Genomic DNA, 108,956 nt, shown 5'->3' on the forward strand with positions numbered 1-108,956 from the left:
TGACCACTTGAAGCAGTAAAAACACATTTTAGTATTACACATATCTCAAAGGCCTACTCTAATCAAACTTGCATTAATTGTTACTGCAATATTTTTTCACTAATTAGAACAAGCTTTTGTGGTATGAAAAAAACAACATGAAAGGCAGGAAGATTTATCTGCCTCAGATCATTTAAACAACACTTAAGAATTCCACAACATTTTTCAGCTTCAAAGTAGTTAAAAGTTGTTAACTAATGATTCCTTCCAGCAACACTGCAAGATAAGCAGATATTTTTGCCACGTTTTTTACTGAGGGAAAAAAGGAGACATTGCCATCCCTAGGCCATGCAGGGAACCTGGGCGAGAGCCAGCTCCAGAACGCGGTAGCTTTTGGGCTGCCAATTCTGTATGGTCAGGCCACTCCTCTCCCTTAAATGTTAAACAATAAACACAGAGCCACAGGCAGAACCCTGATAAAAATAGTGTGCAGTGCAAGGCAGCAAGTCAGACCTTTACTTTTAGGCATTACAGCTTTAAATGATTAACTGCCAAGAAGAATCTTTGTTTGTCTTGGTCCAAACCCACGCTCTGTTGAGCCAGCACATTTAATAGGTACAATATCACTAATTCACACTGTATTCTTTGTGCTGTTTAAGAGATTGCACCGAGGAGGTACAAAAGCATAAAAATGCCAGTCCAGCCCCAAAGCAAGCCTTGGTGTCTCATCATACACATAAATTAAAAGATATAACCACCTTAAAGACTCCTTCAAGATGTCCAGCTTGCATAGCTGACACCCCAACACTGCTAGTCTGTCAGCATAAATAAATCATAAACTGGTCCTGTCGTCAGCAACTGCACCTGGCCTTGCACACCGGCTGCGTATCAAGGGAACAGACTGTGCTACAACTTCTGTCGTTTGGTTCATGACATGGCAGGGAACGCAGCAGCCATGGAAGCACTCAAGCAACTTCCAACACAGCTGAAAAGCCTGTGTTCTCGTACGATATCATTTATGACTGACTTAACATCTAATACTTAAGGTTTCATTACAACCAAGAAAATAATCCCTTTTGCTCAAGGAATCACATCCAGGAACTGATTTTTAGTCCAGGATGTAGCAGACTGTAGCTGAACTCTGTTTGGAACATAGCCAGTCACCTTGAAAGCCAAATATTTACAATTACCAGAACGGTCAACAACAAAAGGCATCAGATTTTTTTTTTTTACAGGTAAAAGCAACTTAGAAGTTTGCAAAATAACTGCAACTGACATTTAAAACATTTCAACCCTAGATATATTCACAGCCTTTGAAAGTACATGGAAGAGAAAACAGAGGGTGCTGGAGAGCAAGGAGAGGATGCAGACCTGAGCAGTCTAGATTGCAGCTTCTGGTAGGTAGGACTGCCCGTCTTCCCCCAAGGTTACTGAAAAACTTCAATAGGGAGAAAAAGAGGAAAAAAAAAAAAATGGTCTTGGGTGGTATGCAGAGCACATCTTGCCAGCAAAGATAAATTGGAATATTGCTAGAATACAGAGATAAATACATCTTATTCATCACAGAATAATGAATAATTACCACCATTCCATGAAAAGTTTAGTTTATGAGTACTCTCAATTTCATTTCCATGTGCAGAGGAAAAAAATTAGCAGCTTACTATTTATATGTACATAGCTATAACGCCTTTCCTCCTTCTCATATTTGAGTGAATGGATAAGAACAATTAAGTTACTGTAGCAGCATTTTCAATTCATTAAAAAATAAGCAACATTCCTCTATTTTCTGATACGTTGCAATTCATACAGGCTTTTTGCCTTAATTCAAATATATCGGACTTGCCTGTAAGAAGCAATACACATCTCATATTGGAATTCAGAAAGCAATACTGAAAGGGTGGGCTTATTTATTCAATTTAAAAATCACACAATACAGTAGCCTCCCAACCCTCACAAATCCTGTGTGCATTTTGGAGTCCACACAGGCATGAACAGGCTCAGTCTCTTGCAGCCGGATTCAGTTACGCTTCAGGGAGGCAAGGGACAAACACAACTAGCTGCTGGATTTTCAGTGAAATCTGTACAAGGTGTACCAAAACATTTCAATGCCAGTTCGAGTCACTTAACTACGACTGAAATGTCAGGCGAACAAACAGCATTTCCATTTCCCAGAGAGAAGGGCTAAGGCTATCGGCCTGGTAACGCTGTCAACTGGCATCTTCAGCCAGAATTTAAAAGATATTAAAAAAAGCCCAGAGAAAAAATTGTTAGGTTTTAAAGTATTAACTTTATTAATAAATATACATCCATATGATGATGTAAATACAGATCATGAACACTACTCCATTCCCATACACATAATTGCACACGAGTAGCTCAAGTTCATGGACATAAAAACATACACAGTATCTAATCAGGCTTTTTACAGCAGAGGACGGGGTGCTGATACTAGTTATTTAACAGATTACTGTTTCCCCCAAAGTAAACCTGTGGAAAAGCGAATGAAAGATTAAAGTATGAGAAAGTGGTTCAAATTTCAGAATACAGACTTTTCTATTTGGGGAAAAAAAAAAAAATCACAAGGAGAAAGGTCTAGTCTCTACTAAAGTCATAAATATATTTAAGCAGTGTTAAAATATATGCATTAAAATAGAGAAGAATAAACTTTCGTGGTCAGAAATGAAGTCTGCAGTTCAAAGTATTTACGATTGTTATCAACTGTTTTAACTGCCAACTCTAAGGATAGCTGAAACATTATTATACATGTAACAAAGTATAGCAGAGCCACAGCTAATGAAACCATCGGACTAATGACTTCACATTGCTCTGCCTTTTAAAGCTCTTCAAAAAGGGGGGAGGGAGTTAAATTCTCATCTGAATTACTCTGTGTATTGTAGTTCCAAGTAATTCTTTTCACAGACACATCACTTTTCACTGACAAGGCTTGGTTTTGTCCTGACTGAACTCTTAAGATCTTTCAGACAAAATGAAAATAAATTCATTCAGAACAGAGATCTCTAATGGCTCTTGATACGCAGTTCTTTTGATTAGTTTAAACTAAATCCAAGATATAAAGAACATTGCTTTAATGACAAAGCTAGCTGCTGATTTTAAAAATACTATCTTTGATATCAGTCAGCCACTTCTGATGGTATCTGATTTTTTTCCTGCCAAACTATGGTGCTAGCATCTTGAATATGTCCAGTGCAAGACTTTATAGTAGCAAAATTATTTGGTTTTAAAGTTTAAGTAAATTTAATCAGAAACTGAATAGTAGTTACTATATGTATATTAAACAGTGAACTTGTATAGCATCATTAAGGAATAATAGCAAGCTAATACATTTCATTTATGTATAAATAAGACGTTAGAAACTTGATAATTAAAAGAAATTATTAAAAACAAACTTGACATGTAGATCTTCTGAACAGTGTTAACACACAACAGTGATCCTAGCTTATGAATAGCTGAATTATGATATATAATATAAAATAAGCAATTTACCTTACAATAATGTTTTCATACTATGGGGGGAAAAGGCCAGTTTTCCCACTGGTACTAATAAAGTTTAGGCATTAACATGCTGTTTCAGTGTTTCTCATGGAAAGAAAAGTGTTGACAAAAGCACAAGGTTTTCTGCAGATTATACATAGGAAGAGCAGAAGTATTTGAAAATTCCATTTCTAGTTCTCTTTGAATCTCTTCACTTCTTCTTTTTCTTCCCCTCACTGCACGGCACCAGTAAACTAGAGTCAGATGTAAAATAAACCAGAATTGGGAAATGCCCAGCAGTGCACTTCTGGTCTCCTTGCTAAATCAGGAGTGCCAAGCAGCCCATTACAGACTCTCTGAACACTTTTCTACTTTATGCTCCTCATTTCACAATTGACAACGTTAATTGTTTTTTACTGGGATTATATTCCACCTGATATAATTAATAAACACTGTAATGAACAGAAATTGCTTAGATAATTTCATTATTTCATCAGCATACTTGAATACAAAATTCATTATACTAGCAGAACAGCAATACATCTGCATTATCTCCTGACACACAGCACAGCACCGTTGAGTAGATGCACAAGTGAGGAACGGAACAGGAGCAACCAGGATAAACAGGAGGTAAGAAGTGGAGTTTCTCCAAGGTAGAGTGGTGACATGCAACACGTTCCTTGCCAGCGAGGTGGGACACTCCTGCAGTGACTACATTCCGCTGAAGAGGACTGCTTTCCCAGCTGAGTTCAGGAAAGAACTTAAAGCAGTCTTGTGTTGAAAAATCATCTGATTAAAAACAGCCAATACAACACAGATCCTGAGGGTGAATTAACTCACGTTAGCATTTTGCATGTGTCAGAAGTTACATCGTTCTGAGACAGACTGCTAAATTTCAGACTTGCGAGTTTGTTGAGGAACAGAACACAGAACTGGATTTCATAGCTTCAGCACGAAGAAACTATTTTTTAGTAGCAGTTTAGCTGCCATTAGTTCATCTATCAACTAAGGAGCCATCCAGTATAGTTGAGGTTCATTGTCTTAGTTGCCAGTGCATACACAGTTCCCCCAAAACAATTCAACACACCTATTGTAAAGTACAGCATAAAGTCCAGCTCAATATGTGTTAGGCATCACTGGAACACCTGAAGGCTTGCTGCTTTTTTCCTGATAAAAAAGGTATGAAACATGACATCTGTTTCTTAAGTTGTCATCATTGAAATCAAGAGTTCTCATCAAAATGACAGCAGGCCAGAAAAGCATTTATGTTAACAAAAATTATCAGCATCATTACTCATTCAGCACAGGCTCAATTAACCCAAATACACTCCCCCAAATCTACAAACTCTATATATTCCCCCTCCCCAGGTATTTGAAGCTACAAATTTATCATAATACCATATTATACGTGAAACAACTTAAACGTAAACTTTTTTCCAGATGAGGGGAAAAAAAAAACTTTAATTCCAGTAAAATAAATTTAGAACAAACAATATGCAACATTGAGGACTGATTTTTTTTTTGAAGTCTAGATTAAAGTATTTTACACACACACACTCACACTCTCTCACACTTAAAAAAAATTAAATACACCCACTTGAAAAATGGAACATTTCTTTTGGAAGGAGGGAAGGTTTTAGTTGCAGCCAAGGAAGGTATTTATAGTTAACCAACAACATTTTTTTCCAGCTTGCATGCATAGATGAATTGCTTTATATCTGGGGTCTAGCAGTGCACTAAACTGCATCCTGTTTGCATCAGCTATACAGTTTGCTTTTATAAATCATGAAAATGCTGTCCTTTGGTAGATATATAAGCTTCATAACTTAAATATAGTATAAGTGTCAAACGACGAGATAACTGTATTTTCAGGAATATGTGGCAAAACTAAGTCTGAAAACTTGGCAACAGTGTCTATTTAGAAAGTTTAATTTGTAAACATTATAGATTAATACTTTAAAAGCTATTAAACTGTCGCCACCTAAGCACAGAATTTAAAGGCAAAAAACAGTGTAAATAGCTATTTACAGGTTTAAGAACATACTGTTTAATATTAACCAAGTGCATCACTAGGATGAACAGTACTTAATTTCTTATAAAATATTTCAAATTTCAAAGAATGATTTGTGGTTTGGTATATGTACTATTAGGCATTTCAAGATTACACAGCAGAATCCTGTAACAGCTTAATTAAAAGAACAGCTATCACCTACAGGCAAATTAGCTTGCATTAATAAGGCGCTGTGAAGCTGTAACGTGTTGTACAAACACTCAGTTTTCTTTAATATTTTCAAAAATATTTTTGGAGCATTAGTTGAAATCGACTTAATGCTACAACTCCAGAACCAAAAGCCACCTGAAATCAGCACTTTAAAAAAAGGTGGGGCTTTCTTTTCTTTGCTTGTTAGTTTTTAGGTATCTATTTGAGGTCTGTAGAAGCTCCTGCAGAAGTGGAAAATGCAGCTTGCAGCTTTAGCAATTTTTCTTATCAGGTAAGAACTCATCTGGCCAAGTTCCTTATTGTAAGATAGGCCACATCGAGAACCAACACATCAACCAACAGCCAGCTAATTCTGTCCTCCTTATTTCAATTCTTTACTAACCACACAACTAGATTTACCAGAAATTGAACATAAAACTAGGGACATGGACATTACTTAAGTATCGACACGAAGGCATAATGCATCACTTCAGACTTTCTTATAAATTATGATTTAAAACCAACAAAAATCCCTTTAAACCAGTGCCTTCTCAACATTGCTTTAAACGTTACTGAATTGCACCTGTGGGCTATGGCATTATTTGAATGAAAATAAAATCTAGAAACTCAGGCAAACACTACAACAAAATGCAAGAAACATGCCAAAATTCAGAGTAAAGCAGATTAGTAAGGAGTTACTAATTCCCTCCTTTCATTCATTAGGCTGTTTGATTTTGCTGCTAGTTTCACCAGCAGCATGTACTCCTCTGTTATGCACCACAGGATAGGGAAAAGCTGCACTGCCACAAGTATAACTTAGATTTGCAAGCCGTGATAGAGCTTTAATGCTACCTGGAGGTCTGCCTGGGCTGACTTTGTATCCTGCTGCTTTAGTCGTGCCCAAGGGTCTGCCTGGACTTGTCTTAAATCCAGCTGCTTTGGTGGTCCCCAGGGGTCGACCTGTGCTGGTTCGGTACCCTGCCGATTTTGTGGTCCCTGATGGCCTTCCACGTTTACCAGAGCGGTTGAGGTTTTTCTTTTTCTTTAGTTCGTCTTTTGTCTCTATATTCCTGCCACTTGTGGTTTGCAAGTGCGATTCGTTCAGCGCATCTTGTCTCTGGCACGCAATTGGTTTGTGGCTGACCGCGTGGCTGTATTTACTCTGCTGCGTGGCATACAAGTCAAACTGATCGGCGGATCTCACATTGTCTTCGTTAAGGCAAGAACTCTTGCCGGGCCCACAGAATGCTGTATTGCTGCTGGCAACAGGGTGCATCATTTTCTACCAAAAATAAGAGAGACAAATATGTATCAATACATAACAATACTGCAGCGTTCTGCAAGTGAGGATCGTTCAAAAGCTACCTCTATTTCTTAAAATTAGTCCGAACTACTTCGTCTATTTTTAGTAAACAGTATTGATGTTACTAAATTACTTTTAAAAATTAGTTTTATTAAGCTTTCACTTGCACGGTAACCTTTACACATAGTTAAAAATGACAGTTTAAACCATACTATTCAGATAGGTGTAATTAGGGAAGCAGTATGCTAAAGAACTGAAGGAGAACATTTCAGCAACCAAGATACAATATCCGCTCACCCACCGTGATTTCCAAACCTTTCACACTGAATCTCCTCTAAATTCTAGCTGTTTAAGATTAACCTATCACCTGTGAGCCAAGGAAAAACATGGTATCACACTCTCGATTTAGTAGATACAGGCTCCTCAAGTTTTTTTTTAACTGAAGCAAATTAATAAAACACTAATCAGTTTTGTCATTTCTTGTTGCAATTGATGTGAAAGAAAGAAACAGGTAAGGCATTCAGCAAAGACAATGGTGCCACAGTTGGGAAAGCAGAGGTATGAAATGAATCTGTGACAAAGTACAAGATGCTTGATTGCACCGCTGCTGTCTGAGAGACGACTTGTAACTCCCCCAAAACAGGGCCTGAGAAACAGGCTGAGCGGGACCCGACGCTGTCCTAGTTAGAAGAGCAGGTACAAATTGCTGGTAATGACAACTCTGAGACAACAACTTTGGGAAAAACAACACAACTCCTGTTACAGACATGCACGTTGTCACACATCTCCAAATATTCTGGAAAACAAACATGGCCCATCCAGGTCAGCAACTGTTTTATACAGCCTGCTCTTCTCCTTGGACTAAACCAACTTGAGCTGTGCTCTGTTTATAGAGGCTTACTTGTTTAAACAAGACTCAAAGCCCTGTCTTCAGGATGGTAGAAGGGTGACTCTCACCTGCGTGTTACTGTGGGCTAACCCTGGTTCCAAGGGACAAACTGACGTTCAGCTGCTAGAAACCATGTATGGTCACCATGAGAATTACAAGCGACTATTTCTAAGTAAATCGGTTATGCTTACATCCATCATATCAAATCCCTGCAGCATATGTACTGGGGCAGAATCACAACAATTAACGATATTTCTGGTATTGTAAAACTTTAGAAGCATCAATACTAAAAAATACCAACTGCAAAGATACTGCCTCAAATTTCTTAATAGTGGCGATACTGTAAAAAGCCAACAAGGCACTCAAGGAGCAACACGGTATTTTCACCCATTCAACTGTATTGGTTCTACAACTTAAATAAGCTGCAAATACTCAGTTTAAGATAATAATATTTAGCCATGCTGAAGACAACATTAAGCCAATCAGTACCTGGCACGTTGGAGGATTTCTGCGCCCTACAGTCATGCTTAGGACACCAACTATTTCTTCTCGGGGTAAATTAGTAGATAAGGTCTGGAAGATTTATGGTATTTTCCCTGCAGTAGCTCTGGACTATCACCTACAGCAACCCAATTAAATTCAGTAATCAATCGTAGAGTTTAATTTGGCAGTTATGAATGTCTCCTCCCAGCCAGAGAGAAAGCACACAGCAGAGACAGTCTGTTTACCCAGAGTAAATCCCCGTGCCCTTTGCTTCTGATTACAGTGGATACATTCCCTGCTGTAACACCCAATTTACCTTGGCTTGTCAAATGCACATTACAGTGTATGCATTACTCTTGTGCAAATATATGAATATGGTTTTATGTCAAATAGTGAAATTATGATAGTAATATAGTCTAAATATTAGATGGTTCTAGCAGAGATTATCCAAGTGCTGCAGTCCTGGCATGTTGAACGGGGTATGGTGGAACAAACATGAAACCACTTATTGCAGGTGTTGACTAGCAAACAAACAACTAAGAATAATTAGCAAGCCTGCACTTAGCAAAGAACAAAAAAGTAAGGTACAGGTCAAGAGACCAAACAGACTTTTCAGTGCAGCAATAAAAAGGAAGCTTAAGGTTTTCTACAATTAGCAGTCAAATAAATGTTACCTTCCTTTAACCCCACTAGAACAGGGCCTACAATATCACAAAAAATACCTGACATTTTTCATGATACATAATTGCAAACATAAGGGTTCTGATAATGTACTTTTGCTGCCGAGAGAGTAAGCCCAGCGGCTCTGAAAGGCTATTCATCTGTTTGTTGATACACTAGAGGATACTTGGAGCGGTTAGCAGCATTCTTGTCTCGGTACTCACTTTAAACACAGGAATACTGGCTTCGGCCCCAAAAAGCTGCTCCGAGCTCGACTGCCACAAAGAAGGATCAGTTCAACTGCCCAGTATCCGAGGAAAACACCAGAGCAGGGAGAAAGCCCTGAATAAAGTGGGGGCCCCTGCTGTGTCTCAGGAGACCAACCACCACTCAGACTTGTTCCTGTCTATGTTACACTCTTACTCTCTGCTTTTTCTCCTCATTACAGTCAGGGGGGGATTTTTCCTACTGACACTATTCATCTTTCCTGGGGAGAACCATCACAGGTACTCCTAGACAGTGACTATATCCTGTGTAACTGCCAAGCCCTGGAGCTCCATCACCATATGCATGTGTTTTGTGTCTACTGTAATATCGCTGAGAGCTCTGACAAACACTAACTTTACACACAAAACCTGGCTGATGCTAGTTTACCTCCCATCTGGCAACAGCCGGTATCACTGTAATTGATGAAAGAAGAAAGATGTACAAATCAGTAACTGTTTAAAATTTCTCACAAGAGGAAGCTTAAAAAAAACCCCACACTCTTGGTGGAAGACTGCCAATGGGATTTTTTTTTAATACTTTTTCTTTTTCCCCCCCTCTCTGCACCATTTCTCATCAAACCATGAAAATTTCAAGTAGTAGCCAAGGTTCGTATACTGTGGTTTTTGATTTAAGACTTTTTTTCTGAAAAGTTTTAAAAAAGAAATCTGTAATTGAGCTTAATTACCCTAACATGGACATCTCCAGTATAATTTTACTTCATTCACAATACAGCGGGGAATAAAGGAATGTAGCGAGTCTATCTGTAGAGTGGAAGCAGGTTTCTTGGCAGGGAGATACACAGCGTAAATGAGAATTGGTATAAAATGCAAAGCTATGCCCATTTAAAAATCACACTCTAGCTAAATTGTATAGCCAAACACATACAACTTTGTGTGCAAGCATTCTTAAATAAAACTGGCCAGACAAGTTTCCAGCAAAATAGAACTTACTTGGTTTAAATCTGTAAATAGACACATAAAAGATACTTGCCACAGTTTACTTAAATCAGTTTTTAAACTGATTCAACTGACTGGTTGAATGTCTTTGTGTAAACAAATAGTTAAGATGAGGCATTGTAGTAACGAAATTTAGTCGTTTTTCAAAAAGGTTTTTACTGTAAAATGGCTGTAGAGGATTTTCTGTATGGATCCTTTTCTATCCCATCATTTATTTCTATACAAGTGCTGGGGAAGGGAGGAGACAACTGGATAAGCTAGCTTTGGGAAAAGACAAGCAGCATTAGAGCTTCCCATGCAACGAAGCACAGAAGCTCCACCGCTGCTAGAAATAAAGAAAGAAACAGGACCATCCATCCGGGACCTGCAAAGCTTTGCTGCGGGGGGATTTCTGGACATGGTAATGATCCCCGCTTTTAAAGTACAGCTGCACTGCAACTCTCCTGCAAAGTTAACCTGATTTAGCACTAGAGTGGTGAGTCTGAAGTTTTGTTTTGCCCAGATGACAGCCAGGCCACTGATCGGTCAATACACGATGTACAAGGCTGCCGTTAAGATTTTTTTGTATTTCAGTCAAGCTTGATATAATTTGCTTCCTTCTGCTGGGAGATGAAAAAGAAACTGTATTACAGGCAATACAGACACAGCAGGAAACTTAAGAAATTTCACCTAATTCCAGTGATATTACAGGTTTTGGACAAATTGCATCCTTGTATCCCTAAATACAGGTTAAGATACCACACAGTTCTAGCTTACAACTGCTGAGGCTTTTGTTCCTTGTATGGCCCATCTCTCTCTAGGCTTGAAACTATGCAGAAAATCCCCATTCATGTCCTGTTTACTACACAAAAGTTTAAGATCCAAGCTACTCAAATCACATTACACAAAAACACCCTCCTCAGTTGCGAATGATGCTGTCTCTAGCTTTCAAACATCACACCCTTTGCCTTCTCCATGGGCAAAATTCAGCTGCCAGCATAGACAAGGTGAAAACTTTGATGAGCAGAGAAAGTACACAAGCCCCCTGGAACAGGCGCTTTGCTCGTTAGATATTTTATACTGGGTATGGGACCTGTTCCGCATTAAGCAGAATAATCAGTTGCAACATAAGCAGGCAACTGCTCTGGTCTCACCCACCCCAGCCTGCTTTCTGCAACTCCAGCCTGGTTAGCACCAGAACAGACCTGAGTCAGCAAGTGCTTTTTTGACTTCTGGTAAAACACACTTGAATCAGAGCAAAACTGACCAAAACTGGAAGTACATCTATATTACAACTTTTCAAACGACAAATACCAGGAAAGGTAAATCCTATGGCCAACAGGGACAACTTTGCTTTTAATGAAGGTTATTTTTCTGAAGTTTTTCATAGCTGAGCTTGCAACAGTTTCAACAGTATTGAGGGAGCTGTAGGAGGCTGTAGCAGTACATTTTCATCATCGTCCAACTCATACAAAGTACATGACATACTACTTAAAAACACAAGCAGCTACAAGTATTATTTCTGCACTAGTACCCCAAACGTCACTTCTACCAATTAAAACCGCTGGCGTGGAGCACAGGACCAGCTCTGTTCAAGATCTCTGCATAAAGAACGCTCTATGCCACGTACGGCAGCGCCGGGGCTGCGGGCCCTGGGGAATACCAAAGGGCTCATGTTCTTTGCAGGGGGGAGTTCAAGCAGCAGCAGCAATATTTTCCCTTTCAAGATTGCAACAGAGATACGGTATTGGTTCTGCTCTTTCCCCTTAGGATAGCGGGTGTGACAAATACTTTCATTACTCAGTTAAAAGAATGAATTATATCAATTTAAATGTTTTCAAGTGTCCCTTTTATTGTCAGCTCCTTTTCTACACGTTAACTCTTGCTACAGCAGGGCCTTACCCGATTTTTAAAGCGCTATAACTGCTTCTTTTCACAATGTTGCACCTTACCTTGAGTATTCCCATAAAAGTAAACGTTTTAAAAATACTAAGTATGAAATCCTATCAGTGGTACAACATACACCGTAACACCTGAAACTATATTTGAAATCTAATCTGCTTCTGAAGCCAGATAACCAGTTTCTCCAAGCTGTGCTTATGAAGCACTTTCCGCAGTTGATTGCGTAATACGATTTTTCTCATTTGACACTAGGTAAAATGCATTAAATCTATTAAAACCAGCCAAAATATAAGAAACAATTTCTTTACACTAGAGCTACTACATGACAACATGAGACTGCAAATTGAAGAGATAACGTGATTTTGAAAACAGTTTTTCTCTCACTTACTCTTAATGCAAAAAGACTATGAAATTAAGAGTTTCCCAAGCAATACAAGAATTTAAAAGTACAGTCCTTCCTCCAGTGACCCAGGGTCATTTCTTACATGACGGAAGTTAAGGGAAGAGTTATTTGGAGCAGATACACCCACCTCCTTCAAATTCCTCCTCCCCAGACGTGCCAGGCGGAGGGGGAGTCTTCTCTCGCAGAGGGGCTGTGACTCCTGCTCCTTACCAGCGAGCTGCAACCTGGGTGCACCTCTGTGCCTCCAGGAGTTCAAGTGTTTTGACTCAGACACACTTGGAGAAACAGCGCTCTCCAAAGCCTAAGCACCAGCTTTGTATTAAAGACAGAGATCAGCACTGCTCTCACAAAGATTAGATATCGTCAGGCACTAGCTAGGCTAAGTGTGAAGTAAACTGTCAACTTTTAGGGATCATTCATGATTTGATTGCAAAACCAGGCAAACAAGTTATTGTTAGGCTTTCTAACCTTAAAAAAACAAATAAGTCATATCTAAGGGCAGAGTTTCACTAGATGCTTACATCAGCAAGAACGTCAGCTGACTTCTTCCACCCCAAAATTAAGATCACATAACCACGTGATGATGAGAAACGGGACTCTTGAAAGGGTTAAGACAGCTTCAGAAAAATTAAGGAAGATCAGGTCAATGATTTAATTAACTGTGCACCCCCAGGTACACTGACACAATCAACAGTTTGGTTTCATAATCAATACCGAATCTGCATTTTTTTTCTGAACGGGACAATCTTGCCCTTCCGTCTTCTCCCACCTTCCTGCTCCCTGTGCCAACACTAACTATTGTGTAAGAGCAGGATAAACCAACACTGGGGATCTGACCCAGGTGAAAACTAATCCAACAAGAAAGCAAAAGCAACAGTTGGCTGGCACTGAGGCAAGGGAGGAACAGAAACACACATTTCCATTAGAAGCACAGAGATAGACTGAGGTCCCAGGTCAGTCTAAACCATGTTACCCACCAGCTGCCACTGCCCCACTCCCCCCCTGGTCTCAGTTACTTAAAAAACTAACCAGACCTCAAAAAGATGACTTTGACAACTTAATGGACTTAGAAGACCTGAAGGAAGGGTATGACAAGTCTCAAACACAGCAGAGGGAATGGAGGTAGGGGTAAAAAAAACCCCACAGCTGGGGATGGGGCAGCACAGAATCAAGGCAGCCATCAGGCCAGATAGACTGGCTTAGAAGAGTAAGGTTGTGAAACTGCACCCTGATTATTCTGTGGTTCTGTAATTACCGAAGTTCAAGGCAATCCAAATATGCATATGAATGATGGAGCAGGTAGAGGTAGATCTTTATAAAGAAAGGATTATTAGTGTTTGTGAAACTGTCCATTGACCTCAAGGAGTTACTCCCAGGTGAAGAGGAGCAGACCTCACCACAGCCTAGAACAACGGCTTTGAGGAGCTGGAGATGCTTATTCATCTCCGTGGGTGTTCTCGCCCACCCGCTCTTCTCCCCAGGGAACAGCCCTCGCTGCAGCCTAGAACAATAGCTCGGAGAGGTAAGAGGTGCTCATTCATCTCCGTGGGTGTTCTCACCTACCCTCTCCTCTTTCCCTAGCTGCCTCCCACAAAAGGATTTTGAAGCTTAAGAGATGGATCAAACATCTCTTTCCTGATGTGCGCTTCCACGGCGTTTCTCTGTGACGGGACTAGTGCACAAGACTCCGGACACCTGTCAACACACCCAAACACAGCCACTGCAGCAAACTTATGCCAGGCTGCAGAAAGACAAAGTCCACTTGTTGAATCTGTTCAACAGTGGTCAATGGACAAAAAACAGGCGGGACTTTTTTTAAGGTTGCATCTAAAACCTGAAGGATATGGATACAGACAAAAAAAAAAAAAGTTGGAGGAGAAACTATGGCATCTGAAGACTGAAACAGAAATAAATTGTAATTTAAGAAATATATTAACCAGGTGTTCCTTCTGCTCTTTCATTTTACAAAAATAAAAGCCACATGGATCAAAATAGCTGTTACTTTCTATAGAGATACCCAGAGAGAAACGCACGCAAATTAAAGGTGCAACTATTCACTAATTAATTACCCCAGAAGGGCTATGCACAAATAAGGATGCATTAAACTATCTGTAACTATGCACAAGAATATACACCACCGACATGTGTTACGCTAGAACGCAGAGAGGCACAGAAGGAACATACCAGAGGCCCTGACGTGCAGGTGAACGAAGGCATATGCTACTTCGGTATGTCAAGGAAATACATCCGTGGACTGTGTGCATGTATTAAGATCTCACACACTAATGGAAATATGTTCTAAGTAAAAAGCACGGCATATTCACTATCCCCTCGCACGAGAGCTGGGGGTGCTGAAGGGAATTAATTCCTGAGCGCAGCAGGAGGCCCCAGCTCCACCTGAAGAGGCCAAGGGCCAGCGGAGGGGACAAAGGGGGCGGCGCGGCTCCCTCCTGCCCCGGCCCGCCGCCTCAGCTGCCACCACCGCGCTTGGGGTCACGGTGTGGGGGTGTCCCTCGCCTCGCATGTCACCTGTCTCGCGTGGGTGGCAAGAAACCGGGCCCGTCCCAACCTCCCCGCCTCGGCCCGGGGTGCGGCCTCCACCCCCCGGCCCAGGGCACGGCCCGGCTCCCCCCCGCCCGGGCAGGGGGGCAGCGGGACGGGGCGGCGATGGCGCAGCTGCCCTCCCACGGCCCTGCGGGGCCGGGCTCCCGCAGGCGGAGCCCCCCCGTGAAGAGACCGGGGTGGTGGCGGTGGGGGGGATCCCCCCTCAGCGGCGGGGCTGGACGCGGCCGACGGGGGAGGGGAGAGGAAAGGAGAGAAGAGGAGCGGAGCGGAGCTCCCCTCCCCCGCCGGCCGCGTCTCCATCTTGCCCGCCCGCCGCCTCCCACCGCGCGGAGAAGGGGCCGGGGAACGCAGGCCCGGCCCGCACCTACCTGAGGGGACCGGGGCGGCCTGCAGGGCGGCGGACGGGAGGGCGGGAGCGAGCGGCCGCCTCCCCCACACCCCGCCGGGCAGCTGCAGGGAGCGGCGCTGCGGCGGGCGCGGGCGGGAGGGAGGGAGGGGAGGGCGGGGCGCGCTCCCGAGCCGCGGGGGCGCGCCGCGGGGGCGCGCGTGCGCGGGGCGGGGCCGGCGGGGCGGGGCCTCCCGCCTCTGAGGCGCTCAGTGTCGGGGACCCGCCGCCATTTTGTCCTGCTGGGCGGGAAGGTGGCGGGCGGGCGCTCGGCTGAGGTGCGAGGCGCGCACGGAGATGCGGGAGGTGGCCGGTCTCTCTGCCGGCACCTTGCTTTCCCACAGAGGATGAGGGAGGGCTGCCGAGCGGCGAGGAGGCCAGCCGGGACGGCACGCAGTGGCCTTGAGTGCAGGCGAGCGATCCCCATCGCCCTGGGCCTCACTGACAGGGTAGGGGAGTGCTTGCACTGAGCCGTTACTCCTGTTTTTCACCACATGAATAGCATTATTCACCCATGTCTTTGCATCTGGCTACTAAGGATGAATCACAGATTTATTGGATGATAAATTATAGAATGTGCCCTTTGTATTTTAAATACTGTAAATCATTAAGAACATTCATGAAAGGTGATTCAGGATTCCTGGTGTTTCCACTACTTTCATTTGGAATGAAGAGTGTGATATTTTCAGCCCCAAAAGTACACACATTGTAATCCATTACAGAACAGTCAAGCTTTAGGATTGTATTAAAATAATGTATGACATTAGTTCTCTTTCACTGCTGACTTTGCAATGAGGACTGCAGCCATTTCCAGCGTAACTTAGATATAATGGTCCATATACTATTAGCCACTGGCATCTTACAGCACCAGCTGCAGTGAAGAATTGTTGACTATTAAATATTTTTCCCTGTTTTATCCATCTATGTTCTAAAGAGTTTAGTATTGCAGTGGCACTTCACTATAAACAAGACTTTATACTTCTGAGCAGGAACAGCAACTTCTACTATTTCCAAAGAAAAACAGGAATTTTCTCTATCCCTTCCACTATTCCCATAGAAACAGGAATTTTAAGTGCCCAGCACTACCCTTTTGTTGTCAACCTCACTTCTAGTGAAACAATGTGACAGCCCACTTTGTGGAGGGGTATGACCAACAGATTTTTTAATCCATGTTTGTTAATGACCATAACAGCATCAGTGCCACTATATATTCATCCAAACCCTCCTGCTGTCTGTTAGCACCCTTGGGCCACTGATAGCATATACACCCCCAAATCACAGCGTCTAAATGAGCATGTAAGTCCTTAAATGACTGACATCTGAAAGACGTCCTGCATTATTTAGACGAGGTCTTAGAAAATGAAAGCAAGACAGACAAGACGAAGAAGAACCTGCAGCTTTTACAAATGACTAATTTTGTTTTTCTAAATATTTTCCTCTCCTGCTGTTGTTTTGGGAGCTGACTGCTGTACTCCAACCTTGTGATATTCCATTTCTACAATACTTGGAGCTCTTCAGGCCGAAAATTGCTGTGAAACATCCTGCCAAGACGATGGTTCAGTTTTTTGCCAGTGCTTCCTAATGCATGCAGGAATCCTCACTTGCAGTATAAGAAAGCAGCAGGGAAAAGCAGCATTTATTTTGCTTAATTTAGCAAATGATTCAGTTTATTTACAAACCTCATCTTTCTGCTGCTTTTATCTCCTGTTGGAAATGCTGCCACCAATCAGAAGCAGTAGAGTTCGATACCTCTTTGAAATCCTGTTATTTTCCTTTTAATATCTTAGTCTGGAAGGTGATGGAAGTCAGGACAGGCTCAGGCTCCTGATTTATCTAGAAGAAATCGTGATCTCAACAGAATGCAGAAGCAATCAGATAGTAGAGAGGAGTGAACTTGTAATGTGAAGCAAGGAAAGGTTCCATCCCAGGGAGCTGTGAAACCTGAATCGGGCTGTTGTGGTGGCTATCACCGGCAGACTGGCAGAGTGAGAGCAAGAGCTAAATGTCTGACCTTGGAGCTGGACGTGCCTCCGTGAGGGCGCTGGGTCTGTGTGACTGCTCTGTGTCATGCTCCAGGCAAACCCACACCAGATGAGCTGGCTCCGTTGCCCACAGTGCTCAAATATTAATCTGGTAGCAACAGGGTCTGGTTTCCTCATCTGCACGCTGTGGTAATAAAAAGAGGAACCAAAAAGATAAATTGATCTGCAACTGTCTTGTTTTGTGAAAGCTCCCCAGGGCCTGAAGCACTGCCGCTACTCGGGTTGTGAATCTACTTCCTCCTTTTCTTTCTCTCAAGGACTGCTCTTGCTAGCAGTACCGAATGATTGCATTAATTATCTGTAAGGTAAAAGATGCAATGAAATGCTGCCTCTTCCTACATGCAGACCGCAGTGTCTCATTCTCCTCCTCCCTTACTGGAGATCTCACCAGTGGATCCAAACTTTCAAGGAGAGGAAGGGCCTGAAAGCACAAGTTCCTCCTTCTGCCAATGCAGGAGCTTCTTGCCAGTCCTCAGCTACACAGCGTGCTGAGCAAGCCAGGGGAATTCAGTACCGTAGCTTCTATTTAACTATGAATTACTGGAGCTGACAATTTCCACAAATTCACTTGCTTGCTAAGATGCACAGGCAGAGGAAACGTAGGGTTTAGTTAAGATTAAGGATTTTCATTAAGTGTAACGTTTTCCTTGCTCAGCAGTTAGTTTCCGAACAGTTGCTCAGTGGAATTTATTGTTCTAAGAAACACGTTTGTGATGACAAACTTCATACTTAGAATGGCCAAAGTAGAAAATAACTTAATCACATGCTTACTCCACAGTAGGCTATTAATAATTTCTTAGCTCACTAGAACTACTTAGTTCTGAGATACTAATTAATTTACCTCTACTTATGCTGGTCAGCTTGACAACTTTGGATTTCTCAGTTTGACTAAAGGAAAATATTTAAATTGTTTCAGATGAGGAGTCTCAGAGAAGCAATGTTTGGGTGGCAATCACTCAGACTAATGGTCATTTATTTAAAAACAATTGTTTCCACTGTAGCTAAAATTATGAAAACAAATCTTCCTGCCTAGCATTGTATAAACACTTCACAAAATGTACATTTTGGGACAAATTGGAGTCCAGCTGTGTGCCTTTTATCTTTACATTTTTAGGTTGCTCTCCGCCTCCACTCCCCCCATACACCACAGTGAGCTGGAAGCCAAATTTCTTCTGCAAACGCCCGAGCTCTAAGAACACAAACTTGTTTAAGCTGAGACCATATTTGGAAGAGATCTGGGTCAAGAAAAATAATCAGAGGAAAGTGCATTCCTCAAGCGTCACGTGAGGAGGCCAGAACGCGCACACAGGGCCCGGCGCTCACGCTTGGATAAAGCGAAGGGACCGCGCACGACCTTCACAAGTAACTTGCTGTGAGTAGGCTTGTGGCAAGGGCTGGTTTTACTCCAAAGTTCACACTGAGAACCACCTCACCAGCCTATTTAAGGGCATTCTGGCAAATTTAGAAAACACTCTCTCAACAGAGAGCAACACACCATCGATAGTATGTGTCCATGGCAGAAAATTAAAAGCTAATTCTGGGGAGCTACACAGGCTCCATTCTCAGATCCACGTACCTGTCTCTAACCCAGTCACTAGTTTTGCTGAAGTAACTGCCATTTTTTACGAATGTAAACATGTCTGAAGGACTGAAGTACCTAAGTGCACTCTCTCTCGAGACTCCAGCATTTTCTTATTTTAGGAAGATTCCAAATTCAGCCTGTGGTGTTTGTTTCAATTCGGCTATTACATTTGCAGAATTTTAGCAAAGCTTTGCTTAATCTTATTTGTCTTCCACTTGAAGATTCGAGTGAGAAAAGCTCCTACAGATGACACTTTCAGCCCCAGAATCCTTTATTCAATTAGCAGCCAAATGCACATCACATAGACTGCCCTGCTTTAATTGTACAAGTAAAATTTCAAGCAGCCAGGACAGGGAACAGCTATGGAACATGCCAGCCTGTGATCTACAGTCATTACATTTTGGTTACAACTTTTACAGCATAAAGACTAACTTATAAAATAGGCCTTAAGCTGCCTATTTAATGAAACAAAGGGTGACAACTATGTGCAATATAGTTAGGGTAGTATAAAATTCTGAACTGTGATTGCACACAGTTTTCATCTTGCTGTGAATGTGATTTTTTTCCCCACCCAGAACATTGGATTTAGCCCTCCTCTCCTGTTTTCCTGGCTAGGGCACAGAGCAAAACCTCTGCCCATTTGCCTGCTCATGTGCATGCAGAGTAGCTTGATGTGCTGCATCAACTCTTGCACACTAATGGCCACCACAGCGATAGATGGGATCTGTTTATTAACCCTTCACAATGCGGTGAGGAATATTGCTGTTTGAATCTTTGGTGGGCTGCTTGCACAGAGAACGAGGGAGCCAGCAGGGCTGCGACCAAGAGTCCTGCTCTCTCCTTCCCCTAACCGCTAACTGATGCGGAGCTGCTGGGCCAGGACCTCAGGCTGTGGTGGTCACCATGGAAAATGGTGGCACAGGGCTCCCCTCCTCCACCTCCAGCCACTCTCGGGGTTCACCATCTCTTCCAGATTCACAGGCCTTCACCTACACAGTTGTTCTCTGCTAATTCACTGCCACCTCCAAGTGCCGGTGTCCTGTTCCCTGAGAACAGCAACACCCCCAGAGTACCACCCCTCGCCACCACATGTCAACACTGCCTTACTGAAAACATGCAAGCAAAACCTCCTTCATCATCCAGTATCAAATATTTGTAGCACTTATCCACCCAAAATACCAGTTTACTCAAGCACTGACAGCATAAGGCAACCTAGAAAGCTGGTAGTGTGTCACCTTGGGCAGGTAACAGAACAAGCTCTGCTTATGTGTGGTTAAAAAAAAAAGGAAATACATCATCCCTGTGCTCTTCCAACAACTGGTGACAAGAGTCTGTCCAGGGCAGATTCCCTGGAAAGCAGCCAGACCGTGATGTTTATAAAGATTTTGTCTATATCCATGGACACACTTGGAAAGAACTAAATATAACATTTTTCAGTACTTAATTGTGTTTTCTCCAAACTTTTATTCTCATCTTGTTTCCACTATTTTTTCCTTGTGTATTTATTAATTTGAGAGTTTCTTCTCCTCTGGCTTATATGCATTTCGCTCCTGTCTTCATGTATCCAAACACCTTCACTGTGACTTTCTTAACTGAATCTGAGCTGCATCTCATTGCATCTCAAGCAGAAAAACACAAGTTACCGTACACATCACCCTACTCCAGAAAGTATGGTTACTGTTATAGGAAAAACACGCAGAAGCAATGTAAGTGCAGAAAACAGATGAGCTATTCAGAAAGAGAGTTTCTGAAAAATATACATTGAAATTATTTTTATTTTTGCTGGAATTTAAAAAACATAGGAATATTGACATTGCATTTAAAAACCCCAGGAAGTTAAAGATTATACATTGTTGCATCTCTGAAATCCAACAGTGCAAAGCTGGAAATCACAAAAACGTCTCCATCATGCCTTTTTTAGGAGATACCAATATATATATGAACATTTTGAAACAGGATTTTTAAAGAAGTGTCAGGCTGTCCAACTTGGAAGTGCTCTTCATTAAATACACCAAAATCTGTCTCTCTTCAGGGGGGACACTGTCAAAAAGTTAGACAATTCAACAAACAAGTTGTATGAAACATATCAAAACCCAGTTCTTAACGGAAGGAAACCTGATGTATTTAAAGGGAACCTTTAGTGTGAGATTTTTGTTTTAAATTTTGAGAAGGGTTATTGTGTGTGCTTCTTCTCTTTGTTCTACTCAGTGTATTAATATTGACAAGTATTGGCTGTTCTTATCCTAAATGTATACGGTTCAGTTGGAATAATCACTACTTTCCTTTCCTGTATTGCAAATAAGGTACACTGATGTTAGAGTAACGGATGGTTGTATGCAAACAGAAACAGTCATTTAAATTACCTGAAGCTGGGAAATAGAAGTTGTGAATTTATACAGCCATGATGCAGATTGTACGATTTGTCTTCACCAGGGTTAAAGCAGTACATACACAGCTGTTTTAAAATGACACATTTCTTCTCAATGTGTCGGGTAAGAAAAGCTTTCTACAAAAGTCCTTTTGAAAGTCATCATCTTGGAAGTCCTGCAGCTGCTAGAATGACACAATTCAAATTGCTACCGCTTAGGCTCCAGATAAGTAGACAGGAAAGTTAAATGCTTAAGAGTAGTAAGTGTCCACCATGAATACTAATGGTTATGGGGATGAGACCTCAAAAAGAAAGGTCTTGCCCGTCCCAGTAGCTTATTGACTTCAATGATGGTCAATACTCGTGGAACTCATTCATAAATATCATTATTCATTTTTACTTAAAGCCATGTCCTAACAATAATAAAGACGACAATCCTGGGGGGGGAAAAATCACGTTAAATGTATATATAAGAACACTATAAAAAAGTGACAAAGTCATATTTCTTTACAAAAGAGGTTTCTCTTTTTTTCTGAGAATTTCTTTTTAAACTAAACAGGCTTTCATTCTTATGTCAGAGAATGAGGAAAAAAAATCAAATCCTAAAATTCTGATGTTTAGAAAAAAACAGGAAAACTATTTTCATACTACAAAACATTTCACTTTACAAAAACCCCAAAGAGTTATTCTATTACCTGGATGATAAAGACAAAATGGGATGTGAAAAGGATAAGAAGATCTTAAAACTAGACCTCAAGTATTTCTGGATAAAATTCTCTACTCTGATCACTGCAAGACTCTCTGACCTTAGGGGGACATTTGTACAGGGAACGAATGTGTGTGGAACCAGCCAGAGAGATGCTATGGATCAGGAGAAAATCCTGCCTTTATTCTGGTGTTTTATCATTTTTCCAGTATAAACTGATATGGCATGAATCATCCCCACAATATGAAGCAGGTACATTCTAACAATTTCCAACACAAATCCCAACATTGTTTCATTTACTTAACAGTACAGTCTGTCAGAAAAATTAAAATCTGTTTTATTTTATATTCTTTATGATGAAAAGTATATAAACTGCACTTTAAATTAAATCATGCTCCGCCAAAACTGGTCTGCTTTAAGACTGATAACTTTAGTGGAGAGAATTAAGATGTTTCAGCAAGTATCAATTTTCTGTTAAAAAATGTCCGCAAGACAAAATAAAAAAATTCTTAATTTACAATAAGCAGTGTAAACAGCAAAAACAACAGAAGCCACAAAGTTTCACGCACCAGCCACTGGCAGACAGATAATTCCAAATACTCATAGAACTTTGTATCTTCCTTTGTTGGTTGGTTGGTAAGAATTTTGCTGCAAATAAAGGAAAGCATAATCACAGTTAAAAGTGAAAATGGATAAATGAATTGCAATAAAACCCCACTAACAATAAAACCACATTACATGTAAATAAGCAGGTCCTTAGCAATCTCCTTCCTTTGGAAAACATTTTTATGGGGAGGTCAACAATTTTGAAAAAGCAACAAAACTATCAATAACAGCTCAGCAGGACCACTGGAACTGACAGCTGATTTGGAAGGCTACTTAAGAGAAAAAGCCAAGACACTGTCAAGTCCAATGTAGAATCACTGAAGGTTATTCTAGAGAAAGTCGAGGTTTCTTCAACCAGAGAACCCAAAATCCGATTTCTCAAGACAGTATCTTATTTGAAAACAGACTATGTTGAACACAGCTGATTAGTAGCTGGGTATGCTGTAAAGCTACGGCAAAACAAATCTCTCAACACATACAAAGTATTAAAATGAGGGGAATAATTCTCCTCTCCCCTGCCTGATGGTGCTGAAATTAGGAAACTGATAGGGATCTAACTCTTTAAGGGGTCTTTGTTCAAAAAGCTCTGTTAATGTGTTATCTCCATCTGCTGGCTGGATAACAGCCGTCTGTCTGCCTGATTGAACAGAGTCGTATATTTCCTAGGCTGTTCAATTAAACTGCTTTTGAGATCTCTAAGTCCCAGTCCCTAATACTAATAAAAACATATGCCAGAGTGTCAACATTTGTAGAAATCAATCTCATAAAGCATAAATTAAGGCACTTTCCCTCTGCATTCTGGATATTTCACTCACCAATCTGATGAGCTCCTCTTTTATAAGTCGTGTGATTTCTGCCTTTGCTTTCTGTACAGCCAGTTCATTGGCACCTGAGGACAAAAAAATATTACTGTCTCAAACATCTGCTGTATGGGGAGCTTACAGAATAAACACTGCTGGCTATTTTCAGAAACACTGTAAAACTTGCTGAATATCCTCAACTATTTGCTGAAGAACACTCCAGTATTGCATAGACTGCCACAGCCAGCCTGTGTGGTTTTAAGGAAGACACTTAAAAGACACAGTCATAAATCAGACTATTCAGAAACACCCAGATTAGAGGTTTCTTTGAGAAAAACTCTACTCAACCATCATGAGATTTGCAAAGTTTTTCTTGTAGTAGTTGATGTGATTTCTTAGACCTTGAACAGCTCAAACCTACACAATTCAATTTTCTTCCTTATTTCACACTGGCACAGACATCTTTGTGCTTATTCTGATTTTTTTAATCTTTTCTTTCCCCCTTCTCCAAACTGATTCCATACACGTTTGCTGTTGTTCTGTGGCAGGTCAGTCTTCTGAGGAGAAGCATCACTGTGATCCCTGTGGATCACTCAGAGTCTATTAAGATAAACAAGTGTTTCTTTAGTAATTATAAAGTAACTACAGTGGGTCTGTAACTGAGCATCCAAACACTATGACCACAGAGATTCCATGTCTAATTGTGAAACTAGTCTCGTATTTTAATTGAAACATTTATAAAAAGAATACTCACTTTCTATAGCCAAATAAATCTTTCGTTCTCCTTCCTTGGGTTCTTTGCCTGGAGGGAAGTAAGTTCCTCTGATTGTAATAGCAGCTTCAGAATATTCACTGATTCTCTGTAGTGCTTCTTTGGAGGTAACTTTCCACCTGGCAGTCTGCAAGGTAAAGGAGATGTGAGGATCAACGAGGAGAAAGGCATCACACAAAATGGCAATTCAAAGGTTAGCTGACATTTTAGACAAACAAGAAGAACACTGCACTGTGAAAATCGCTCACAGCATTCTACTTTAAAAATGCAGATTGAAATTTTAGCCAGTTGTTTTTATGTAAGTCTTTTTAAAAAAATCTGTCTCTTCTGTCAGCAAGATAGTTATGAAAGGAGAAAAGAGAATGGATGCATAGTACTATTGAAGCAAGAACTCTAAAGACCTTCCATTTTGCTACACTGAAAGTTTAAAACTTGAGATTTTTTTCTTGCAGTTTTCTGAAGCAGTACCCAAGTATTTTATTTAGCACTTTTTGTACAGGAATAGACTTCAAGGGCAAACATATACTGTTAATGGCTGCAAGTACTTCCCTTTAACAAAATAAATGTTATTTATTTCTACACAGTTCATTGGTTAAAGATAAAAATAAGTAAACCTTAAAATTGCCATAAATAAAGCCTAGGGAATAAACAGTGCCAGCTGTTTTTTAGAACCCTGTAAAAATTGTCCCAAATCTCTACAATATCCTCAAAAATACTTCACTACGATAAATGCATCCCATTAATCCAGACAATGAAATTACTAGAAAGTGTCTAGTAGATTGTTGGAAGTTACTTGTAGTTCGAGACTATTTTTTTATCATGGTGAGCTCAAAGTTAGAGGACTTAGGACACGACTGGGGAAGCTCACACTGCCTTGGCGTGAAGGCAAAGCTATTTCTGACAGGAAGAACAATCCCCTCCAGACCCTCTTTGGTTTTTCAGTTCTGGGAGGTTGAGCAAACATACTGTGTATCCTGCTGTAAACCACTGCTTTTCCAGAAGCCAACTTTGGAATACAGCCTCTAAAGGCAAGTTGTATGGCCCTGGATCAAAACTCTGCCTGTTTTATATTCTCTCTAGAAGAGGTACCTTATCAGCATTAATAAGACTCTCAGAAGACTCAGAAATTACTGCAGCCATGATCAGGAAGGCTACCCTATGCTATCTTACATGTGATGGTATTGAATGGTTGTGTAGTACTTCTATAAAAACCAGCTTCCACTGTCAGCTGTCGTTCTTGCTTTAGGCAATCGTTTTATCTTACTTTATTTCCGTCATCTCAGATCTGCACTGTGTCCATTATTATACACGTGTACAGCACGAGGTGAGTCCCTCTTCCTTACAGAGATTTTCCAGGGACATAATGAGCAGTGATGGTTCTCACTGATGAACCACCATATATACATCAGCGTGTCAGACAAGTTATTACAAAATATTGAAGAACAAAAAGAGGATCAGAAGAGAGCTATTTTTTCTAGTGCAGCTCTATTAAAAAAATCTAAAGATCTACAATTTATTTGCAGACAACAGAACAGTTACTTGTCTGGCCATTATGAGCAAACAATGCTTTGTACCTAACAAACATACCCTTAAAGAGTTAGAAGGATCCTTAAAAATCTAGACAACATTCTATGAATGAGAAACTGCTCAGGGTAAGAATTAAGAGGATTTCTGAGAGGAAAGGGTAACAAGCTACTAACAAAACAACTTGATAAAATAAGTCAAACTTGGGCAGAACCTCAAAAGGTAAATACAAGGAATTTGTGCTTGATACTGTGGAATATCAATCTTCAAAATAACAGATGAGGTAGACTAGAGCAGCAATATTCTGAATGGCAAAAATACTCAGGTAATAAAAAAAGCAAAGAGCAGTATCAGTCATAGTAGTACAGCCTTTGAAATAAAATGCCTATGTCAAAGATTTGGATATGAGAGAAGTCAGTAGCAAAGGGCGAAAAGACTTCTGTATGATAAGGAATGCTTGTTTTTCCAGTATTCTCTGGAATATGTCCAAAGGATTGTGTATCTATAAGCTGAGAAGTAATCACAGATAATGTAGTAATTTCAATGAGGTATGATAAGAAAGAGACAAAATATTTTATTAGTATAATCATAGTCTGAGCTATGAAGACAGCTGTTGTTAAATAATGGTCATTTACACTTGATTAGAGCAAAATGGTTACTTGCCTGTGGGAAGTCATTGATCTCTAATTCTTCTTCATATCTCTTAAAGGATTCATTTTGTCCTCCATCCTGTTTCTCTTCCTCCTGCTTCTCTATGGGTACATAATTGAGCTTAGCATTGATTTTTTCAGCCAGTTGCTCTGCAATGGTCTTGGCAGATACAGTAGGAGCTTGAATTGTGCCTCCTCTCAGGATAGCATTTGTAGCCTGCTGCATCACATCCTGTAAAAAAAATAGGTCCATGCTGAGAACAAGGTAGCCAAAAGAAGTCCTATATAAACCAACAAGGGTTTCATTAAAGCTTTCTATGCACTATAATTGTCCACATAACAAATACATTCTCCAAACTTTCTCTTCTTTCCTTCCTCCCAATAACTCCCCTCACACCTGCACAGAAAAGACCTTACTGGTCTTTTGTATCTTCAGTTCAAAATACCTTTGAACATTCCAGACCACATTAACCTAAATCTAAACAGATTGTATATCACATGCTTCAGCAGAGAAGGATGTTCTGCAACTCTGCTAAAGCTGACAAAACCTAATTGTGTAATTTTATCAGTAATGAATTAACTCTTCGCCAGGGCAGACAAAGCATTTTCAGTTGCGTATTAAATCTTACTGTCATATTAGCTCAATTACAAATCCTGTAACTTATAACTGAGTTAGCCCAGCACAAATGAGCTAAATAATGCAGTACGTTATCATTGTGCAGAAATAAAATGGCAGCCACAGAACAAAGAATTGAACAACCTTTATTTAAAAAAAAAAAAAAAAAAAAGAAAAAATTGCTCTGTAAAGAGCCTGACCTTAAAATGGAAGGGGACCAATACTTGTGCCTCTGCGCCAAGATTCTTCTGGGCATTGATTCTCAAAGCCAGTCTTTTAGCAATTTCCAATTTTTCTGCATTCCCAGCTGATGGTGTAGGAGCATTTGATGTTCCTGGTGCTGCCATGTCTTTTACTCTTTTCTTTGAATTGAACATGCTTTCGATTTGTTCATCGATCTAAAGAAAATAAGAATTATTACATCACTGCATTTACCATTAGATAATCTCATCATCAAGAAAGAAAACACTAAGGTGCATTTAGTTTACATGCTTTTTAAAGAAATAAATCTCATATAAATGGTAGAAGCCCACCCAGAACTACAACTCAACAAAAGGAACGGATGATCTAATAATCAGGGAAAAGTTTGAACATAGCGTTTACTTTCAAGGTCATGAAAAGGTGTCTAACAAACATTAAGAAAGGAATCTAACAAGGATTTAGAAATAGAAGACACTACTATGAATTAACACTGCAAGCAAAAAAGTGCTTGTAATTGAGGGCAATTGTCCTAGTTCATTTGTGCAAGATTAATATTACAAAGAAAAGAATTTCTGTGACATTTATATAACTACATATATTAAGTATAAAATATCAGTAAGACAGAAAGAGACTTTCAAGATCTTCATAAGATCTTGATCTTCATAGCTATGTATCTTTTATGTTAAAGAATACATACAGATCTCTACTCATGGAATTGAACTAAGTTAGTAGCGTAGGACACAGACTAACAAAAACCCACACATTCTGCAACGTGTTACGTAACCTACTGGGGAAAAAACAAATATATTGGAAATCCTTAAGCAACTTATTTTCAGGTGCTTACATCAACAGCTGTATCTTCATCATCTGAATCTTGCAAGCCAAGAGCTGCTTTTTGTAGCTTCTTTCTTTCATTAGCCAAAGCCTGTTCTGTTTCATCAAATTTAAAACCTTTTCCAGAGAATCCACTGCTTTTTTTAATCAACTTTCCCTCCTGAAAACAAAAACATGTATTCTCATACTTAGAAATTTAAAATCCTAGTTCCAATAGTCATAACTACAAAATTACACAAATCATTTTGAAGTTATTTATTTTAAAAAGCAAATCCTAGCACATTTAGAAAGCTCTTCAAATTTAAAACTGTATTTTACAATAAAGTGTAATAAAAAAGCTATGTTAATTCAGCAGATAGAAAGAATATACTATTGAGATTTTCTGTAAATATACTTTTTAAATGCTTTTCAAATGCAGTAAAAAAAATCGGTTTTATATCAGAAAAACTCCCAAGTCACTCTTCTCAGCATGAGCAAGATCCTCTGATGGCGAGAACTCTAGAAATAATAACACAAATTCTGTGAAAGAACTTATCTTTTACGTGAATTTTGATAAAAGCCAAAGCGCCCCTTACACAGTAGGCGTTTCTCTATCCCATACCAGATGACAATATTTAAATTCTCAAGAACAGTCCTGTAAAGGACATTCAAGATCCCAATCTTGAAAACACACACTCACCTAAGCATACCTGTGTGTTCTCAGTGAAGTCACTGAGATGACTCACTAAGTGTACTGCACAACTGGACCCACGTGCATACGCATTAAACCCAGACCAAAGCCCACTCCAGATGAAAGAATTACTTACAGCCTTCTGTTGGTCTTTGAAGTCAGCCCAGAGCTTCTCCAAATCAGTAGGAATTGGATTCCCAGACAATTCCAAAGCCTTAATGATATCACCAGCATACCGTGCCTGATCCTCAGTAATGAATGTATACGCATACCCCTGGTCAAAATTAATTTAAAAGATTATAAAGAAAAATCTCTAAAGACACTTTATCTCTAAATTTATTGAAGCACCCTGCACAGATGCTGTTGTTCTGGTCAATAAAAGTAATCATGACATTCATCAACATAAATGTTTTTTAGCGGGAATGTTGAATGAATAATGTGATTTCCCCGGAAGCTGATACAGAGGTAATCAACCAGAGAGGGTAGAAACTGAAGTCTTCCCATTCAATCTTGTCGTGGTTAAAAGTTTAGAAAATAAAATCTTATAAATTTAGTAGGGCACATTTCCAAAAGTGAAAAACACCCAAACTTTCAGCCACAAACGGGATTTAAAAGAAGATTCATACATCAGTAGAACATGTAAGTTCCAACTTTCATAGTCCTAAAATTCAGAATATATTTTACACATGATCACTCAAAAACCTCAGATGCAGTCTAAAGGGAAACCCTCTTCCCACCAATAAACTACTCTCTCTGTAGCTATCCATTAGGAACATCTTAATCAGCGGTAAATAAGGAAAAATCTTCAGTAATAACCAAAACAGGCAACCAATTATACATACTTTATTGCCGGCTCGCCCAGTTCGGCCTGCTCGGTGCACATAATCTTCGTAATGGTTGGGACAGCTATAATTGACCACCAGCATCAATTGTTTTACATCCAGGCCCCTTGCTGCTACGGATGTGGCCACCAGAAGTTTGCAAATTCCATTCTTGAAATCATTGATTATGCTGTCCCTGTCGTACTGATCAATACCTGCAAGTAACCAAACGAAACAGTCCATTATAAAGCTCTGCTTTGAGCCAAACAAATTTGTACACAGGTCAAAACACCCTTCAACTTCAAACAACCAAAAGCCTAAGCAAATAAAATTTCAGTACGTTCACACTTTTACAGGCAAAATACATTAGCCAGAATAATACACCTCTTAGTCTATTTTCCAGAATAACAAAACTTTTAGTTTTTCCACTACAAAAACATGTTTTCCCATACCAAGATCCTCAAAAGTTTCTCTAATATGATTTTCTACTTGACTTTTTATATGCAACTGAGACCTCATCTGGAGGCTTTGTCTGTTCTCTAAAGGCAACAGAAATCTCAGAACAAGAGTATTTTTCCCTCTTCCACTATTGCACTAAATGAACAGTGGTTTTGTACTTATTGGTTACTGTATTTTTAAGAGCAATATATATAGAAATTTTTAAAATGCTCTGGGACGGACAATATTCTAAAAAGATTTCCTCCTCTTACTAAGCTACTTCCGTTATATTACTACCTGATGGCAGAAAAGTGAAACAACAGCTGCTATTATTGTGGAATCTCAGATAAAAATATCACGTAATACTCCCCCAATGGCATTCACTACTCTACAACAGCAAGCAGTTAGTAATATTCCCTGAGAGATGTTAACTCTCAGTAACAATCCTGTTGCCCAGAGACAAGATTTGGCATCTGATGACATCTCACAGGAAACAATAAAGACTAACTACGGAAAACTATCATGTCTATTTCAAATTAACAGACAAATATCTTTCTCAACTATAAAGCAAAACCTGCTTAGGAAGAAATAATAATTGGTACTATCCAGGAACTAAATAACTTCTCTTTTTAACTACTGAATACCAATATTCTAGTTTGGAGTTGTTAATATAAATCCTTAAGGTTGTAGATTACCTCCATGAAGAGACAAGCAAGGGTAAGAGGCTCTCATTAAATCTTTCAGCAACCCATCAGCGTGTTCTTGTTTATCTACAAATATGATAACTGATCCTTTCTCCTGATAGTGCCCCAGTAGCTCCAGTAACTTCAAAAACTTGTTCTCCTCTTCTATGACAATCTGGAAAAAGACATACAAAAGCAAAGTAGAAAGAGTATAACTTGTATCAAAGTCATTAAACACATTCAGGGTGCGTAAAAATAAAAATCAGGAACCGGAGATGACTTTTTCAGGCTGTTTCCGCAGCTAGTGGCAAAACTGCTGTTCAGCTTAGTGGTATAAAACCAAATTTTTAAAAAATAAGTGATCACATTGCATTCACAGATTAGGGTGTTAAGTTTATTCTGAGGTCGTGTTTAATAAGGTCACTAACCTTCTAAAAATAAAAGCTCTGTGGGTATATTGGTTTATATTCAATATTGCTGGAAATAATCTTTTGCAAGCAAATGAGAAGATAAGCGAGGCAGATGTGTGATACTCACAACATGTTGCTCCACATCAGAGCAGACAACACTTCTGCCTCCGACCTGCACTTCTATAGGTTTACTTAGGATTCTGCGAGCTAACGCCTCCATAGCTCTGGGAAAAGTAGCAGAGAACATGACAGTCTGACGATCAGGCCTGACGTTGTCTACAATGCGCATAACCTGGTTGAAGAGAACATTCCCTGTTAATACCCAAGTGCTCTAATGGAACTTCATACACATACAGAACTGCCATCTTTAAAATTCAGTGGTATCTGCACTACACAGACTACAAAACAGTTCTTTACAGATTTCCTCTTGGGACCTTGGTGCTGGCGTTGGAAGACAGGCAAAACTTCCTGGATTTGAAAGGAAGCTGAGTGGCAATATGCAATCCGACAACAGCCCAGCAAAAATCTTAAGACATGCAGCAGAAACTCTACAGCTCAAGAGACAAAATAAAGGAATTCCCTTAGTTTTGGAGGGCAATATAGCCTGATGACAACTGAAAGATTCCTGGATGTCCAAAGCTGCCAGCAAGTAATTTGTCACCAACATTTCCAACATTTTGTCCCTCTCTCCCGCACAGGAGACATCAAAGGCTTTATAAACAGGCTACAACTACTAAAATGACATCTGCATCAAGGGATTACATAGGGCTACAACATAGACACAAGTATCCAAACCAAGTGTGTAAAAATAAAATAGTATGTTAGAAAAAAAAATTAAGCTATATAAGAATTTATTGAAAACAAAGCATGTCAGGATAACAGAAAAATCAGTCAGTTTAAACTGTTGCCCATATGTAGCACATCTCTTTGAACACTCATTGGCAGTGTAATAATAACGTAGCATTGCAAAATCCTTTGAGAATAACATCTTGTGGCAATATCAGTCATGTCATTAATTACCTGAGGCTCAAACCCCATGTCAAACATTCTATCTGCTTCATCAAGTACAACATACGTGACTCTACGGAGATTTGTCACCCGACCTGCGAAAGGAGAGGAAAAAACACATGGGAAACAAAATCAAATGGAAATCTAGTTTCCCTCAGGAATAATTTTTAAAAAATGTTATATAGTCTCACTATCTTCTAACAAAGACATTAATTAATTTTTTAAAAAATTCACTAAATGTGAATTTTAATGTTCTCATTTTAATCACATATACATTCTGGGAAATGCGTAAGTATGCACAAGGCCCTTTATTTTGTCAAACTCTTCTCTTGCATACCATCATAGGGCCAGAAGAACCTGTAAAATTCAGAAAACTGCCCTCGCCAAAACACATCATAAAACTAAGACTGAGATGAAGCAAGGAGCCACATCAGCCATTATCTGACAGCGCCACCTAGAAAAAAACATATTAGAGATTACAGCGCATGTGTGGAAGGCAAAGTCCAGTGCTAACTGTTGCAGCCTCAGAAAAAATCCTTTTATACATATAATCTGTAATGCTTCCTTGGAGCTCGAAATAGCTATTTGAGGATAATCATACTAATTCTAGTTAACTGCTAATAATATGCATAAAACAAGAGTAAGCAGTCTTTTCAAAATGAATATATAAAGATTAAAACCTACCCAGTAACACTACTAAACTTAAGAACCACCCCAAACTCTGGGACAGCTGGAAACAAAGTAAGCAAGTCGTATATCTGTGACCATTTTGAAATTATGATGGACAGGATAATTAGCACCCTTCCCAAACAAACAGCTAAGAGATTCCCTTTCACGAGAGGGATTTAACTCAAGGATTTAAGAATCATATTCTGAAACGATATAAACATGGGAACACATTCAGTTCCAAACAACTGTGGAGCGACACTGTCAAATGCTCTCAGAATGGAACAGATTTTCACATTTTCTACAACTATCACTCAGACTTGTGCCTATCAAACTACAGTAGAATTTGGTCCTTTCAGCTTCAGCAAATTGTAGCTGAATCCTCAAATTATTTTTCAGAGATTTAGCGCTGCATTTTTTTTAAGATACGGAATTCATACTTAAGGAACAAAATAAATATTTCTTAAAATCTACATATCTATTTAACATCTTAACACTTTCATCCCCAAATAATAACTTTGTAAAATTACTTGGGAACAGCATTAATGTACCTACCTTTGACGATTTAAGTCTTGGAAGCCCAGTTCTATATGTCTTGAAGGTACTTTTTCCACAGAAGTTAAATAATGTCAACAGTTTAGTAGAGGTTTTGATGTGGAATAATTTAATAATAAAACTTTATCTAACAAGCATGCAATGGTTACACTAGGACAAAACCTCTTAAAGCTGCAGTGGCTCAGTTTAATCAATCTGAATATTTGATGTAAGGTCAGTTCTTTTACTTTTGAACGGTTATTTAGGGAGGGCTTCGTCTGTTTGTTTTTTAAAACCAACAGATAAAGGCAGAGACAGACGCTCTTGTGTAAAAGAGGGTAACTGCTGAGCTACACTTCCAATAATAATAAAGGATCAATGGGCAGACAAAATAAGCAACTGTTAAATAACCTTTATCTAAATGGCCTGAAGTTAAAAAATTTGGACCAGCACATTTTAACAATGATAAACATTCTCAGAAACTCTTCAAGAATGTAGTATTTCCTGTCCTCCCCAAAAAAGTCAAACCAATATATGATTAAACCTATTATTAGTGCTATATATTCTCAATAGCTAGATAGTGCAGCCTGAAGAGATATAAGAAAATTCCATAAGACCATTTATCAAAATACATGATCTTTTGAATTTGTTAGAATTACACAACAAATATAAAAAATTCTCCATAGGAAAAGGTTTTCTACTCACCATTGTTAGCTGCTAACATGTCAATCATACGTCCAGGTGTGCAAACAATAATTTCAGCACCTCTTTTGAGTTCAGCTATCTGATTTCAAAACATAGTAAACAAGCAATTAGAGTGGTTTTTTGCTTTCTGCATTGTTTTTCTTTAAAACATGCATCACCTTGCAAAAAATAAAACAACATACACTATAATACAGCTGTTCTACTAATGTGCATTGTTTATGTAAAGATACTACTCTGCAATTTCTTTAAGTCTCTGGAAAACTTTGCTTTCCAAAGGAGTAACCTCTGACAACCTAAGTTACTACCACTTGAAGTAGTTATAACGGGAACACGACTTCTATACAGTTAAGGGCATATAAGAAATGTCACACATTATATCAGGGACAACTGATACTAAATAACCCATGTTCCATCACAGATGGTCACTTCTGTTGTTTCCATAAACAGGGATGGGGGGAAAAAAACCCCTTGAAATTAATCTCTAAATTACTCTGACATGCAGTATTTGCTAATGCAATAAACCAAAGTTAACATTTTCTGGCTTTTGTTATCTTGAGGGAACTCTCATACAAATACAGTTTCTCAATAACATTCAAACTATCACATCCCACTAGTAGTTTCGTTACTACCATGCTCAATACATACATAAAAAGAAACAGTCTGAAACTTTTGAGGACCATACGTGAGAATTTTCAAGATCAGTATGTTTAAGGCTAAGTTAAGTGGAAACACTTAAGCTTCTGCATTACTACCATTCATTAACTAATGAAGTTCAGGAGTTATCTGACAAGTAAGGTATGTCTTTTGTGTACCTGTTCACTGATTCCTGTTCCTCCATAAACACAGACAACTCGAAGCCCAAGTGTCTTTGAGAACTTCTTACACTCCTTGGTAATCTGCAAAGCCAACTCGCGAGTAGGTGTCATAATGACAGCTGGAAAGCAAAGCATTTTCATCATACACTGTAACGTAAGAGATGTTATTTATACAGCAAAATTTAATATTTTGTAATACTGTTTACAGTAATTTACATATATGTATTTTTAAAATGTAATTTCAAGAAAAAGAGAATTAAGACAGTATGAGGATGGGGTAGAAATCTGGTCAAAATTTCAAAATCAAAGGAGTAAAGTCTCCCAGATGTAAGGACATGCAAGTGCTCTTGAAACATTAGATAGCACACTGATCACAAACAACATTAAATAGCATGGTGATCATTAACTAAATAAAAAAAGCCCCTCACTAATGAATACTAGTAAGTAAGAATTCCTCCCTATAACCAAGAGAAGAACTGAAGACCCTTTAGAGCGTATGCTTGAGTTTTTATTTACTTCAAAAGCAATTTTGAAAAAAAAAAAAGCTTTGTACCTATAGGACCTTCTCCTTCTTCTAATGCTCTCTGATCCATAATGTGTCTGAACATGGGCAACAGAAATGCAATAGTTTTTCCACTTCCTGTTTTAGCAATGCCAATCAAGTCACGCCCATTCATAATTGCTGGGATAGCCTGGGTTTGAATGGGAGTGGGCTTTTCATAGCCATGTCTTAAAGAGAGAAAGAAAAGGTATTTTAAGAACAAAATAGCATTTGATAAATGTGAATCACAAAGTCATGCTGAAAAAAACTTGCATATTCGTATTTACATACACATACTAGTGTCATTCAAAAACTACAGCATAAAAATGAGCAGCAAAACCACAATACAAATGGCAGAAGGAACAACAAAGTTATGCAACAAAGAAAAAGGTTTTTCTCATAAATATATGATAGAGCATAGTGAACAAAATCAAGCATGCTGTAATTCATAAGGTGCTTGCTTACTTCTTGAGGGCAGTGAGAATCTTCATGGAAATACCACACTGTACCCAGGTTTTTATTGGTTTGGGGCAGCCTTTTCCCTTGACTGTAATTCCCTCCAACTCCAGCCTGTACACATTCACCTCTGAAATAGAGTTTGCATTGCAACAAAGTCAACTTGACATTTCTCTACTACCTTGATCAAAATATTCTTGATCTGTCCTTGAACATGAAATACTAATTTTATCACCACCAGAAAAACAGCTTTTAGCTTGTTACACATAAATACAAGAGGCTGGAGGAAAGGACTCAGGAAAATTTTTCAATCAAAGGCTCATAAATAATTATATGAAGTTATCAGTAACAGTGATCTGATTCAGTGTTTTTCTATATGAAGTTTCTCCAAATGCTCTTTATATTCCAAAAGAATTTGCTGTTTCTTTGCACATCAAATCCGTCATTCTTTTCTTTAACAGTACCCAAGGTGTTCTGGTTGTATTGTTCCTTACCTTCTTGAGTCATTTTAGCTAGTTCTGGTACTTCAACATAGAAGTTTTTCCTGAAAGGTTCATATTCTATCTTTCCATGATCCACTGGTTCTAGCAGCTTTCTCTGCTTGGTCTGGTAGCCAGTCAGGGCAGTCTGAAGATCAACTTCCTCCTCTTCTGAGGAATACTGTATAGATGATAATTTGTGTGTAAATTAGTATGAATGGTTCTGAGAGGCTCTGGTTTTTCACTTATAGAGGAACTTTACTCAGAAGCAACAGTAACTCCTTACCTTATTAGACCAGATACTGAAAACCCACTATCAGTTTAAGAAGAATCCCAATTGTTCTTTCATCTGTCTTTTGTTTCTCCCAAACCTTAACTTTCACTGTGTTCCATATCACTTTCATGACTTTATGAATACTAACTACCAGCCTTGTCATCCAGAAATAATCGATCACTGCCATACAACAGAAATAGTAAGAGGAAAATATGAAGAAAAAAAATCCAGCCAGCAAACCACTGATGTGTGTCCCACTGCAGCCACAGTTCTGACAGATGCACCCAACTCAGCTTTAAACTAGTCGAGCACTGACAAGACTGGAACTGCAGGGACACAGAGCTCAGCGTGACCCAGCTGAGCTACAGCGCTAGCAGGGGCCGTCGGCTACAACTTGGGCAAGGCTGCCTCTCCAGGACCTACCGGACATCAACGTACCTGTACCCTCAACAACTATTCAAGCCTACACCACCACAATCAATATTCCTGTTCTCCTGAAAGCATTTTATGAAGCCAGTTTGGACACAGAAGGGTAATTCTGAGAAGTTCAGGTCCAATCACTGAGCAAGATGGCGCTCTGAGAATCCCAGAGCACTGTTCTGTTAAAATTCAATATTCATGCTGATCTGCCACTGCTCAACATGCAAAAAATTGCACACTGTGAAGACTAGGGGGAGACCTACCAACTCATTGAACCCACACCCAGAGAGGGAAGCTGACATTTATCTACTTGTATCACCTCTTCCTACTAAAACGCATTTGTTATTTACAGCCAGAGTAACAGAAAATGCTTATAAATTTGGTTTAGGGTGCTGTCTACAGGAACACGTGATTTGGCACAGCGTTTTATAGCCCTAGGCAAAATCAAACTCCTTTGTACTCTTTCCTAAACTGTAAAATGAGAACACCTACCTCTTATTTGTGCTAAAGAGATGTCTCATTATGATTTATGAAGTGTTTTGAGATCCGTAACTTACAGGTGTTTTGGAAATTAACATATTTATACTTACAAAGAAATTCAGCAGAAATGTAACACACTTTTCTTAGATCAGATAGGTGGGACTGTGTGCAGACTGAGCAGCTGCATACACAAACACTCTATACTAGCTCATGGGTCATTCACACACGGGATCACTGGGACTAACCACCAAATTTCTGTAATGTGAACACGTGAGGTGAACACACGCTACATCTGACATACGTCAGCCCACTCGTATTTAGAACAAAGCCAGACAACCCGACGCACTCATTCAGTTCTCATCTGTGTAACACTGCCTCTGAACAAGAAAGCTGCAATGGTGATTTCTGAAAAAAAACCCAGTACAAGTAACAAGAAACTGCATAAAATCAAAAATCTTGTGATTACGGTTCTGCAAATTAAATAACTAAGTGTTTATCTCCTAGGAGATGGAAAAATCTCAGGACTACCCTTGTTCTCATACCTCTTTTAAGAGGCACATTGCCTTTTCAGAGTAGAAATACAAGACACATCCATTACCTCCATTGCATCTTGGTCATTCTCCATGAGCTCCCCTTTCTTCTTTTCTGACTCTGCAGCTGCCTTTTTGGTTGTCACCACAGTTACTACTTTGGTAACAGTTGGTCCGGTTTTCTACAAAAACAGTTAAGAAAAATTATTGCACTATCATATAAAACAAAAACCATACTGTTTAAAACATATAGAAAATCTGTACTTCTGAATGCATTATGCTGTGGGGGTTTTTTTCACTTTCTGCAGTGAAATTTTATCACATTAATGCTTGATAAAAACAGCAGGAAATTAAAGGCAAAGAGGCATTAAGTGCACCTAACTTACTTTTTGCTTTTTTGCATTTCCCCCCCTTTTTTTTCAAAGCCATTTTGATATTAAAACAGAAAGTTATTTTTGAAAGACAAAGACAGGAAATCTTAATAGTGATTTTACCTTTTCACTCCCACCTCCACCTTTCACACTTCTCATATTGAACTTCTTGACCTCTTCTTTTACTTCTTCCATATAAGCATCCAAAGGATCTAACTCTTCATCTTCAACCTCATTGCCTTCTTTTTCTCCTTCTGCAGTTTCCTCTTCATCATCTAATAGGAGCAAGAAAGATGGGAATAAAACAGACAGGGAAAGAGAGGAGTGCTTGCGTGTGTTAAATTATTAGTCTACCCAAATAATTACAGTCCAGTTTTATTACTAGATCATTTTTCCTCATACAAATCTCTCCAGTTTGTTCATCTCAGTTGTATCTTAAACCATCTGAAGTCATGATCAGATTTAGGCCTTGTTATTTTATAGTTCACATTCTGAAAAGTAATTAAATGCTTTAAAGATTGCGTAATAAAAATATTATTAGGAACAAAAGTATTTTAACTTATATACGAAAAGTTAAATACCATCATCATCTTCTAAACTCCATTTTTTCCCCTGTTTCATCTCTTCAATTTCCTTTTTCAGTTCTCCTATGTTTTCCATTGCTTTCTTGCGTTGTTCTTCCCTCCATTTCTCCACTCTTTCTTTTCGTTTTCTCATTTCTTCTTCTAGTTTGTTCTGATCAAAATTCTATGATAAAAACCAGCCAAATAGTGAAAATAAATAGCCGTAATCCATGCTTCTTCAAATAAATATAACTGTTGTGTGAGCATGCCACTGAAGACTGGACATCCACAAACTTATCACAACAGAAGCAAATGAAAATTACTACCATCAACTGTAACATTTTCAAGTAAGAAATGCAGTTACTATTTTATTTTTCATGATAGTATCCAGCATATAATTTTTAAGATAATAGCAAACTAAACTTTCCTTTATTTACTAGGAAAAAATACTGTAACTCACACCAGCAAGTTTCAATTCATTTTAGCCACTGATCAATAAAAGAGTAAAGAATCATCATGTTACCCTCTGCTTCCAAAAGTCCTCCTAGTACAAAAACCTGTAATTGGTTTATGACTGGGGAGCCCTCACTGACAGTGCAGCCACTGTTAATGAAGGAGGGTTAGTAACAATGTGCTGGTTTAGAAGTTAGCTAAAACTGCTAGTCTGGGAATTCTTCATCTAGGCACGTCTTTTTATGAGATGGAACAAGGCAAAGTGAGCTGCCCTCTCCCTTCGTTCTTTAATTCCTGCCTGGGTCCAAAAGCCAAGAAAAATGTCCAGCTCCTCTACTGACACCTAATACATGAAAAATGAGAGACCCTTCACACTTGTCTGTGGTTCGCAGTCTAAGCAGTTTGAAATCTTGAATGGAGAAGAACGTTTCTTCTGCCAAGAACTGGAAGCATACTCCGCGACAGGAGTCTGTGTTACTGAAGTGAATACTCTCTCATTCAGTGGGGATTTTGTCCAGCTTTAAGAACAGCTTTCCTTTTGTTAATGCCAAATCTATGGCTAACCTAATTCCTGGTTTAAATTCTTATCTTTTAAATTCGTAAGTGTTAAAAGCTTCTACCTCAGTGGCCACAGTATTTGTAGTAGCATCTTTATCCTTCTCTTCTTCTTTGTCTTCTTTGTCTTTTTTCTTTTCTTTGGAAACTTCCACACCTTCTGTCTTTTCTTTAGATCTTGACCTGAATGGTAAGATCAAAAATTTCTTAAAACATTACAGCTTTTCTCAGGGTGGGGATACACGTGCTGGATAGAACCAGAACCATGAACACCCAGTACAGGTTTATGTTTTCAGATACGTTACAAAGCACACTGCCTCCCAGAGCATCTTTCCACATCTTGGAAATATTCCCTTTAACTACCAGAAATGTACAATCTATTGCAATCCACTGATGCACATGCTTTGGTTCTGTTCTTCTCATTTCTTTACAGGGGGAAGTCACAGACTTCATTTCCAGAACACTTACAATTGATACTCTAGTGGTTCTGCAGTTTATTTTACACCTCCTTGAAGACAGCAGTTAGAAAAGAGATACTAAAAATTTCCTGTTTGTTGAATTTCTAGAGAAAGGTAAAGTGATCTAGCATCTTGCCACAGAAGTTTGAATGTCCCCCTGAGCATACAGTACTGGCTGAAAGACATAAAAACACCTCTCCCTGAGAAAAGCTACTTATGTGACTCAAGTGTAACGTGCAGACTTGCATTTAATACAAAACCCATTTATCACAGGTTTTATTACCCTTACTTGCTTCCAATTTTTAAAAAAAGGAAAAAAAAAAGCATCCAAATGAAACATGTGCTAACTCATGATAATAAATGCAAAATTCACTTTAGCCAATTAAATCTCATTAAGCCTTTTTCATTGGGCTATTCTAATACAAACCATACACTTATTCAAAAAAACTTTGATTCCAGCTTCTCGCAATTTCTAGATTGTCATCAACCTGCTTATTCTTTATACAGACTGCTGTTACAACTTACGGACTTCCCACTCATTCTACAGGATAGCATGACATGCTGTTTGTAATTATATCTGAAAATTCCATTAAAATATATTTAAAACAACATGACCTGTAGTAAGTTTTTAAACATTTCTAAAGTCAACATCTAAAAGAGTTCAAGCTTCACCTCTTTACTAATTCTATTTACTAGACAGTTTATTTGACTGTAAACCCCTAAGACCAGTTCTTGTCAAATCCATATTGATTTGAGCACACCCACAGAATTCAACAAACAGCAGATAAACAGGTGGTGGCTTTACCAAAGCAGACTTCTGGAGCTTCTCTGAAGTGTTACACTATATATTTTATTTTTATGCACAAGTAATTTAAAAAAAGCACATTCCAAACTTTATTGGCTTACATTCCTTAGAACACCTTTTGGGTAAATAATGGATGAAACACTGAGCTCAGGTACAATCAGTGGCACTTACTAACGGTTTAGAAATTCCTGTTACAGATGTCACCATGATCCCCTGCTGCTACCCTACCTGCAATTTTTTTAAAAGCCCTGTATGTTTCCACAGAAATAAAGTGCTTTATCTAAGAAAGAAAATGATAGAGTGTATTACTGAGAACACAGCACTGGAGCAAATCTGGTAACAAAATTTACAATTCTCCAGTAATTTTAAAGTTTAAAGAAAGTTATACTTCACTGTAATGCCTGTGCTAGAGAGCACCCGTACTGTATTAATTTGTGCATACATGCTGGGCACAAAACATCACTTATTGGTACCAGAACCTGAGACAACAACAAAGCATTACAAAGCTTTCAGAATGAAATTCAGTCTTAACTTTAAAGTTAACTGCTTTTTTTAGCTGGCCACAGCTTCGACCTTTTTCTTTTACATTCTCCCAACAAACTGTGTTAGAATGTTAAGCAATGGGAAAAGATCACAACAGTATACTCACATAATATTCTCATTCTACAAACCACAGCTTTGCACAGCTTTGCCTGATGATACCCTCCATGCGACCAGTAGTTTTACAGTATTTTGTCACTATGACATTGATTGTAATTAGAGAACACAAATACCTGTTTTCTGTTTTCCTGTTCTTGCTTGGACTGGAGGATCGAGACCGTCTACCTCTGCTTCTGCTTCTAGAGCGCCTCCTCTCTCGGCTCCGGGATCTTCTTCTCTCTCGGCTCCGTTCCCTTTCTCTACTTCTTGAACGTCTGCCACGGCACAAAATTGTATTTGTTTAGCATGTGATCATAGTGTCATTTTAGCCTGCTATTGAGGAACTGGTTGGAAAAAGAATCTGACAATCAAGACCGCTAAGAGCTTACGAACTCCAGCACCAGCAGCTAGAAACCATTTAATAAGCAAAAACTTTAAGCACAGTAAAATCTATCATGAACAACACCAAAGTAACTAATTTTAGTGGAAGAACAACCATATTCAGAGGACAGGCATTTTTATCTACTTTGACTGGAATTGATAAGTCATACCTTTGACGCTTTCTGTCACGCGATCGAGACCGTCTCTTGTCCCTACTGCGTGACCTCTCACGTCTACGTTCTCGATCCCTACTTCTAGAGCGTCTGTCTTCTCCACGTTTTCCTCTTTTGTCAGATGGAGAACGACTTCTAGAACGGCTCCCAGAGCGTCCACGTGACGCGGAGCGCTTCCGATAATGCCTGCGTTGTAAATTCACAAAAAAAGATGAACGTGAGCGTGAGAACAATTTGCAGTTAAAGGACAATGGTCATATTTAGGTGGACAGGCCAAAAAGAATTATTTATCTTAATTCCTTGGGACTTTTAAAATTTCAAAACATTTGTAATCATCTGGCCAAATGATGATTAATGTACATATACACCTAATGATGCTGAAATTAAGAGGGATTACTTGGTTATATTTTTGTTCTGGTTTTAGAGTACCACTATATAAGCACATGATGAGAACACTAGAACATTAAGAACAATTTCCTTTTTAGAAATTCACCCATTTCCATTGTACACAGGAAAAGACGACTCTTTGAAGCCATCTCAAAATTTGTCAAACAAATAAAACCATTCTTTGTTGCAATATATATTTTTTATCCAGATAAACTAGGTAAATTATACCTCTGCTCAATGGAAAAGCTGTCAAACTGCAATTAAAGAAACATAAACCCCTGAGCATATTTGACATGGCAATAGTTAATGCCTTTATGACGCTGACATCACAAGAAATTCCATCAGATCATCAAACAGAACATGGACAGAAGCTTTAAGAAGTTAGCAAGGCTTGAGGGGTGGGTGATGGAGGTGGGAGTGTCTTTCTCCCCTCATTAAAGGTCTCTTATCCCAACCACACTGTGGGAGAGAATAGGGCTAGGAATTCTCTAGGAAACTCTTCAGCTGAGTGTACAGGTCACAGAGGGACCTCGACTATGACCATCTCCTCTTCCTCCAATTCCTGATTTTCAGTCACCACGGCAGAATAACTCCCTTGTTCACCCTCCTGTAGCCCAGGACCCGCAGACCCTTTCTCCAGACAAGACTAGTAGCCAGGCTTGGGAAGCAGGAAGAAGCAAAGACAGCACGACCTCCAGCCCCCCACCTCCTTCTTTCCCTTCCATCATTGCCACCCAGGGTTGTGTTACAACAGTATCGCCACTAAAAATAATACAGTTTATTTCAGCACTTTGGTATATTTAGGTACCACGTACGTTTGGAACCAGTACAGTAGCAGTATGGTATCAATATACTGCCTATCAGCAGTACCACTGAATGCAAAGAACATCTGTCAGCGTTAGCTCTAATTTCTTCCCCATCTCTGTCACAAAATGCCATGGCTCTGCTCCATTCTTCCCCCCTTCTAATCTTTTAGTTTTAGAAAACTAAAAAAAAATTTTTTTTGCAGCGTGCAATAAAGCAGAGTATATGATTTCAGGTTTCAAAGGCCCTGGCCTGATGAACATTTCTTTACATCACCTCCAGCACACGCAGCACACCCCACCCATCTCCACCCACCATTCATGCTCACCCTCTTACCATTTCTTCACTTTTAAAACTTTTTGTTGGTATTAAAATAGAAAATTAATATAAGTTTTAACCAATTTTTGCATTATTTTTAGCCCAAACAGAAAAAACCCTTGTCGTTATCAGAAGAGAAGGTGTACTGTGATAAGCAAGGGAGTCCTGCTAGCTTGAGCGTCAGCAGTTTGGTGTTCAGCTCCCAGATTTTGCAGCCCGAGTCTCTAACGGCGTCCTGCTGGCAACAACTGCTGCCCTAGCTAGTCTGAGACTAATTTAGACGTTACCCAGCTCTTCAATGAATCACTAATTTGAACCCAAGCTCGTTGTTAAAATTCCAATTCATCTGCCTCTCTCAGTATAAATTTCAGTTATGGATCTAGGAAGCTGCTACAGTGTAGGGACAACTGCATGTGGGGACTATCGTGTCACAGTTTTAGTGTTAAAATCCGATGGTAAGATTAAACTAGGAAACAGAGACATATGCCACAACAGCACTTGCAAATTGTGGAGTTGCTTTAAAGCCTGATACATGTGAGCGGCTCCAAATCATCTGGCAGCACAGGCTTGACCCGAAACACACAAAGTACACGATCACATTACTGCTGAGTTGCTTACAACACCTTATCAGGTGTTTATACCAGCTGCGAGAGGACAGAAGATACGTGATCCTGCATAAACTTAAAAAGAACAAGCGAAAATGTCTAATCCAGGTTAAAAAAGCCTACCCGGCTAATTGTGTCATTGTCGTGATTTTAAAACAAGCCGGCAAAGGCCGGGCGGGCTCAGAGAGGCTCGGGGGTTACCCCCGGCGCTCCGGACCCACCGCCACGCACCGCAGCCGGGCGCTTGTACCCCGCGGTCGCCCCCCGGGCAGGGCCCTAACGCGCCTCCGGGCCCAGACACGCGGCCGCGACCCCCGGGCGGCTCCTCAGGGCGGCGGGCGGCGGCGGGGAGCCCGGCAGCTCCCAGGGGAAGCGCGGCCGCTCCTCGCAGCGCGGCCCGCCGGGGCTCTAAAGCCGGGCCCGGAGCCACCCAGCCGTGCTCTCAGAGCGAGCCCCTCGCTCCCGCGCCGGGCCCGGGGCCTGCCGTGGCGGACCCCGCGGCCCTCAGTGTGCCCGCCGGCCGGCAGGGCCCGCCGCCGCCCTTTGTTCCCCCCCTCCGCAGCCACCCGCCCCGCGCCGCCACCTGAAGGAGCCGCGAGTCCCGGCGCGGCCCAGACTGACCGCAGCGGCGGCGCCCACGCTGCCCTCACCTGGACTCCCGGCCCATGGCGGCGGCTGCGGCGGCGGCGCGGTCCCTGCGCTAAACGGCGGCGGCCATTCCGCGCCCCAGCGCCCGGGACGACGAGAGGCGCGGCGGGAAGCTGCCGCCCACCGCTTCCTGCCCGCCGCCCGCCTGCCGCGCCCCCTGGCGGCCTGGAGGACGCAGCGCCCCAAAACGGGCAGAAACGCCTCAAAACTTCCTGCCCGCCGTCCCGCTCAGCGCAACCGTCCGGGCAAACGCCTCAGCCTTGTCCTTACGGCCCAGCCCTGCCGGGATTGCCGGTGCGAGGTGTCCGCCGCGCATCACAACCCTCTTCCCAAGCCAGGACAAACCGCCAAGGAAGGGGGTAACAAATATACTTTTAATAGAAAACAATCAGTTTGGCAATAAACATTAAATAGAATTATGTACATGAACATAAGTTAAAAACAGAATAAAAGGGATTCATTTCTTGACCAAAGGAGAAGCATCATTTGGTGCGAGCCCCGCCAGGCGCCATGCCCGTTCATCCAAGGGCAGGGAGGCTTCCTCCAGCCCACCCTCAAGTCATCGGACAAAAAATAGTGTTTATGGGCTGAAAAGTTCCAGGTTAGGTCACACAGCAAGATTTCTTTCACTGCTCGAGAAGAAAACCCGCTTCATCTTCCCTTGCATAGAAGGATGGTGCAAGGGGTTGAGTGAACATACAGCAGGTGGGTTGGCTCTTTTCTTAATATTTAGCCGATTAGGATTAAAATTTTTATGCTGCAGATTAAAAATTCATTGCTTTTCCCAGATGTTAGTACACAGTATTTTTGCCATTTGTTTGCATTACATTTGGGCATTCAGATAGAGAGAACAAGTGTAACTTCTGAGCAAACCCATTATTTACACATCTTAATTTAAATGACAGCTATTTCCAGTAGCAGAAATTCCTACTATAAACAGATCTAAAGCTTCTGAATAAATATTGGTGCTAATAGACCTAAGTCAGAATCTCTTGCAGCCCAGCCCACGACACCTGTAACAATATTCACTGTAAAATAATCAGTAAAAAACACAAAAACTGCCAAATCAAAACATAAGCTTCTTGTTTTCATGCCACAAACATGTATCTAACTTAGGAGTCAGAAATGCAGCGTTAAAATTATAGCAGGAAACTTTAATAGAGAAGATTAAGCAGGAAGCAGGGCTATTTACTTTAAAGAGGCATAATCAAACACTTTTGCTCCCTAAAAAGATTTCTGCAGACAAATACCAAGATAAATAGGTGTTTCTCTACGCTAAGAAAAGGCATTGGCCTCGATTACCTGAAAGTCCAGATTCTGAACAGAAAACTACAAGTTGAAAAGAATAAAAAATTTAGCTTCAATAGACATTTTCACAGATTATCAGCGTTTAAACTATTTGGAATGACAATTCCTTCCTCTCATTGTGCAAAATTCATACGAGAATTAAAACAAGAGCATTCGCTAGCTTGCTACTTCCTCCAGTGACAGCGTCCATCTGTATTTGTCTTACTTTCACCTCTGTGGCTGGACAGCCACAGAAAAAAACAGAATGCTACTCTCCCTTCATACACAGATCTTCATGTGGGAGTCAACTCAGAGCACTACTTTTCATTTCACTGTCACTTGTAGTATATAGGATTTAAACAGGAATGGCTACTGTGATTTCACTGGGCAATTTCAAGAACACACCAAAAACATTAACATAAATAGGTCTGCTGAATTAAAGACTGTATGCTGTTGGGTTGTAGTGTTAGGTAGCAGGAGCAGAACTCCACAGTTAAGATCCGTTTTACATGCAAATGTCTGTAATAAACAGAGACAAACTGCAGAAATTAATGACACATTAAAAGTTGCCTTATGTAATCCTGCAAGGAGCTAGGAAAAGTTTTACATATACTAGAGCAAAGGTTTGATGCTGCATGTTGTTTGCCAATATACGCCACTTTTCCCTCATGAGATGAACTGTTAAAATAACAAAAAGGCATCAGAATGAAAGCACATGTATGAGTTACACTAGGATTAGGCTGCTGGAAACTCACAAACAGGTGAGATGAACAATTCTGTTTCTTCCTACTTTCTGATTATTAATGACATTTGTAAGCAACAGGACTTTGTTGTTGGTTTTGCTTAGCTGTTTTGCACATAATCATCAAATGAAATCAATCACAATCACAACAAATAACGTATAGCAAGGCAAGGATTAGGACAACAAAGTGGCATGTTTCACCAACATTCTCCAGAAGCAGCTACTTGGTTCAATATTCTGAATCTGAACAACAGAATACAGGGATTTCTTTTATTTAGAGCTTTCTTAAAAAAATGGGAACACCACAAAATGAGCAGTTCTTGTTAGCTATAGTCATACTGGACATATATATATATGTATTTATGGTTCTGCTGAAAGGAATTCTCTTATCTTTGTTCTCATGGAAAAGAACAAAGGCATCTTTGTAGATGTTTATGAAGGAGGCTGAGAAGGGCATCATCTAAACCAAATAAATCATCCACTGACACTTGCATCCTATTCTTCACATTTGTAATAGGCAGACACAGTATTTCAATAAACTGAACCAACACAACTGCCAGTCTGGGACCCTGCTCTTCCTTTCCCAAACTGACTGAATTTAAGGCTCCTTTCAAGCATTTGAACAGGTGAGAATTTTAATGAAGGTTTAAACCTGTCTGCACAGTCAGACATTAAAGGAACACAGTCCAGAAAGCTTTAGTGTAACTACATGGTACTTCAGAACCATCATGGTACTTCAGAACCAAAAAACAGAGTAAGTTCATGGCAAAAGATAAAAGTAAAGAAATAGACACAAAGGTCTGTGAAAACATCTCCCATTTTGCTGTAGGTGTCCATGGATCGACTTATCACTTCAGCAGGGATTCCAGACAGTAAAAGAGCAGCAGTTAATACTGTCGTTTTCACCTTCTTCTCACACTAAAAGAAAGAAAAAAACCCACACAGTATTATGTTAGTTCTTCTGTTACAATCCACTTATGCTTTGTCACACACAGCTTCTGCAGGAGTGGGAAGAGTCCCAGACAAGGGCCAGCTGGGTGTAGGAAGCCAAGCCAGGCATCCTCCACTGGCGAAACAGGATTAATCTCTTCACACTACTTGGCAAAAACCAGTTACTTTTCTAACACAGAAATTATTTAGAATTATTTAATTTAAATAATTTAAAAATTATTTAGAATTGAAAACCAACAGTTTCTCCCCATTTTAGTATAACTCCATTTGGCAATTTTATCCTCTGAACGCAGAAATGCCCCAAACCCCTTTTGAAAGCCATTCTTCTGCCCTTAAGAGGAAGAAACCCAAGGATGCAAAGTGTGAGAGGCAGGAAAAGGTGTTAGGGGCTGAAAATTTTGGTAGCTTGATTATACTTGCAGGATAGATTAATATAATCCAATCTAAATTAAGCTTTCAAGACTCTTTCTAGGTTTCAGGAGAGAAAAACAAAGGATAACAAGCTGATTGACCTCATCTGGGTCTAAGAGCAGTAAAAGCAACTTGTGGAAAGGAACCATCTCTTTAAATTCTGAAACGGAAGGGCTGATTTTAACAACAGCAGAAACGAGATCAAAAAGATCTAGCAGATGAGCTAGTGCAAGTCTAAGACTAATTCTACTGTTTTGTGTTGCGACGTCAGCTTAGAATGACTACTATGAAGTTCAGTTTTCAGTGATAACTACAAAAGAACTGCTGATTTATTCTGATTTTCTACATGTAATCTGTTATTCCTTTTAAAATGCAAATTTCCACTTTCAACTATGGATTGAGCATCATTCAATCCCACTTTGCACTGTAGACCTGACAAAATCATCAACGAAACAAATACTTCAGCACAATTCACTGGTGTAAATATATAAAGCGATACAGCAAAACTTGCTAATAAGCATCAAGTTTCACACACAAATAAATGTCTCATTTCAAGCTGCCATTCAAACTGATCCTAGCAATGGAATGCACAGCCCTTAAAACCCACGGGCTGTCTCATTTTTTAAAAAACACCCTCCCAAATTTCATCCAGGTATCACTGCAAAACAGCTGCTGACAGAGCAAACAGTAACCACAGAAGAGCATGGTCTGGGAGAAAAGCAAAAGTTTCCTACAGACATTAAAGAACTACCTGGTTTTCCTCGTCAGATGCTTTTAATTAGGCTACAGCTAAACAAATTGCTAGTCCACGTTTTCACAGCAATTTAAAAAAAGATTTGGACTAAATCTGGGAAGATTAAAAACTCGTATAAACTATCAGCATTTGGTAACTCTCAATTCTACAGTTTAAAACAAGGGCAGAATACTTCGCATGCATTGGTCCTAAAATAATACAATCTAAACACAAGTATTTAAAACATTTCAAATTAATCTAATTCTGAAAAAGATATTTTACCTTTGGAAAGTACTTGGAGAGTCCCATGTAAGCAAGTTGTAGAGTAAGAAATGGTGCAAATATTGACTGAAGGAACAGAAAAGAATATACAAAAATTAACTTGGTCAGAAGTAATAGCTAAGAAAACACAGAAATTTAATGCTTCCCAAGTCATAAATTAGGTAAGTAAAAAAATAATTTGTGGACAATAGCAACAGTATTTTTGAATACTACAAACCTAAATAGACAAATTACATGTCAAAAATAAGGTTCAGGCTTATGTTCTTTGAGCTAAAAACCTGAAATCGCAGAAGCATAGAGCAGTGTGTAAAACTGAGCCCAGTGATCCAGGAGGTGGCAGGCTGTACTGGCCACACGCCTCTGTACCAGGCACTGGCAGACACCTGGAACACTGAGGAACAGCTTTTCTCAGAAGAGCGATAAATGAGTAGGATCTGCTTATCCTGGGACAACTATTGTTGTTCTTACTCTATTATTCTTTTGTAGATTTCAAACTAGAAGAGCAGTGGACTCATGCTCACAAAGATGGGAATAAACTTGCAGGGGACTCAAGCTGCAACCACTATTCCAGTGCTTCTGCTCCTCAAACATCACGGACCAGTGTGCTACTTTTAGCCGTTATACAGTGGCTGTGTTAGGTAACACAGATTCATCTCAAAGAATTTAGATATTTTTTTAATGATTTATACAGCTGTTGGAAATATAAAGTGTCTGAAGTTCCCAACTCAATCACTACTGATAGCCTTCAGCCCTAGATAAAGGGTATTTCACAGTAAGTTTGCACTAAACTAGCAAAACAGAATAGGATTGTTTCTTTCCCTGAACTCACCAAGTACTTGCACACAAAAGCCCTGACTGCGATGGCAAGCAAAGCACATCCCACCAATCTAAAAATGCGGAAAGAGTCAAACTCCTCCCCTGCATTCCCATTCTCTTGGCTTGGCTTCTCGTTCATCAGCTGGTTCCTCAGCTTCAGAGCTTCATCAAATCTGGATAAATACTGGTCTAATCCATGTCTAGGTGGCCGTGGTGCAGCTTCAGATGGCAGTTCCCCTCTATTACGGTGACGGAGCTCACTCGTACCCTCATTGATCAGCTCTGGAGATTTACTGAACAAGTCCTTATCCCCTTTGAGGTCTACCATGCTGCCCGCATGGTCAGCCGTGCCTGCCATATTGCAGACAGAATCACCAAGCACAATTCGCTTGGAAACTGAAGGAATGGGAAGGGAGTTTGATTTATCTTGTTCATGCTGAAGCTTTGATTCTGTGTGACTTTCATCATCTAAAGAAGAGAAAAAAAAAATAGAATTATACACACCAGGTACACGGAACAACACTTTAGCCATACTGGATTGGGGTCCCAGGTTGATGTCTCCACTTCCAACGGGAAAAGACATATTTATGAATAATAAATGTGCTAATTATTAATCACAAAGCCATTTAACATGCCTGAATACACGCAATCCCATTTTAAAAAGAAATGGGCTTAGCTGATACACAACCTGCTTGCGTATCAAAAGAAAGGTTTACACTCAGGTTACACCACAGACGATGATAACAAAAAGGGAAGAGCACAGCATGGTCCAGACTGAAAACGCTCATCAGCTTCACCAAAATTATATTTTTAGGCTCCCCTCCACCAGCCTACAAAGAACCCAGCGTGTACCACATGCTTTGCACTGCAGGGCACTCCTCGAAAACGGTGCGGACGTGAGACAGAAAGCTGTGAGACGCAGGTCAGAAGTTGAAGCTGTCAGCAATGGAGAAATGAAAGCACTGGACTTCCTTAAGCAACAACACTGCATGCACAAGAGGGAAGATGTTCTTCCAAACACATGGAGCCACATAAAAAAAGATTTCCAGAAAGCGTATCACACAGAAGGAGGTGATGCCAGAGAACAAACACCAAACTGAGAAGCATGCAGAACAGGTCTGGTCCTAGCAGAGAGGAAGGACCAACACTTAAAGAGTATTCTTCAGTATTAAAGCAGACTGATTCATGGCTTACGGGCATCCTTGTAAACTGAAATCTGAGAACTCTTTCCTGACAAGACAGTCAGCCTCCTCACAGTAGGTACAGAAGTATAAACGACCAACTTATGAGTCTGCAAGGAAATACTACATGCCAACTGAAAACACCCAATGACTGGTTATTATCCAAATGTGAAAAAACTTTGATATAAACCCACAGCTACAAAAGCAAGCAGTTACTGAATGAAAACGTGGGGGAGGCTTATTGTTCCTTCAACTACGAAAAACTACTTGAAGTGAAATGACAGCTTGTCTACTCGCTACGTAGGAACAGTAACAGGCCCGAGACGCGATCTCGGCACATTTCTGATGACACACGTATTATATCCGCGGGTCTCTCGAGGACCAGACAAGGTCGGGCTTCACTGAAAGCATCACTGAAACGAAAGATCGCACTGAGGGGCCAACCAACAGCCGCTGGGAGCCAGCCGCTCCTGTCCCATGACGAGACGGCGGGGAGCGCTTACGGCGGGAAGAGGCCGCAGCCAGACGTTACGGCCAGCCCCGCGGCCGGGAGCCCTCAGCGCCGCCGCAGCCCCGCCGCCACCCGGCTCACCCTTGCCCGCCGCGGGCCGGTGGAAGCCCATGATGCGGTTGATCCGCTCCTCCGAGTTCATCAGCAGCTTCCTCCGCCGCAGCTCGGCTCGGCGTTGGGAGGCCGAGAGGCCGGCGGGGGCCCCCGGGGGCGCGGGCGCCGCTCCCGCCCCGCCACCGTCCTCCATCCCCGGCAGAAAAGGCCGCGGCGTTACCTCAGCGCCGCACAATGGAGCCGCCCCGCCTCAGCGCGCAGGCGCCAGCCCCGCCCACCTCCAGCCACTGAAGCAAGCGCCGCCATTTCGAATAAGGGCAGAAGAACAAGCGGGCCGTGCAGGGAGAACCCTCCGCGCGCCGCGCTCCCTGACGGCAAGGCGCCCGCACTAAAGATGGCCGCTCCGGCCTCGGAAGTGACATCACGGCGCGAGGGTCGATGGTGCCATGGCGGTGAAGGGGCGGGAAGGGCGAGAGGGGGCGATGGCCGCGGGGCGGAGCCGGCCCAGCGGGGGAGACACCGAGTCGACAGAAACCTGACTGACAGGGTAAGGGTGTTTGCATGGCTACAGCAAAAACAAACCAGCGGTGACGTGACTTGACGCTCTGAGCGCTAACGGGGGCCAACTCTTTCCTTAGACTTTTGAAAGTCTGGTTTCAGTAAACCTGGCAAAATCCACCTTGCATTCAGTGAGGCAAATCTGCTTCATGCAATATAAAAACTAGTACAGGCTGGTAACATTTTCCTTATCATACAGAGATGAAAGCAGAGTTCTGTATAGAAACGTAAAAGTATGAGAATAAGTGAACGTTTATGTTTCTAACCAAAGTAGTATTGGCCTAACACTCCATAACTAGAAAAACAACGAACTTAAAATTGTGACCATACAAAAGCGGCAGAATATCAGAGGTAGACACAAGGCTCAGTTCACAGATCTGTTGCATTTCCAGCCCCCGTGGTGCTTCTTCGGCAGAACAGATCATCGCACTGAGGGGGCGCGCAGTGCCGGGTTTTGAGATTTTCTGTTGGAAAAGCTTTGAGTGCTGCTGTACAGCTGAATTTAGGGAGTTGTCGTCTCTAGGCACACTCTGAAGGAAGAGAATATACTGTTTATTAGAGTGCTAGAAAACAGACGTTTTTATGCGTACAGGAAAGGGGTACACAACATAGGGAAATGCTTTGTAGGGGCGTTAGGCAGCACAGGTCAGCTTCCCAAGTCGTATTCCCAGTGTAGTGTAGTGTCACTGCACTGCTGGTAATGCAGTAAGAAGCTGAAATGATTGACGATGCATACTGAGGAAAAAAAACAAGGGAACAAGGACCTCCCAAGGATTCCAGAATTACCATAACATTGTAAACCAGGGAGCATCTTTGGTTCTTTCTAGCAAGATACAGTTGGCATAATATTCATATTTATGTACAATAAAAAGTCCATCACACCTCTTCTTGCATGACCAAAAGTGATAAAACTGGGCCCCAGTATTCTTCCCTTAGCTGAACATTCACACAGCTAACACGCCTAAAAAAGTACCTAAAGCCAAACCAAATGAAGAAAGCGATGTGGCTACTTTACATCAATACTTCAAATTACCTTCGACATCCTTGACACCGAACAAGTTGCACTCCTTCACTGACAGACTGCGCCACAGGCTCTTCAAGTAGAAGCAGGACTCGGCTCCAAGATCCTGTACTTGGAGTTCTGAAGACCGGTGCTAGCATGGCTGCCTGTTGAATGCCGAGCCCAGACAGAGGGGGGAAATGCAGCAGCAGCAGGACAGATTGTTGCATGTATCGGGGAAAAACTTTGTGCTGACAAGTCTAATCAATATTTCTACAATACTAATTGATATAGAGAATGATAACATTCTGTGTTCAAAAACTATTAAATACAGAGGTCAAAGTGCCAATCTCATGCATTAACTTACGTATGATGAACCAGAAGCAGCAGTGATGACAGCTCATAAAAAAATTAGCAAGCATAAGATGGAATGACTTTTACAAAAAGGTGTTGAAAGAATAGGTTGTTAAATGAAGATACAGGATTACCTATAATAAAATTGATCACCACCTTGGGAACACTGCTGAAGGCTAAATTCCAACCATCAATGTCAGCTGGCTCTTGAGACCAACTTCCAGCCACGTGGCAGGGTACCACGGGGGGGGGGGGGTACAGCACCACTGTGGGCTGACTGGAAGAACAAACCCCAAGGTAGGACTGAATAACAATGCTGACTGACAGAGATGCTCTGGAGGGACAAAAAACTGCCAGTGACAAAAGAAAAGTTTGAGTCAGCTGGAACTAATTTTCTTAAATTCCCTCTCAGGTTGTATCATCTAAATATTATGTTTTAGCTAAAAGTAGAATTTATCACTCGTTGGTACACGGTATTTATGTCAATTGATCAAATACATTATTCTGGTTTTATTTATAAGAAAGGACTGATGGACTTACATGAGTTCTTTCAGTTAATTTTTATTGAGTAGCCAAATCTGATAAATTAGCACAGATAAAATAAGCATTTGCATGTGTTACAAATGACTTTTTACAGGAATAAAACAGTGAAAATTACAAACTGTAAAAAGGAGGACAAGTAAATCCTGTCTCAAATTCAGAAGGGGGAAGATTTATAACTTCATACTGAAGATCAAATGTTTGAGTTCAGAAAACAAAGATTTAATATTACAATATTATACACTACTTTACAAAATTAAATTTACTATAAGGATTACATCCATAATAGTAAACAGAACCTTAAAATCACATTTAATGGTCCCTTATTTAACAGCCATTCTGTATCTTTGATTAAATTCTGTTAAGAAATTAATTCTAAATAAAAGTGAATCATTCTAGTTATTGCAACACAGTCTATGTGGACTTAAGACTCAAATATATTAAATTAAAAAAGATAATGAAAGCAAAGGAAAATGGATGGTAACAATGTTGGCTGAACACTAATGTGTCAAATACAGAAGTAGTTTAAAAAAAAAAAGTCTTCAACTAGAAAAATAGAGTACATTTGCAGTGGTGGAGTTGTCATGCTGAGATCTAAGCACCAGAGCCACTCTTGCCTATTTTTGCAGTTCATCTTCAGTGTCCTCATTTTTCAACTGTATGTAAAAATGACACGTCACAGGTAGTTTGTGTGTTCATCTGTCCTGTCCTGCCCTTACAGCAATACAAGGTGAACCAGCAGGCCTTTCCCTCTGCGAGGGAATAAACTAACGAAGTTCAACACAGAATTTCTTCCAAAGTGAAGAGAACTCCAAGAGGGTTCATCTGATTCTTGTTTATAATGTTTTGCTCTGTAAAACTTAGGGACTCTACTTCAGAGTTGTTAATTGCCACAAGGACTGACATCTTTAGCCATTAGTCTGGTGTACGTAAAGCAATGAAGCCATCTCCAACATTTATGTTTTTTTAAAAAAAATAAGGGATATAGTAGCAAAATACAGTCATAGTAAGAAACAGACTTTGGGTGGGCTGTTAGATGCAAGGATGATTTTCAACATCCGAGTGATAATACACCCAAAACACAAGTTGTAAGTCATAACCTATGCAAGTGCATAGCTTCCATTTATGATTTAAATGAAGAGCCCCTTTCCCCCAGAAAAACAAAAACAAAAAAATCAGACTGTCAAAACTTAAAAAAACCTCTTCACTATGACTAGAAACTGTGCAATTCTCTGAAAAGCTGTTCAAGTAAATATACTCCTGTTTGCTATGGAGGCAGCAGACAGGGAAGCTTAAATTGGTTCTATAATAGTCTTTTCATGCTATTTTAGACATTGTTCTGAATTTTAGCTTCTTGTGCTCAAGTCACAAGAACAATTTCCCCAAAGAAACTCCTCCCCTGAAATAAGGCAACTCCTGACAATCACGTGCAGCTACAGCCTGAAATGGCAGCAAATGATTACCCTATGATGTCCTTTGACATTTGTATCACAAAATGTAAGTTAACTAGCCTAATCACAGTACGTGTTTGACCACTCGTGTTTCACCTGTTCAAGTTACTTGCCCCAGGAAGTAGGTTTTGCGGGACCTTTAAGCTTACCACCAGTGAACAAAAAAACAAACCAAGATTTTTCCATATGAAACACTTCCACGGGCACAGGGATACGGTAACTTAAATACTCTTTACGTTGGTAGCTATCAATGATAGCTTAATCTCCAAACCAGAACAATTATAATACACTTCTATAAAATAATTTAAATATCTTTGTATATAAATTTTCACTTCAAGTCCAATGTCAACTTCCATCTGTATATCTGACAGGGATCTGAGAGTATATTTAAAGCTTTTATTTGGTGCACACTGGCTTTGGACCTAGGCTCATTACACAGCTGCAGTAAGAAAAAAAAAAAGTAATTTTTGAAAACTTCAAGCATGTCTCAAACCATAAACAAATCTTCAAACGTAATAGATTTTTGTCTTTGGAAAAATCATTTCTTTTCCAATTTTAATGTCAGAATATTCAGTGTTGTCTCAAAACGTTAGGTTTGAAGTGCTGTCATACAAACCCACTTCAGAAACACACTAGATTTTAGGGGCCTAACATTCAGTTAATGTAAACAAGAGCCAAAAGTCTACTAAATGGAAACCAAAAAAATCTGAGAGAACCTTCCTTGCCCTTCCCCTCCCACACCATTCACAAACTGAAATGAAAACTATTCCTTTCACTGAAGAAAAACAAAGCTTGCCATCTACCTAAGTCTACTTTTGCTGCTGATTCAGCCACTGGCTTTTTAATATGTCTCATACAGGGCCCGCTCCTCCCCACTATTTTTTAATTAGAATACTGACTTTTTAAAAGCTTTAACAAATTCAGCCATCTTGTCTGGCTTAAGCTTACCTTTAGTCCTATTAGCCATAATCCAATCCAAGCACTGGATTCTACATTTCATAAGTATTTGTTCGTTTCACAATGAACAGTTGTTTCATTGCTACTTTAAGCATTAAGTTGAACATTGAGATGCTCTGTCTGTAATCACTGGATGCACTTAGAAAGAATTTCCCTGCAAATCATGATCAGTATTGTGAGGTTTTATATCTAGCAGCAAAAAAAAAAAAAAAATAAAAGGCAGAGAGTTACAGAAATATACATTTTGAACAACAAAGAACTCTTTATTTTACAAAATGTATTTCACCTTTTCAGTATTGCCTTTGTAAATGTACTTCATGCTGCAACTACTTACAGTAAAAACATGATTTGCAGCAAATTAAAGGTGCTCAACCAGTTCCAACAGTTTGATTTTTTTTTTTTTTAAGGTACAATATTATGTAGTTGCACATTTGATTTTCAGATGTGGTCCTTTATTTGCTTTAGTTCGTTGAAATCACAGTGAGAACTTCTCATCAACTGCCTCAGGCCACAGATTTAATGAAGATATTACAAGCACAATCGTTCTTTACTGCAAAATCTTTCCTTAAAGAAGTGAGCCAAAGGCTAGTGTTTCATTTATTCACTTGCTGCTGTATATGAAGGAGGAATTCATAGTATGATAAGGCTGATTCTGTTCTGTCTTCAATCATATTTTGCAGAAAACTTGATTTCAATGGACTGTCATCCCTTAAAAATGAAAATATAAGTGTTTGAGTGAAATAAACAGTCGTCAAGATCTACAGTGCAATGCATTAATAAAGTTACGGGTCAAGTGGCAAGATATCTCAAGAGCTTAAGGATGTAGGAAAAGAGGATCTCAGATAGCCCTTGTGATTAATCTTAGCAAGTGCACTTATCAGCATTTACTTCAACTAAAGATTGTTCTGACATTTAGTCTTTTTTAGTCTGTGGAAATTCTAATTGGAGACAACTCATAACAAGTCACATCTGTTGTCAAATCTGTTAGGCACAGCATGCGCTATTGTTAAAACTTCCATTAAGAAAGTTCAGTACATGATATCCAAATATGCATTGTTAAGAGGTCCCTAAAGAAACACAAAGACTTAAAAAATACTTACTTTACTATATATAGTATAGGAAAGAAGGGTCTCTGTTCTCTCAGCCAAGAAATGAAAGCTATTGTTCTGATGGACTCTGCAGTTTCAAGTTCTGGGAGATGCGTCTAAGAGGCAAAGGGTATCATTAATACGTACATGGTATTTTTCAGAAAAAACAATAAAAGAAACACTTAAAATAGCCCAACTCTATCCTAATCAGGTATGAAGGAAACCCAGGTAGATACGTTTTGTGATGTATAGTTTTAGTCTAGTCTCCTTGGAAAGAGCTTGAAACAGTCAAGTGCAGCAAACTGGTATCAGCAATTGGCTATCAGAACGGTGATCAGAGCTGTGATCGATACCTGTTTTATCACAGAAACCGAAGGATTTCTCACTAACCCACTGTGCTTACTATTCACAGGTACTCTCGGTCTGCTCCCACAGTTCTGAGAAACTTAATCATTGCCAGCCTCTTCTTACTGTACTTTCATGGGAAGATCTATAAAGTTTTAGCCTGAAGAAACTCTGAGAGAGGTAAGAGAAATTATTTCTTTCCCTGAATCTGGATTTATAGTGAATAATAACTAGAGAGCTAGTATTTGAATAGTGGTATTTTAGTTCTTGTGAAAATAATATTCTGGCAGCACTGTACGACTGGCGTACAGCAAAGCAAGCACGTACCATGTTCTGTGGTACTGAGCCGTAATTTGGAACTCCAAGGACTTGGTTGATAAAGCTCTGCCCACAGTTCTTCCCAATCCACAGAAACATTACCTGAAAGACACCCAGTGATAACAACATTAATCCAAAGCAAAACCACACCTCAGTCTCCTACACGTTTTGAGCTCTCATAAAGAACACGTCAAGTAAATTTGGATACATTTTAAAAATCCCCAGCAGCACACAACTTACAGAGCCAGCATCCATAAGGTAAGCACCGTCCCTACTCAACTTCTCCACTGACAGCTGGAGAATGGGTGGCTGAGGTATAGTTCTATCATTTATGTTAAGAGCCCCCTAAAGTAAAAAGCAAAAAGAAAACACAGTGGTTCACATCCCGATGCATTGAAACAGGCACAAAACCAGAAGGATAAGGACGAATAGGACGTATTACACTGAATAGTGAAGCTGGACCCTTTTTCTCAGTTTAGTTCAAGTCATACTTCAAATGCATAATTTACTAATAAATCTCTTAAAAATTTTATTTAGAGGGGGTGTACTTCATCAACTTAATCTTAGCTAATTAGTTCTGGACTATCAGATTTGTTACGTACAGAAGATGTGATTTCTACTCAGGCTCTTATTTTCTCTCACTGTTCACAGAACCACTTTGACATTTTGAAATAAAGGAAGCTACAGAGGGACAAAAAGTTAAAGCATATGTTATACTGTCTTCACATACATGTGATTTATAGTGCAAGATAATGACATAAGGCAAAAAGTGAAATAAGTTAGGAAAAACCCTTCCCCATCCATCCATAGCCAGAGCACAGCTTCTCTCCAGAATTCATCATTCCAGTCCCACATAACAAATGCATAAATGCAACAAATGGGAAAAATATGAAAGAGTAAATTCTAGCTACACAGCTTTAACGTGGGAAACCTGTGTGAATTTTAACACAAATTTATTTTCACATCATACAAATCTTTGGGATCAGGAACACAGACCATGCAGCAACGCAAATACTCACCTCATCTGTGAGGTTATCAACTCTGTACAGACTGGGATGTGTCATCAGCATGAGGTAAACAAGGGGCTGGTTTTTCACTTGACACATGGTAAAAATGCGTTCATCTAAACGTGCGTTCGTCCCAGTTTGAAATGCTTTCTGCAAACAATCAGGCATTTAATTTGGCCATTAAAACAAAGTGAGATAAGCTGTACTTAGCACACCATCTATTGTTTATTTCTAACTTAAACTTAAGTCTTAGAGATGAGCCATAAGTATTTTCTCATGGTATGGTATTTTACCACTGCTATTTTACTTCTCCATAGTTCTCTTCAGTGTTTCACATACAAATCATACAAGTCTCCTTATTCCCATTTCTGGGCTCTAGAATTAACCATGACCTTGCACCATCAATCCTTTCTGGTGAGCAGTACGGCTGAGATGAAAGCATCTTGAAATATGTCTCTCCTAACATACACCTCAAAAATGCTACTTGAGGGAATTTAAAAAAATAAATATTGGAGCAGTTTACGATGGACTTCAATATACAGAATCTTAGGTAATTCTGGATTTACAGGAAAGATATCGTCCTGGCTTGTTGGGACAAAAAACCCCAGCTATAACTGAAACAAGGGCTTGCTCCTCCCACCTAACTGGGTCAAACACAAAGTCTTCTACATGAAAAAGCTCAAATGTCAGCATGAACATGCTTGTAGCAACATGCTGATTAATTCTTTATCAAGAGGTATGAATCCGAAGATTCTCTGTAGAACAGAAAGCCAGCTTGTCCAACACTTAAAATAATTTTCAGTATCAGTTCAGAGAAATCCAGTCAAAAAATAATTACATTGAGCAAATATTGTGAAATGCTTTAAGCCTTTTGCAAGAACAGCCAGTTAACAACCTCTCTGCCAGCCAGCTAGCTCTCTTTTAATCCACACTGAACTGCTGTGTGGATCTACATTTCCAGGAACGCACAAAAATTGGATTCCTGAAAAAACACTCTACCAGTACCCTGCCACATTTTCTAGACTAGTCAGTGTCTTTAGTATTTTCCTATTCCTTTGCTTAAAACACTTACACTTTTGGTTTTATACACACTTCTAAACTCCCGCTTCTCAACTAGATCATTCTTCACAGTGATATTCTTTAAATATCTTCTCTGTCCCCTATTGCTCTCCTCTGCAGGCAAGAGCAGAAGGCTCATCCATTACCCTGATACGTTTGCTCCATAAAATTCTCCAAATTCCTCTATTTTTCACAACATAACAGACTCCATGATAAAAACACATACATGTTCACCACCTGTAAAATTGTATGTTACCCACTCCGGCCTAAGAAACAATTAAACAGGCTTTGTTCTACACGGACCTTTCAAGTCATCAAATTCTGGGGTGCAGAGAAATGGAACTATTATCCTGAGAGGACTCTTATCTGTGCAAGAAGAACTGTTCTCAAATCTGTAAAATATCTCAGTACTCTAATTGGAAATTGCAGGAAGGCTCGTTTTATTAAACAATCTGAATCAAACAATTCTCAAAATCGAGTCCTACAAAAATACTGAGAGAGAAGATAGATGCTATTTTGTACATCACAAAAATGTCCTTTTATTTCAGGTTGACATGCCAAACAGACAATCATCCCCTTGCACAGCGTCCTTTTAACGCTTACCTGTTTTAAGAGTGCCAGCACATAAAGTGGAAAGAGGCGTAGAGAGTAGGGGGCCATGAGCCCAGGCTGTTGAATGCTCAGGACTGACGAACGGTAAGCAGATAAAGAATCTATCACCGCGTTGACCAAGGCATCCCGAGCATCACTCAAGGTAGCAGAAACTGATCGGTCCACAGCTAAAAATAAGAGTACAAAGCTCAAATAAGAGACTTTTTCTCCCTTGGTAGGAATACAGTCACATATGCTAACTTTTATCATTTTAACATATACTGCTGTGCATCTTCATAAGCTTCTACTACACTATAGAGGAAGCCAAGACAAGTGATGCTGGAAAAAAGCCAGGGGCCCATGATGATGCACCAGACTAAGTCCAGGTGACTACATACAGCTACACTTCTTAGTCTGGAGAAGAGGAGGCTGAGGGGAGACCTCATCGCCCTCTACAACTCCCTGAAAGGAGGGTGCAGGGAGGGCGGATGAGTCTCTTGAACCAAGTAACAAACGATAGGACAAGAGGCAATGGCCTCAAGCTGCACCAGGGCAGGGTCAGACTGGCTCTTAGGAAGGATTTCTTTCCAGAAGGGATTGTTGGGTATTGGAATGGGCTGCCCAGGGCAGGGGGGGAGTCCCCATTCCTGGAGGCATTCAAGAGTCACAGTGACATAGCACTGAGGGATCCGGTGGAGTTGAGAATGGTCAATGTTAGGTTAAGGGTTGGACTAGGTGATCTTCAAGGTCTTTTCCAACCGAGATGATTCTGTGATACTTTACCTAAGCCAAGCATTAAAAAAAAACAACCCTCTTAGGTTTGCAACTGGGAAAGCACTCTTAGAAAAAGAGAATCTTTTCTTGTAATGTTACTTCCCAGAGGATTACTGCTCAGAGCTTTAGGGCTACCATCCATACCTATCCAAACAAGCTCTTATCATGCTTACCCATATTGGCTAACAGCCCGGTGATGGCTTGTACATCTGCCCCTAGATAGACATCACTCAGTGTTGTTACAACAGGTAAGCACATAGTGTGGACACGAATTCGCCTTTCGCCTGTAAGAAAAGAACACTCTAGTCTCCAAACACAACTTTTGTTTTAAAAACAATACAAGAAATGCCACTGTTTACTCAATGGCAAAAAAAAATATTAAGATTTAATCTAATTTGTCATACAAGTGGTGATTCAGGCCATTTCCAGTAGCATTTACAATTAGTTCTCAGTTTCTGGGTTAAGTCTACCTATTTTCAGACCAGAACTAAGTTTCCCAAGAAACCGGAAGAAGCAATAACATCAACAACATGCAGTAACACATCACAGCTGTGATCTTGATAGAGAAAATAGTTTGTGTAAGTTACAGCAACTGAACTGCAGCTGGTAAATGGACACGGAAAGACTCATCTGAATACTGCACTGTTATAACACACAGCAAACACGACCTAGGTATCTTACCTTTGCTGGATGTGTACAGGAGCGCTGACTGAAAAGAAACAACTTGCATATCAGTAAGACTCTCTTCTACTGACATCTGCACAGCATACCCCGCATCTGGATTCACGTTGGGTAATGACAACAAGTCTGTAGATCGTACGAAGAAGTTCCCATGGAAAGTATGAATGGAAAGACCTACAAGATAAGCATTGTATTGAATCAGTTTTATTTTTGTAGTCACGAAGTACAGACACACGTCTGCCATCACTGATAGATGGCTCTGTATCAGAATGTTGAGGTCCTTCTCAATGAAATAGAAGTATCTTCAGGAAAGGTGAATATCCCGAACAGACAGCTAGTCCATAGAATCCACAAAGCCTAGCAGAAGGCAGGAATCTGGAAGTCAAATCAATGCAGAATAGTAGTAAATCTCTAGACTATAAAAACGGTCCCTCGTTGAAATTTCCAGTTTTAACAACTGCAGAATGGAACTTGGATGCCACTACAGATACTTCAAATACAGTCTTTAATAAATGGTCTGATTCCTGGCACTGAACTTTACTTTTCTAATCTTTGTCTTTTAACCATTTACGCTTACGTAACAGCCAAAATACCAAACCAACATACCCAAATAACAGCAAACACCCTCTTCCCCTTTGCCCCCCACCCAAAATCCAAAAAACTGCGTTCAGACCTTTGGTGCATCTTATCCTCATGACAGCCTCAAACCCAATTTTTCTAGTTAAATATCGTTTCAGCTCCTTTTGCAATTTCTCCACCTGGACAGGGTTGTGTTTATGATGGTAAGACTGGTAGTAATAGACACTACCTGCAGAATACCTTGATATACAACCTGAAACAAAACCAACATGCATTGGCAGAGTGCAGACAGTTGCCGCTGTGGTCTTTAAATATACCAGTTGAATGCAATATTCTCTTTAATTATTAAACTGTTCACACCTGCAGGTAGCTCTGTTACACAGTTACAGACCTGCATATAGAGACACAGATGGAACACAACTACATGTTCAAGTACGTATGTAGTTTCAGGTGTGAAATAATTTTCCATTGGCCTAAAATGACAGGTACTTTGTCACTTGAAAGTTGGTCAAATAGAGAAAATATAATTAAAATGCTAATGAAGCTTACTCTGAAGATGTTTACACTGACTGTTAAAAGGCATACAAGAATGAAAGTATTTCAGCCACTTATACCAGGATCACAAAAATCCTGTCTCACTAAGGGAGAATATGAGAACAGCTAGGTTAAATCAGGGAGGACTGAAAGATTACATTCTATTCACTGACACTGCTCATCAAGGATGAATTTGCATCTTGAAGTACTAGATTAATTCAAATCAGGTTCATATACTAAATGTTAATGTAGATTCTATGCATTTGCCAAAAGGACAAGAGTCACATGCCCCAAAACAGCTTAATGACTTACCTAGAGAAGCCAAGTCAGAATATTGTCCACTAAGAAGGAATAAATCCACTGCAACCTGTTGCCCTGAGCAGTCCAAGGCTAACTTCTTATAAAAATCAGTCGATGGTGTCAGATGTATGTCCTGTTAATACAAGGGAGTATTACAAAATGCAAAGGAAATTCAAACAGATTAACACACTTATTGCCTGTTTTCAGGCTAATAATTGATTCTTCATCACCGATTAGAGTGATATCTTTAAAAAAAATCAGATCATTAATCTGTGTTTATAGTGCTTGGGAGTTTTTTTTGTTCTTTCTACCACCTTAACAAAGGAAGGTTAGGTCAACAAGAGAATCACAACATTAACGCAGAACAGGCAATTCCCGAACTACCTACATGTAGAGAACAGGGCAATCAGTTCTCTCAACCTTTTTGCTTTTCTAACCTTTGCAGTTGCTCTTTGGTTTGGCTCTTCTCGTGACTTCAGTGCTCCCATTCCCACAGATGGAAGCTGTGTCTGGAAGACAGAGATTCTACCTCCAGTGGGGGACATCAGTTTAAAGGCAGCCTGTAACGCAGGTCCCAGAGCACTCTGAGTTTCCAGGGACTTGGTAAACATCTGTGGCAAGGTCCTCAACAGATCTTGAATTAGCTACAATTGAGAAAACAAAAGCATTAAGACTAGGAGTCTTTGGAATGTTCTTCTTTATAGAGCTGATTGCTGAACACTCCTAATATAAAGGTAGTAAAGAAAAAGCCCTAGCAAAAGTCCAGTACTGTCTTGTTTCAGATTGGCAAAAGTTTAGTCACACAGATAAAATTAAAATACCTCTTTTTCCACCTCAAACTTAGCATGTAAACCGTAGGTGTTAAAGAGCATTAAGTAATCCAGAAATTATCAAGCATATCCCAAACTATGTGAATATCATTAGTCATTTAAGGTAGTTCTTACCTCTTTATTTTCATTTAAATTTACTAGTAAGTTTTCTGGCATTGGTATAAATACATCTGGAAGGAAAAAAAAAGTATTTAGGTTATTTTTTAAAAACACATCAAGCTTCCCCCAGTTGTATTTGCCAACCATTATAGCTACTGAAAAAAGAACATGGATCAGTGTGTACACTCATTTAAACATAATTATGCGGATTTCTTTTTTTCCTCATAAGCATACGTGTGGCTTGAATGCCACGTCAGAGTAGTAATCGACAGGGCTGAAGGATAATCAAGACCGTTAAGTAAAAAACACATAATCAAGATTTGCTACTGTTCGTTCTGCCCTGCCCTTTAACATGCAGTGAAAGGTGACTTGAAACTAAAGGCAGAAGAACAAGCACTAAGCATCAGTCACTACAGAATCTATAGCAAGTTACCAAGCATCAGTATTTGGGATCCTAAGAGAAATCTAGATAATTGTACAAATTAAACTAGAAGTTAGAAAGGCTGTCTTCATGTTTTGTCATGAGCAGCTACAACATTGCTGACATTAGTGTCTCTAGTAATGGCTTTAGAAGTCCCTAATGATCTGATCTAGAAATTCCCACCAGAGGTACTTTTTAAAAAGGCTGTCAAAACCAGCAATCATTAGTAGATAGAATCACAGAATTTATTTCTGCATACCTTCAATATCTGAAACTATAAGCATCTGAGGCTGAGAGAGACCTTCCTGAAGACTGTAGAAATGGATTGTGCTGTCAAACGTTATGAAGCCTATTTTTGTTCTAGTGTTCCCAGGAAGCCTAAAAATGAGACATACGGTGTTCAGCAAGATGAAATTTCATTTCTGCAGGCTTTTTTTTTTTTTTAAAAACATCCATTGCACCTGTCCAAGGTTGTTACCAAGTAGTTAGCTTAACAACTACATTGCAATAGCTTGACTAAGTCATTTTGGAGGAAAAAAAAAAAAAGGAAAAGTAGCTCATAGTAGAATCACCTAGCAAATACTCAAGACATTTAAGAGGTAATAAGAAATGGAAAAAAGAAACAAGCTGCATTTATATAAGTTCAAACAGCATGTATTTTATGAAAAGTTTATTAGATGTATGCATTCCTTTCAGCAAATACTTCTCTAAATTTCAGCTTTTAAAAAATACAGTTCAAAAGACATCATAAACATGATGTTTATTCCTTTTTGGGATTGGTGAGGCAGATAGGAAAGAGCCAGACAAGCCTCAAAATTACATCTTATACTGGTGCAGCTGTCATGGGAAAAAGGCTACAGCTTCATGATACATTTTAATACAACATTGGCCATTGCTAGCCAACGCTTGAAAATTTCTCTTCTAGACAGGAAGTACTGGCACATTGATGTCTATCACAGGTTTCACAAGAGGAATGAAAACAGAAGATTCTAAGAAAAAGGTACTTACAAGTCAAGATTGTCTAACAAGGTCTGGCAGACTGTATTCAAGTATCCTGTCTCGATTGCATTATGAGAGACATCAAACACAAAGAGGTACACAGGTGGTTGAGGTGGACGTAGCTGAGCAAAGAAAAGATTACCTTTAATTTTCAAAATGACATTTATTAGATTGGATTTATTCATTCCACTGCACGTTTAAACTCTATTAAAACAGCACACAGATGATACCTAAAACTTCTGAATGCATCTGTCTCTTAATGGGTAATTCCAGAATTATAGTTTTCTTCCAGAAGACCTACAAACACCTACATATTCTAAATATAAAAGAACTTTAACATCAAAAATGTTTAGAAGAGAAAAACTGTCTGAAGTTCTTCCCCAGGAGTTCTCAGATACACTCCTTGAGGCAGCAACTGTTCTACTGAGCTGGAAAGCATCCTCTATAACAAGGCTTTTTCTGACTTCCCTCTGGAAATAAAACAAAGGGAGATAATAACTAGAAGTAAATAAAGCCTTACCATGTATTCAGATGGAGCCATAAACTCAATAGTAGCATTCTGGACTTCAGGTCTTTTATGAGGTTCTCCATAAACTCTTGTCACAGGATTATACATGAATTCTTCAGGAACTATGCAGATAAGTTTATATATTATTACTTCACACTAGTATTAGCTGTGCTGCATTTTCAAAACAAATCAATCAACTTTTTTGTGCCTTCTGGGCAACTCTTCTTGGAGAACTACACTAGGTAGGGCAGCTACTTTGTCACCTTCTAGGGTACCTTGGGAAACCACATCACTTACTGTGCTTTGTTAGTGACACCACTGTCTGCCCATGGGAAACATCCCTCATGTCTCGCAGCCCCAGTGTGACTGACAACCCCTAGAACTGATACGGCCAACAATATCACAGTCTCAAAAGCCAAGGTGGGATAGGTTAACCATAACAGTTTAAAGCAATATAAGCACATTTAAAACCTACCATCATTCACTCTATAGCACAAATTGCATTTCCATCTCCTTTGGTCTAGAAAGCTGACAAAAGGGTTAATGTATGTCCGGCAGGAACGGCATCTCACAATAGTACTTGAAGTCACCACTGGCAATTGCTGGAAAAGAAAAGCTTCCTGTTTTAAAGCATCACCACACTACAGCTATTCATCTACAACAGCATTATCTACACTGTGCTTCCTGGTTAGCTAGTCAAAGCATACTTGTTGAAGGAAGAAGAATTTCTGCATCCTCACAACACCCCTACAATTCCTTAATAAAACAACTGGTCAGAACTGAGCTTTAACCTATTGGACTGCGTAAGTTCCCTTTTCAAGCCTCTAAAGTCTTGAATTTTACACTGATGGTTTAAGACCAATACAGATCAAAAATCAGAAACGCATATCTTTGAAAAATTACTTAAATTGTGAAAAATAACAATGCCTAAAAGAAGTACTGCTAAAAAATCACAAAGTCTCCTGGCTACCTGAAGACATCCAAACCTCTTTAACTTTGTTAATTCTTAAGAATTAGTACTAGGTTTGGTATAGGGAATCAATAACTACAACTGATATGTGACAAGATAAAGCTGTCTAAGCAATACTGGAATTTAGCCTTCTGTCACAGCCGAGTGCTGTGCTGCCTCTAAGCTGATGGTTTTTTGAGGTTTGGGAGGGTTTTTTTATTAAGAAGTGAGGCTTGAAAGTTTAAAAATGGTAGGGAGAAAAAATTCAGAAAAATTACAATGATCTGTGTGGAACAGGGAAATGCCAGTTACCAGAATAATTTTTCTGGGCCAAGATTAGCCAACATACTTGCCCTTCTCTTGTAACTCATTGTCCAGCTCTGGACTTTAATGCAGGCATAGTTGACATTTCAGCATTTAAAGTTTTGAATATTTGTCATACCGATAAGTCTTTGAAAGGATGAAGCAGGAGCCCCAAAGGAAGTTTGGCTTTATTCAATAAGGCCTGAGTTTGAGGAATGTTAGTCAGGGTACAGCGGAACAACCTACATGGAGGACAAAGGGTTATTTTCAGAGGCTTTCACATAAAATGATGATTCAGTAGTACAGAGCATCCTTTATATTTTTCTAGAGATGGTGATGGTTCCGTTTCCAGATAAAGGGTCTTCTCCAACTCTGCCAAATCACTGTTTTAGTCTGAGCTTGACCCACAGTACATACTGAGTTCTTATGTTATTTTATACACGTGTTCTTTACACAGAACCGAGTGTCATTGTAGTCACTCAAGTCAAAGGTAAGCCTAACAATTTTAAAAGTTTCACCAAATCTTTATATACTAAGTGTTATTTTGGAATACCATTTTGAGGTGGTCTTATATACAAATCTAAACCAGTGAAGTTTAAAAAGTTGTCTTAAAACTACACAAAAAAACCCTATAAACAACCCCACAGTCATTTCAGGGACTTCAGAACTCAGTGGTTTCCAGAAAGCACAGATGTTCACAATATTTCTGCAAATCCAGTCCAGCTCGTTTGAATGACCAACTTCACAAAGATGCTGCTATTTCCTTTTTCTATCATAAAAGACTTGCAAAGCAGTACCACCTGGTTATACACAGTCTGGTTGGTCTCCTCAGAGATATGACTTGAATAACCAACTGCCAGCCTCTTGTTAGACATTCCATTTACTCCATTGTTTTAAATGGTTACTTCAGTACAGAGGTCACTCATGTTTCTGCATTCACAATCTTTTTGGTGTACCTCACTCAAGTGAGTTAACTCCTATTTTATATCTTTTCTCAGTTATACTCATGGCCAGTTATATTGTAAAGTTTTTGTATTGTACCTATCTATAGCTGCCTTGCCTTTCCTCATACTTTCTACACAGGTAATTTTCCTCACTTCAATGTTTAAACCACTTACTGCCTTCACCATAACACAGTGAATTCCATTTTCAATGTTTGCTACTCACAAAATTAAGGAGATATTTTGTGAAGAGTTACGTTTACAAGTCAGTATTTATACTTCCATTTAATTTTGATGACTTATAGCAAATGGGTAATCTTACTCAGGGTTACAATTGAGCTTCTGGATGTCTTCATGCAAGTTTGGGACAGGAGCCTTCAAGAGGGTCGTGGGAAGAATATTTCTTTCTTGAAGAAGATTCACAGGTCTTAATCCTTCTTGCTGTAGACTCAGGCCACCCATAGCTGCAGTTAAGTGATTAGTGCCCAGGGCAGGCTAGAGTCAAATAAAATGTCAAAAATTTACACCAATTATTTGGATGAAACCCACAGTTCACTTAAAAAGCAAACATATTTCCCTTTCATTTTTTTTTGTGTATTAACTGCCATTGTATTACAATGATATATTTAGAAATACTACTTGCTACATAAACTTGGACTTAGACATATAGCATAACAGAGGTAAAAACCAGCATACATTTGCTACAAAGCTCTTGAAATACAGAGGCTCAGCTGGCAAAAGCATTGGTCAGTTAGCTTTGAAATTTCAGGAAAAAAACCCAAATACTTCGGCTAACAATAGCAACCCAAGGGAAGCCAAAAGCAGCTGAAAGCTTTAAGAGGAATATTCTGAACAGATTCAAGGATAGAACACTTCAGAAAGAGCTGGCACACAGCTTTTCCAGACTGGTAGCAAGGTGTCAGCAAAAACCTTAGTTTCAGACTACATCTACCATATTGAACAAATGGCACACCAAACAGTGAACCAAAGAATCAGCACCCATAGATGCACAACACACACCAATCATCACTTTTCTTTACCCACACACACCACGGGCAGTACTGAGACAAAAACCAGACCATCTTTACCTGGTGGAAATGTTTTGATCCATCTGGATATTGCAAAGCAGACGCTTGCATTCCTGGTGCTCCAGGTGGAGAAGTGTTTTGGTAGCCTGGAGGTAAGGTAGGGTAAGAATACCCAACGCTTCTATTCATCTTAAGATTTGGGGGTGCAGGAGAAGGATGTGGAGTCGCTAACGGCAGAGAAGACAAATACTTACAATTAACTGCTGAAGAACAGCAGCCTGCTCAATGCATTAATGCAGCAGGCAGGCTTTTTGTTGTTGTTTAGTTTTTAAGTGTAAACAACTGACAAATGCAGACAATTTTGCTTTACCATACTTACAGGCAGACATGCCTATTGTCAATGCTTCTAATTTCATATTTAGTTTCAAGACAGACATCAAACCAAGTACATATGTTTGTACACAAATGCCTAAACTTCTGTCATTCCCAGACTCTTAAATAAAGTTAGGTAATAGCAAACATTTTTAATTCCAAAGCCTTACCCATGAGGCCACCACCTTCTATTGCATCATAGCTGTTTTGGACCACAGACCCATCACTGGCAGCAGATGTAGCATCACCTATTAAGAAAGACAGTCCCAGTAAAAATTTTCACAAGTTACTAAGAAGCTGTAATGAGGTAACTGCAAAGAAATCCTACTTGCTGGATGAATATTAAGGTTAGCATAGTTCAGATCTACTTTGTTTCTGTCCCAGGACCAAACTGAATTAAATGTACACCTTGGCCTCTTTCTCACACACACTTCCTTCCCCTGCTGACATGACCTCAACAAAGGACATTCATAAAACCCCACAATCTTTTTTCAAGGAAAACCAAAGTCCCTACGCTCCTGGTTGAATGATCTTTTAAGATTACTTTAGATTAGGTATTGGCCGTAACTTCCAAGCTGATATGCAGTGAAGTGTCAGGGGACACTTCCTCCTCATCTGAAGAAGCATCTGTAGGCTAGCTGCAGTTTTCAAAGTGCCTTGGAATTTAGGTACTGAGTTCCCTGAAGAACTTTTTCCACTGACAATTCAGAGAAACACCAAATTCCCCTCACTTACACACTTAGTCCAGTACTGCTCACCAAATGCCAACAGTTCTGATACGGTCACATACCAGTCAAGATATAAATTCCAGCTGAGATAAGAAAAACCTTGAAATTAAGAGTGTGCTCCCAAAGGGCAGCTTGTTGAAAGCTAACTATGTCTAAATATACAGAACCAATTACCTATTGCTAAGGAGAAGTAGGTACTCAAGTTACTTTTATTGTCATTAAATTCTTCAAAGATGGCCCAGTGAAAGGAACCTGCATTATACGCTGAATCTTGCTAGTATGCAGCAGTCAACCTACTTCACAGACTAAACATTTCTATCCCTCCAAGGCCCTGGAAATGTTTCTCTTCATTACGAAGAAAAGACTTTCTAAGCAAAAGCAGTTTCTAATGCATTTCATATGTTCAAAACTAAGCTAAATCTGAATATGCTGTTCTTGTACTCACACAGCTACTACATACAAGAAACTGTCACTCTGAACATGCAAGGAACCAACAGCTCTCACAGAACAAACTATGTATGTAAAAATAAAACTGCCAACTACCACACGGCCCCATCTAGCATGAGCACTAAATGCAATACAACTGCAGGTCTGTTTGATACAGAGCCCTGATGAGTTCTTAAACAATGGCATATTTGTGCAGGGCCCACAGGAGACAGAGAAAGTCAGATATCTGTCTTCAACAGCTGACACTTAACAGCCTCTAGTAACAACCTCCAGAAAATGAACAAATCCAAGATACGTGTTTCAGTGATTTTACACAGAAGGGAAGAATAAGGTACAGCTATGTAAACAGGCAAGGAATTGCAGGGTCCACATTTTAGCTTTCCCTGTAGGATAAAACAATACAGGAGGTTATACACAGATTGTCCTCCACAGCAGTCAGGGATGCAGAGAAATTGGAATTCCAGTATCATTTCAGAACACTAGAAGTAAAAAAAGAGATGGTAACTGTGGGAGACATGGACATGTCACATAGCACTTGGAAATCTATTTTGAAGTGTTAATTATTTTTATTTTATTAACAGCTGTCAACAAGAAATATTTTACTTCCTTCCAGATCCTTACCTGCTCCTTTCAGATAAAATTATGCTGCATTAGTATCAATTTTACTATTTTGAGTGTCTAAAGAACAGTGTACTTGACTTTAAAGGTTGCATATTAGAGCAAGTTGTAATGTTCAAATTCAATAAAAAGAGCAAATTATTTCTTACCTTCTCGATTTGCAGCCGAATTTAGCAGAGACTGTGTATTAGGTGGTCCTGCTATCAGTGTTGATGGCCTAATTAGAGGTGGACCACCAACTGGTGGAGGTCCTAAAGGTGGCCTTGAAGGGGGGTGGAGTGGAGTTAAAGGCTGAGTCACGGGTGGAGGTGCAGATCCTGTAAAGAGATTAATTTTTAGGAGGAGTTTAACCCAGCTGAAAAAGTCACAAAAGTTTTGTTACAAAAACACACAGCTTAAACTCTAAATATTCCTCTTATTCAAATGATAAACAGCGTGAGTTTGACAACTTCAGATTGTTTGTCATGCTCTTCTCATACTGGGTTCCTGTAGCTATTATCCATGATCTCTTTCAGCTTTTTGTGGCTATTATTGGTAAGAATTTCAAGAAGTACAGAAAGCATTCCAACTTCAATTACTAAGTCTGGACTTTATAAAGTTACAGTACTGCCCCACATTAGACAGAGAATAATGAACTAGTAAGAGTCTAAACAAATTCTTTCTGACAGGATGATCATCTTCCACTTCAATAATCTGATGCAAAACAGCAACGTACAGATTTTATAGCTACTAAAATTGCTTGGGAAAAAGATTTCACTTGGGAAAGCATCAGCAATGTGCCGTTTGAATACACTTGCTGTGCAAGTGTGAGGGCTTCTCCTCTGAAATGTTTAACCCTCCATGTTAGAAGTCACAGGAAAGTTTTTAATTGCTTCTATTTTAAAATTCTAGGACTTTCTCAAGCCAGCACATTTAGAAACCCAACTGCTTTTCTTCCCTTCAAATAATGCCAAACCTAAGAGCATTTCCACCCCTTTGTTCCCTATTATTCCAGAGGCCAGTAAAACTGCCCTTTAACTCTAGGAAGACACCGATGTATTTTAATATAAAAGTTAGCCTTTCAAAAGATAAGACCAAATTGTCTGGTATCACCAGGTCTTAACACCGTACAGAAGCCTGTAAGCCATACACAAAAGTATACTGATGAATTCCTCACTGCACAGAATATGCAGCTTCATGAGCCTGCACAGTATGGTCACATTTAAGGCAGGAGGGAAAGGAAAAAAAAAAAAAAAAAGAAGGAAAAAAAAATAAAATCACATCCAGTGAAGTTATCTGTTTGTTCACTTAGTGTTTGATACTGCAAAGCTAATTAATAATTGCTATATGCTGGCAACACTATCACAGAACTTGGAAGAGATTCTGTGTCTAATGGCTGTCCAAAGTTGGCTGTGCAGGCAGGGAGCTGGCAGAGCTTTGTTCTAAGAAGGAGTTTTAAAATGAATTTAGCTCATCTGGTGACCACAGTGATGGTTGTTCTACAGAAAAACCTACCTGGGAAATTGCTCAGGAGGATTCACCTTTGAATGGATAGAAGAATTCTCTTATTCCAGACACTCGCTCTCATTTCATATACCACTTTCCAAAATTCTCAGCATTTTCCTCACTAACTCCAAAGCACTAATTGTTTATTCCAATAAACTGCCAGAAATCATTTAATAAATTCTGTGAGCTTAAGACAGTTTGAACACCATAACAAAATTAGTCAGGCATGTAACAAAAAAACTAGCATGAAGAAAAATCTCTAATGAGGCTAAAAGCACTTCGCAAGAAAAAAATATTTGCTTTAACATTTAAAATATTTCTGTAACTCCTATTTGCACACTCAGTTGGAAAATCCTCTATAACAACAAACAGGAGTTTGGCAAAGAGAAACTCGGGTGTTAACTTTGTTTCCATAATAATCACGAGTTGCATAGTAGAGCTATTTAGTCTTAGAAAATCTTTTCACCACTGCATATACCAGCACACAAGCGGCAGGAAGGGAAGTCTTATGCTTTCAGAGTATTTTTTAAAGACTGACAATTATTATTAGATAGTGAAAATTCCAAGCCTGGAGGAAAGAAGCTTTCCATTCAACTGGCCTCTGTTTTAATGGTACAGAAAGCTTTTCAGTTTTCTTCCCAGGCTGTGCTCAAGTTGTTTGCATCAACCTGACTGAGGCTGTTCAGAGAACTACCTGAATCAAGTGATTAACAGAAAGGTAACGAGTTTTAAACGGCAAAAGACCACTCATTAAACAGGACTGCTGTTTCAAACCACGGAGTCCTAAAGTCCCCACTTGACCAAAGCGTGCCAATGCTCCAACAGCCACCCCAAGGAACGGTGGAGGTCACAGAAACAGCATTACCCACACACAGCTTCCCAAAACGAGACACCATTCAGGAGTTACCTGCTTCAGCCAACTGAAATGCCTGCCCTGTGCACAGAACTTCCATTTCTAATCCAAAGAAACCACCCCAGTATTTGCAACATGCATTTGCTCAAAATATCTGCTTTGACAACCTCGTTCCACAAGCAAAATGCCGCTGCAGAGACTCAATTCTTTTTTTTTTAAAAAAGGATACTTAAGAAATAGACACTGCTGAAATATCAGTAAGTCAGGGTTACCTGGCTTCATATAGCTGTTCTGAAGTGGAGGACCTCCCGGAGAAGCAGCATATTGATAATTTCCTGGAGGATTTGTATTTCCTGATAATGACGACGGTGGCTGAGCTGACCCTGTCCCCGTCACATGAGCCAAATGGCTTGTTTGAGACCCAACTGGCTGACTCCCCGGAGTCTGGCTGTACTGCCAGTTTGAAAGCACTGGTGGGCTAGCTCCAGGAGGAAAGCTACCAGCAGATGAGACAGCAGCTGAGTTTTGCAATGCAGGCAGCAGCACTTGTGGAACAGGACCCGTCTGTTGTACTGGTGACCCGGAGAAAGGTACCACTGGTGGTCTATTGAGAGTCTGCCCAGGTCCTTGGTAATTGTTTAATTGAGAAACATTCTGAGAGCCGCTATAGTTGTACTGTCCAGAGGACTGATGGGGAGGAACCTTCGCCGGCGTCTGATGTGAGTACGATCCTGGAACTGAAGGGCTATATCCCTGGCCATCTGATGGATGCATCAGCTGATTTGGAACAGGACCTAGAAGAAAAAAAAAACCAACAAACCCTTTAGAAAGTCAGTGTTGTGTATCACTTCTTAAAATAAGAGATGTTCCTGGGAATCTCTTTCCTTAGGATTTTATTAGTCTCCAAGCCATAAAAGTAAATTTGGGTTTTTTTAAACAATCAGGTGTAAGTGACAGAAGTACTACAAATTTGGTAGTATTTTGCCATCAACTACTGTAAACCAAACTGTTTTGTTTTACAGTAACCTCGCAACCACTAAACATTCCAGTGCCTGAGCGCCATCCATCCTCCTGGACTGGAATTCTCACACCACACTATTTCTATCTTCAGAAGCACCCAAAAGCAAGCCGACCAAAGAGGAGCGCTCTCCCACACAGCTGGCAGTAGTACAGGCGAGCAGACTGAAAGTGGAAGCATCCATTACGTAATAACAGTTTCACTTGACGATCCACACCAACTTAAACTTCAGTTTACAGCAGACACGAACAGCTCAGGTCACCGTGCTATTTCCCAAGTGACAGAGTTAATCTATCAAAGTTTCTGCAGTTAATTTTAGTAAGAGAACTATTCATACGCGTATCACTCATGTGAGCAGCCAAGTGGTCACAAACATGAAATGAAGGGTAATTTTACATAAAATAATTCACCAATCAAGAAAATAAAACCTGATAGGTTAATGGTGCTTTGTATGTATTTGTTGGCCAGTATAGCTAAACTTTTACTCATTTGAAGAAAAGAAAAGTTGAAAAAAGGTTAATAATGCTCCAAACAGTAAACAGTGCTGGCAAGAGCATCATCAGATTTCTGCTTTACACAGGAACACAGAGAGACAGAATACTGTGAGATTTACAGTGCGGTAAGAAAGCTACTACTACAGGTTGTTCACACCATTCCAACAAAATGGACATTCTGAAGGGAGACACTAAATTTTCCAGCGAAATCCTTCTGAGCAGAACACACTAGATAATACATGCCACAGCCAGTCACGACTCCTTAAAAATTACTAAAAATCTCTCCAGTGTTGTATCATTTCTTTCAGCGACTCACATTGTGGCTCCCCTCACCCCCTAAACACACAGTTTGAATAGTGGAGACATTCCATATACACAGTCAAACATCTGAAAGCAGAAAAGATCCTCTTCATGGTTTAGAGTTACGATTCTTTTCTTTTCAACCCCATACTACTTTCCAGATTTCCAGAATTGGTTAAGATTCGGACAATTTTTTGAACCTAGATAAACAAAAGCACTTAATTTTCCAGACTAGAAACTCCTGAGGGATTCAACACTTAAATTTTAAAAAACATGCCAGAGAGATTAGCTTGGATAGTGGATATGTATTTAACATATAAGTACTGGAAACAGCTGTCACCAGAATGAAGTCACAGAATTTCATTTAACATTAAACCAAAAATGGTGCTTTCCTATTGAAACATTCTAGTTACATTTCAAAAGGTGAGGAAGTTCACATTTCCAAGTTAAAATAACTTTGAACTCTGGCCTTTCTGACAATAAATCAAGCTAAATGCAGAATACATTGAAATAGTTAGGACAAATACTGCACCAGTCATTCAGCTCCTCACTCCCTAGAAAGCCTCAGGCTACAGTTCAGACAGCTGTTACTTCACTGAATATCGTACAATTCCACACTAACTACATAGCCGAGGCAGTACTACAGTGCCAGTGATCTCATCCTCACTGCCTCTGTTATTTGTGCATAAAAATTATATACCATATTATTCTCCACCCATTAATCTCAATATACTACTTATCGTTCAGTTAGGAAATCCAGTTATACCCGACTGTCCTTACAATGCTGCTCATAAATCTCAGTAATTAATAATTCTCTTAAAATCAATGGTGTCTAAACAAAAAGCTTGCAAAGATGAAAATGCTAACAATTATGACTCACCTTCAAAAATTACCCTGCAGGGTATCAGAGGGGTTTTCAACAATTGATTTACAAAACCCATTGTAAATTAAACTTGCTAACTTTAAGGATGATGAAGAATTCTTATGCGATGCCAGGCCTCCTGACTGGAGGTGCATCAGCTGGTACACTGATATAACAATGTTACTATAAGCCGTATGGAAAATACAGAACAAATACTAATTAATTTCATAATTTGATTATTCACCTTAGAGCATGACTCTGTAGCCCAGGCAGGAATCAGAGTACTTGCATTGCTCTCTGACGCACTATCTGCCCTGCTTGAGGGATAAATTTGAGGATAAAACAATGGCAGTGAGGTGAAGCCCCAAACTGACCAACCTGGTATTTTCTATGGCACTTTGCTTTAAAAATCAAATGTACCACAGCATGATGTTCCAAATTTTAATTTTTATTTTTAAAGTCAGAAGCATAACGAAAAGTCTCAATAGCTGATGTGCAGTTCATATTTTTAAGACAAGCCTGCATAAAGCTGCCAACAAAACTAAAGCAACAACATTGAGGGGCACAAACCCTTTCCAAAGGGCTTCACAGTCCACAAAGACTTCTCAGACCTTGCTATTCTGCTGCTGCCAGGTACTCAACCTGACCTGACCTCTTTACTGAGCCCTGTCAGAGAGCATGTGGGCTCCCCAGCTTTCCCCAAATGCTGCTGCTGGTTTTCTGCGCTGTTCTGTGAAGCCAAGAGCCAACAAGGAATTCGACGTAGACTGAAGAGCTTGATCACCTGCACAGCAGCAAAACGACCGACACTCAGAGACCACAGAGATGAGTTAGTAACAGAAGAAAGGCCACCAACTTAACAGTAAAGACACCTCTACGGGAACACAAGGCCACTGAACATTTTTAAGAGATCAGGAATGGCACTAGAATATATATAAAGGTCACCTGATGGTTTTATAAAGTGAGGGGTCAAAATATTAGCGCTGGAAGCTAGGATTCAAGTCGTATTTTCTGCCATGCAGAATTTCAGCATCACCTACTCCAAGCCAGTGATTTAGCACATGACCTTCACCAGCCGCCACCTCTCCAACCTCCAGGAAGATGCAAGAAACACACAGAAAAGCTGCATCCCAACCAAACTGCCACAGGATTGGTCACCACCAGTACCCACCTCAGCTGATTTTGACCCACCAGTTTCCAAACCCAACAGCTTCTAAAGCACCTCATGACCTCAAAGTGCCATGCTAAGATGTCATGAGGGGCACAAGACAGTCCTAGAAGAACTGTTTCTGGTTTGCACTATTATCTGGAAAACAAATTAGTAACCTGCAGTTAAATGAATACAGAATACTGGCCCTATTAGAAGAAAAACACAAATGAAGTAGAGGAAGGTTGCTGCTAAGCAACCTGATGCTCTGTGCTAAACAATTTCCCGGTCAGCACACGGTGCTGCTGTGACAATTTACTGCCTTCATGGACACGCGAGCTCGGGGAGTTACCTGCAAACAGCAACAAGTTGAAAGGAAGAGCTGACAGCTATATAACAATTTAATTGTTCTGTTGGCAGCTCGCCTTCCTCACAGACCACTACAAGTAGCACAATAGTACTCTCAATACCCTCTAGACTGTTTTAAAAGGCTTTGTTTTTACTGTAAAGGTCACGGCTCGCAAGCACCTTCTCAACGTATATTTTAAACAATGCTAAGAACAGTTCATGCGTGAATAATCCAATTTATTCAAAAGGCCAGCAACCCAAATTTTATCTCTAACATACCATAACAACTGTTAAATTTTATTACCTTCTATTTGCGTAACTAAATTTCAGTTCTTTATTTTTTTATACACCTGACAGCCGGGTAGCCTGAAATTCTTCTTCCTCCTCCAACTGCCTGTCCAGAACGTGCTTAATCTGACTACAGGGAAATCAGCAAACATAAAGCAATGCCAGTCTGTAAATCATCCCACTCGATTACTCCATTAGTTAACGTTTTCTTTGTACGTTCTCTGCTTAGCCTATAAGCTCTCCAGAATAGAGGCTCTCTCTTCAGACCGTATTCAGCCGCTTCCCACTTTCTTGACTCTATAAGCAACCATACAGTTGTTTGTAAAATGTCATTTTGCAGATGACTTTGAGGAAAAGCAATAAGCGCGCTGTGAAGGAGGAGGGGGAAGACAAGTTGAACCATTTAATTACTCATGCATAAAGCAGAAAAAAATCAAAAGATCTCATTATAACTGAATTGCTTATGATGCAGCACAACTATTGAAACACAGAAGCATATAATTAAGGAACCAAGTGCAGAGGATGCTGTCTGTATATGTGAAATCAGGAAATACTTCCAACAGCACAGATTTCCACACATGCAAAGAAAACAGATACGGAGACAAGGCTTGCCTTGTATTTCTTTCTTCCTAGCTTAAAAGGCTGTTAAGTTATTCAGTTTCACCTTCAATATCTCGTTTAAAAAAAAAAAGAAAAAGATGTATTTTGAGGGGAGAAAGTCATTAAGACTTTCCCAGATCGTAGCACACTGAACAAGATAATATCGGTTTCACATGAATGACAAGATTAAAAAAAAAATAAATAATCCCGTTGCACTGCAGCCTGCGCTCAGCGAGGTGTCCCCCGCCCGCGATAACCACGGTGCCACATGTACAGCTCCGCTCCCAAGGGTCAGAGGCTCCGACCGCCGCCTCGGCGGTGTCACCCGTGGGGACTCGGGCTGTGGGAGCGGCCAGGCGGCTCAGGCCCTACCTTTTTCCCGAGGTAGCACGAACACAGGTTTTCTGAAAGGCACTTCTGTCAATTTATAAGCCGAGACACACACAGAAATATACGCGGGGATACGTTTGTCATGAAAAAACACTGAAATTGAGGATTTCTTTTGCCTGATCAACAGCTCTGCGTCGTTCTCGGTAACCCTTTCGGCAGGACACGCTCCCACCGGCCGCCCACCGCGACCCCGGGCCAACGGCCCCCAGGACCTGGCACGTCCCGGCCGGGGAGCCAGCGGCCCCCGTGCCCCCGCACAGACCGGGTGACGCTCCCACGGGGGGTGGCAGAAAGGTGTCTGTCACCGCTACCCACTTTTTTTTTTTTTCTTTTTTTTTTTCTCCCTAATTCAGCTGCGCTTCCCCTCGGGACGCCGGGATGCGGGGACGGCGCCGCTGGAACCGGACACAGACCTATCCCCGGGGCCGCCGCGGACCCCCCCGCCCGCTCCTGCTCATCCAGCCGAGCAGCTAACGCACCGGGAGCCCCCGCGGCCGCCGGCTGCTCCCCCGCTCCCGTCACCCCAATACCCCCTCCCCGCCGCTCGGCCCGCGGGCACCGGCCCCCTCCCCCGCGCCCCGGGCCGAGGCCTGCCCCTCTACCCCCGCAGCACCGGGGAGAACAGGCCCAGGGCGGCCGGAGGAAGGGCCGCGGGGCGAGAGCGTCGTGTCGTTCGTGGGTGTGTGTGTCCCCCCCTCAGGCCCTCTCCCCGCGGCCAGGCCCTGCGGCCCTCCACCGCCCCCGGGGCGGCCCAGCACCGCGCTCACCGTTGCTGTAGGGCTGCTGGCCAGCGCCGTTGTGGCTGGGGTAGCCGGCGGGGGGCCTGGCGGGCTGGGCCATGGCGACAGGCTCGGCTGGGCTCGGCTCGGCTCAGCGGTGCCGCCCGTCTGGCGGCGGCAGCGCCCGGCCCAGCTCGGCGGGGGGCGGGGGGGGTTGGGAGTGAGGAGGGAGGGACGTCCCCGCACCGGAAGTACCGGGCGGCGCGCGCAGGCGCGCTGCGTACACGTGGCACTTCCGGGAGCGGCGCTCTGCGGCAGTGGGCGGGGCCTGGGCCTTAAGGGGGCAGGGGCCCGCGGGGAGGGGGAGGCGCTGCCGGGTGGGGGCCCCGCGGCCGTGGGCCGGGCGGAGCGGAGCGTTGAACCGGACCTGCAGCCGCGGAGCGTCCGCGACGCCGCCAGCCGGGCCCGGAAGGAGCTGCGCGGGGGGGGCGGAGCGGGGCGCAGCCGCGGGGTGCGTGTCGGTGCTGGCGGAGCGGAGCGCCCGCGCCTCAGGCTCGGTGGCGGCGGCGGGTGAGCGTGGCGGGGGGGGGCGGGAAGGTGAGGGGTGCTGTCCCCCCGGCAGCAGGCCGGGGGTCGGTGCAGGGGCTGGGCCGCCCTCCTGTCCTACGGGAGCGGCCTCCGGGCCTGCCCGGGGGGTCCCTGCGCGCCCGGGGAGGCCGCGGCCTGCGTGGGCCCGTGGGCAGCGCGCTGCGAGGTGGGGCGGGGGGCGCCTCTCGTTCCTTTTTCTCGCTCGCCCTGGGGAGAGCCCTCGGGGCTCGCCGGGCCTCTGCGGCTGGGGGTACTGGCCCGTGTGCCGCCGCTCGGGGACCGGGACGTGAACCTTTCGTGGGTGCTCGGCAGTTCCCGTGTAGCCCTGGCTCTGCCTCCCCGGGGGTCCGGGGTGCTGGGGAGAGGGTTGTAAACATTGCCCCGGAACCCACAGGTGCTCCACAGCTGCCTTGTGCAGCCATCTGTCACGTTGTACCCATCTGTCAACGTTTATTATAAGTAGCATTATTTCTTCGGAAGTTATGACTTTTAAGATTTATTTTTTATAAGTCAGTTGCTGCAGTAGGGCCTCCATTGAGACCGTGCTCCGACAGCTGGTTGTTGTGAGCCAGGCAGCAGCTCAACCGCTGCCCCTAGGAACTAGGGTGCGTTTTCACAGATAAACTGTTTGCTGTTTCAGGTGTGCTTAAAGTCTTTGTTAAATTCAGATAGGCTGTCTCCGAGTAAAAAAATGTGATAGAACTAAATTTAAGTTGTCTGCTGTTCAATATGTAATCTTCCTGGGTTTTGACCCAATTTGTGGTAGACCAGTATGATGATTACTCTTTTGAAATCTCAGAGAGGACTTGCTGTTAAAAAAAAGTTTAAAATACCCAAAGAAAATCTATGCTGTTACCTCATTTTCAAGCTCTGTCCTTTTCTTCAACTTTTGAAATACTATATCAAAGGGCAGTTTCATATCATAGAATAAACTGTACTCGAGAAGGCAGATAGCAGTTTATTCACTGAGTTTCTGAGGGATTTTGATTTTTGTTGTCTGTGGTAACATTTTACAACCTTAAAATGGTCATATGTGAAACGATAGCTTTAAATGATCATGTTTAGATCCTACTTGAAAAACTGCAAATACACCCTTAACAGTAGACTTTAAGCTCTCACTTGCAAGTTGTGTTTTCAGACTTAACCTGGTGGCTGTGGTGCAGGGTTGGTGGGGTTAGGTTGGACAGAGGGTTTTTTCCGAGCTCTGGCTGATAGTATCCGCCCAGGCACAGCACAGTGTGTTTCCAGTTACTGCAAGAGCTGTTCAGCTTGTGTCACTGGTTTCTGTTTCCTAATTATTCCATAGAGGGATTTAAAACTGTCTTTAAAAGCCTGATATGGTCTCATATCTAAAGTTTCACAGACTGTGGAAATAAGCGCTATTCTTGCAAGTTCAGAAGTGAAATGATGAATCTTTAGCTAGAAAAATGCAGGTTGAGAGTAGGGGAAGAAATTTCCAGGTTTTCAGAGTATAAAAGAAGCGAGTGTGAGTGAGTTTGCTTGCCAGTCCTTGCTGTCAGCGATGTTCCCTTCAGGAGGCTGCTCAAGATGTTACCAAAGGCACTGGATGGGAATTCCTCATCCCCACGGTCAGAAGTGGTCTCCAGTATGCAAACCCATCTCCTTAGTCCATGGAGTGGCTTACAGGGCTCCACGGGAGTTACTCAATGATACTTTGATGATGAAATGATGTTAGCCAGGATTGTTGGAGACATTCTGAACTGATAGCCACCCGTTGTTGATGTGATGCTAGAAAATTGACTTTTTTTTGTTAAGGAGGCACAACTAAATTGGTGATGTCTGTAAAAATAGTTGGTACTGCAAGATTGTGTTGTGTCTGGTACAATTTTTCGTTAAAAGCTTATGTCTGCTTGCAACTAATTATTTTCAAGGGAACCCTTGAAATAACCTTAAAGTAGTCTTTTTATTTTTGTCTTCATTGTGGCTTCTAAACAGTGATTGACAGTTTTCATTGTTCTGCTTTTATGGTATTTTTAACATGAGCCTGAGAGTTTGAGTCTGTGTGTATTGAACAGCCTCAGCTCGGTGTAGCTCTGTGACTTGGACGTGTTAGCAGCGTAACAGCTCTTGATACCAGTGTAGAGTTGCTATGGTTTTTTAATGCTTTGATTTGACACCGTTGTGAATTATGTACCTACTTTTCCAGTGTGATAAGAGTAGATTTAATATCTCTATTCAAATATTACCAGTGTGCCTTTACAATTAGCTGTCCATTTTTTCCCCATTTTAAAAGTATTTTTCTTCCAGCGCTGCCAAGCTGATACAGAGGCTGTTCTGGGTGGTTTTGGCTAGCTCTGTTTCTAACACCACTCTTCTTGTGGTGATGGGAATTTAACCTACATTAATGCCACTTAAAATGATTAAAGTGTTTGCAGAGTAATCCTGTTCTCACTTTAATCATCTGAATCTTACCCCTTAAAGTCTTTTCTGCAATGCATGAAGATTTGTTGTTTTATCCATAAGTTTAATAGATGGAAAAGGTTAACACAACTAAAGGCTGTGAAGTTATTCTCACCTCAGTAATCTGAGCACTTCTCTTACATCACGCTGATTGCCCTGATTTGCAGGTTATTTGAGTCGATGGTTTTTGTAAGCCCAGTAGAGGCTTTTCTCGATCGGTATTTTGCTCAAGCAATAAATAAATCTGCTGACGTGTATGTTCTGCCGTGTTTGCTTATTCTTGACCTTTGCTTTTTAGCCATGCAAGGGACAGTTTCAGTCATGACGTTGTGTAACTGGGTGTTTATGCATTGATGAGCGTATTTGATTTGTATTCTTAAAACTTGTGCCTGTTGCAGCTGAGCAGTTGTTCAGAGTAATGTAGGATGTGGGTAAGGGTTTTCGGGGTTAGTCATGGAGAAACCAAGACTGTGGTGCTTTGTCATCCAAACAGATTTTGTTCCAGTGCAAGCAAACAAAATATTCTTGCCTCCTGTTTCCATATTATCTTTATTAAAATATTTCCTCCTCTTTTCATATTATCCTACCTACCTGTTGTTGTGTGATGAAGGTGCTGTTCATTGTCACAAGTGTAATGGCTATGACAGACGCCTGGATTTTGGTCTGGTTCTGACCTGTGTTTTGACTAGTGTGCTGTGCTCCAGGGTCAGAGCTGTCCTAAAGTCATCTTGTGACCCACCCTCCAAGGCACCACCGCAGCATCGAGTGGGGCAAGACAGCCTGCAGCAGCGTGGGAGCCTCTGCACTTAGCAGTGCCGTCCACTTTCTCGAGGATAGTCGGACTCCCCCTCCCCTGATGTTAGCAGGGGTTGTGTGCTCCAGTAGGAATTAGCTGGCTAAATGCTTCTGAGGATGTTGCCTTTTAGTCTTTCGAGAGGTTTTCACTCCAGATACTAATTCACTTGTCAAACTGGTGCTTTCAGTGTGATTATCCTCACTTTAGATAATGAGGAAATTAAGATGAAAGCTAAGAAATTAATTGCACGTGGCTGTGCAGTGAACCTGGGGATGGCTTTACTCTTGCGCCCCAAAGCATCGCTTTGGCAGTAGTGGCGGTTCCTCCTCTGGGCTGCCTGTCCTCCTGGGCACCCGAGGTGTGCCAAAACTCCCCCGACACCTCCATTGTGGCCACCTGTTTGAAAGCAGAGGGGGGTTTTCTGTGGCAGGAACAATTGAATTCGTTAGTCTGTGCAATCCATCCTGACCACTTGCCTCTTTCCCAGGGGCGAGCATAGCAGCCTTATATTTTTTAACCATACCACAAAGCAGGGATATTTGTGGAGTAGCAGAGCTTCATCCTGGTAGCAAGGGGTGTCCTGCCTGTGATGGTCAGCTGAAGTTGGCTGACGATTGTATGGCACAACTAGAGTGTTGGTTATAGTCATGCTGGCTGCTCTCAGCTCAACCTCTTCTTGAATCTAAGCTGAAGGAATTCAGTGGGAAACGTGGTGTTCTAGAGTCCTTTTTTTAGACATAATTTTTGCATTTAAGGTTTAAATTGTGGCAGCCTGTGCGGGAGAGTACAGGAGGTCACAGTCCTTGAATGACAATTCCAGTGCTTTGTGCTAAGTAGTTGTTTCCCATTACAAGCCAAACAGACAGGTTCTGTGCAGACAATAGGGATTTCTTTGGTATCAAACTTCTCTGGATTCAACTTCACAAAACTCCAACTCTTACTGCCTCTGCTTCAAACCCCAGCAGCTCCCAAGGGTGGCTGGAGCACTGACATCCCTCTATTGCCCTCTCAAAAGTGCCACTTTTTCCCAGTTGAAAAGTTTATGTGAAGATCCCATTTGAAATCTTCAGTGGAACATCACGCACCTCCACCAAACCATACTTAAGAAAATTATTTTTACTTCTTGCAAAGACTTTTGTCCATGTAGCATTTTCCAAGAGGAGGAAAAAGTCTTTGCTGTTGAATCACAAGGTCTGGATTCGGTTTTCCATTTCTACACTAATTTTTTAATGCGTTGAGGGATCACTTAATTGCTCCATGTTACAGTTTACCAAAATGAAATTGTTTTTTATTTTTCACCCAGGACTTTGAATTACTTTTGTTACCTATAAATATCTTACAATGCTTAATGTGCTGTTCTTAAATGCATTATATTTTCTGTTTATTTCAGACTATAAGATTCAGATATGTCCTTCATATTTGATTGGATTTACAGTGGTTTCAGTAGCGTATTGCAGTTTTTAGGTAAGTTTTTATTGTTTGGGGTTTTTCCTTTCTGCTTTTCTTGTATAAAATGTCTGTTCACCTCTGTTATCTTCAAACATAGCTGCTGGTTAAATAATATTTATTTTGGTGTATATTCAGGTACACTTAAACAAAGGTTTCGCTAATCAATAGTGAGTATTTCCAGAGTGTGCTCTCGACTCAATCTTACGTTAATCCTTAACCTCTTGAAAAAATTACATTTTCTTTTATCAATATAATAGGTTTGATTTTTCTAATCATACCTACATTTAAGCTGGTGTCATTCAGTTGTATGGATTTTCTCCTGATTTTTCTCTGCTGTAATTAACTCAACTCAGTTATTTTAGTTCAGATCTCTTGCACATGAGGGTATCACATGAGAATCCAAATATGAGGGACTGTCTACTAAAAATTGGTGCTGCATATTGAAGCCCTTCCTCATGTTCATCAGCGCATTATTCTATGACTGTTGTCACTGAAATCAGTGTGAAACTTCACTGGCATCTGCTGAAGAGCCTCAGGAAAGTATTCCCTGGCCAAAAGAGTCTGCCATCCGTCTCAATCCAAGGTGAAATATTAGCTTGTGCAAAACAGGAGGAGGAGAAAAAAACAATGGGGGAAAAAACCCCAACCAACCAGGAGGAAAAGGAATGTTAGGTTACTAAAAAAAAGAACTGAAGTTGGCAGATCACATAGGTAAAAGGCGCAGTTTACAAATCCGAAGGATTTTTATTGAAGTGGATAAAAAGCATTTGAGATTAAGGAATCACGGCAAGCTGTGCCACCTGCCTTTTATCAGTTGAAAGTTTAAACTTTTTCACTGAATGTTAGACCCTTGGCCTACTATCGAAATATTAGCCAGTGAAATTTTAACTAAGTTGACTAATCTTTCTTATCTCCTCTTACTTAGCCGAGCAGTGATTACCGCTTGCTAGCCCGCTTTCCCATTCCTGTGCTTGCAAAGTCTAATTCTGGTGAAAGATGCTGGAGACTGAAGTAGAAAGGAGAATTACTTCCAATATGTCCCTCTTATTCTAGAAGAAACACTCTCACTTAATTCTCATTTACATTTACAGTTGAAAAAGGCCAGTTATAACCTTTGGGGAAACTCCCTGCAGTTCCCTGTGCTGTCCTGTCAGCAGGCTGATATGATCACTTTATGAAGTACATCTTTGCACACATACACTTTTAAAATGCACAAAGAATCTCTGGTCTTACTGTAGCTAATAGCTGAAATATTGCTGTTTGTTCATCTTGTGTTTCTATGAAAGACACTTAGAAATGCAGAATGTTTCTGAGAAAGCAGCGGCACCTGATTTGGGAGCAAAGGCTCCTGGATGTCCAGGCTGAGAGTGACAAAAATATTGTTTTACTATGGTTTAGTAGAATTTTGTTTAACTTGTAAGGTAAGCGTGAACTGGAGTTTCTCCTGTAACGTAAGTTAATGTATAAAAATGTTTGCCCACTCCTTCTTTCTCTGTAAATACTAATACTTTCTCCTCTACTCAGTAGTTCAGTATATATTTGGACATGTGCGAAGGTGAGTTTAGGAAGTAAGAGTTGTTGTATTTGAAAGAACTGTGAAGACACTCTACAGTACCTGTATTAATAAAGATCTTTAACGAAATAAGCTGAGGAAAATGAAACAATATTCATTCCTGCAAGTTACAAAACATGTCCCACTGGAATGCGATCCCAGAGATTAGCTTAAAGGCAGAGGGAGAGGTGAGCAAACAGCAGCAGTGTAAAGGTCAGCCAGGCAGAGGCACGTACACCCCTGTAGTGCTGTGGCATCGGTGGGGCTGTCGGAGCAGCCACCTGTGCAACAGCATTGCTTAAAATCCCACAGATAAAACCCGTGTGAGGATAACGGATTAAGAAGGAAAAATGAGGGCTCCAAAAACTGATGTTACGGGCTCGCTCTGCCCACTACCCACCTCACGCAGGGAGACCCAGGCTGGCTGTTAACGTGCCCTTTGGACACCGCCAGCCTCTCGCCTGCGGCCCCGAGGCACAGCACAGGATGCTGCTGCGAGGTTTGCAGTGGTGGTTGTGCTGGAGAAGGTGCAGTTAAGTGTAGGGACTGCAGCCCTGGGATGGTTGAGCTTTAACAGTAAATCTTCACAAAATGTTTCTGTATCATCGCAGTGGTGGCAAATAAACTTTTCTTCAACATATTGCAAAGTACCATAATACTATGACATTATATAGTAAAAGATCCTGGTGATGTAAAAACCTCCCACACTGCAATATTTGGCTGCGTTTTGCAATTCTTTTTACACAGAAAGAGAGAATTCTGTTAGGATTGTAGCTCAGTTTTGCTTTGGAAGCAATGTAATTTCAGCATATATGTATATATATTTCCTCACGCTCTGTTGTAAGTGTTCTGCCCTCCAGCACTTGTGAAGGCTGTGGGGTCAGTAGTGGTGCCTAAGGAGATGTGCAGTGTGTAACCAGCCACAGGTCTTCTGAAGAGGGAATAAGGGAAGATTTTCTGCTTAAAAAAAAAAAAAAAAAAAAAAAGCAAAATTAGGAGACTCTTCAGTAGTTTTTTCACTACAGAATGTGATTTTTTTTAAAAATTTAATTTGTCTTAAAAATGTTTGACTTTGCATGTCAATCAGTTTGAAGCAGTGAAAAATAATCCTGGCATAGGGTGTAGTGTTGGCAAGTTATAAGAGAATTGCCCTTTGATAATCACAAACTTAAGAAAATATGGTGTTCATGTTTTAAACATTCTTCCTTTCCACAGCAACTGTTGCATTTACTGGGGTTACAAGTAGAGGAGAAAAGAAAGAGGAAAAAGCATTTTTATAAAGATGACAATCAGTGAAAATAAAATTTCTTATTCCTGTTATGAAAGCATTATCGCATGACAGCAAGTGTGTCAGAATTGCCCTGACGATGCCATTCACATATATCCATACAATTTAGCTGGGAGTATGGGTGAATGTTACTTTTTATCAAAATAATATATGAACCAACATAAAAGAATTCATACATATACTGATTATGACTATTGATGTTGAAACCAATTTCTCTGTAATATACTGATTGAGGTCTGAACTTCCTTTTTGCCTCTAACAAGTTTTTTGTCATGATTGGAGGTAGCTGAACAAAACACCCTCTGTTCAGGTCCAGGATGGTCTGTATTTAGTTATGTTAGTGCTGTACCCTCACGCCCCCCGCTCCTCCGCCTCTGAGCAAAGCTGTCCTTTTGCTGGGGTTGAGTAAGCTACTGGCAAAACTTAGTCCTGTTCTGCTGTGGTTTTTCTAAGATAACGTAAATGCATTTACATGAGTGACACGTTTACATCGATTGTGTGCCTCTCCCCATCCCACTAAGCATCCTGTAAGCTGCACGTGGTACACACAGCACGGCAGGCACGTGAGCAAGTGTCGCTGTAGTTTGTACGAGTAGGAGAATGTGGATAAAGGGCATTGATAAAGTGCGTGGTGGAACTTGACTGGTCTGTATTTTGTACCATAACACTTTGTTCCTGTGAGCAAAATCATCTCTAGTGCTAGAAATGAACTCCCACTGATTTAACTGATCATTCACTAGGTCCTCCTTTGTTCTAGGACTGTATAAGAAATCGGGCAAACTAGTGTTTCTTGGACTGGACAATGCTGGAAAAACTACACTGCTGCACATGCTCAAAGATGACAGATTGGGACAACACGTCCCCACGTTACACCCCAGTAAGTTAATATTGCTGGTTCCATAGCCAGAAAGTATTTAAAATGTTGCAGGAAAACTGATTATACATCATAAGACCAACAGTGTAACTGGAGAGAAACAAAGGAATTTCTAGGATTGCAATCTGTAGATAGTTCAAGTAATATTTGAAAAAAAAAAAGTGTATCGACTAGTTCAGTGTGCTATATTTAAAATTCAGAAGCAAGTTACAAGCAGGATGATGGACCCGAGAGTCTAAATCACAGAAGCTGTAGGAATTGGGGCTTGCAGTGTTTGGGAGCAGCTTCTCTGTGTATCTGGCAGATTAGCATTTATGTCCCCAGTTCTGATTTTTTTTTTCTTTTTTTTGGTTCAGAGGTTACTGTGTAATTGTTATCCTGGTAGCCTCATAGGAGAAGTTCAACACAGGTTAAAAATGTGGACTGGTGAAGTCCCAGTAAGGAGGTGAGAAATTAGAAAGGATGTGAAGAGAAGAAACCTTGAACAGTATTGTACATGAAATGCCATCTTTGTGGCAAACCAGATGCCAGAGCCAACTGTTGTTTGTATAATGTGTAGGGATAAATAATGTACAAATATTCTCCGCTATTCTTAGCGTTGTAGATATTTCACATGTGTTTTAATGGTTAATATTGATAAACAAATGGGTCACTGATTTTGAGAAAATGTATTACTCTGATTTGCTTCTTGAATAACAAAATACTGAAAAGAACCAAGGGAGGAAGTAAAATCTACATGCTAGAAGGTTAGACTGTTCCAGTGCACTGCGTAATCTTCACAGAGAACATAATTCCATGTATTTCTAGCTTCAGAAGAGCTGACAATCGCTGGCATGACTTTCACTACCTTCGATCTGGGTGGACATGCTCAAGGTAAGAGAATACATTGACTCACTTAACTTCAGTGAATTGAGTTAAGAATTGTCTACAGTCCATTTGTTTCAGATCAGAAATACGACCGTGCTGCAGAGATTGACTGATGGACTTCCCACACTTGGACAGCATAAAAAACATTCTCTGCTCTTTTGTCCGTCTCTACCACTTATCACAAATCCCAAATACAATTTGGCAAGAGCTGTGGTAGAGCAGAAATTTTTGATTGATATCTGTATTTTGAAGAGGATTCTGTACTTTGAATTGTTTACATTTACCATTAAGCTTTATACTTCAAACTTACCTTTGTTGATGTAATTCTTGGGGAAACATACAAAATTTCAGTACATCAGTGTGTGGGGGGGATAGAGTGGTGTTAACAGTAAAGGGAATGATACTTTTGCTCCATTATTTCAAGCTTTGTAAAACATGAAATTGCATCCTGAAGACTGGCAACATAAGCTAAGACTTCAAAAAACCCCTCTTGCTTCTTAATTACTGATATGCATTGCTCTGAATTTTGGGATAATTTCCTTCTGGTTTTAATTCATATTTTCCCTGTAGCACGCAGAGTGTGGAAAAACTATTTGCCTGCAATCAATGGCATTGTGTTCTTGGTGGACTGTGCAGACCAAGAAAGATTGCTTGAATCAAAAGAAGAACTTGATGTAAGTTTAAATAAGTTTTTGAAAGTTTTAACTTTAACTTTTAAGAAATAATCTCAAACTCCCCGTATCCAAGAGAACTCTGCTGCCACCTGGACATGGGTAGTAGAAATTTGACTTTCTGTATTCTAAATTAATCTTTCCTCCTTTTTCCTTTCCTTTGTAGTCACTAATGACAGATGAAACTATTGCTAATGTGCCTATCCTAATTCTTGGTAACAAGATTGACAGACCTGAAGCCATCAGTGAAGAGCGGTTACGAGAGATGTTTGGTCTATATGGCCAGACAACAGGAAAGGTAATGCTCCTTTTTTTCTTTTTTTTAAAACTATGAGCAAGTTTTCAGAGGCTATAATTCTGAGAACTGTAAGAGAAGACTGGGTAAAGTCTTTCAGTAAGTGACTTTTCTCATTTAAAGTGCAGACTTAGCACAATTTGTTACTTAACACGTTTACCTAAAGCTTAGAAATAGATTTATTTACACCATTGTAGAAGTCTGAGTTTGTAGGTTGTGAGAGGGGAAAAAAAGTTCCTACTGGCATCTGTAGCAACAAGGCATATTTCTATCGTGGATCTTTGTGATACTTCAACTCTTCTTAATTTAAAGTAAATACAGTGTACTACTTGTAGGAGACATTTGGATACAGGGCATTAGAAACAAGTTACTCTGTTGTCATTTGCCCGTGGAAAGACACCTCTGCAGCTGACAGAGCCGTTCCATGTGGCTGCTGTCCCAGCTCCCATTAGGTGACCAGCAGCGTGGCTCTGCTGAGGAGGGCACCTGGTCTGGAAATTTCTCTTTGCTTATTCACTCTTAGATGCTTCCCTTCAAGTTCTGCACCAGCCAGAGTTTAGGTGAGCGGGAGCAAATCTTTACCTTTTTGTTTTCCGTGTGAAAGAATTGCACAGATTAGTTTTAGAATAATTGTAACGGGCTATAAACAGTTACTACTGAATTCTATATTTTTTTTATCTTGCCCTGGTTTTTACAAGACTGCACATGGTCTATGAAGTATGAATACCACTGTGAATCTCCAGTTGAGCTTTATCACACTGTGCTGATCTTGGCAAGCAAGCAACTCGCACTCTTGCTGTGGTCAGTCCTACAGCTGGTAGCAAACACTCTTTTTATCTGATTGGAAAGCTATTGGAAACAGAGCAGGGAACTGCGACTGAAAACCAAGTATAAGCTCTCAAATTCTCTGTGCACGTGCTTGCTGTTGCAATTCTGGTTTCATGTACTTCACCCTCTCCAAATGTGGATGCACGTGAAAATATGCTTCATGTATTTCTCATGTGACCCTTATCCTAGTAACATGTATATGGTTTAGATTAATTTATTTTCTAAAATTCCAGTATCAAAGGCAAGTTAAATAACAGCATTCCATAAAAACCAAATGTCCATGTAAAATAGCAGTATTTTTGTAACTATACTTTACCTTGGCATACTTGTGTCTCTGCAGGGCAGTGTACCTTTGAAAGAGTTGAACGCCAGGCCGCTGGAAGTGTTCATGTGCAGCGTGCTGAAGAGACAAGGCTACGGAGAAGGCTTCCGCTGGATGGCACAGTACATTGATTAATGCCAAAATCGCATCAGTACGTTCTGTCCCATGTCAAATATTAAGTCTGCTCCTTATTTGATCACTCAGTGTACGTAACTTGAATTCATTTGACTGTTTAGTTATAAAAAGACACATTTTTAGCTAATTATATCATGTATGCTAAACTGTAAGTGTGAGGATTGAAAAATTACTTCAAGCAAGTTTATAAGTTTACCACAACCTGTGAGCTTTCTAATCCCATGCAACATTCTCTTGCAGCTTTTAATTTAACAAGTCTCCGGCACCGTTTTTGGTCTGAGCAACTTTCCAGTACAGTATGTTTGAATGCACTTTTTAACAGCTAAAAACTATGAACATGTGAAAAATATTTAATGCTTATGTTAAATTTTTTTATGTACTTTTTTGAAACTGGTTTTATAACTTTAAGAGTATATAACCATCTTTCAAGGAATAATAAATAATTAGCTGATGGATAATTGCATGATGCCTTACGGTTTTCAATAATATACTTTCTTATGCAACGTCATGCAATAAATTTAAATCCAGTTTTTGGCAACTTTAATGGAAAATGTTTCATTTTAACGTGTCTTAACTAGCGAGGCTGCCTGATGATCTGAATACGTGGGATATTTTCCTGAAACACAGAAGGCCACAAAGTAGTTTCATTGTATGTTAGAGTAAGATGTTTTTTTCAGACTATCAAATTGCATTTGTTTTAGGATTTTGCATTAGTAAAAGAAAAATCTAATCCAATGCCCTTATAACCACCACCTTTAAAAAGTACGAATAACGTGTGCCAATGTAAATCTTGAACTAATGTCAAAAGTGGTCTTACTCTACTGGTCTCTTGAATTAAACCCCTGAAGTGACACAAGAAATGCAGGAAATTGAGAATACCATTGCACTAAATGTTTTGTTCCTAATTTAATTAGATTTGGGGTCTACCAGAAGATTTGCCTGTGAAATTGTTGAGGAAAAAAATGCTGCTTGTGAAAATTTATAAGCCCACACCCAATTGACTAATCTTATTTTTGGTGTTTTGAACTGGGACAAGATGGATTGTTCTGTGGTTTTGCCCTGAAACCTAGCTAGTGTGGCAGCTGCTGGCGGCACAGGTGGCTTATTTCTGGGTAAAATTTGGTTACTTGCAGTCCTTGTTTCCAAACTTCTGACTGGTTTTCCCCATCTTCGAGTGCATTAGTTCCTGAGGGGATAGCAGGTTATTTTCGAAGAAAGGGCGTTGAAGCACTTCTGTGTCTGTCAACATCTTGTTGATGCTGGCTGACGCTGCCATGAGCTGTGGCTGGTGATTCCACGTGCTGGGGATGTTTTACTGCTGAATGGGGGTAGGGTTTCAGCCCTGGAGTCATTTCACCGTGATGGGTTTAAGTTTCGCTGTGTAGTTTGTTTTCCCCTTGTACAAGTACAAACTGCTATAAGTGTTTTTACTGTAATCCCTTTTACTCACTGTTGTAGGTCTTCTCCAAAATAATTTAGGGCTTGTGTTTCCAATATTGGTGGCAGCAAATATATTTCTGATTCGTCTGATTTAGTAAATAACTTTCTCTCTTGACCTACTGGGCTTGAATCTCAGATTTAAAGCCTATAGAATCAGCAGGTAAATGAGACTTATTCCTTGCCCAGCTCTCAACTTGTATTGGTGATCAGTTCCCCACAGTCCTAGTTTGTGCATCCAAATAAGATGAATAATTTGGATCCTAACTAATGTAAATTGTAACTCAAGTTTATTACTGCACAATCCATATGTAAAGTGTTAAGCCTAGTTTGTGAATGGTGAAGTTCAGAGTGATGATATCAGATAGCTTTTCCAAATGACCACCCTAAGAGAATTCTGCATTTAAACTAGTTCTCAGCTGCAGAGTAGTGTCTCTGTTGCACAAATCAAAACTGGAGGTAAGAAATGGCCTCTCACCAGCGTGTGGACAATATGTGAGTCTTTACCTACAGCTGTTATGTAGGGGACGTGCCTCTCTTCCTCCCTGTTTTTCTGATGATAGTTATAATGTAGAGAACAACAGTTAAATCGGTAGATGATGTAAATATTAAAAATACTACTTGCAGAGCCACATTGTGGTGTTGCTGGTGCAGACTGGGGACTGTGTTGCCTGTGCTTATGGAAATGAAGCTGGAGGTGGAGGTGTTCTGCTGCAGACCCCTTCCACAGGCTGAGCCATTGCGTGGGCACTGAGAGCTCCTCTTCACCTGCTCTTCCAACCAACAGTGAATAACATTAGCACTAAGGAAAGGGATGATAGTATTAAGAATTAAAAAAGAAGGGAGGTGATACTGCTTTAAAAGTGTGTGTTAAGAGTAATTCTTAGTTTTATGGAAATACTCAGATTTCATGTTTCCTACCGTAGGATGGTAGTTTAAACGTGGTTGTAATAAGGGCATGAAGAAATCTGGACCTTGTTATCTACCTGGGTATTGTGATGGTTCCCGTTGTGGGAATAGCTGATCAACACTCGGTTAAATACACAAATAATCTCACTCTGTTTCATTTCATTCAGTAGAAGTATCTTCTGTAGTTTATGTTCTGTTTGTGCACATGAATGTGAATGGGTGTTGTGTGTCTTTGTGTGAAGACTTCATTAATGGACTGATGAGAGGTTTTTTCTAGTGGTTTCCATCCCCACCCCCTCCACGTCTCCCTGGTCATTTATTTCTGGAGGTTGCTTGTTCCTATGATTGTGACCAGCTTACTTAAAAAAAGCAACATTCACATTTGGGTCCGACTTTTATGATTTTTTTTTTTGCACTCTTGACTATGCAGATTTCAATTAAACATCAGTTTAAAGAATGTGAAAAAGAAAACTCATTAATAAAGATGTTATTTATGAAGTGTCTCACTTTGTTTTTACATTGCAACAGTTCTTTAAGAGAAATGAATACAGATTTCTAAGATACTTTACTTTGGACAGAGTGGCTGCAGTGACCCCACACGCTAGCATCTGTGGGTTGAATAAGATTTATTTTGGTTGGATTTAATTAAACTTGGGGTTTAGTATGTACTGTGTAACTGAGCTGTATTGCTGTATTTCAGTCTTGGTTTAATAAATTTTTCAGTAACAGTTACTGGCATTGGAGACAGGAAGGATCTTTGACCTGTCTCATCCTCTTGCAGGATCAAGATTATTTCATTAATATTTCTGTATTCTGTGTTCATGTACTGTCTATGATGTGCCAAAGATGACCTGTGTCATTCACTGGAATACAATACCTGCGTGCATGTGAGCTAGGTTGTATTTTAACGATTGGAATTGAATATCAAATAGAACATTTGGCATCCAATTACTTATAACTAAGGTCAGGAAATTGGTGGTGGTGGTCTCCAGTCCCAGTGAATCCACAGGTCTGCTTGAAGTCAGATCGTTCTTCTGGTTGTACTGTCAGAGTATTTGGTTGTTACCAACCAAAGTCCAATATTTCTATTGACTACAACGTGCTCAGATTTAGTGTAGGTAATGTAATTGTTAGTTATAGATTTGGGAGTTACATTAAAAACAGCCTAATCCCCTGGCTGTCAGTGGGGACATGTAACTTATTTGCACTTAAGATAAACAACTCTTTGCACTAGTATCTTAGTGTGGAACTAAACATTTTCTGTTTTGAAATGTCAGTGCTCTAAATGTTTAAAAGCGTTTATATAATAAACTGCAGAAGAAAAGCTAAAGATGAAAGTGTTCTTAAACATGTTCTTAATCTGGTGTTTGTTGTTACATTATCCCATCCCATGCTTGAAACTTCAGTATTGGGACTAGAAAATAAAATTCGGACTTGGGATTTGAAGAAAATGAGTTTTAAACAGGTGGTTCTTATCAAATTATCAAAATGAGGGAAAAAAGTGTGCTGACTTAGTACATGGTCTGTAGTGAGTTTGGGATTTTCAGCTTGGTGTGATGATAATTCAATCTCTTCTTTGCTAGGGTTTCTGTTCATGTGTGCATGGAAGCAAATCCTCTACTCAGAAGACTCTGAGCATGGAAAAAATGACATTTCCTTTGTTGCAATTTTAAAATGAGATGGAAGGATCCAGTCTCACAGGCGAATGATGCTGCCCTCGGGGATTGGTGCTGTCGGTGGGCCTGTGCCACTGGGTGTAGGTGCTGATCAAGCTGAGTCCACGCAACCCTGTTTGCCACAGGCCCCAGGAAAGCCTGTTAACCTACTGTGATAGAGAACTATTTTCCAATCCTAAGTATACGTTCTCCTCAGTTTACATTTTTCAAATTATTTCTTACTTGGCTGCTTTTGAACTAGAATTAGAAACCTGTTCGGTGGTGAGCAGTGATGGTAAAATAATCATTAAAAAAACCATATCCCTTGTTTTTCTTATGACCCCATTTCTTACAGCATGTGTCCCATCACAGTAAGAAATTTTATAGTAATTCTTTAGAGCCTTTGAATGCCTTTCATTTCAGGATGTTGAACCTTTCTACTTGCTAATGCTGCCTCAATGTCCTTAGGAGGCAGAAGGCTGCTCTTGTCCTCGCTTAACCTGTGACGAAGGTGACACCTGGAGGGCTTAGGTTGTTCTTGGTCCCTGCCTGAATAAGAGCTCTCGCAGCAGCACCAGCAGGTGAAGCAATGCCTCCCTTAACCCGGGCACCGCTTGCCCCTGTCCTAGAGTGGTGACAAAAGCCTTCATCACATGCAAGCTGCTGAAAATACTGCACAAACCGTGTGTAAATCAATGGCATTTTGGGTCGCCTCCTCTGCATTCACAGCAAAAAAGCTGCCTCTAAGTGTGTACTGTCAACTGTGTTGCACCCAACTATGACAACATTTAGTAGGTAACAAGTTAAAAGAACAGCACAAAAATTTGTGATGTGTAGAGTGGGTGCAAAGCTTGGACCTACTTGTAATTTCTGATTCTCTTTCCTAAATGTGCGATGTAAATAAATGCAATCCTTGCAAACAGAGAATTTAGAGGCGTGCTTTCAGTATTGGGTCCAAACGCCTGGTTTTGGCCCAGGCAAGTAAGAATTTATATTTTTTTGGTTAGATTTTGCCCCTACAAAGGTGTTACTTTACTGTCAGAGTGGTTTGATTAACTCCTAGGAACAGCACTGGAGCAAACCCCTGGCAGCAGCTTGAGACAGAGATGAGCTGTTGGAGACCTGATCTTAGTCATTTAATGATATTTGAGTACCCAAACCCAGGGGTGGATATAGCTGGTTTGTTGACGGGTGTACTGTGACAAGCTGCTGGTCTGGGAAGGGACAGGACTGGTGCTTGCAGTAGTATGTGCAGGTGGGGAAGCTGAGCTAATGAGGGGAACCTGATCTTACCCTGTTGAGAGGATCTGAAGTGGTTCAGGTTTTGTAGCACACGGGCTTTCTGAGCAAAGGAAGCTGCTTTTCAGTGAGAACGTGGCTCTTGAGAGGAGGGTTGGAATTAAGTTAGAGTTTGTTAAAATCTTTGTTAAAGTTTTGTTGAAACCTAAAAGCTTTGCTAACGGCAGGAAATAGAGCGGTGAGCAGGCTGGAGGGAGGGGGTCAGCACTGGGGACTGTGGTGCAGGCGGTGCCCTGCGGCTTGTGCGAGCATCTCTGGGAAATACTCGGCTAAGTTCCTGGCTGTGAAACGGAGGAATGGGAAAAATTAATTGGGTTGAAAAATGTTCTTTTGCCAGCGAGGTAAGTGGGAGAACAATTACGAACAGGGCTCCTGACGCTGCTCTGCCACAGTCTGTTTTTGGGCTGACCCCAGGGCTGGTATTTGGAAACGCTGGTGCTTGTGAAAGCAAAGGGGAGAGAGAGAAATCAGCCAGTGATAGGAGCTGTACTTCAATCAGTCTGTGCATGTGTGTCAGGGCACTTTGAAATCCATCCAGTAGCCTACAATTAAGCTGGTTTTTGCTAAGTCACTGAAAACTGCTGATCCTTGGTCAATTGTTCCCCAAGGACAAAGCTGAGGTCACTTGTTTAATGCACTTGACTTCTGACCAGAGATAAGCACGAGCTGCAAAACTTAAAACTGTATTTTAAGCTCTCTCATGTCTGTTGGCACTCGGAGCTGGATTTTCAGTTCAGCCCAGACTATTAGTTGCAGCCCCAGTGCCCAAATGCTGTTTTCTCTCTGCTTTCTTGGAGCAGGATTTTGGTTTATGATCAAATAAATTGGAACTGTGAAAGGAAGACTCCTGTACGTGCGGCTTAACTCCTCTATTCCATGCTCTGTGTGCATGTATGTAATGTATCTATATTATGTAAATATGTATACATATATGTACACACACGAGATGTTTAAGATAAATCTGTTCAAAATATTGTTACTGAGATGCATTAACATGAAATTGCAGAGGACGTTTTGTGAAAGCCTGGGATCATAGCAGGTTTTAAAGGCTAAAAAAATCAGGAGTTTGCAGTAGAGAAAATTGATATACTTTGCTTTACTGATGAATAAATAATTACAGGAGATACTGTGGGCGACATTCAGATGTGCAGCTACAGTAGGGAGAGCAGCTGGAGTTCTGGGTGCTGCCTGGAGAAACTGCATTTAGGCAGAACAGAAGGAGGCAGAGCTAATGATATAGTTTGCCTTTTTTTAGAGCTTGTGCTTTGTTACTGGCATCAGACACTTTTAGCATTGGTGTAAAGAAGTTTGGGTGTTCCTACAAAATGAGATGTTTACTTGATGTTTTTTACAAAGCGTATCCCATCCGCTTGCTCCTACTCACTGCTCTCTGTGACAGCTGGCTCTGAAGAGCTCCAATGAACATCCCCAAAAGAAGGTTTTCTTTTTGATTTACAGTCTTTTTTTTTTTTTTAGTTCTCTATTCCTGCCATCTGCTATTACCACTTCTGTAATATTCTTTTGTTTCCCAATCTGTAATTTGAATTGCTTCCTAAGTTTAAAAAACAATATGACTTTTTTTTTTTTTCCCCAGGCTGTTTTGGGGAGAGCTTTTCTGCAACAGTTTGATGTTCAAAATCCTGGGGAAAAAATTTGTAAGGGGCCCTCTATCAAAGAAGAAATTCTGTTTGTATTTTCAGAGCCGTTGTCAGGCAGAAGGCAAGAGAGAATCAGTAAAAGATGTACGCCTGTCATTTGCTGTTATTATTTTGGGAGAAATGAGGAAAACCAAAAAAGTTACAGTCATCATGGTTAATTGAAGTTCACGGAGCTGCTGCAAGTCTGACTGCAGCAAAGAATGTGTAACAGATCCTCACACATGTGACTCTGGGATAGAGTCTATTTATGTCTCTGTAAACATGAAATTATGAAATACATGCCATGTGTTGTGCATGAGATGGTGCTGGTGAAGTCCTTGTCTGACCTGGTCAACTATCATTGGACTTGCACCTCTCCAGGAGCACAGAGTGAATTCAAACTTATTGCAGAATATCGTGCTGCTGGAAGACTTTTATTGAAGAGGAAGCAGGTCAAGCAGTAAAGCAAGAAACCACCCCCTATGTTACCAGGTTGAGAGGGAAGGTGCTGTGAGTTTCTGTAATAACATCTTAGACACCTTGTGGACGTAAGAGCACTTCACAAAGCGTCTAGAAAAAGAATGACCAAAAAAAAAAAGTTTTCTTTTGTGCAGTCCAGATTTGAAAGATATTCTTGTTAAAACAGACGTGCAGCAGAGGCTTGGATCCTTTCTTGGAAAAAACAAAAGTGTGTCTCAAGATTGCAAAAGAAGGGAAAAAATATGTGGGAGAAATGGGCCATTCATGCTTTACTTTGACACCCATTAGGTGGTACCTATGGTGACCTGCCCATACAAGGCGGCGGGGGGGGGAAGGAGCTGGTCCTGCCGCAGGTCCTCAGCTGGAGCCTGCCTCTTCCATCCCCTCTCCTGCTGCTGCTCCTTGCCAGGAGATGTGTCCTGCCTGGAACCATCCCTGGCACCTCTGCTCTGCGTCAGCTCCAGCGCGGAACTTGCATCCCAGGTGCAAAGGTTGGGGATGTTCCCCAGCCCAGATGCTTAATTCCTCCCCCAATACTCAAGGGCTACCCTAGATCTGTCCTTGCATAGCATCTCCTCATCCAGCACCCACATTTTTTGGTGTCACTTGCTGGTGTAGGGTGGCTCAGGCAGCCTCTGTGGAATCCAGAGCCCACGGCTGGAGGGGAATGAGCGGGCAGGGAGTGGTCTGTGCGCTGGGTTGGACCGGGTAGGAGCTCGTTGGGACAAGCAGCAGCCTGCCTGCCTGTCTGCCTGCCTGCACAGGTAGATGGGTGCTGGTAGGTGGGAGGGAAAGCAGAGCCTATCCTGGGGACTGGGTGAAAAAGTCATGCGAGGAGGGAGAGCAAAAACACAGAGGAAAAAAAGATCAGTGGGATTCTGGATTTACTTCGTTCCTGATTTTCTCATTTTATAGAAGAGGCAATCAAATTTCTGTCTCATTGCAGCAAGTGTCTGAGCAGACAGTCCTTCAAAAAACAGATGGTGACCCTGCATTCACACACAGCATCCCCAAACCTCCTGGAGCAGCGTCTGCCTTTGTCTCTCTCCCGTGTAGCGTAGCCTATGGGGCATGTGCTACAAACCGCTGTGCCCACTTCCTTTAGCCTATATTTCTGTATCTCCTTAGAAATTAACCTGCTTTCAGTGCCAGTTTTTGGGAAGTTTGTAGGGTTTTGTGCTAAAACTAAAAAAATTAGATGAAGTGAAATGAGCAGCATCACCCTACAAAACCCTCTGCGGTACAGGAGAGGTTGGTGGTGGAAAGCTGTGCCAGATGAGGAGGTTTCAACCCAGAGCCCCAGGCTGACATGTTGCTGCTGCTGAAGAGCCAAAGAAACCCCCAAGTCCCAAATTCAGCTCATTCCCACATGAAAATACTTTCGTGCCCCATGCTGTGTGGCTGGGCAGCTCTGCCAGCAGTGAAGTGTTGGTGACTGCTGTGGAAGTTTTGACTAGAGATGACTTTCAAATGGTTTTCCTATTAGCTGTCTAAAAGTGAACAAAGGACAGCATAGAAGAGTAGGAAGGCAAGAAAAATTAAATTGTGTTAACATTTCACATCAATAGGCCACTTGCTGTTAGAGAAAACCAGGAATTTATGCCCATATTAAGCCCATCACAGTGTGCAACCCACATTTGGGGTACTTAACAGAAATCGTCATAGTCATAGGTCTGGACATTCTTTTTATTCTTCCTACTGGATTTCAAGTGCTGTCCTTACGCTTTGCCTCAGACATGACTGTGAGTGTTAAGGCTGCTCTGTACCTTGTGCAATCCTCCTGCCCTTAAGATGAATCACAACCCAGCTGAACCATGGCAAGAGTTTGCCGGAGCAGCACGCTGCCTGAGCTTGCACCGGGCTCTCTGCAAACCTCTGACTCCGGTCAGCACCACGGCTGCAGGAGATTTGAGCCATGATTTATGTCCCACAAGGAAGTGCAGCATCATATATTTAGGGTAAGGTGCCGAGTATCATTCAGTCTTGACAGCTGTGGGATTTAGGAGAAATAATGCATCCAAGCTCCTTAGTTTCTTTTGTTTTATTGATACTTATTCAGTAGCAGAAGTACACAAGGAGAATTACTGAGGTCTAGGTGCATAAGAAAAACAGGATCGAGCCTTTCATTCTGCACCTTTAAACTCTAAAGGCTCAGTTTTGCTCATGCAAAATCCGCTCATCCCTCGCATGTTGCTGCTGGTGGTGCATTTGCTGGGCAGAGGCGATGTATCTCTGGGTGGCAGAGGGGACTCTAGCTCCAAAAGAGCTTTTTTGACATGGATTTCAAAAAGATACATTTATGATCTGCGTAAGAGCTTCAGTGAAGTGGATAATTTGGATGGTGGCCTCCTTTCCTTCATGAATTCTAGTATATGAGGTATGTCTCAGTAACGAGCAGTTGTGTTTTCTGCCTCATGGCAATCTGGTTTCTGGAAACTTGATATTTCCAGATATTTCAGCACTAGCATTTAGATACGCGTCTCTCTCTACAAATTTTTGTATTTGTATTTCAACAGCAGGCAGCCTGTCAGTAAGACGTGGTTTGTGTGAACGCTCTCCCTAAAAGGCAATTTACAAAAGCAAACGGAATGATCAGTCCGGGTTCACCGTTGGGAAGTAGGAACAAAATGAGGCTTAAAAAGCAATGAGTCAATGCAGCGATGAAGTGCCTATTTATTGGTAAATAAAGGCTGGCTGCCATTGCCTGCTTCGAAGCCCGTGTGCCCTGAGGGGTTTGGAAAGTGGTGATGCAAACTGATGAGTCACAGTTTAGAACAATAGTTTCTTCATGCGAAATGACTCAGGATAATAGAAAAACAGGTTTTTCAAGAAGCTGAAGCTGGTGAAATTACAAAAAGGAATAAAAGGATAGGACATCTTTAACCCTGTATTGAAAGTATTAAATTTTTTCCTAAAGAGTAAGGCCGTGGTCGTGGTGGATGCCTGAGACCGGTGGGTTAGGCTGTGCCTGCTTTCAGTTAGCTTTCCACTTCCAGAGTGTGCATGCAGATAACCAGAGCAAAAGAAGATGAATATTGTGTGTATGAGCATTAAATATGATGCATATAACAGTGTCTCCCATTACATTGAATTGTGGTCATTTATCTGCATCATGCTCCCTACCCTCTCCTCTTTGTCCAGTTTAAGGTGAAGCTTGGTCCCGCCGAGCGAAGGGCAGCACGGCTCCCGGGGAGGTCTGGCTCGCAGGCAGGATGCTCTTGGGGTGGGATGTGTCCCCTGCCATGGACCAAATACCTTCTTCCATGAGCTAGAAGCTCTTCTAGGTATGATGCTGGACAAATAACATGTCATCTCTATTACAGAGAACCTTGTTTCCTCCAGTGAGGGTGGCGTATACCACTCTGTAGTTTCTGTGGCCCTGCAAATGTCCATTTTAGATATTCTGTAGAGTTTTATTGCAAAAATTATCACCTTAGCAATCTGAACTGAATTTGAGGAGCAGAAGGCTGAGGGGAGACCTCATCACTCTCTACAGCTCCCTGAAAGGACGTTGTAGAGAGGTTGGTGCTGGTCTCTTCTCACAGGTAATTACTGACAGAACAAGAGGGAATGGCTTTAAACTGCAACAGGGGAGGTTCAGACTGGACATTAGGGGAAAATCTTTCACAGAAAGAGTGGTCAGAGAGTGGAATAGGCTGCCCAGGGAGGGGGTGGAGTCCCCATCCCTGGGTGTGTTTAAGGGTCGTTTGGATGAGCTGTTGGGGGATGTGGTGTAGGGGAGAACTTTGTAGAGTTGGGCTGAGGATTGGACTCGATGATCCCAAGGGTCTTTTCCAACCTGAATGATTCTGTGATTCTGTGAATGCAAATATGTATTTTTTTTTTAAGGATTTAATTACATCAGAACAATTAAGTAAAAGGGAGGGCAAGAGATGGTCTGTCAATAAAAACATTGTAAGCAGATTAATTCAGCAAGCCAAAAAAATAGTTATTTCCTTTCTTGTACTACATGTATTCACATCGTGGGCAGCGAATTTCCCAATACCCTCCCTCAGCCCTCTGTGTCCTGCACCTTGCTGAGTCTGTCTGAAGAAGGAGAAGGCTCCGGTCTTGCCCAGCACTGCTGGCATCTCCCCACTACCGATGGCTTTTATTCAGAGTTCAAATCTTCACCTCAGCCAGCCGTGCCCCGCCGGCGGTTTCCTGCTCTCACTGCTTTCCATCCATAGGTGGCAGCAGGCTTTAAAATCTTTAACCTCTCCACGTTGATGTTTTTCAGGAGCTCAGGGAGCTGTGCAATGATCTCCAGAACTTTGGTGAATGGAGCTGGTGTAAGAGGCATGAATTATTTTCAAGGAACACAAAACCCTTTGCAGCTCTTCACTGAATTGTTCTATGAAGACAAAGAGCAGAAAGTCAAACTCGAAGGTAAGAAAAGGCAGACGAGGCCAACACACCCTTGCAAAGAGCAGCAATTTTGTCTGATAAGTTACCCAGGAAAATTAATGTGGTTAACCGCTTTCCCTTGCAGAAGCACATGGAGGCAAAAAGTTGCATTTGTGATGCCCAAATTTGCTTTTGCATTTTCTGTATGTCTCTGCCTGTGTTTGGGGATCTCTCCTCTCCCCCGTGGCGATGCTGGCTGCCGTCTGGCTCAGCCTCGGGTGGCATCACCAGGCGAGCAGGCTCAGCACGATGGGGACACGGGGACAATTCGGGGCAGGGTTGGCTGCTCGTGCTCCAGCAGCACAAGGAGTACGATCTGCTCTGTGGTGAGGATAACCCCGCTGCAAGGGGTGCTTGGGATCTCCGGCACTCAGGATCTCCACCCCGGTGCCTCCACCTCCAGCAGCATCACACCACGGCTGCCGCGGGCTCGGCAGTGCCGTGAGCCAGCCCTCCTCCGGCCTCCCCATCCCAAATCCTCCTCTGAGGATGGAGCAGATAAAGGATGAAGGTCAGCATCAAGCTGTCTCTACACACAGCAGTTTTAGGTTCCCTTCTTTTCTCACGAGTCCCCTCTAGCAATGCTCAGTATGTCCCAGGGAGCGCAGAGCCACATGCTGAGCATGCCGCGGTGACTTTCTCTCCAGTTTGCCTTTTATTTTCCTGCCTGTACCAGGCTCACCCAAACAAATCAGACCGTGTTGACAAGGACCAGCCAAAAGCTGCGTCGGCTGCAGGCAGGGCTGAGAGGGCAGCGGGCTCCTGGGAGGCAGGGTGAGGAAGGCACTTGTTTGGAGAAGGCAGTGTGTCACGGCTGCCTTCCAGGGTGATTAATCAGGAATTTGTTGAAGCATGGCTGGGCCACGGGTGGGAAAGTAAAGCTCAAGTGGCGGGTGCACACTGCTGCGCGGGAGCAGCACCAGCCAAGGGTGAGGGAAACCCTCTGTGTAAGTCATTATACTTCTGCAAAAATTAATCATTGCTATAATTGAATGAGATATTCTTCTCCACCTGCCCGTTAGCTGATGGGGGGTTGCTGGGGCAATGGTAAAGACTCACTTGGAAACCACAAAGGAATTTTGGCAGGAATTTTGTGGCAGGAATTTTGACAGGCAGCCGAGGGATCCTAAATGAAACCTTGCAAGCTGTACACGGTGCTTGTGAAAATTAAATAATAATAAAATGGTATGCACGGGGAGCTTTGTGACTGGGCCCGGAGGGGAGGCAGCCAAAAGGGAAGGAGAAAGCGTGGGCTTATATATAGATATCCTGGGGGTGTTGGCTGTCCCAGGAGAGCGGGGCAATACAGCGTGTTCAGTTCAGCCACGGAAGATGCAGCGAGGGAGCAGGATCATCCCCGCTGAGCAGAGGAGCTGGGAGAGGACGTGGTCTCCTCGCTGTCTCCTCCAGCGTAGAGGGAGCCCGTCCAGCCCTCCACACGTGCCCAAGTGGATGCTGTGCTCAGCTGCACCTCGGGGAATTGAATCTTCTGGGTGAACAGTAGATGAAGCCACATTTCTGTCCTCAGCCTTCATTTTCTGGTCCTGTAGGGAAAAGTAAGTGCCGATTTGTATTTAACTTTTCCTAATAACATGCTTAAATACATATGTTTTACACAGCTTGCTCGCATGAGGCTGGGAGGTGATTTCACTTGATGGGGGTGCAATGCCGGTGCCATGGCTGGTACATGGGGACCCTCTGCTGGGAATTGAGGCTGCCACGCTCCCTGTGCTGCCCTGGGGCGTTATCCCACGCTGCTGGCAAGCAGGACCTCTCCATCCCCATGGAGAGCTCCGAAGTGAAGCACGATCTCTTGTTTACAGCCGTTAGCTGGCATTGCAGGCAAAATTACCCCTATTTTGACACCTCTCAGAAGCTAGCAGCGATGAGTGACGGCTCTTCCAGAGGAGCAGCAGCTCCGCTCAGACTGCCGTTGACAGTTGCAGATGACAGGAATATGAGGGCTTAATTATTATATAATTAAGTTGAAGTGATCATCTTATGTCTGTTTAGTGTCTAACATAAAATGAGCTGGTGATTTCGGTCTAGTTTACAGTGGCCTTTGGTTAGAAACCACTAGCGTGCGGCATGCGAGTGGGTGCTGGCATCCCAGGGAGGAAAGGGGGTTGGGGAGAGGGGTCCTGCCTGGGTGGTGGAGGCTGCGTGGGAGACTGGGCTTCTGCCATGTTCTGCCTGCATTTCACAGAATCACAGAATCATCCAGGTTGGAAAAGACCTTGAAGATCCTCCAGTCCAACCATTAACCTCACACTGACTGTTCTCAACTCCACCAGATCCCTCAGTGCTATGTTAAAAGGACACATTTTGGTGGCTTTTTCCCTTCCCCACTCCAGGAAATTCCCAAGGAATAATTTTCATGTCAGACAGCTGTGAGAACGATGGTTCTTCATGTGTTGTAGCATAAAATGCAGATTTGTGCAGGACGCAGGGGTGTCACCATGCAGGCAGTGGCTGCCCTCAGAGCCAGGCTCACTGCGGTCCCAGCTGGCCCGAGGTGAGGAAACCCTCAGCCTCCATCACCCTCACTGGTCCCAAGCACTCAGCAGGAGGGCTCCCAGTACCCAGGAATACCAGCAAAAAGCAAAAATATTTGCAAAAAGGCAATATTCAAACCACCAATGTATACCTCAGCTTCTTGGTAGCCCTCCAAAATCCTCTTTCCTTGGAAGTAGAGTTCAGAGGATGGTCCCTGTCCAGGATGAGCACCTGACACAGGAGTGCAGGGACCCTGCCGTGCTGTGAGCACCCCAAGGCTGAGCCTTGGCGATGGCTGATGCCACATGTTGTGACTGTAAAGGACATGAGTCAAGGCCTCTCTCTCTTCCCATGTGGAATTGGATTTTTCAAACTTAAATTCTATGAATATAGTTTTTCCTATAAGATATACAATATAAGGCTAAAACCCTTTTAACTTCAGGTAAATGTGGATGCTGGCACTGGTGGGCTGCTCAGCCATAATGCCTGAAAAGCTTCTGCAGCCACAGGTGGGAGCTGCATAAAGTGATACTCTTTAATCCGGCAGCTTCGCCACAGTTTTGCTTTTTGGTGGTTGTTGATGCCATCCGGCCTTGTTTTATTGTTCTTCTCTCAGCAAGAGCGGCGTAGGAAACGTTAGAACAGGTGTAAGACCATGTTTGTGTTTTAAAAACATTTCCCATTGCGGTTCACATCTGTGTTAGGAAAGCCAAAGAGAGGTATTTCAGGTTATTGTGGGAAATTTACAGTTTAAGCATCGCACTCAATAGAAACCCCTTCTGCTCAGGCTTGGGCTATTACTGTATTATTCCCAGCCTCCATCTGTGCCTGCTGCTCCAACGCGCTGAGTGCCTGCAATTACTTCCAGAAGAAGTTCAGCCCCTGTTTGAAAGCGCCCATTTCCCTCTGGCTCGAGCTGTCCATGGCTTTCATCCGGAAAAGATCTCAAAGTGCTTTTTGAGCTGCGTGTCTCTGAGCTGGGGGATGCGGCAGCTCCCGGGAGGGCCCAGCTGCTTTTTCTCCCGTCAGTCTCTACAGCAAGTGCTGCTTTATATTTATTTGTGTGATTTCTCTGCATAAACCACATGGGTAAGTAACTGCCATGCAGCTAAGCAGCGTTTGTACCTAACAAGTCACCAGAGCCTGCAAATTTCAGTGGCTCCCCACCCTTCCCCTGCGGTTTGCTGAAATCGTGGTTCATGTAGTGTTCAATAAAAGTGTTGAAGCTGGGAGCTGCCCCTCCACGTGCCCAGCGGGCACCGCAGCGGGCGGTGGGACGGTTCTTTCTGCTGTCCCTAGGCTACCCCAGGGGGACAAAGCCACCCTGCAGGCACTCGGTCTGATCCCCATGGCAGCTTCAAACCAGCCCAGTGGCACTGCACTTCCCAAAAATGCACTGGGATGTCTGCCCAGAGGAGGCAGTGCCCAGTCTGGAGCACGCACCA

The 108,956-nt window shown here is 41.1% G+C and overlaps 5 protein-coding genes across 18 annotated transcripts; 1 reads left to right on the forward strand and 4 right to left on the reverse strand.

Moving 5' to 3' along the window:
- Positions 1-2,243: 2,243 nt before the first annotated feature.
- On the reverse strand, positions 2,244-21,495 carry C14H5orf24 (chromosome 14 C5orf24 homolog). Of its 4 annotated transcripts, XM_074883631.1 has the most exons (3): positions 14,698-14,953; positions 6,524-6,953; positions 2,244-4,638 (listed from the first exon to the last, which is right to left on the reverse strand). In XM_074883631.1, the coding sequence occupies exons 1-3, from the start codon at positions 14,728-14,730 to the stop codon at positions 4,598-4,600; spliced, it is 504 nt and encodes a 167-aa protein (XP_074739732.1). In that variant the 5' UTR covers positions 14,731-14,953; the 3' UTR covers positions 2,244-4,597. The 4 variants fall into 4 exon arrangements, with proteins under 4 accessions (XP_074739732.1, XP_074739730.1, XP_074739731.1 ...); XM_074883629.1 differs by lacking the exon at positions 14,698-14,953 and adding an exon at positions 21,451-21,495 and having other exon boundaries at positions 2,244-6,953; XM_074883630.1 differs by lacking the exon at positions 14,698-14,953 and adding an exon at positions 15,447-15,575 and having other exon boundaries at positions 2,244-6,953.
- Positions 17,452-45,390, reverse strand: DDX46 (DEAD-box helicase 46). 7 transcript variants are annotated; one of them, XM_074883626.1, is made up of 24 exons: positions 45,257-45,390; positions 42,490-42,678; positions 42,073-42,213; positions 40,102-40,219; positions 39,047-39,212; positions 38,589-38,740; positions 38,163-38,276; positions 36,406-36,571; positions 35,921-36,041; positions 35,468-35,643; positions 34,912-35,033; positions 34,100-34,178; positions 32,207-32,289; positions 31,314-31,478; positions 30,789-30,951; positions 29,677-29,870; positions 28,971-29,108; positions 28,175-28,324; positions 27,330-27,527; positions 26,527-26,745; positions 24,322-24,466; positions 23,583-23,656; positions 22,731-22,809; positions 17,452-17,629 (listed from the first exon to the last, which is right to left on the reverse strand). In XM_074883626.1, the coding sequence occupies exons 1-23, from the start codon at positions 45,271-45,273 to the stop codon at positions 22,762-22,764; spliced, it is 3,138 nt and encodes a 1,045-aa protein (XP_074739727.1). In that variant the 5' UTR covers positions 45,274-45,390; the 3' UTR covers positions 17,452-17,629; positions 22,731-22,761. The 7 variants fall into 7 exon arrangements, 6 of the variants coding, with proteins under 6 accessions (XP_074739727.1, XP_074739726.1, XP_074739725.1 ...); XR_012630841.1 differs by lacking the exon at positions 17,452-17,629 and adding an exon at positions 20,845-21,127 and having other exon boundaries at positions 21,451-22,809; XM_074883625.1 differs by lacking the exon at positions 17,452-17,629 and adding an exon at positions 20,845-21,127.
- Positions 45,391-45,606: 216 nt separating this feature from the next.
- Positions 45,607-52,446, reverse strand: CAMLG (calcium modulating ligand). Its single transcript, XM_074883670.1, has 4 exons — positions 52,250-52,446; positions 50,490-50,944; positions 49,661-49,726; positions 45,607-48,201 (listed from the first exon to the last, which is right to left on the reverse strand). Exons 1-4 carry the CDS (start codon positions 52,413-52,415, stop codon positions 48,010-48,012), a joined length of 879 nt encoding a protein of 292 aa, XP_074739771.1. The 5' UTR covers positions 52,416-52,446; the 3' UTR covers positions 45,607-48,009.
- Positions 52,447-54,675: 2,229 nt separating this feature from the next.
- On the reverse strand, positions 54,676-81,303 carry SEC24A (SEC24 homolog A, COPII coat complex component). Its single transcript, XM_074883330.1, has 23 exons — positions 81,154-81,303; positions 75,212-75,733; positions 72,751-72,918; positions 70,979-71,056; positions 70,497-70,663; positions 69,731-69,903; positions 68,607-68,709; positions 67,691-67,817; positions 67,228-67,337; positions 66,717-66,829; positions 65,968-66,086; positions 65,303-65,358; positions 64,796-65,002; positions 64,371-64,491; positions 63,619-63,777; positions 62,946-63,119; positions 62,438-62,548; positions 61,503-61,678; positions 59,853-59,990; positions 59,074-59,178; positions 58,843-58,935; positions 58,183-58,286; positions 54,676-57,790 (listed from the first exon to the last, which is right to left on the reverse strand). Exons 1-23 carry the CDS (start codon positions 81,224-81,226, stop codon positions 57,676-57,678), a joined length of 3,312 nt encoding a protein of 1,103 aa, XP_074739431.1. The 5' UTR covers positions 81,227-81,303; the 3' UTR covers positions 54,676-57,675.
- A 174-nt stretch (positions 81,304-81,477) lies between these two features.
- Positions 81,478-98,119, forward strand: SAR1B (secretion associated Ras related GTPase 1B). Of its 5 annotated transcripts, none has more exons than XM_074884164.1 (8): positions 81,478-81,675; positions 86,301-86,374; positions 89,957-90,076; positions 90,881-90,946; positions 91,511-91,614; positions 91,778-91,909; positions 93,075-93,207; positions 97,121-98,119. In XM_074884164.1, the coding sequence occupies exons 2-7, from the start codon at positions 86,317-86,319 to the stop codon at positions 93,189-93,191; spliced, it is 597 nt and encodes a 198-aa protein (XP_074740265.1). In that variant the 5' UTR covers positions 81,478-81,675; positions 86,301-86,316; the 3' UTR covers positions 93,192-93,207; positions 97,121-98,119. The 5 variants fall into 5 exon arrangements, with proteins under 5 accessions (XP_074740265.1, XP_074740263.1, XP_074740264.1 ...); XM_074884162.1 differs by lacking the exon at positions 97,121-98,119 and adding an exon at positions 93,432-96,040; XM_074884163.1 differs by lacking the exon at positions 97,121-98,119 and adding an exon at positions 95,256-96,040.
- Positions 98,120-108,956: the final 10,837 nt, after the last annotated feature.

This window comes from Strix uralensis, chromosome 14, assembly GCF_047716275.1.
Source record: "Strix uralensis isolate ZFMK-TIS-50842 chromosome 14, bStrUra1, whole genome shotgun sequence".
NCBI classification, from domain to species: Eukaryota; Metazoa; Chordata; class Aves; order Strigiformes; family Strigidae; genus Strix; species Strix uralensis.

Coding starts and splice junctions, on each gene's coding strand:
- SEC24A (XM_074883330.1), bottom strand. CDS start 81,226: ATGGCCCAGCCCGCCAGGCCCCCCGCCGGCTACCCCAGCCACAACGGC. Junction 72,919..75,211: donor GAACAGCTATATGAAGCCAG/GTAACCCTGACT, acceptor ATCTCTTTACAG/GATCTGCACCTCCACCCGTG. Junction 59,991..61,502: donor TGCTGGCACTCTTAAAACAG/GTAAGCGTTAAA, acceptor GATTGTTTGCAG/AAAGCATTTCAAACTGGGAC.
- C14H5orf24 (XM_074883628.1), bottom strand. CDS start 14,730: ATGCCTTCGTTCACCTGCACGTCAGGGCCTCTG. Junction 6,954..14,697: donor CCTGCACGTCAGGGCCTCTG/GTATGTTCCTTC, acceptor TATTTTTGGTAG/AAAATGATGCACCCTGTTGC.
- DDX46 (XM_074883626.1), bottom strand. Junction 29,109..29,676: donor CTGGGCGAGCCGGCAATAAA/GTATGTATAATT, acceptor AATTTTGACCAG/GGGTATGCGTATACATTCAT. Junction 23,657..24,321: donor GATTTATTTGGCTATAGAAA/GTGAGTATTCTT, acceptor TTTTGTCCTCAG/GTGCCAATGAACTGGCTGTA.
- CAMLG (XM_074883670.1), bottom strand. CDS start 52,415: ATGGAGGACGGTGGCGGGGCGGGAGCGGCGCCCGCGCCCCCGGGGGCC. Junction 50,945..52,249: donor CCGGCCCGCGGCGGGCAAGG/GTGAGCCGGGTG, acceptor TCTCTTCTTTAG/ATGATGAAAGTCACACAGAA. Junction 48,202..49,660: donor TCTCCAAGTACTTTCCAAAG/GTAAAATATCTT, acceptor TCTTTCTTTTAG/TGTGAGAAGAAGGTGAAAAC.
- SAR1B (XM_074884164.1), top strand. CDS start 86,317: ATGTCCTTCATATTTGATTGGATTTACAGTGGTTTCAGTAGCGTATTG. Junction 90,947..91,510: donor TCTGGGTGGACATGCTCAAG/GTAAGAGAATAC, acceptor TTTTCCCTGTAG/CACGCAGAGTGTGGAAAAAC. Junction 91,615..91,777: donor AATCAAAAGAAGAACTTGAT/GTAAGTTTAAAT, acceptor TTTCCTTTGTAG/TCACTAATGACAGATGAAAC.